General features: G+C 40.4%; 1 protein-coding gene across 1 annotated transcript; it reads right to left on the bottom strand.

Annotated features, from left to right (window-relative positions):
- Positions 1-44819: 44819 nt before the first annotated feature.
- cnih3 (cornichon family AMPA receptor auxiliary protein 3) lies at positions 44820-119107 on the bottom strand. Its single transcript, XM_047574269.1, is given in 8 exon segments — positions 44820-46484; positions 52843-52889; positions 54460-54603; positions 59532-59644; positions 90299-90346; positions 100557-100625; positions 118452-118550; positions 118553-119107. Coding segments are annotated over 8 exon segments (561 nt in total). The 5' UTR covers positions 118589-119107; the 3' UTR covers positions 44820-46479.
- Between the last annotated feature and the right edge of the window lie 25072 nt (positions 119108-144179).

Below are 144179 nucleotides of genomic sequence, written 5' to 3'. Positions count from 1 at the left end.
TGTTGAGATCACCTACAAAAAAGGTAGGAAGTATAGTATGTTATGTATGATGCATATAATGGAATAATGCAACCAAATTTAACTTTGACAGCAGTCGTTCCCTAATGTTATCTGTAGCCATGTCAGATCAGAAAATGTTGTTTTTACACCAGTGATTTCTGACAATGTGGAAGGCATGGAAAAATGCAATATACTGCAATACATTCGGCAGTACCTCTGCGCTCTGTCAACTGTTCTGACAGCGAGCCCCAATCCAAAATAATTATTTTTCCAGGAAGAAAATAAACCTGAACTGCACGTGTACTTGAAAGTCATTCAGGTTTAAAATAGGATTAGCATTGCACTGTTTCTTGATTGTGATGATGCTCAAGCAGCGTTCAGGCTGCCCAAATGGAAAAGTGTAACCCTTACATCTGAATGGATGTAGTTTTCTTGGGTATTACAACTCAACAGCTTCTGGATGCCTTGTAACTATCAGATTATGTTGGTGTGATATCAATTCTACTTTAAGTGTCTTCTTCCCTTTAATACTGGGGCTCTTATCTCAGTGTGCGAACACACAACACAACGACAATGAATAAATAAACCTGTGACTCATACTTCATTGTTATTCTCACTTGTGTGTACCGCACAATTACAATGGACCCTTGAGCTGAGTTTGTGATAAACTAAGAAATAGAGATAGAGGTTACATGATGAAAGGCAGAGAGTTAATTACACAAGCTAATTACACAAGTCACGTATTAGGTATTAATACTGCTCTGCTGTTTAGAACAGGACGCTGTTTCTTGTAAACTGTTTTGCCAAAAGCAAAACAGTTTACAGTCATCTGGTCATTTTGCACCAGTGAAACTATTTCTCAATAATGATCTGAATTGAACACTTAGCATATGAGTTAAACAGTAATGTTATGCACTTACATCATCAATTCAATATTAACTGCACAGTGTTAATAACAACCTAGCTGTATTCTGATGTTAACTTATATCCACAGCAGAAAGCCTAGCTCATTCATTCATTCATTGCCCCACGCAGACACAGGGAGAACATGCAAACTCCACACAGAAAGGCACCAGTTGGCCGATCGATTCAAACCCAGAAGCTTAGTGCTGTGAGGCATCAGTGCTAACCGGTGTCGAAGAAGACGAGGAAAGAGATGGGACAGAAATGGAAACACTTATCAACAAAAGTGGAGATAGACAGGCCTGTAGCTGCACAGTATTGTGGAGGAAATCTTGCCTGTTTCCATGGTGGAATCACAGTCTTTTCAACAATTTACTGAGCAAAATACACACGGAGTGGACGCCATCAGACAGGAAAACATTAGCAAGAAAGAGCATAAAAAAGATTGTGTACATGTCCTCTTTTTAGTATAACGATTCATTCTTATGTGGGCATATTGTTTAAGTTCATAGTGTTAGTTGCTGCACATGAGGTGATGTCATGGAGTAATCCAAAAGTAATATAACTTTTTTTCAGTATCTACCCCAACAGTGGTGCTAACCACCCCACCACAGTACCGTCACAAATCCCCTGTTTACATTCAATAAGCTAAGAGTTGGATCCTGGAGATTGAGAGTGTTATCTATCTCTCTGTATTTCATTTGGAGAGTATGTGTAGCCGGGATGAGTCTGCAGGATCCCGACTACGCTGTTAGTGTGTAGTACTCTGTGTCAATTACAGGGGACACGGGGCTGGTTCTCACATTTGACTTTATTTATACCTGTATGACAGTGACACGAGACACAATGCGTGTGCAATGGTCACCTCCTCTCCACATAACTCTAACACCCCCCCCCCATACATTGAGCTTATAGGCCACGAAATGGAGGACCCACACACACAATTTTATAGATTGCTTTTTTTTATGGATTAAGTACCAAGTACTGTGATCCATTTGATTGGTCCTGAAAATAAGGGGAGCAGTGTGCTGTATTATTTTATCAGCTTGTCAGAAAAAAAGAGAAACTTTATTTTTATGTTAACAGTATCTTGGAGTTCAGATCATCTTACACTCATTTTAAAAGATTTTTAATGGCTTTACTAATAGGTACTGTGATTCATTCTCTTGGCACTTTCAGAAATAAGGGGAAGCAGTGTGCTGTATTATTTTCTCAGTTTGTCAGAAAAAAAATAGAAGCAATTTTTATGTTGTTACAAGCAACTGCTTGTGTAAAACATTGTTGAAAAATATAATAAGAAATGAAAATATCATCACACTTTTTCATAGTAAACATATTTCTAAAGGTGATATTGACATGAAATTTTCACCAGGTGTTGGTAACAACCCAAGTAATCCATACATAGAAAGAAACCAAAACAAATAAGTTCAGGAATTAAGTTATGTGTAATAATGTGAAATAACAGAGGGGAAAGGTATTGAACACACGCAGAAAGGGAGGTGGCAAAAGGCATGGAAAGCCAAGACACCAGCTGAAATCTATCAGTGATCAGAAAGCCATTCTGCCTCTTGTCAGTGCAAATTAATCAGCTGGTTCAGTCCAAACTGATACCTATAAAATGGTGTGTCATTACCAAGGTGTCACACAAGGAACATCTCATGATGGGTAAAAGCAAAGAACTCTCTCAAGACCTTCACAACCTTATTGTTCCAAAACATTCAGATGGCCTTGGTTCCAGAAGGATTTCTAAACTTCTGAACGTTCCAGTGGGCACTGTTGGGGCCAGATTCCAGAAGTTGAAAGAACATCAATTGACCATAAATTGGCCTCGCAAGATCTGAACTCTTTGGCTGCACACACCATGTTTGGAGGACAAAATGCACTGCACATCACCCCAAAAACACCAAACCAACAGTGAAGTTTGGAGTTGGAACATCGTGGTGTTGGGCTATTTTTCTGCATATGGTACTGGCAAACCTTATATAATTGAAGGGAGGATGGATGGAAAAATGTACTGAGACATTCTTGAGAAAAATCTGCTGCCATCTACCAGAATGTTGAAATGAGGGTGGACGTTTCAGCAAGACAATGATCCCAAACACAGAGCCAAGGAAACTCTCAGCTGGCTTCAGAGAAAGAAAATATACATAAATCACCTGACTTGACTCCGATTGAAAATCTATGAACGGAACTAAAGATTTAAAGGATGTTTGTGTGGAAGAATGGACCAAAATCACACCAGAGCAATGCATGCGACTAGTCTCCATACAGGAGGCGTCTTGAAGCTTTATTACCAATTTACCAGCTTTATTCCATAATTTTTCCCTCTGTTATTTCACATTATTACACATAACTTAATTTTAACTTAATTGTATGGATTACTTGGGTTGTTACCAACACTTGGTGAAAATTTCATGTCAATATCACCTTTAGAAAAATGTTTACTATGAAAAATTGTGATGTGTTCAATATTTATTTTACCTGCTATATATGTAGTCAGCCCCAGTCCTAGGAAACAGGTTAAATCAACCCTAATGAATTAATTGACCCAACTTAACTAAATTGACTTGGACACGGGAAATACAAACAAGTGTTCCTTGGTGAAACAAAGTATCTGATTTAGTTTTGCTGGTTTATTGATGAAGATAGCTTTAACCAATGCAGCTGCCAACTGAAAGCTTGCTGTGCCATCACCTCGCCTCCCACACAGGATGAAGGCAGTATCGTTTTTTCCACGGCTGTATGGCTCAACAGATGAGAAATTAATTCCAATAGAAATCCTCTCAAGTTGACGTGTAACTACGAAAAATACATTGTGTTCTGTAACATCAAGCATCACTTAATACAACCAGACTTAAGAGTCGGATGGAGTTCAATCAAGACTCTCGTCAGTACAAAACGCAGCTAGCATGCTGGAATATGAAATGTCACATCATTTCATGTGCAAATGAAGCAATCTAGTAGTAATTGGAATAAATGAACCCTTTCGCCTCATCATCTCCTTCGTAATCATGCATCTTCCTTTCATCCTCTGATTTCAACTCTTACTTCCTTTCCTCCTATTTGTCTATCATACTTGATAACTGCAACAAACTGCATCTCTTGGTGTTTGTGTGTGTACTATCCTAACCTTGCAAAAATATAACTTGAATGGCCTTGGTACAGAAACCCCCCTCTATCATTTATTCATCACAGCTTCTGATCACCGCTTGGATTGCACTTTGCAAATGATGTTTCTTTTCACTGGGCTGTTCATTTGCATCTGACTAGCAATTTCTGACTTTGAAGCGAGTGTGGTGGCATACAGTGTACTGTAAATGTGAACGTGCACACAGACGCACCGGCTCATAACCGGTGGGGTAGGTATGAGAGATCATGAGTATTGGATACACTCTCTGCAGCAACATTGACATACAGTATGGTCACATGGTGTGCCTCAGATAATTTGAAAACCATCACTTTGTTAGAAGAAAGTGGTCAATATATATTAAGAAATGGAAGATAAACAGTTTCCATGTCATTCCTCTGTCTCTGCTATGACCTGAGTGACCTGGCATTAGAATATGTCTCCACATAGGTCATCAGATCTTGGTTCTGGGCTGGGTTTTTATGTGGGAAGTAGAATATTGCCAAGACATATGCTGTCTCAAAACAGTGCTGGAGTGCTAGTGTCTCAGAACCACAAACACTGGTGTGTAGGATGCCTGTGCAGACTCCTGACATGATAAATACTTAAAGACTCAAACAGCACTGCACCCAAGTTAAGAGGAGATTAACACTTGTAGTGTTTTAGTTTGGCCTAATACTGCAGCCCGTCACCAGGGGGAGTACTACTTGCTTTGGCCTTTCATCATACTGTGTATGGTTAGATTATGCCCCATATGGAAATCCCAGTAGAATGTTACTGGACTCATATTCTAATAAGAACTGTGTCTGGCTACTCTAGGCTATTGGGCAGGTGTTTCAGTGGAAATATGTCTCTTAGTTCTGAGTTAGCCTTAGAGTTGTGTAACTAGATCTACACAATCTTTTTTTGTCTGTCTGTCATGTGTTGTATTTCCTGTTTTACTTTGTTAAGCTGTGGATTTCCTGTCTTGAGCCTCCTTGTCCCTTGATTGTTCATTGGTTTCACCTGCTGTCATTGCTCTAATCTGCTTCACCTGTGTCTTGTCATCCCTCAGCCCTCATGTGTATTTATAGCCCTGCCTTCGCTTTGTTCCTTGTCGTGTCGTTAATGTTGGCTCCATGTGCCCATGTCTTGTTCCATGTTACCTCGTCCATGTTCCTTGTTTTGCTCCATGCCATGCTCGCTCATGATTCTTTTGATTTTTTTACTATCCTGCCTTGTGCAGTGCTTTTTTTTTTGGTTAATTATTAAATACTTCTTCTTGAACTCCCTGCCTCATCCTTATCGTCCTGCACCTGGGTCCCCACCTCAACACCCATCCTACCTGACAGAAACTTGCATTAGTCTAATCTAAGCGACCAAGTGGCGCAACAATCTTTCAGTGAAACCATGTAAACAAATCATCCTAACTCTCCCCAAAACTCATGAAGAAGACTAAGTTGTATGTACATGTTTGTACATGTGTGAAAGGTTAGTCGAAGGGTATCTTGGTTTGTGATCGTAGCTCTGTATCCCTGCTGTGTCACTGCCTGAGCAGTGTGCTATTAGAGCCATGAGTCATCAGGAGGAGACAGAGGGACACGTGTGTGCGCACACACACACACACACACAAGTATGACAATCCTCTTGAAAAGACTTTGCAAAAATAGCATCTTTTATCTTTGTTTTCTTTATTTGGTGTGCCACTCCATGCTTTCTTTGACAGATGACGGTGCAGAGACGGATAAGGAACGTGGAGTGGGAACAGACCGCATATAATGGGGATCCTGGGCATTGTACATTTCCTGTCCAACTCAGCCAACAGAATCAGCATGTTTCCTTGTTTTAAGTGGATAAATGAAAGTGTTTTCCCTCTGCCAGGGTCGGACGTTGCAAATGGATGTGTCTGTCTCATATACTGAACGTATCCATCACTTCAGTTTTTCTTTGCTGAGATTTCCAGTATGACAGTGCTGGAATGCAAGTATAGAATGTATTTTGTTTGCTGCAGACTTCTCCTTCACTTTTGTATTTTTAACTGGCCAGCCATCACTACTGATGAATGCTGAAAGGACCAAAGCTTTACATTCAACACTTAACACATGAGTTTGACTAAGGTCCCAAAAAGAAGTCTGGGATGATATTTAATGCTATGACACTTGATGTTGAGCTCCTTAAAGACATGGTTCCATCCTATGCTCATCCTGAAGAAACAAACTGGACTTATGATACATCTTCACCGAAACTTGACTTAACATGATCTAAGACACTTTACTTATTCAGACTTTACAACCTATAAAGACTGGACGATTTGATTTCTTCACTTATCATCAAAGACTTTAAACCTGGCTTGACCGTAAAGATTTCTGGCATAATTTGCTTAAAACTACTGATTCGATTTCACTGTAATTCCAGGATGGTCGCTGCAGTGATGGAGGAGATCCGAAGCATTCAGTGCTTACTGACACATAGGGTATGGTGACCAGGGACAAGGGAACTAGACTCCTTTTTACCATAATATGGAGGGACTAATTTGCTCAGATAATGTCATTTGCTGTGCAATTTTTATATGTAAGTTTTTTGTACATAGTGTTTGCTGTGCAAGTGTTTAAGTACTTTTTTGATGTACACTTTTGCTGTGCAATAATTATTTTATAGTCTTCAGTTTGTAAATAAATACTAAAGAAAGAGCACTGTTTGTTTTTCTTTCTACTACAGTACTCATCACTTTAAACTATACACGACCAAGTTGTCTTCAAAATCAGACATGCAGTTATAAAGGAGACAGCTTTTTTGCAGACTTTAGCAGATACTTTGCACACAGTAATTGCCCCATTCACAGGCATTTATCTTTTGAGTGATGAATAGCTTTCTGGTCATAAAGGACTAGAATGCATGCTTTACATTGTCTGTCCTCTCTTTGTAAAGATCTGAAATAGTAATGACAAACACAGAGACGATTAGACCTTTTTGTCCTGGCTTTATTGAACAGAAAAGTTGGCCATGAAACAGGTCTGACATAGATAGGCGAAAACAGTGCCCTGCGCAGAGGAACATTTTCTCCCATAAACTCTGTTAGAGCACGTCTTGTTTACTGCCCACCAGAACATTCCTCTCTGTTGTAGCAATGAAGACCTGGCTGTGGTAGGTTGTGTTCAAGACTGGCTGCCTCCTCTGACCAGATTGGATTGACAGTCTCTTTCTCCCCCCTCACAAAAATTGTGCAGTGCACAACATGTGGCAATAACATACAGCGAGAGGATTCTTTTGAGTAGGATTCTCCAACTAGTCTTCCAAAGGCTATTTCCACTGTGGTCCCTGCAGAGCTCAGACATTAAATGACTCTTGTTGCGTGGTAAGACTGGATGAACGGGTATATCCTTTGATGAGCCAGCCCATGGGAGGGCAGGCTGGGTCTCCAAGAAGAAAGAGCCTGACTGAGGTGCCATTTATGTCCTGTGGCCCCTACAAGTAGGAAGAGAGAAGGCATTGACTGCTGTTAAGATGATAAATACAGAAAGACACACACTTTATATACTGAAATGAAATGCTGTTAAGACATCACTAACCATTGGCAGTTTATGTGCCTGACCAAGCAACGCAGACTGTTGTAGTACATTCGCGTTGTGTGCAGATCCAGGGATCTTGTAATTGATGTTCCAGAACCTAAAAATTGATGAATGCAACGATAAGATAACCTACATAGACCTACACACAGCACACACGGACGCTAAATGTATTTCAGCTAACTCACCGATATGCATCGTCCACCACGGCTTGTAGAACTAAGGATGCCCAGCTTTTCCAAATGACAAAGTCTTGATAGCCATCACTTGGTGGTAAAACTGGGATCTGGGTTCCATCGATGGACCCCATGACTTGTCAGCAGAGTCAGAGAGTCTGATGGTGTGGTGGAGGTGCTGAAGGAGGATGTTGTGGTCGACTGTGTTGAAGGCTGCAGACAGATCCAGGAGGATGAGGAGGGATGGTGAGCCAGTGTCAGCTGCCATCAGCAGGTCGTTGGTGACTCTGACCAGAGTTGTTTCAGTGCTGTGGGCTGAACAGAAACCAGACTTGAATTCGAAGAAGGAGTTTGAATTGAGATGGTTCTGAAGATAGGCAGCAACTACTTTTCCCAGCACTTTTGACAGGAATGGGAGGTTGGAGTTGGGTCTGTAATTGGAGAGGATTTCTGGGTCCAACGTGGGTTTCTTAAGAAGGGGTCTGATGACAGCGGATTTCAGGTCAAGTGGAACATAACCAGCCTGGAGTGAGTGATTGATGACTTAAATGTAAAGAACAACTGTGGTTCTCATCTTGAGTGGAATCACAGTGTCCGTACAGTCACGTCCCGGGGGCTCAAAACACTTTCCATCAGTCCACACAGTTTTTTGAATGATCTGCGCGTCATTTGGAAATTGTCTCTCCATTCTGCGTCTGAGAACACTTTCATAACGACCCTCTCCCACCAGTCTATGCTCCTAACCTACATCCAACAGGAACGAGAGGTCCAGGACAGTAGTGACGGCACAGAGCATAGCATTGAAGACATGCTATTGTTGAAGTTCCTGACAGCATACGGCGTTCTAGGGACAGTGGGCATCTTATCTGCAGCATAAGGAGCGTGTACATTACGTAGGAGATTAAAAAAGTTGCACAGTTATCCATCTTGTTGTTGTTTGCAATGATGGTCTGCCGCATGAACGACTCCAGTTGTTTACCTATGACGTAAAGGTCAACCGGAAAGGGGGCTGTATTAACCTGCTGAAAAAAACATTTAGCTCCTCCAAATGTGGAGGAGGACGACATGTTTGCGTGAGTTATGCGAATTTCTCCGGTGCACGTAAACTGGGACAAGCACTCTAGTAAGAAATTCGAATTTTGAGTATAGCTCGATTGAGCTGTGAATGTAAACACACTGACTGACACTATGTCCTGTTTAATAGAGGACAAATGGGAAATTAAAATGGAAAAAACTGTTGTAGAAGATCTACCGCATAATCTGGTCTCAATATCCACATTTTAAAGATATCAAAGATGGTGAACGTTTTAATATTAGAACAAAATCCCCGCTGACGTAAAAGCAAGCTCCTGCAATTAACAGCAATATCATTAAATGACTGTATGATGTGATTAAACCTTTGCAGCTGATTAGCTGTGGAGAATAGAGGTGAAATGAGTGCCTGAGATGTTGAATACAGAGTGGTCTCAAAAGTAAGGCGCTAAACCCTTGAATAGAGGGAGAGATCCACGAGAGAAGGGAAGAAAAATGCCTTTGATGTGTAGTAAATGCATTAACATTCTCTCATTCGAGGTAATTGGAGTGTTGGGTTGGTGAGGTTTAACTTTCAGCTGAGGGTTTTATGCTAATTGATTTTTTTTATAATAAAAGGATTTTTCACGAGTTAGCGTCTCCCTCTAATAAAATGCTTAATCCTTAATCAAAATGTAAACACATTTATCTTTAAAGTGAGCATCAACAGGACAGGAAAATGTATTTATTTTAAGATATGATGCTTTTGCTATATTGGATTTATAGGAAGATATTTATTAAAAATTGCTTTTTGTCATGTTTAACTCATTTCCTGTCCACAAACGTAAATATCAAGACCACGTGTACATGTACTAACTGACTGATGTCTATTGGACCAAAGATGGCAGTACATCCATACATCGAGGACTTTTCCATTTCATGATGTTAAAGACTCAATGGCTTGAAATCTCAATCAAAATAAAACTGTATTCTGAAAGCACCCTCCTAATGAATTTTGATCCATATCCTATTTAAGTGAAAGGGGAAATAAACTTAACAAGTGAGAATTGTTGAGGAAATAAAGTTAATAAAAAATTGGAATTTAAGAAGACTTGATGGGTTGTCTTAGCTGTCATTGGATGGTGGGCAGGTTACGCCCTATCACACACACATGCACAACTACGGCCAATTTAGAATCACCAGTTAATCTAAAATGAATATGTCTGGACTGGGGGAGGAAACACAGACAGGCACAGGGAAACTTTAGGAGCTGATATTTATGTGGATGTTACTTAGACATGTAGCACCCACCAGACCAGACCAGACACTTACACCCCATAGCAATGACATTCCTTGATGGGAGCAGACATCCCCAGCAGGATGCAGCCTGACACAGACACACACCAAAACGCTTTAGGAACAACTCAAAAAACATCGAGAACAGCACAAGACGTTGACCTGGCCTCTAAATTCACTAGATGATCAAACTATTCAAGTATCTGTAGGATGATCTTCACAGGCCCCTCCCCTAAACCCATAGGGCCCAAAGGCCATTTTATAAACAGGCATAACACAAGTTGATAAAACAGAAGAATTAAATGGAAAACAATAAAACTGAAAAAAAAAATACAGTTAAGAATTAACTAAAACGTACTTAGAGAATAGTGTTCACTATTTTCTGTTTAAACAGGAATCATTACTTGAACTCTATTTAAATAGGAAGATGGACAATGCATTCCCATACCCACATTAGCCATAAGAAAAAAGGATTCATTGTATAGTTGTCTTATAAAGTGGTATATAAAGTGCAGACTGGTTGCACGGTTTCAGAATAGGACTGGTTCTGGTATACTCTGCACACATCCTCTGTGGTTAAACAGGCCAGCGAGTGCCTCACAGGTTAAAGATCTGCCCATCTAAGCCCAGCTGTCCTCACACCCTTCTACAGAGGAACGACAAGAAGCACTGGGGAGGGTTGTGAGGGCAGCAGAGAAGATCATTGGGGCCACGCTGCCAACCACTGGTGAATGACCAGGGACACCTCACATCCCTTCAAACTGTTTTCTCTCCTACCCTCAGGTAAACGGTACCGCAGCCTGAGGTGCAAAACAGGCAGATTCAAGGACACTTTTAGCCAACTGCCAGTTAAACCCAAAACAATAGAAAAGAACTGTAGCACCTCATCTCTAGCAACCTCATCTTCGTAGCATTTTCATACATGCAATATCTTGCGCCTTTATTTATTATGTATTGTGTATTGCATATTGTATTACATGTACAGATTAGTCTGTACGCCACATTTTTTACAATCACACAGCCTGGGTTTTTATTCTGTGTTATTATTGCACTGAGCAGTGCATCAATATTTCCAACCAACCAATGTATAAAAGTACAAATTTTGAGTCACCTATAGTTGCGTTTAAGGGAGGTGATAATATGAAGCTTTATGTCATATTTGATTCCTAAATGTTCAATGCATAAATTAATGATTCAATAAAATACCGAAATAATAAGTTAATATTGTGTGACTTGAAAACACATGCATGCCTTGTGTTATATGGAAGGGTGTCCTAATGGAGTGCTTGAAACAGCAAATATGCAGTCTTCTCACTAAAAAAAAGAAAAGAAATAACTGATATAGATTTAAAAAGCTGCAGTGGAAAAACAACAGATCAGCAAGACATGAGAAAAGTGACCTTTCTCATAACTAAACAACTCGCATAACCGCACAGCCACACACCCCACAGAAATACCCAAAAGGTTTGCAAGCTAAAACCCATGTTGTGCACCCTGAAATATAACCTGCTCCTAATCTTGCTGTCACCCTTGACTTGAATTCAAAATCCAAGCAGCTGTGATTCACTTTCTAGAGGGGCCACAGCTCCCTGCGTTCCTCTAACGCTGCAGAGATATTCACAGGCTTCTGCTTTGGTCTTATCTTATTTTGCTAGAGGCTGTGTGACACACATACTCTCGGAAAAAGAACGCAGCCGATACGACAGGCCTTGAGAGCATCATTTAAAATGCAGCAGATGGTGCATAGTGACGCAACAGCAGCTAAGCTGAAGGTGTAAGGGCCGTTGGAGCTGACTAGATATGCGTTGCATATCCCCTCCTCCCTCCCCAATCTAAAATTTGAATTTACAAGTCCTCATCCACTGTCTACTCTGCTATTGCCAAGCCAGAAATGAGCCTCACCAGGAGATGGCTCATCAAAGTATGTGCAATTCACACTGTCCCCTCTGCTTCATCCTGCAATGCATAGGAACTAAGACTGAAAAGAACTTACTGAAAGACACATATGCAAATTTCAAACTTGCGTACTTGCTAGTTCATACTTGACAAGTGTGATTCTGAAGGACGGACTCTGGAGGACGCTGAACAGTCATTCTATACTTTGAACTCTAGCAACCTTATGACTAGGGATATATAGCGAGCACCGGTATTGTTTGATACCGGTCCAGAACTTAACGGTACCCCGGGGCCGTTAAAATTCTGGACAAACGATACTGTTATTGGTGCTTTTTGAACATCTAACTGTCTACCTAACTGTTGCGTAATCATAACACTACCGCTGTCGATAGGTGATGATGCAGCGCCTTGTCGACTGATCATGTCCGCGGAAAGGTCTAAGCCAGGCATCACCAAATGGACCACAGGGAGGACCCACTGACAGTCCTGCCTGGACCCGTTAAAATTCTAATATTAACCCTTTAAGGCCTGAACATCCGTATGTGCGCAAAAAGAAGCTTGCAGTATTTGAATTACCGTAACTCACCGATGGAATTCTAGTGTGGCTGAACACTGGGAAGTTACGCTTTCTGGAAAAAAGCTGACATTACCGTAATGATGCACTGCTGCTCTCGGCTCCAGGTTGAGGAGCGACACACGGTCACGGAGCCCCAGGAAGAAAGAGTTGTGTTAGTAAAAGTAAAAGTTAGTTATACCCTTGAGATGTCACAAAGGTCTTCCAGACAAAAGCACAACTTCCCAGTGTTCAGCCACACTTTGAATATTGTCAATAGTGATCCGTTCAGGCTTTAAAAGGTTAATAAAGATAAATCATTTGTGCATGCGCTGCTAATCTTGTTAATACTCCAGGAGCGTCATCAATGGCCAAGCCCATCAAATCGATTGTAGTTTAATAAGTTCAGACCTATACGGTCAATGGTTCAGACTTATTGGTATTTTAAAAGTATAGGCTATTACTTTGAAAAGACAATTTTACAATATAGAAATGTACATACGTTGTTGATTTTATTTACATCAGGGTACACTATTTTGAGTGACATGAGATTAGGACCTTTGCTGGGAGGAAATTTAACTGGACCTCTTTGAATTTTAACTGAATACCCCTGGTCTAAGCGATCCAAAGTGTTGGCCTACTTTATCAAAGTTGCACTGCAAAAAATCTAAATCTTAAGTATATCTGTCTCATTTCTAGTCAAAATATCTCATTACACTTAATATAAGACACAACTGCCTAACAAGTACCATTTCAGCAAGATATAGGGACTTGTTTTAAGACAACGCATCTTGAATAGCTTGTTAAGTGAAAAAGTCTTGAAAACATCTTGTTTTGAATAATATGGCATATGAAACAAGCTTTTTTGACATTTGAAGAGGTTTTTAAGCTGCTGTGTTATTTGCAAAAGATAAACCATTTTGTTTCAGTAATAAGACTTACCTGATTTAAGAAAATATGTCTTGTTTACAGGAAAGCCTTAAGTTTCAACGGATTTTGACAAAAACTCATCAGATAGTGACTTTCTGGAGTCTCTGCTGTTTTACTCATGGTGATCACAAGACTAGGGATTCCCAGAATGTTGAAGTATTCCTTCAATCAAAAATAAAACTCCAACAAAATTACACAATACAATGATACACAAATCCAGGATTTTTTTTAATGTTCAGTTACATAAAATTAATTTCTGCCATAAATCTGTGGAAATGGTAGTAGTCTATAGTTGAGCAGTGGTTTTACCGTACTGCGCAGCCCTCATTAAAGATTAAACTAAAATGAGAGATGGCACACTCCATGGCTATTTCCATCTCTGAAAACAACGTGTTTAATTCAGAATCTAAGTGAGCACAAGACATTCACCTGATTTTTTAAGAAGTGAGATGTCTCACTTTTTTATCGTGTCGATTGGAAGTTGGACATGCGCAGTAGAGAACACAAAAAAGAAGAACAACAATACGGCTCTCTGGAGGGAACGTTAAAGGTAGGTAATAAAGCTACCTCGTCTGAGACGTTTTCAATTCGTATTTCATTGCAGGTTAAGTTGTATCGAATATCTCATGTTTTTTTAGTCACATACGTGTTAAATATTATCCACGTTTCAATGTGTATTTGTTGTGTACACTGTTGCAGACGAGCACGAGCTAACGCTACCTGAGCGCACTTGCTAGCTATAACCGCTAACGGCATGGACGAACTTGATGATGCCACGGTGTCGACTTTAAGAGGTAATGTAGTCAAATATACATTTTGAACGTAGTTATTGTTTTATTTTTACGTCATAACTATGAATTCTGAACTAATTTTTGGATGAAATTGGATAAATTGAACATGATACTGGTTGCTTGTTTCAATTAAATCCAGTTACTGGGTTGGATCTACTCAATTCTATACTAAAACATTAACCTACTGAATAGCCACAACTTAAAATGTAAAATATTTTGAATTTAAGCTTTTATGAGTTTCTCCAAAATTGTAGATTGCTATCAGGTCTGATATTTGTTAAAAGATTTAATTCCATGAAAGTTTAATCTAATATCAACATATGATTTTTATAGCAGTTTTTTTGACATATTCTTTGGGCGCTGAAACCCCCAATAGGAGTGGAAAAAGGTAGGGAATGCTGTTTTGGTGTTATTAGTGAATAGGGTTTAGGGTGGACCTTCAGGCATGTTAATTGTCAAGTACATGAGCTAATGTTTTGTCGTTCTTCTTTTTAATCTTTTTTTAAGCATTGTGTCTGTTGTATACGTTTTGATCAGATTTGACCTTGTGCACTTTGTCCAAGTGTTTAGTGATGTATCTTTTCCTGTACAGATGAACAGGCTCTTGACATCCTACTTGTGCTGCCATCACTGTTCCCCTCCACGTCTGCTCCTCCGAATAGGGTACGAGATGCGAGTGAGGCTCTGCTGCATGTCCTCGAGGTGAGCTGTGTAAATTGCAAGATCATTTTGACTGCAGTATCAGACAAAATTATAACTGAGGGTGCTGCCTCTGACGACTCCCAATGTATTTCCTATTCACATACTGTATGTTCTAAGCCCTCAAAGACGCCTAAAACATTTGTTTTTAGAAAGAGGATTTTCACTGAGTAGATGTCTTGGCTATGTCACAATATATACAAAACTGTGTGCATTACATGGTAGCAGGTTTTATCACCCTAATGATGACCAAGCAAGACTAGTCTAGCCTTGGTTTTTAGTTCTTTTGGAAGGCTAGATGTGTGTAAACAGTAAATGCATTGGGGATAGTTAAAAACAGCACTTTCAGATAGAGCTTTCTCAGTACTGTAACGTTTGTCAGAATTTTGCTTTGTAAAGTTATGTGTTTGTAAAAAACCCTCTACCCTAGGTTCCAAATTACCAAAATGCATTATCCTGACAGAAAGATATCTGTGTTATGTGTTACAGGAAACAGAAGACCCCAATTCCTACTTGAAGAAACGCTCTCTCTCCTGCCCGGTCCTTATTGTCGGTCCGTCCAACTGCCTCCTAGCGGTAGGAAATGTGGCAGTAACCACCATTCCAAAAAACAAGCTTACAGAGAGTGCTTTATACCTTATGGCCTACTATTATACCCTATACCTGACTTATCCAAAGTGTGTAGCCACTCTGATATCCTGTGATGTGATGTTATATTGTGTGTTGTTTGCACAATTTTATACGTGTATTGAGGGGCACATTGGTCAGATGTTTGGACCTGGCCTAACCTAAACCTTAGTCCTCTGGGACTTTTTGCTGTTTAAATAATAATGAAAAAAAAGTTGGTTAAATTCAAGACTAGTTTTCATTTTTTTCTATCTTCTAAGAAGTAGTTAATGTCTTGAATCAAGCAGGTGAATGTCTTGAATCTAGAACAGCATTACTTTTGTAGAGCTTACAATAAGGTCAATACACATGAGATGATGACAGGATGGTAAATTACAGCTTATTGTGGCAAAAAAAGCACTGCCTAATATGAGTCAGGAATGCTAACTTCAAGACATTTTGTTTAAAAAATGACAGTTTCTGATCTTATTTCAAGAAGGTGGTGGACTTAAATCGAGAACAGTGTAACAATTATAGAACTAAAAATTAGTTAAATACACTTGAAACAAACAGGATGACAAAAAAGATGCTATTTTTGAGGAGAAAATACTATATTTGAGCATCACAAGCTTATTATGAGACACAAAACATCACAATACTAGTAATATATAGCTAAAAATGAGTATTCCCAGCTAATTTCAGGATCACTCCTATCTTCTAAGGCTTATATATAATGTCTTATTTCAAGAAATCTTACCAAGAGAATTTTCACTCGTTCCATTGGCAGATTTTTTTGCTTACTACAAGCAAAAATATCTTGTATTCGTTTTTTTTTTTTTTTTTTTTGCTTATTTTTGGAGTGGCCTTTTTTCCAATGTGACAAAGATTTGTCTCGATGCAACATTTGTCTGAGACAAGTTTTGTCCAAGGGAGGTAACACGAGCGACATCATAAAGCACTTGCCGCGCACTCATAATATAAAACTGAAAGAGTGCGCTGTCTTTGACTGCTTAGACACGGCAAAAGTTTATCCGCCAAATGTTACTGAGTGCTGCAGTGTTCGAGTCGGGCTGACCTACTTTGGAGCATGACACTTTGTACGAGACACACCTGCAGGAGACGGTGGTAAAGCCAGCCGCCACTGCGGAGAAAACGGTCAAGCCAGCCGCCACGTTCTTTTGTGCTTCTTTCTTAATTCAAGCGTTACGGTAACCATATATTACCGTAATATTGAATGAACCCTGAATATATTGAACGAAGCTTTGAATACATTGAATGAAACGTATTCAGCCTCGGCAGATAGACAACAGGTCCCAAGAAAAACTCTGACTCAGGATACACTTAGAGTAGACTATTTACTTCAGAAACACTGTAAACTTGGAAAATAAAAATTAAAAATTTATTTTATATACCGAAAATACTGTTTTACAAATATGCGTTAGCTTCCAGCTAACATCAATGGCAAAATTAATGTATATGCTAATGCTAACAGAGTATATTCAGAGTTCATTCAATATATAAAGATTAATTTCCTGAAAGGCATGCCATAATATATACATATATATACATATACATATATATACATATATACATATATATATACACACACACACACACACACAGCCCTCCTATGGGCTTCTAGTGGTAAATACAGTTATCTGAACCTTTTAAAGAAATAAACATGTTCTTGTGTTGTCCCTTCAAAATTTGTCTTGAATATGATTAATCCAATTTAAAATGAAATACGTCTGACCCGATGACAGCTGGGATAGGCTAGAGCAACCTTAGTGAGGATAAGCGGTAGTAGGAGATGAGTCGGTTCATCCAGGTCTCAGGTTGCAGCTTCTAAGATGCTCCAGTCAGTGCAGTCAAAGCAGGCCTGTAGTTGCATATTTGACTCATCTGTCCATCTCTTTGCAGTCCTCACTACAAGCTTGGCACACTTCAGCTTTTGCCTTGGGATGAGATGGACCAGGCAGTGGTCAGAGAGTCCCAAAGCAGCACGGGGGACAGAGCGATATGCGTCTTTTATTGTGGTGTATCAGTGGTCCAAATTGTTTGTGTCCCTGGTGGGGCACGTCATGTGTTGTCTGAATTTAGGCATTTCAAGCTTGAGATTTGCTCTGTTAAAATCCCTGAGAATGATTAGCGGAGAGTCCGGGTGTGTTTTCTCCACGTCCGTGATCAGAACCATCCATGGTTTTGACTTGTAATTTTATAGATTCTGTGTGACAACTGTGACCGATGGTTCCATGAACAGTGCAATGGACACCAAATCCCTGGCAAGGGCACACACCTGGAACTGCCCCTTGTGCCTTTTAAATTGTAATAATCTTTGTCATCTGTCTTTTGTAAGTGTTTGAACTGTCCTGTGTTTTGTTTCACGCCTTCTTCTGTCTCTTCTTGTTCGTCTTCTTATTTGTCTTGTTCTTCTTCGTCTCATCTCATCTTCTGTAACTCCTTTTCCCCACTAATGTTGCAGGGATTCCTGGAGCCAAACTCCACACAAAAAGGGCCCAGTCGGATTCCCCTCTTCTCGTTTTTATTATTAGCTTAGGCTGGAGGGGTCTCAGGTTCACCTCTCGCCGTGTCTATGTCTGTGGTGACCCAAGTAAGCATCTAACCCCCAAATTGCTCCCCGGATTCAGCCCCCAAGAGGCTGCAGCCCACCGCTCAAACCTCAGACACTACTACTGTGTGAACAAACGGATGGATCACACAGCAGGAACAGATTTCCCCATTGTGGGTTTAATTCAGGGTTAGAATTACTGTTCTTAGTATTTCCTTCTTATTATGGTTATTGTTATTGTTTGTTTTAATCAAAATGTGTGTTTTGAAAGCTTGTATTAAACCTGTTATTGTAAATAAATGAGTATTGTCTGAACTTAAAAAAAAGGTAAAGAGCTTTTGACTGGTGGTTTAATATTAAGTCCAGGTAAAGTTCAGAAGTTTTTATTTTAAAATTCCACATCGGAATAGCCTGAAATTTCCTGAGTGACACCTTGAGGGTGTGGAACTATCTGGGTGAAGTGGAATTAGTCTATGGAAACAGACTTTTCTTTTTATTTGAATTTAAATTCAGGCGAAAATAGCAAAAAATATGAGATAATTGAAAGGGCTTTTATTCTGAAATTCCACATCAGAATGGTCTGAAATTAGTCTGTGGAAACAGGGAGTTTTCTTCTTATTGCTATTTAAAAGTCATGCGAAAAACAACTGATATTAGAATTTACAGCTTTTATTTTAAAATTACATATCTTGAGGTTTATATATTATATAAATATTGATTAATTTGACTCGTACATACCATTTTCACTTCTGATAGTCCTTATTTTGTTGACACGCGGTTACTGTAACGCTTCAATTTAAGCACAAAGCAACGCGGCAGCTAACTTCATTGTGTTCTCCGAAGTGACGGCTGCAGTTGGAGCATAAGGGGAACGCTCACTTTGACAGTGGGTTGACTGAGGAAACAGTATCCGCTCGGTAGCTCCACATGCCGTGCTTAGTCGTGGTAGTTAATCCCTCCTCAAGCGCCTGCTCCCCCGAGGATCTCTTCCATTGTCTCGTTTCCTCGTCCAGGAAGTCGACAGAACTCCCCAACTTTCGGATCGATACTTGTTTAAGACTGACTGGCTCACATGACTGAGAGAACACGTGTAAGTAATTTTATGTTAAAATAAAAGAACGAACTAGAGTTGTGTTTTGTCTCGTTTTCTTTTTTGAACTACAAACTGAACAAAAAGTCTTGAACTGAGGGAGGCGGCGCCATGATGGACGGCAGAAAGTTAAAAACGGACCGGGAAATTCTAATGCCAACAACAAAAATAAGCAACATATTGCGACGGATAAGTAGCTATTATAAATTTAAGCGGTAGTAAGTATTAGAGCCGTATATTAGAGAAAGTCTGGCTAACTCACATCACGGGCGCCATGTTCAATACATCGTCTTACGGTTAGTTAGTATTTAGTCACGTGACGAAGTCATATGACGTCATATATCGTAAATATAGACTTGCCTTTGATCTTTTGTTTTCATAAAGCAGTAATTCAAGTTGATTAATGCATCACCTCACTTCAGAATATTAAGTTACGTAAAGTATACAGCAAGAATTGTTATAATTCCAAACAAAAGTAAGAAAGTGAATCAGATTTTGCAGTTCTAATTCTTTTATCACCTACAACGGGAAACCAAAAATAGAATAAATGTTGACTTGTCTGGTCCTCGGCCATTCTGTAATTCAGTTGGCTGCAAAAGCTGCTGGTCGCCTCATCCAGTCTCATCTCGGAAATGACCACACCAGTTCAGCCAGTGTGAACACAGAATACGTGGCCACTGAAATACATTTACCGAATTCCCCAAGGGACATAACGGTTAAAGACTACAGTAGTCTTAGGACACTACATCAGAATGCTAGAATCTGTTGTGTCCTGGACTGTCTCAGTAATCAAACTCAGCAAAATGAAAAAGAGCACGATAGTGGATCAGGTCTTGGAATCGGTCAACCAAGCTCATCCAGTGTAAAGCCTGCAACACTAATGCTCAGCAAAATATCTCCAGACAAAATCCAACCAGCCCTGACAGACTCCAATATTACCGGTGACACAAAACTTAGCAAGCTGCATCAAAATGCTAGCACCCTTGCTGTGTGTACTGAAAACCAGCAAAATGAACAAGCTCAGGATGGCACCAATGACGAGACGAAGCTTCCTCGTCTTGGTCTCTTCCTATCTGTAGCCCTCAGTAGTCCAATCCCCTTGAATGACAGATCAAGCGAAAACTTTGAAACTGACCCAAACAACCCAGACAGACCTGCAGAAAGCACTGTTTTATCCATACAGCGAACAACTGCAGCAGTTTATTCCATGACCAGAGCAGCTGTTGTGTCCACTGGACGGACAGCAGTTCGTGTCACAAGATCCATTAATTTACTTGTGAATAGAAATGTGAATATTCTGTGGAGGATCATAGAAGGCGCTTTATATGTTGGCATCTATGCTCATGCAAGAATTGCACCATTTTTCTCTTTGGCCACAGCAAGAATTGCACCATTTGTCAAAATTGCCCAAACAAAAATTGCTGATGTCCTAGTTAGAGTTCAAAACAGAGTTACAGCTGCTTTTCCCAGATCCACGACATGGATTGCAGCTCAAATTTCTAGGATCAGAGCAATCATTGCAGGTGCAGTTTCCAATATCAGAGAAGGTATGATATTTATTTCTCCCAGGACCCAGCAAGAATTTGAAGCTGTTGTTACCAGATCATTTGATCTTCCACCAGAGCTAGGCCTGCTCCTACTGTGCTATGTGAATTCATTGTAGTTTCCCGTCGAGTCTTAGTGTTGTGTGCTTTTCCTTTTTACGTAATCCGAAGACGGATGGCACACACCTTTCACAGTGCACTAACAAGACATGAGGCCACAGTAAAAGCAAGAAGGAGCAAGATAAGTCACCTGTAAATGAAGCACCAACAGTCCTGAGCTATTTCTCAAAGTTCCTAAGATCCTGCATCAAGGTGCTCGGACCCACTGTATAGGCTAGATCCTTCAGAGTGATGAAACTCTGCAAAACGAATAAGAACAGGATGTATATGCAGCAAATATGCAGTTTTTGGAGAAACTTTGCTTTTTATTCAATTACCACATTGGCTGTTTTACCTCTCGGCTGAGCAGTGATTTGTAACACCACATCAATAATCGTAATGCTTTTTGACTTTACTTTTTTTTCTTATCTGAGGGTTTACTCCGGGTTCTCCGGTTTCTTCCCGCATTTATAAAACAAAGTTACATTTTAAAGTCTTTGTCTGTCATTTGTCCTTAACTAACTCCCATCTCTTCAACATAACCTCATACAAGCCTTCAGAGCTTCCATTTGATGACAACACTCTCTAGTGCTCTAGTGCAATATATATATATATATATTGCTGTATATTTGAATGTGTATATGTTTACGATTTTATTTTATTTTAGGTCTTCCATGCATCAAAACACCAAGGCAAATTTCCTTGTATGCACATAATGTATGCCAACATAATTGGCAATATAGTCTATTCTGATTCTGAGGTGGTTGCAGCCATCTTCGTTGCCCATCTCAACCACATACATCTGGACTTGACCCAGTTAATTATTAAATTATTAATTAGTTAATTATTATTAAAGTGTTAATAGTGTTGGAAAGTAAAGAAAAACAAGTGACATTTTAAATTTTTGGATGGATGGAGAAGGTTTATTTGCCTAAATATTTGTCCTGTATTTTATCATAATCATAATCAACTAATTAAGGGCAAAATTACGAAATTACTGAATGATCATGATGTTTTTCCCACTCCCTCAGCTGGCTGACCCACTGTGCGTGAAATTACAGCAGCAATGTTCTTGGTTTGCAGATCGTTTCATGGTTTGCATTGTTTCTCTATTTGCAGCGCGTTTCATGAACGAGAACGGATTAAAACATGCTAACAAATTTAAACCCTGTCTGAGGAAAATGACGACTAGAAATTATGAAAAATAACAGTAATAGCAGAACTGTGAATCTAACTGAATTTAACAAATGGTGTCCTCAGTAGGGGTTTGGGTTTTGGCAAGGACTTCACGATACGATATGTATCCCGATACTTGAGTCAGAATACGATACATATCACGATACTTGAGTCACAATGTTGTGGTATATTGCAATATTCTACAGAGTTCACTGAGAAATTTTAAAAATACAAATTGTATATACATACATCAGATGACAGTGATAATTCATTGGACAAACTGAGTTCATTCAAATTATCCATTTGTATGTACTATTTCTAAGTACTATGTGTCACTAAAAACACCGAACTGAAATGTATAAAAAAGTGCACCCAGTATTTTTATAATAATAATATTAATACAGCTGAAATAGTATGATGATTTATGTACATGAACTGTAACCAATATACTCATGGATGAATATGAGGACTACTTGAAGTTGACTTCTTTTATTTTTTGATTTTTGTGGAGAAAGAGAATTTCAACGTGATCACTGGGTTCTGGGGTGAGTGCACTTTGTTGTGCCGTGATAATGTCAGCTGCGGTTGAGAACACTGTCTCAGCAGAGACACTTGTCCCTGGGATGCACAGGTACCTCTTTGCAAGGTTTGACAGGAAGGGATATTCAGTCTATTGCTCCTTACACTAGTTCAGTCGTCTTCAGATTTGTGCAGACAAATCTGAAGACGACTATTAGCGTCAAACCCTGAATAAACATTATTCTGCACAGTGAAACTTTTTTCTACTGAAGGGATTCTTTATATTACCTATACTGACCTGAGGCATATGCTTGACCAAGTAAATCTGTAAGGCTGCAAGAATCCCTTCATCTCTTTTTGGACATGGAAGGTGAAGGTGCTCAATATATGTATGGGTCACACCATTTTGTGAAAGAAAAAAAAAAAAAAATATATATATATATATATATGTGTGTGTGTATGTGTGTGTGTGTGTGTGTGTGTATATATATATATGTGCGTGTGTTATTTTTTTTATTTCATGAACATTACACCTAGTTGTGTACACGTTTTAGCAGTGTGTAAAATATCATGGGATAACCAGGGGAACTGCGGCAGTCAGACATGTTATCAAACGACAACAGTGATGTCATTAACTGCGTGTCAAATGATGATACGTGTATTGTCCGAAAACTGTTGAGATTGAGCTCAATATATAGTGCAACCCTGCATAGAGAGTAGGGGTTAGGGAGTAAGTGAATGATTTTGTACATGTATACATCTATGATTAGTAACATGGCTGATCTGCTTGAATCAGAGACCAATCAGAGAATAGTATTTCTTGTTGCGTTGCAGTCCTGTACCACGCCTTCCACAAATGTGCATGAATGTGAGCACATGTTAACGAGGAGCTGGAAGTGGAAACCGAATGGGTAAACGATTCACTTCATTTTTAAAAAAAAACATGTTGTCCTCATAAAACTCATTTTGCTTAAAGGGTTTTGTCTTTTAAAATACTTTTTTTTACATTTGGTTGGTGGTTCATCACCACTCCACTTTGTTCCCATTGTACTTAACATAATTTCAATCACAATTTAGTCTAACCCATAACGTTATCCAGGCTGAAACTGAAGATGTGTTACATATTAATCTGACCTGATATTAAGTGTGCGCTGCATTTTTACTTAATCGCATTCATCCAAAGTCGTTTACGACTGGCAGTGACAAGTATGCGATAAAACTTCAAGTTAGTGTTTTTGCTCTGTCGGTTTTAGTACCAAAAAATACAACAAACAACATTTTCAGGGTTAACAGTGACAGTGTTCGCCTCAAACGTCCCCCGTTTTGCCTCCAGCCGTCACAGTAACGTAGGCTATAGACCCTTCATGGCCACAAGACACTAGATAGAATATGGTTCTGATCACTTTAAAGTTATTCTTAAGAACTTGTACCTCAGTGAGGCGCAGAAACACCTCCATTATAAGTGTCAGACTTTAAACAGGAATGTTCATAGGTGAAGGTGAATCAACTCTTAAACGCAGTATAATCTGTCGTGTGTCATGACAATTTTGGTCTCTTTCCTCCTCACAGTACTGATGACAACTCTGTGCCTGTGCATGTCAGTCAGGCCAGTATGTCATGCTGAGGTTGTTAATATTTACACGCTGAAACCATGTGGAGCTGGGTTAAAGCAAATCTAAAGGTCTTCCTCCAACACCGGAGATGCACACTGGGAGCAAAATGGGGATCCTGCTGAGACACGTACACAAACACACACTGGCACACATACACATCTCATAATCCCAGTGGAAGTGTGGTGAGAGCTGCTAAATGGGTGTCATGTGGAGTTACTGGAACAGGAACCTTCCCCTCTGCTATCCAAGTGAAAGCCTTTTACCTCACCTGCTGTAATGTGCATATTCAGAACATGTTGTGAACATTATGTTTTTCCCTACTAAAATATCTAATGCTTGTGAATATGTCAACAAGCAGGTTTTTAGGCTATATTTATTTCCAGTTGCAATCTTTTCTAGTGGCTACTGGAAGGTCATTTTGCTTCATCATCATGAAGGCTGTTCAAATGCAAATGTTGCACTTCAACACAATGTAACACTTCAGTTTTACACACAAACGGACCAATAAACTAGCTCCTCTAAGAAATGGCTTTGTGCTGCATGGAGGTCTGATTAAGAAACAAACCCTACCTAGCAGCCTGGTGGCAACCTACAGGGGTTGAAAATACGCCAAGGAAACGCTATGCGACACAATCCATGCCGCTGTTGCTATGCAACTGGCCAAACAACCACATCCCCTTGGACACTGTTTTGCCACCTACTTTTGCATATTTGTTCATAATGCAAATGCTGTAATTTTTTTGGATTAGACTATTTATTTCATCTTGCCAGCTAACACTTATTTTTATTTTACTTTTATCTTTTTTTGCGTTTTTTATGAGTGTTTACTTTTATTTGCATCGAAGCTACTGTGACAAAGTAATTTCCCTCGTGGGTCATTAAAATCTGTCTGAGTCTGAGTCCGAGTCTAAATTGTCAAATCAGGCCAGCAGGATAATTGGACAAAAACTTCCACACACAGATGACAGTTAAAAAAAACAAAAAGACAATCCAGATCTATCAGGATCACTCTCGTCCCCTCCACTCAGCATTCCACCTGTTGCCCTCAGGGCATAGATTGGCCACACCAGTGACCAAGAAGAATGGCTACAAAAAGTCATTAATTCCATCTGCCATGTTCCTCCTCACTGAGGAACCGTTTAAATAGATCCACGGACACAAATATGATTTTAACTCACACACAGGAATGTTTTTAGCTTTCACTAGCAGAAGCACTGACACGGTTATTTAATGTATTCATTCCCTAACCTATTGTGTGTCCGCAAGTGTCTTGAATGTGATGTTTTCAATTGTCTTTATCGTTTGCTGTTTCTATTTCCAGAGTCAAAGGAAACTTTCCATTTCAATAAGTAACGGAGTAATGGACAATATGTCATGGTGAGATGAGGATGTGGACCCAAATGCAGGACAAAAATGACAAGGCTGGGGTTCCAAATAAATTACTTTAATGAACAAAACTAAAGGCGCTGCCAGTGCAGCGAAATCCAGAAATCAAAGAAGATTGCAATCACAGAAGCAAGGCAGAGGGACAAAAACAGGTTCGCATGGCCAAAAATCACAGAGGAACAAGAGGACAGATACAGCACAACAGAGAACTAAGGCAGGGCTATAAATACACAAGAGGGATGACGAGACACAGGTGAAACTAATGAGGGCAATCACACAGGGAGAAACCAGTAAGAAAGGGAAAACATGAGGAAGCACAAGAGACAGGAAACCAAGAAATTTAACAAAATAAAACAGGAAACTCAAAACAAGTTCACAAATAAAAGACAAGGACACAGAACTATGACACAATAAAGTGTTCTGAGTTCTGAGAATTCCCGTATTACCTTGTGAGACAGCTGGACTTTGGAAGATCATGAAGATCATCATGTTTAACAATGACTACGTTAGAATAGAAGCTGCTAAAATGGCACCAACCTGAACCATCACACTAAGCTTCAAATAAGGTTTCAGGGAGCAAACTGCATGGACAACATCACAGAGGATTTGTCAGTATCCATTCCAACTGTGTAGAAATAAAATCCTGACATCAGAGAGGAGTCCATTACCTGGAAGACTGCTGAGAGTGGACATTTTATGTGTTTGAACAACTACAGAGCAAGTATGAGCTGCCCATCTTTTGTAATGTATGTGAAAGTTCTCAGTCATACAGGTCAGGGTATAAGCAAAAGTTGGTATGGTAAAAGCAAAAATGTAAAATAGGCCAGCGTATTTCTGAACTGCAGATTTTATCATATTAAAGAAGTGTACAGAGGCCAATGGAATGTCTAGAGTCTAGAAAACGTCTTTGAACCAGTAAATGGATGAGACGGCAGTGGCTTTACCACCTCCTAAGCATCTTGCTGAAACACTGAAATGGATTTTTTTCAAAAAAAAAAACTACAAGTCAATATATCCCATTTGTAAAATGCTGACTGCCCTTATTTTAGAAGAAGAGTGGATCAAAGGTAAACAGTATGTGTAATGTATTTTGGCCCTCGGGGGCATTCAGTCCGTTTTACATTATTTCAGATATGTGGCTTGCATATCTTTGTTGTCTCAGACTACTTGCCTTCAGGATTTACATGACATGAACTTTGAATATGTAATTAGATGTTAGATGCATGGACACACACACACACACACACACACACACACACACACACACACACACACACAGTCCCAGATCCTGGAGGGAAGGTTGAGTATATAACGACCCAGATGGGCTGAAACCACAGCAAAGATCTAGAAATCAAGATGTGGATTTTAATTTTTATGCCTGTTGTGATTTCAGTGTTTGCATAGAAATGACAGAATGTAACCAGCAACATTCCGTATATGCTTCTTTTGAAGGCGTTAAAATATAGCTTTTATGTAAATCCTGTGTTTTATCTCTGGAGCCGTAATCGAGGATAAGATGAACCGTAGATAGAACATGTTGCTTATGGGCCTCGCTGCTTCTAAGTTCACACTCATTTATGTAACAGTTTTTCTCCTGTCTTAGATCCTCAGTGTTCTTGTGTTTCTTGTGTTTTTAATTTCGGATTAGCTCAAATTTCCCATGGAAGCAGTCTTTCAGTGAACTGTTACCTTCTCTCAGCGCTGAACCTAACTAATGAATTTAAGATTAAAAGCACCTGCCTAATAGGTCTCCCTTGTGCCTCCAAAACAGTTATGACTCATCAGAGAATGAATATGGACCTCCTGAGGGTGTCCTGTGGTGTCTGGGAACAGAATGTTGTTAGTGGGGGTCTTTGGGTCCTCTGGGTTGAGGGGAGGGGCCTCTGTGGATCATCCCACAGGTACTTGATCAGTTTGGGATCTAGTGAATGGACCACTTGGAGAAGTGTCCTTGAGCAAGACAGTGAATCCAAAGTTACTTCCAGTGACTGGAACTGGTGTATGAATGTGTGTGACTGAGTGGGTAGATGTGTCAGTGTGAGTGTAGAGCACTGAGTACCAGTGGGCAGAAAGGTGCTATATGATTAAGATGCCATTTACCAGTGACAATGCTGAGATTACAAACAGATCTTTCAAAAGTATTAAATACAGCAACAGAAAAGACAAATGTTCTTTTCATTTTATTAAAAAAAAAAACAAAAACAAAAAGTGGCTGTAATCAGAAATCATGGACTATAATAGATTTCAGCCACAGCAGCGATGTGGAACGAACAACCTCAGCCTTCTGTTTCTGACTGCTGAGCAGAGTAACTGCAGGTTAAGAGTCTCTGAAGTCTTTTGAAGAAAGCCAAGCATTAGTCATTCACGTCCCTTGCCCAGATTATTTATAGGCCTCTTGAGATATCTTCCCTCCTCGGAGCTCAAGAAACAATCTCATTGTTAAAGAGTAATTCCACCAAAGCAACAATGGCTTGTTTAATTGAACATGTCAGAGGATGGAGTAGGAAGTGGAAGACTGCAGAGAGCCGGGCGACGTGATAGCTTCCAGTAGAGGTTGCTGAATGTGGCGCATTACAGCAACACAAAGATAAAATTCAATACCAAGGGGGGGCAGGGAAATTGATCTGCGAGTCTCTCTGAGGACCCATTGTCACTGGCTCCCTTGTATTAAATGGTGAAGAAAATAAGAGAAGATGAGATGGGGAAGGGACAGAAAGACAGAGGAGGATGGAGGTTAGAGAAATGCAGAGATGCTAAGACACAAAGATAAAGGCAGGGCTGCTTTTCCAGGATTCCACTGAGTTGTTGTGTTTTTGTGCTTATTATGTTTACGTTAATTAAATTAACTAGCTTTTGTAAGTCATCGCTAGCCTGTCACTACACTTATTTCTGATCTAAATGTGAGTTTTTTTTACTCCCCATTTAGATTTGATTATTGGGCATGTTTCATCTTGGAAGCCACACCCCTATTTTTTGTGTGAACAGTTAATTCTCTCCATTGAGAACTAATTGTGCTCTACCAAAGACTTGTGTGGCCAATCCAATTGATTGGAAGCTGCTTTGTGTGACAATTTGGAAAGAAGTCTAAGACCAAAAGGTCTTCAACTACTCAGCCAAGAGCTGAATTTATTTAAAACAATTTAGGCGACACATTCCTGTCTATTATCTCAAGTGTAAATCTGAAGACATACCTCCTCCCCAGAGTCTGCCCTGCAGGTGAGGAGAGTGAGGGGAAAAAGATGAAAAGGAGGCAGATGTCATACACTGATTTGAATCGTTTTTTCACACAAGTGTGCACAGTTCATATGTTATCACTGTGCTTTTGCTTGCAGCTGTGGAACTAATGTGATTAGAAAACCTAAATACTACTTACTGAACCTGCCAGAAACATCATCACTCTGCTCTTGAAAAGCTGCCAGGTCAGATTCTCTCACAGAACAACCTATAGGTGTTAGCGATTTCATTTATCTTTACTCCTGAAGGTGGTCACCATGGGCATTTAAAGGCTTATCCTTTCATTGAACCACTGCAGCAGATAAATGTTGAGCTACCATCTGCATTCCTTTTATTTATTTATTTATTTATTTATTTTTGCGCCTGGTCATCTTTATCCAGGATGTAACAGTACAGTCATGAACTGAGCCGAGGTGGAGGACTGAAGGTGATGCTGTGCCTCTGAGTCATCTCATGTGTCAGCTGAGCTTGCACGCTGCCATCACCATTTGGGTGGCCCATTTAAGCTGTCAAACCCGCTTGATCATTACGTGCCGCTGTCTGTGCATCTCTCAGCTCGTCATCGCCACCTCCACCCGTTCTCTTTGGTGGAATAGATTGATTCCTGTCAGATTTAAACGGTGGTGTTAGGGACGCGAAGGCAAGACACAAAGAAAAACACTGAATTATTTACAGCTTAATGGTATGTTTGACGAACATCATTTGAACGAGACAATTAAGAAAAAAATAGATCAGTTTCTGACCCAATGATACTGTCTGTGGTCTTGATGGATATTTGGAAGAGAATAAGGATGAAAGTGGAAATATATTTAAGCTGGGGATATTAATACAACATTCTGTTCTACCTCCACCAGTAAAATAACTTACTAAAACCAAACTTCTCTGAAAAATGCTACAAAAAAAGCAACACTACAAATACACAAATCACCCATAACATTAAAACCACTGAACTGACAGGAGAAGCAAATAACACTGATTCATGATGCAGCCTGACACAGGCACAAGGGAGACTTACATAATGTTAGGAAGATGGTCATAATGTTATGCTCGGTCACATACAACTTATATGTAGGCTGTGTTTTGTAACTGGTATTTTGCTACATGGTGACAGAATGGAGAATGTGAGGAAAACATGTAACTGTGCTGTAATGTGACCTTTGCTACGTTGAGGTGTGTTCAGTATTGAGCTCAACTACCAGTGCTCAGTACCAGTTTACATTACAGTATACACCAGTATTTTATAAACTACTTAAAATGACAGAAACCATCTTTGAAAAATAATAATATTTGAGGTTTGTTTGGGTGGAGCTTATGACCTATACTCTCTGCAGGCAGCCACCAGGGGGAGCTCTACATACTTTGCCTCTATTTCAGAGGACCTGTCATGGCATCCATTTTTTTTATTTTTTATTTCTTTTACAGTCTTTGCTTCCACCAGGGACCAGAGAACACAGATGTAAGCCATCAGGTGACAAACTTCTTGTTTAACTTATTAAAAAATTGTGAGCTCCACCCACACTGGATACAGGTGGTTGTTAGAATTCATCATGTGTGCAGGTACAACGGGAACAGAATGCGCCAAACGCATGTGTGTTCTACTCGTAACACACATCAAAAGGCATGCGTGCACACACACTCACAATGTGAGGAATGACTATGTAGTGTTAGAAGTCTCCCCTAAGAATTATCCAGGCTTTGTTGTCAACCAGCTAGTGCTCTCTTCGTGTGTGTGTGTGTGTGTGTGTGTGTGTGTGTGTGTGTGTGTGTGTGTGTGTGTGCAGACAGTACAAGTCTGACTGTTCTTGTTATTTTAGTCACCCCAGAGGCGAGGGACTCCTTTCCTTCATAGTCAGGCTGCTCGACAGTATGTACACTGGTGTGCCTGGGGTGCAGAACAACACACACACAGTAAACACCGAGTTTCATTGTCTTCGCTGGAGCTGGGCCCAACAATAACTCAATAAACACAGCGATCAAGTGATGGATGAAGCAATGGTGCAGCATATTTCTGCTCACAGTTGGAACTATGCAGACAAATGGCTCCAGTAAATCATCAGCAAATCTAAAATATGAACATCAGAAATTCTAGTTCTCGTGGCACTTGTGGCACACGCCCAGACAACCACACTTCTAATAATAAATCCACTGCTTGTAATCCTTACAAGGCATGATATGTGTGTGGGTGAATGTGTATGGCAGTGTGTTCTGAATCTCTTCCAACTTTAATTTAAATTGTATGGCTTAATTGAAATCAAAAATGCAAACGTTAGTTACCTTACAAGATTTTTCTTTTTTCCATGTGCTCCTGTCAGTCTGCTTTAGCCGGCCCGTGCTGAGCCAGTTGGTGATGAGGTCTTTTCAGCAGTACTTTGATCACATGTCAGCCTCATGTTAGAGTTAACTGATGTATTTTAAATTAGAGATTGAAAGATGAATGGGTAGATGAATGTCTGAAATTGTGACATGTGTCTTTGGACATGAATTTCCATTTGTTTCATGATAAAGAGCACAGGTTTGAAAATAAAAAGTGTTTTCTCAGTCCCTGGGAAGCAGTTGCAAAGCTGAAACCAATGCTCAAACTGTGTACTTCAGAAGGATTTCTGTATAATATATTTGTTTACATGGTGCACAATTGTATTTGGTCCATTTTGATGTTCTGTGTCTCATAAATGAAATCATAAACGTGTCACATGAGTCTCTACCATATTTGTTGTTTGTTAATGTCGAAGGAGGATATTTTCCTCTCCTTCAGTCCAGGATCTTTATATCGTTTGGAAACGAATACGCACAAATCACGCGACAATTTCTCATGTTTTGGATATTTATTTGGTACACAGAGAATAGATATTGATTTCAGCGCTGAGGCTTCGGTCAGTTCACCTTAGGCGTAAAAAGAACCAAAAGCCCCACTTCAGGGACGTACCGTGACCTTATTCTACCTACACCCCGCCCGTAAGACAATGGGGAGGAGTACTGCCTCTCATGTGTCAGTGATGTGTAGCCAATTAGCTTTATCTGGTTTCCAGTATGTGAGATATTAGGGTGTAATGTGTCCTTGTCTGTGAGCTAGCTGTAGCAAGGTGAAAGACAACGATTGATATGGTGAGATAGCGTAAGTAACATTCTTCTTGATTCTTCCCAAGGTTATACATAGGCTGAAGGCCTTATTAACCCCTTTAAAATCCAACATTAACAATGTTGCAACCTTGAATGTTTAATAGTTAAAGAAGAGCATGAAAGGTGCAAATGATTATTTGCAACCTTGATGTGTCTGCGTCTGTAGAGCCCAATTTGTTGAAAACTTTTTCGTCTATTTGGGTTAGGGTTAGTTGGAACAGTGTGCCGTTTTGGGTCACATATTCTGCTTAGAGATCTTGGAGGTCCTACCATTCATATGGTGTTATTTTGACATGAACCACCAACCCAAACATTGCAGGTCATGTTTACCCAGTCATGGAAACAGTATTCCCTGTGGCAGTGGCCTCTTTTAGGTTAAAGAACATAACAACCAGCTCAATGTGTTAACTTGGCCTCCAAATTCTCCAGATCTCTATCCAATCTAGCGTCTGTGGGAGTCAGCGCCTCAGCAGGTCAGGGCTTTTGTTATGTCATAATGTTCTGGCTCTGTATATGCTATGCCTAGGTAAGGCGCTCGGTTTCGTTGGGTGGAGTAATAATTGCAGCCTCTAGGGCCCGCGAGGAGAGCTTTAGCCTTTCGTTCTTGTTGTCTTCAGATTACTGTAATCCCACATCACAGAATGCATGTAACCCACTGCCTGACAAACTGGAGGTTTAGTAAATGCTGAGGTCTGGCTCACACTGTAAACATTCAATATAAGACAGTCACTGAATCACTGCACACACACTCAAATCCCTGCTCAAAATAGGTTACCTAAAAACTCCTAAGAGCTCAGACGTCTCATGATTCCGGAGACGGTGTGTTTGCATGTGACTGTATATGTGTGTCTGTTTCAGAAATGTTGTACATTTTTATTTATTATTGTGTCTTCATCGGGCCTACACAGGTGAAAGGTTGGACTGCTAGCCACTGAGCTAGTGGAGGATCGGGACTATATATTGGTACTAATTAAAAAAATGTTTTCATCTGAACTCCATAGCTGAGAGTGACATTTTTTATTATCAACAGGTGATGCTACCATTAGGATATTACTGAAAGGAACTATTAGGCTTTGTTACGATGGGCAGTGGGTATTTGTGTTTTCTCCTTGTGCTTGTGTTTTTCCTTTTTTCCCCTGTTGCACTTAGGCGGCGGGGCCGACCTACTTGTGGCTTGTTCTCCCTCACACACACCTGCAGCTCATCCCAGTCAGTTCACCCTGTTTGACGTAACATAGAAATCGAACTCAAGTCACTAGCTGCATTTCCATTACCAGTTTTTGAAGTACCTGTTTATTTCAGTTCAGTTTAGTGGACCATTTATGATGTTGAACATGTTGAAATCATGGTCTGGCAAACTCATGTATCTCAATGTTTTCAGTTTGCAGGTGTGGCCTTGTGTTTTTGCTCGTCATTGCCTACTATGTTTTCTAATATTAGTTTGGTCTCACAACCTTTTAGTGCAGTTTGGTCCAGAGGTTGCCTGTTTATTTTGTTGTTCATGCTGTGCTTTATCTTTTCTGGTATTCATTCACACATTAATTAGATTGGTATCATGCCACAAATTATCATTTTAATCCCGTTATAGCCAACAGCACTTTTAGCGTGGAGAGGGGAGCAAGGATTTATCTTTATTTTTTTTCTTTGTGCAGTTTCCTATTATAAGCACACTCTCTCCATCAAACGTGATGACGTCACAGTATGACTTTATCAAAAGAGACCCCCCTTTATGTTTTTTTATTGTTGCTATTGATTAAAACATTCACTGTCTTCTTGGAAGGACATCAGCTGATATAATGTTCAGTGTATATTCAACCAGGATGTCTATTTCTATTCTACCTCACACAGGTTGTGTTTAATTAACAAAAGTTATAGCTGTTCAGTAGTTGCACCAATCAGGCATAACATTATGACTACCTTCTTAATATTGTGTAGGTGGAAGTGGAAAGCAAGAGTTCTTGGTTTAGTAGCCTTTACTAGGCATTGAAAATTTATCAAGCTCTGGATTTGAAAACTTTGAATACTGATCAGGCATAACATTATGGCCCTTGTGCCTCCAAAACAGTATACAACATGTACCTTCTGAGGGTGTCCTGTGGTGTCTGGTAACATAATGTTGTTAGTGGGAGTCCTCTGGGTTGAGGGGAGGGGCCTCTGTGGATCATCCCACAGATACTTGATCAGTTTGGGATCTAGTGAATCTGGAGGCCAGGTCAACACCTTGTGCTGTTCTTCAAGTTTGAGTTGATCCTAAAGTGTTTTTGTGTATGTATCTGTGTCAGGCTGCATCCTGCTGGGGGTGGCTGCTGCCATCAAGGAGTGTCATTGCTATGGGTTGGGGTTACTGGGTCTGGTCTAGGTGGGTGCTACATGTCTAAGTATTGTTCACATGAATACCAGGTCCAAAAGTTTCCCAGCAGAACATTGAATTGTCACAACTTTTGTTTTACCTCCTGTTCTTCTCCCTCCCTGATGATTGGGTGCTTTTCTCTCGGCAGTCTCACCTGTGTCTCATTATCCCATCAAACCCCATGTTCATAGCCTTGTCTCTGTCTTTTGTCTGTTTCTCTGCAGTTTTCAGCACCTGTGTCCCTGCCGTTCTCCCTGCTCGTTCCTTGGATTCTTCTGGTTGCATTGTCCTTTTGTTGGATCATCTTGTTGGACTTCCCCTTTCTCCCCTGCAGAACCCTTTGTACTCACCAAGCCATAGTTTAATTAAAATTCACTTCTCGTTTGCTAATCCTTCTGCTGTAGGTCCTCTGCGCTCACATTTGGCTCCCACATTTCAATACTAAAATGCACAATTGTGTTTTAATACACAAATAACATAAATTCTAATTTATTTATTGTCCTATCCTCGCAGTAGTCCACAATGGCTGACCCCACGCCTCAGCTTCACACGAGCAACTGGAAAATGACTGGTAGGAGGCTGAGAAAGAGGTGAGTGTTTGTCAGTCACTTTCCCCTTGGGGATTTTCCCTGACGATCTGAGACGCCAAACGTGTTACCGTGTGAACTGCTGCAGTCCACCTCTCTTTATCCACCCTTCTGACTGACTCTCCAGGGAGCAACTAACACACAGACACATGAAACAACACACACAGGGAAAGTTTCATCGTTACAGTTTGGGTTGTAGGGTCTATTTTTGGATCCCTGCTGTCTGATTCGGCCCCGGGACTCTTTGTTAACAAGTAAACCTCCACAACACTACCACCCACGTCTGCAGTCTGAAATGGAGAGACACCCAGCAGCCAGGTAGAATTTTAGCATCTCCCAAAAATAAAAAAACTACATAAAACAGCATCCAGGGTAAGGGTTGTACAGACTAAGTGACTAGTCGGTTTGTTGACTTAACTGCTCTGCCATGTCGCTTGAGGCATCACGTCGACTAATCACTGATCATGTGACATTAACGACATGGACGACAGTGGGTCGTTGCACCAAACTAGTAGCGCTTCATTAAATGTGTGGAAACTGCTACTGCAATACACACTCATCTGAGAAGACATCCACTAACGCTAACAGAGGAACGATCCAAATCCTCCTAACAGTCGGTTAACAACTTCCCCAAACGCCCTGTGGGAACAGAGAGAAGGAGGCTGAAAATCAGCTACAGTATGTAGCGCATGGGCTGTCTGTTCTCATCATGTATTCATGTCCAGAATACAGATTCTGTAGTAAGTATTACTGTGTGTTTATTTGTGACGTCATCCCCTAGTCCAGAGTTGAAGATAGGTGTGCAGCTATGGTAAAGCAAGTTAAACCACTGTCATAACTGCCCTTGATTTAAATTGTAGGTTCCTCTTCCCAATAGCACAGCCTCTTGTGTCAATATAGCTCAGCGTCAGTGTTTTTAAAGTCCAGAAAACCTTTTTACAACTCACCCACTCGCAGGTTTCTCATAATGGTGCCACATAAGCAAATAAATAGCTATGTGGGTGATTTATCAAAGCAATATACCAAAATCCCGTTCTTATATTATCCAAAAACATACACAAACAATCCAGTTTTGAATGAGTCAGGTGATTTATGTTGTGATTTTAGTGTCATAGTGTATTTGCCCTCCTTTGCAGTATGTGGATTTGCGTGCAGGTTGTTGAGTTCACATGTAAACACATTGTTTACATTGGATGTGTGTTTGTCTTTAGAAACGTACACGTGTGTGACTCATGGCATTTGTGGTACGACATGAAATAAAGTGGGCAGGCACATAGAATGGTCACAGAAATACTAGAAACAAGTGGATCTGATCAGCAACAATGACAGACACAGAACACATTAAAAGTGAAGGCTGAGACCAGACCAATGAGTATGCACCTCCAGTTTGTGAAAAACAATGAACCGGTTCATTCAATGCTGCATTTGCAACTGACATCCATATCTCTCGTGAGACAACATAGCACAAGAACCCTAATGCCATGGTGTGATTATATTGTATATGATATAAGATACTGCAAAAAAAAAAAAAAAAAAAAAAAATCTAATGAAACAGCCTTTATTTTGGTGGCCGTGGATTCTGCTGAGGTTGCAGTTGCAGATAAAACAACACTCAATGCAGAGATTAATAACTCGCATTGCGAGAAGTCTTGCCACTGGTTTTATGTATTTCTTCTATGGGTAAATGTGTTCACAACTCTATCTGATAATGAAGTGCTTTAGAAAACAAAGCAAATAAATTGTATTGCCGTAACTCTGCAAATCCCACCAATGTCCTGTCTGCTCTTACTTATTACTATGGGTCGCATTATTTATGCTATACAAGCATAAATAATGAGTCAGTCTGTCTAGACTTAATATAAAGTAACTTAACATTTAACAAATGAAATGCTGATCCAGCGATACTCTAGGCCTCCTTGGACCTCCCCCCTTGATCTACATGATCAAGAGGTATAAAAAAGGCCTGCGTTAAAGATAGGACGGGATCTGATTGCTCAGGCCACATTTGCAGGTGGTCTAAGTGTATTCTTTAGAAATGTGTACTGCAATGTTTCCTTGGTCACAATAGTGATCAACTGACCTTGTCTGTGTAGGCGAGAGTTTTTGCCTCATCCCCTTAGACCTTAGGCTTGTTCCAAAGCTCCGATTTAAAAGCAACACACAGATTTGAAAATCAAAAGATCAGAAGATTTACGAATAAGCTGACACAATGCACACCACAGAAAAGGGGCCAATCACAAATCAGACACACAGCTAGGATTCACAGATGAACTTAAGACTCAACGAAGGAGAGACTGGTATATACAAATCACTGACTAGGTAGGTGAAAGTAGCCACAAAGATACAGACAAATTCAAACAGAGTAAGTAGGCCAGCAAACTACAATAAAACCCAAAGTCATGACAGCTATTTGTAGACTGTTTTCAAAATGTTCAGATTTTGATTAGAAAGTTTAAGAAAATCAGTTTAAGACCTGGGCACCATTTCATTTTCATTTCAAAACGTGAACACAAATATGGCTAAATGTTAAGTATGACCATTACTATTTCCCCCCTCAAGTCCACATTCAGCTTTTAGCCTTGAGCTAGAGGCAGTTGGAAAGGAAGGGCCTTGTGTCTAAAGCTGTTTCAGCGTTAAAGGCCATGGACAAACAGCTCCTCAACCACAGTGTGAGTGTAATGGTATTTGTCAGCAGTACTTGTGTGTCAGAGTGTGTGGGAGCCGGTGTGAGCTCTGGCAGCCTCGTGGTTAATGCAACAGTGTTGAAGGTCAGCTCAGCATCAAGGAGAAGAACATATCTTTGGTAATTAGCACTCCCACAGAGAGCCCAGCATCTGTGTCTAACTGAGCTACGTGCACCATCTTGGGCATAGCTCACACACTTGTAATACGATGTATAAGCCTTCATTAATTGCACTGTATATCTTGATTTACAACACAATAAACTTTTATTCAATAATAAAAATGAATCTTTTCATCATTCAGTCTGTGCTCATCCATCACGTGGAAAAGCAGCAGAAAGGAAGAAATAACTGGACTGAATATAATAAAGTCAAATGTCAAAACTCTTTATTACATTTAACGCAGTGAATATAAAAAGTAAAATGACATTTAAATAATAACACTTCCACAGCCTTTTTAGTTCTTCTTTCAGACCAAGCTTCTCGTGTTAATTCTTCCTGATGTTGCTGTCACTGGGGATTGCTGCATCTGTCACTACAGTTCTGCTGTTTGTCCACCACCACTAAGTCATGTTTGCCTGTCATCCCCAGTTTGTCAGTGTCTGGATGTCCAGTCTTCCCATTCAACTCCCATTCTCGGACGTGCCTTCCTCTCTGCAGGTACTCCAGTATGTAGCTGCTCTCCTCATGGTGTCTCTATAGTTCCAATTTACCTGCAAGATCCCAAAGTACTTATAGTTCTCAATATCTGATGTTGAAGCTGGTCTCTTGGCCTGTTGTTTTCCAGAGCCCCACTGAGTTCTTGATGAAGGCTCTTAGAGTCCTGGTTATGTTGCACAGCTTCAAACATTCCAGGATCTATGTGTGAACCTTTCTTGTAGTCAATCCAGGCAGGTTGGCACAGGCACAAGTTTGTCTGCCTGGTCCTACAGTCTCAGAAGAGTGCTTTATCTGCTAGTAGCTGGTGCTTTGCTACTGTGGCCTTACGAATTCCCTTCTTGGCACCACTAATCTACTGAGCCACATGCCTACTCGTCCTATTAGCTGTGATGCCTGACAGAAGCTTCTGTTCCGTGCAGAGGTAGGATATTGGCTGTAGTTGAATGGGACTAGTCTCTTCTGACGATCCATCAGGATCAGGACTTTATGGCCTTTAGCCAACCATTCAGGGTGGGTCTCATCCCTCAGCAGCTTCATGTCGGGGCCTGGTGCTCTCCAGTAACTTTCCTTGGAAGTCTGCCATTGTGATGATAACTGTACCCTGCTCAGGGATGTTACTATGGTCTGCACTCAGGTTCTCTACATGTATGTTTTTCAAGTATTAAGCCCCTTTCACATCAATCAACCCATGATTTTATGGGCTCAGATGCGATGTGAACAGGAATGCCACCTCGACCCGGGTTTTTCGCTCTGACATTGATGTTTCTGCCTGTCACATTATGATTTTGTCACTTAACAGCCTGTCAGACTGTATCGCTGTAGAAGCTCCAGCTCAAAAACAGAGTAAAGTTTTAAAGTCTACTCCCATAAAGACCAATCTCTGAATGGCAGAGATTTTTGTTCTTTTTTTGTTTATTAAATCAAACAAATCAAATGTGTTGTCACATGATCGTTAATGGAAACGCATAGGTGAATTAGTCCTACATCATGTTTGGGAAATTGCACCAATTGAGGAAAACATGTGCCACTGTTTATATACAGCTTGTATAGCGATATCCCACACTTTTTTTTAATGATCTTGGCAGTGTGCTACTTTTTGTGTAAGAAGATTTTTACAAGTTTTCTCTATTTGTCACAATGTATTGTCTGTATGTTTTTTTAAGATACCTGCCTTAGGACAGCGGATGAAATTTAGCAGCTATGCTAACTCCGGCATATTTATATTGATCCTTTTTTGCTGATATGTTGATTAATGTGCATTGTTCTAATGAAATAAATAATAATAATAAAAAAAAAGACTACGAGATCCGCAAGCTGCTCTGCATCTGGAGAGAAGAGGCGATTTGGCAGCACATATAGGGCTCTGCGCAGGACACAGTGATTTATTCAAATATCAGCAGCCTTTTGAAAGAGCAAGGGTTTGACTGGTCCATTCTTCAAGTCAACAACAAACTGAAAGTGTTAAAAAAAAAAAAAACATGCTGTCCATTGTTTATCTGTGAAATGTGTAATGATGACGGAATGATATATGAGAGGGACAAAAAAACAGACACGCAGCTCTCACAGCGGGAGGTCAAACCTACGAAAGAGGTATTATACTGTTTTCAATCATGCTGGGCCTGCTCTCATGTTTTCACCCTGGCACTGAGATACTTTATATGGCTTAATGGAAAACCTCCAATTGATTTCGTGCTTGTACCTTTCGGGTATACCCATTGAAGAAGGTTGCCAGAGCTGTTACCACCTCCACGACATCACAAGGTGTTGACCAGGTCCAGCAATAATTAAATAACAAGGAATACTTGGCTTAAACAGTTAATTTTTCTCTGCAACAAATGCATTGTGATATATGAAAACATTTAAATCTTCTACAAAAGACTCCAGGACCTTAACATACAGTATGCAGCTTACTGGTGTTGAGCAGTGTAATCAGCTGACATACTTTTCATGTCTCTTGGGAAACAGATGCATTGCCAATGACCCTGATGGAAAACTAAATCACTTGTGTGATGCACACTTTAACATTTTATTATGTAAAGGAATGCTAATCTGTGCCCACTATTTTTCAGTGCTAAGAAACTCTTCAGGGAGAAGTATTCTTTTCTGTCACACCGAAGCATCAAATGGAGGATTTATACAGTGCAAATGGCAGTAAATGCTGAATCTTCCGCATCGCTGGAGCCTGAGCCAGAGGCTGCAAAGTGTATGGACTCTTTAAATGTGAGTTTATTTGCAGACCTCTCTGACATTACAGTGGAAGGAGTTGCAAACCTTTCCATTTTCAGATGGCCTCATCTCATCTCGGTGTATAAAGTTGCGCGTTGTTATGTGGTGTAGCAGAAAACAAGTTGTGTTACCTGGAGGGGGAAATTGCTTATGTACATTTCAACACGTTCAAATGTTTCTAAAGTCATTTCATAAGTCCTAAATGAGAAGAGAATAGGTTTCATATAAACATTTAAGAAATTTGAGGTATATGATAATAAGTTGGTTCAAATAACAGGGAACTCAGACAGCCGCAGATCAAAACAATTTAGTGAAAGAACTGAAAGCTGGAGGAGAATGAACTGGCTAGAAAAAAATAAGTTAGAAACACAAGTGAAAGAGAAGGAAGGACAGCCCGCTGTCACATCGTTCCCATTTTTCCGTGCAATCAGAATCTCTCCAGGCTATTCAAGTTTCAACTGAGACAATCTTTAAACTACTGGAAGAAACAAATGTACTAAAGTCGTCCTGTTATCCTGATGGAATCTGTAGTTTTGAATGTGCATTCAGTGGTCCACAAGTGGGCAAAGAAGTAAGAATAGCTAAGTCTGCAGACACAGGAAAAAAAATTAAATAATTTGGCTAATTTGTCTCTTCTCCACTTTTATTGTATCTTAATCAGTGCAGATTTTTAGACATCTAATACATAATTTAATTAGAAAGTACTTTTTCAAAGAGTGAGTTAACAATGTTTTATCATTTATGATTTGTATGTTAAATGAGCCAGAGTCCTGCTTATCCTGTATTTCACACATATGTGAATATGGAGCCATATATCTCAGAATTGAAATATTTCTGTGTTCAAATAGTTTTGCAGGTCAAAGATCTTTATAAATTAGTAATTTTCTTGAATACATATACACAAACGCATACTATTTAATGAAACCTGAAGCATACATGTATACTTATAACACATTTAGCCTGTCATTGATATACTGTATGTGTTGAATGTAGAACTAGTGGGAACTAGAAGGACTAACCATCATTAACTACAAGGATATGTCAGTATGTCCTCAGCAAAAAGCCCAAATGCAATTGCTGGGTTGTAGTTGTAATTCTTGGAAACAAACTAACTCAACCTTTTACAGAAGAGGGCCGAGCCTGGCAGAATGTGGGAACTATGCGGCTGAGAAGTTAGAACCAACGCGGTTGAATGAACAGAGGAGATTGCCACCTACAACAAACAAATGTTCCATGATTGATTACAAATCCATGGATTACATGTAATTCATTTGTGTTCATTCAGAGCTTACGCTTTTCTTCTTCAGCTCTGTAAACAGTTAAAGCCTTACACTGATGGATGGGACAAGTGGAATAAGAAAAAGAATAGGTAAACACAGAAATACACTGTGATTAAAAGGAATTAGGAAGAGTATTGAGTGAGAGGGATGTGCACAAGCAGAGTCAAAATGAACAAGAGCAATTCTGTAATTTTCATGTTAGTTCTGTAATTTAAAAATTGGTTCTTTCAAAAGTATGGAGAACCTTCAGCTCACAACCTCTAAAGACACGCACATACACCTGTAAAGGACTGCCATCACCTACTGTGTCACATTTCAACTAAACTACCCGTCATTTCTGAACTGTCAGAACCGCATGGCCCGAAAAGACTCACTGAAATGGCAGGCAGGTGATATCATCTTCCTCTCACCAGCGGTGTTGTGGGTAATGCAGTTTGACAGCATGCAACATCCTGAAGCTCACAGGATGCTGACAGGCTTCCCGTCCACCTCTGCGGGACGGCACAACCAGTCGAACGTATCCAAACCCATAATCCTTAGCTGCATCTGCCACCCCCAGCTGTTCTCTCCCACTCTGAGTCTGAAGACAAAGGTTTCGCAGGGGGAAGCCGTGAAAAAAAAGGTGAAGGAAGTGCAGGGGAAAAGAAAAGTTTGGTGATATGGTAAAACAAACAAACAAACAACAAAAAAAACAAGAATCCATCTCCCTGGGAACCCTCCCCTACACCCATAGGACCCACTGACAACATTCTGTTTCCAGACACCACAGGACAACCTCAGAAGACCCACGTCCATTCTCTGATGAGTCACAACTGTTTTGGAAATTAATGCCTTAGAGTAGTCAATCACTAATGATAGTGATAGTGATCTGTATTGCTCTCATTCATCACACAAGTCTCAGATTATCTCATCAGAACAATGCCTGGCAATAATTATGATGAGAGATTAAAAGCCTAGTCTTAGTTTTATATTTCATAACCCATTGTCAGCTCAAGGGATATTTTTCTGACTGTCAAGATAACATCCTGAAGTTTTAATTCCAGGTGATCATAACTCACTCACCTATTTTGGCATCTGAAAGCTAAAATACATTTTTTGGTTGGAGAAAATGCGTTGAATGTCAGGTCTCAGTGTGCCACTTCAGAAAACCACTGACCTAGAACAGGTGCAGCTCTCCTGTGTCCAATGTCCAATGCCAGTCGAGTACCGATGCTGAATCACTGTCCTATCTTCACAGTTTAGAAAACTATGTGTCGAAACTGCCTGTGAGTCAGGCAGCCTATTTCTGCTTGGCCTTCTCATACGAAAAGGAGCAATATGCATCAGCGAGCTTCAGTCTCATGCAGAGCGAGATTAAAATTGGCTCCCTTGCTGTGAAAAGTTTGGAAAAGCAGAGTTTTACAGGCAAACCTCAGGTTCCAGACGACTGCGCGCAGTGTGCCAGAGCCACAGGACAAGAGCTCAATGTCATTTCACAGCTTTAAGAGGGGGGCTGAATCCTGACGAGGATTTGGAGGAGAGAACAGAAGCAGAGGGAGGTGAGGAGAGGAGGTGCAGTAAGGGGAGGTAGGTCTAATCCAAACCCATCCCTGCCAGTCTGCAAAAATACACACACATGATGAGAGGCCAAAAGGTCAGCAGTGTGTGCCTGGTATAATTATGATGAAATATCTGGCAGTGGTGAGGACAGCACCCAGGTGCATCCTGGGAAGACATGCTGTCACCAATCTGTCAGGGCCTGTCTGCTACAGTTTGGAAAGACACACATTCAACTGTCATCTATCTATCTATCTATCTATGATAGATACAATTTCACTCCCAGGTCTGTAAATGATGTAACTATTTATTAGGATAAACCACAACACACTGACACAGAATCCATGTTTACTGATCAATTTTACCCCCCAAAATGTGATCCTCATTGATATATTTAACTCAGTAAGAGAATTCAATGAACTGGCTCTATCTGGTAAAACAGAGATATAAAATGGTGTATCATCTGCGTTGCTGTGATATGTGACTTTGTGATAAACAATAATGCTGCCCACAGGAAGTGTGTATCAAGAAAGGTCTGGTAACAGACCAATTAAATTTCATTATGGAGCATATTTCAAAAGATACAGGGACAAAAAATACCTCTACACACATCTGGGCACACATGGCAACAAATGATGTGGAATATGAATGGACAAATTCTTTATTTGCTGTTTTAAATCTTTTACAACAAATGTGATAGCTGAATCTAAACCTCCTGCTACACTCATTTTGTTCTAAACAAAACCAACGCAGAGGCACTAAGATGAGGACCCCATGACCACGTCACTGTTAGTCTTAACTGCATTCCAGCAGAAAAGCCCAACCAAATGATTTGATTGGCCAGATCCTTGACGGGGCGACTCCTGTCTACTTTTATATACAGTCTATGCTCCAGACCAACATTCTCCCACAAACACTGTGTAGTGAGTCAGGAAAGTTCTACGTGGCTTCCTCACCTGGAACGGTTCCTCAGGGAAGTAAGCTTCACCTACCTCACTTCCTTGAGGAACACCATATTTAGGATGACATGTCTATGGCACTACATCTCCAGCACAAGGAACAGCTTTATTAAAGCTGTAAAGCTTTTATCAGACAGTGGTCTGAAATGGTCAGAGCAAATGCTGGAAACTGTTTAGACTGTTGAGACAATCGGATACTTCTAATGGGCTATGCCTTTTTGTGGAGAAGCAAAATGTTCCACTGGTAAAATGAAAAGCTATTTATTCTTTATTTCAAAATCTGCCCATCAACATTTTTTTCTCTTGTGATTACTTTGATACTAAAGTAAATACATTACATTGTTTATTTATACTAGTGACTAACTTCTTGTTAGATTTAATGTTCACAGTGTACGTCAAATATGATATGCAGTACACACAAAGAGGTGCGTTGGGCAATGGTGATTCAAGGTTCTCAGGGCCTAGGCAGACATGTATGTGGTTTTCCCATCTGGGAATAGTCATCTCAGGACACTCTTACTTATTTTTATTTCTCAAGGCTGCAAACAAATGCTCAGTTAGCCTATCTTGGCGGTGCGCCCCTGGCCTTGTTTTGAATATTGCTGCATTACAATATAGTAATACATACCATGAATTTTATTAAAAGAATATGAGGAATACTTTAGATTTTAAAATACTTTATTTCATAAACAATATCTAAATTCCGCTTGGTTGGTCACATACATACACAGTAAGGATAGAAAATGCTCAAGTTATAATAAGAGAATACCACAAGAACAGGGGAATTCCTATCCGGCCCTTAGGCTGCGGCTTATGTGAGTGAGGCTCACCGAGAGAAGATGGTGGTGAAGCTTTAAAGAGTGGCCGGTGTTTAGAAAATAGTGCTACACATAGAAGGTGCAGGTTCAAGCGCTTGCACTGCTGAAGTGTCTGAATTCATTCCAGCCGCAACGATGGCAGTCTGTATCTTTGTGGGAATCACCACGACATGGTTCTCTACTCTCAAATATAACTTATATCTTTTGCTACAGTTGCTTTTACTCAAATCAGGGATAAACAAAAAATATTAATACTAGGCACCTTTCCAATCTTCTGCTTTATTCACGTCCCCGATAACACGTGGAGGTGAGTCATCACTGGCTCACGTATAGACATAAATAAATCCATTTAAATAGTGAAAAGACAACATTTTGGTCCATGGTGTAAAGAGAGCTAAAAAAAAAAAAAGATTCACATTGTTTCCCTGTCTTCAAACTGGACTACGTAGTTCTTTACATGTTGGAAGACCTTCACCCCTGTGGCTACGCTATCATCAATTATCTCTATAGCCAAATATTGCGAATATTGTGCAAGATCAAAGACACTAGTTGTGCAAAGTATGTGTGCTCCTCTACTATAAAAGCTTCGACAGGTTTCAGTTTCTAGTTGGAGTTTTAGAAATGTTTCCCACGACAGAACGACACTAGGACAACACTAAGAAGGCATTTGAAGTATAGAATATACCTTTGCCGTAGATCAATTAGAAATGACTTTTGTTTAAAGAATACACCAAAATGCACACGTCACAAAAGCCATTCACATAATGTTAGAAAGAAAATCCCACAGGCCTCAGACCAAGTGTGTTTTCCAGGGGGAGAACATCAAGAACTACCGCCCTGAGCTCCTTCCTCATTTCTGTACAGTGTCATCCTTCCATCCGCTCATCCGTCTATCCCTTGTTCTGGACTCACCTGTGAAGCTACGGTTGGTGAGACGTCGAGGAGGGGGAGGAGGAGGAGGAGGAGGAGGAGGAGGAGTCGTGACTGGGCGTGGGTGAGGGTGCTGGGCTGGACAGTGTTTCACCGTACTGTGCCTGAGACGAACTGTGCAAACGCTACTGTGCTCTTCACCCTCTGGGCTACCACCGCTACTGTACAGCAGGTACGGTAGCACTCCAGAGGAGGCTGTGGTTGTGTGTATTATGCGTGTGTGTGGTACAAACGTTGGCCAGGCAGTGATTAACTTGGGTCTCGCTATGAGCAGTCAAACTGTAAACAGTAGTTTTAGTCTTCAGTTTTTATGTACAGCCGAGGATAAAACATGTCCTTTCTTCTTCATGGGATGAAGCGGGGAACAGGCTCCAACTCCACTTCAGTTCATTGTTTGGCTTCACAGCAAAAAAACAAAAAAAAAGTTTTCAATTTGAACTTTCTTCTTCTGTTTTAAATGTCTCATCTCTCAATTCTAGATAAGCAGTCTGCGATATCAAATGTATCCAGAGGTGCAAAATCTCTCCCCAGTTGCTGTGAAATCGGTTGTTATGAGGTAACCAAGGAGTAGATCATACTGAAACACAAGAAGAAGACACAGGAAACAGGATGTGAGTCGACACTTCTGTGATTGGATAATCACACAGGAAGTGACAAAGTATAACTTATATAGCAATTTAAATCATCTAATGGCCTGTTTTGACGCATTCAGACAAACCATTTGAGTATTCATGCGTGCACGTGTGCGTGGACCTCATTGTTCCGTAGTTAGTTTTCTGGGTGATTCATCTCCACGCTATTGTCCTTTTGAGAGTCTGTTTGAGATGAAAACTCCGTTTTTGGACTTATTTGTCCTCTCACTGCAAATTATGTAATGCCATAGTCTGCATCATTCAGACTAATGCAGCATTTGCAAGGTTGTAGATTGAAGTTTGGAGGCTCACAGCCTTTATCTTGAGGGTTTCAGCAGTACTGCTGGCCGTCAGTGTTATTTCAGTTGGGCTCGCACTTTGGAATGTGTTGTTATTTGGGTTTTTAACGTGCTCCTATAACTGTTGTGTTTTTGTAACAATAAGAAATCGTCTGGTCATTTTCCCTGTTACATTCAATCAGGCATAACATTATGACCACCTTCCTAATATTGCAGGTCTTCCTTGTGCTTCCAAAGCAGTTGACACTCAATCAGAGAATGGACATGGGCCTTCTGAGGGTGTCCTGTGGTGTCTGGTAACAGAATGTTGCTTATGGGGGCCTTTGGGTCCTATGGGTTGAGGGGAGGGGCCTCTGGGATCATCTCACAGATACTTGATCAGTTTAGAATCTAGTGAATTTGGAAACCTCAATTTGTTTTTTGCATTGTTTTGGTCCATGTGTGTTTGTCAGTATCAGGCTGGATCCTGCTGGGGATGGCTGCTGCCATCAAGGAGTGTCATTGTTATGGGATGGGGGTGTCTGGTCTGATCTAGGTGGATGATAATACTAAAACTAATACTAAAATGCTAACTTTCCAACATTCTTGTCAATATTTGATGAAGACAATGAGTTTATATAAATATAACTAGCAGTGCATGAACAGATCTATACCTGGAACTACAACTAGAATAAATTGCCGGGTCTAAAAGGAGGTTGCATATTTGACCTGTTAAATTCACGTCGCAATAGTTGTGTAAATCTTTTCGTTGCATTTCTCTAAATTCCACATCAGAAGTTCCCATTTTTAGGTTTTTACCATGACCTAAAAATGTAAGAACAACAATCCTTCCTGGCATGTTTGTGTCAGTTCTATTTCTAAAAAGCCTTGTGTTTTAAAAGTTGCTGCACAAAGCACAATAAAAGAAAAAAAGAAGCAAAAACTGATGAGTGTCATGCAATGCAATGACAAGCAAGCACACATTTGCGGACGAAGGCTGCAAGTGTAAGTCGACTGCCGACACCGATGATGATCTCCTGTCCCAGCGCAATGGACTTACAGTACTACAGGCTCATGTGGCCTCAAAGAGAAAGAGATCTGCAATGTTTACCTGAAAAAAAGACAGTAATGAAGGGCTGCATGGAAGAACAACCACAGCACATATCTCAGTTGGGTATTTGACACTGGTCTCGTTGAGCTGTGACTTGACGAGAACAGATCAGCACCTCACTGACAGTAACTAGTACTGAGAGAGAGAGAGACTCGACCTCCTCCCAGTAAAACCCCTGAGAAGTGCTTCATTAGTGGGTACATTGTGAAAGTGTTGTGTCTGTAATTTGAAGACACATATCAGACTAATTATTAACCAAACATAACGTATGCCAAAATATGACTTGACATGACAACCAGTAGCAAGCAGGAATGCTGCATTCAGTTTTACCTGCTAAATATTTTGTATTATTTGTCACAGTGTCTTTATTTCAAGGAAAGCCGATCATATTTTGACTTCCTTGATAGTTCTTTTTCAAATAATGTCTGCCTTTGCTTTACTCCAGCAGGTTTTGGTACATTGTTGTCACCTGTTACCAGTCAGGAGGGCTGGACCTGTATGAGAAATTTGCAATTTGACCTCATAACAGGAAATACGATCTAGACTAATGTTGAACACATGGTCTTTACCTGACACCTTATTAGACAGGAACAACTCGTGTTAATGAGGTGATATTGAATTATTTAAACTCCAATTAGTGCTGCCTTGCATGGTATTGGAATACCTGTTTTAAAATTTCCCCTCCATATTTGTTACAGTATAAGGTTGTGATTAAATTATTTTATTATGCTTTTATTATACTTTATTTTTCATTTGTTGTATTATATACATATATAGTATATTATAAATATTATTTATTATTATTAATTTTGTGAATAAGTATTCATCAGTATTTAGCAGTTTATGAATTGCATTTCATTAGAATATTTTAGAGAATCTGCTTTTCATGATCATAGTTTAAGTAGTGAATTCGATTTATTTTTATGAGACGGCAGAAATCTACAGTCTATGAACAACCTGAAGACAACTTGAAAACAAAATGAACAGGTGTACATACGAAGTACTAATTAAAAATCATACTGTATAATATAAAGATGGACAAAGGAACTGCTACTTGAAAGTGAAGCCAAAGCAAGTAGAGCTCCCCCTGGTGACTGGCTGCAGTATAGGTCATAAGCTTCACCTCCTTTAGTGGAGGAGGGGGAGGAGGTGATGTGTACCGCTGGTAATCAAAGATGAAGACTTTATTTTGATCCTGAGGATACCGTACAAAATGAGCCTTGTTTGAACCTACTCTACATCTACTGATGTTTGGAAAAATTAGTTGTCCTTAATTAGCTGTTGATGATTAATGATGCACACCCCTGTTCCTGATCCTGTTCAAGAGATATTTTTTATTTTAAATACATCACGTACAAGACACTAATGGGGCAAATGAGCGCTAAATTAAATATTAAAAGACTAAAGATACAACTTGATATCAATGTGCTTAAAATACTGATATATTGACTTCTAGCATGAAAGAAATCATTCACAACCTGGTCATACGAATAAAAATGTGTGCATGGTCCAAGACCCTTTTTCTCTTTTCCTAAATTTTTGACTCAAGCATAAAATCTAAAGTAAGAAGCACATAAGCTATTATTACTGTATGTTTGTTTTGTTCCTTCACTCTTGAAGAAAGGAATAGTATCTCCCAGCGAATGTGCAAATGAGCATATCTCATAAAACACAACAACAAAGGTCATGTGCACGGCAGCTTATAGCGACCTATAGTAATTATATTCTATTGTGAGGTAACCTATAGCAAACACATGAAACGGTAGTAGCAAATTCCCCAAAGCTATACTGTATATTTATGTTGCTGCCACAATTAAGTACGTCAGATAAATGGAGGAAGTTCAATAATTAATGAAGTCACAAAACCCTGCACAGGGAGGTCAGGGTGGATGGACGGGTCAGGTTTCACCCCATTAATCAGTAGCGTGTTTGTTATTGTGACAATAAAAATGAAGCTCCCTTAACCAAGCTACCAAAACCTGTACACTATAAAGAAGAACGTTGCTCTAAGCTGGTGCTCTGCTCTGGCTGTGAAAATCCAAATGTAAAGGAGAGAGAGTGATAAACTTTACATACTATTCATTGAATGTTTAGATATAAGAACCAACAGGCTGTGAACACGGGTTCTTCTGCTTCAATGAAAATTACTCCAGTTAAAATAAAATGTGTACTCGCAATTCTGACTTGGTTGCTCTGCCCTAGTACTACAAAAATGTTAGAAATAAACTCATTTGTAATTTATTTGCAGGATGAGTTCTATAAATACAGGATTGATGCGGCAGTTATGAAGCAGGGGAGGCCCATCACTGTCTGCTGGAGCTATTTTATATCAAGTGCAATGCTTTAGAAACAGCTGTCGCTTATTTCATGTTCCATTAGATTTTAACATCTGCCTAGTTAATGAGCCGGGGTTAACCTCACATGCGTGTGTGTGTGTGTGTGAGCAAACACAGGGACCAGATTGTCATGCCCCAAGAAGAAAGTTAAGAAGGCATTCACGACCAAATAGAGGGTTAGATCTTTAAAAAAAATAAAATAAAATAAAATAAAATAGGTAGCAGCATCCAACAACATGCCACGGACCAATCTTTTTGGACCACAGGGGTAAAACCCAAGACAAGGAGAGATAGAAAACCTGTATTCATCTTGCAAGGACAGAAAGGTATTTTGTTACTGGGGTGCAGCACATTCCACACAGCATCCCTGCGACAGAAAGCACAGGTTCAGGAGGAGAGTGGTGAGGATAGAAGGCAAAGGGCTGGAGGGTAGAGGTCGAGGTCACACTGCGAAGGGGACTCTGTTAGTCAGGCACGGGTTCATTACTGCCCAGTGTCAGGAGGAAACACAGCGGAGGGTGAGACAGCACGGAGCTCACCTGGGGCCAAGGCAGAAGATGAGCTGTCATGCTAGGTACATTAGCTTAATCACGAAGCATTTTACTGGTTTCTAATTATTCGGTTTATTTATTTAACCCTTGACCTCGGTTAAACTCAGTTCAGTGAGATTTAAGTCTGCTCGACTCCCTTTGAGCCTGTGCGTCTGTCCCCCTGCTGGTCCCTGATGGACAAAATCACAAGTTTGAGAGTAATTGCTGCGGATCATCTGCACCGGGCAGGCTTCACTGAGCATCCGAAAAGGATTTTCAATCACCCGTCACCCAGGTGTGGAGGTGAGCGCTCAGGTGGGGCTATGTGTTCATCAGTCTGTGAGGGCATGCACAATTGCATTATGTGAATACCGCACACAGGGTTTTCGGGCCAGTGTGTGCGTGTGTGTGTCAGTGAGATTTATTGCGAGGTTTTGAAGGAATGTTTAGGTCAATGATGCAGGCGAGTGCTTCTGGATTTGGGGAGTGGTGGATGAAGGAAAATAAAAACACAAGTTCCATAGAGCAGGTTTCAGGCTGCTTCACTTCCAATTCAACCACCTTCAACAAAACGAACAAACAACATTTCATTTGGACGTTCTCTGTAGCTGTAATAACCTCCACCTACGCAGTTAAAGTTCATCTCCTAAATTACATTTGTGAATACTAAGATCATATGAACAACCATTTCCACGACTGAGGTGTGATCTTTATAGCCTGGGCTAACATTTCAAAGAATTACCATGACATTTGAATCACCAAGTCTATTACCGTACAGCAGGTATATAGCAACAACTTTCAGTGAGGAGCTATATGAGCAGCCTGGTACATTAGTTTTGATTTTACTGAACCCTGAAGTAAGTTAAGTAACTAATCAGGAGGCCCCATTTCATCATCATGAGAAACACATGACATTTACTTCCTGCTTGTGTGCGAGTTCAGAACAGTTTAGAAATACACCGATCAGGCATAACATATGTAATCAAGGCATCTACACTCCTGATATTGTGTAGGTTTCCCCTGTGCCTCCAAAACAGCTGTGGCACATCAGAGATATGGGCCTTGTGAGGGCTATGGGTTGAGGGGAGGGTCCTCTGTGGATCATCCCACAGATACTTGATCAGTTTGGGATCTAGTGAATTTGGAGGCCAGGTCAACACCTTGTGCTGTTCTTCATGTTTTTTGAGTTGTTCCTAAAGCACGTTTATGTGTGTGTCTGGGTAACAAGATGGTCAATGTTATTTACTTCTCCTGTCGGTGTGTTTCCTAACTAATTTATGGATTCTGCATCTGTGTGTCCACATGGGGCTGTGTGGGTCGATATCACGTCCGTCTGCACAGCAAACACTGCAAAGCTGAGCCTTTATTTATGTGTTTCATTAGCATTGTTAGGCTAATTTTTTTGAGCTGTTTAGCATTCCAATTTGCAGTTGACATGGATGTAGAAACATCTAGGCTAGCTTAATTCACTGTTTTTCTTCTTTTTCTTTTGCCTCTTTTTCTTCATTTTAACTCTTTTATTACTCTTATTGTGGACTTGGCTTATACTGTATATGGGTTTTTCTACGAGTTGTAACCGAACTGTTGAATCTGAATAAAGTTGATAAAAAAAGAAAAGCATTCACAGAGGATTGCTAAGGAACTTGTGTTGCTGTGCTACCTTAAACTGGTTCGCACTATTTAAATGTTGAGCGTTTGTGCTTTCAGCGTGTCAGAATGGCTGCCATACTTATTGTGTGCCATGATATTTGTCGTATTCAAGCTGTGGAATTAACTGATGGACTGTACGTGGATGAGAAACTAAACTACTCTTTTCAAGTGGACCCTTGAAAACAAATTTACAGAAACAGAGAAGGCCGCTCATGAGGGACAAACCTTGAAAATCAAATAATGTCCATTAAATGATCCAATGGCATTGCTATAAATATCACACCGTGCCTAGAAACTGTTTAAACTTCAGTAAAAAAAATAAAAAAATACTAGGACATATTCTGTTGAAATCGGTGGAATTGAAAGTGAATGCGCCATCACCCTGTGCTGCAGAATACCTCGCTGTTGCTGCTGTTCCTGCTGCTGCCAATCCGTCCAATATGAGCTAGAGCGAAACACGATGGAGTGACATGGAGAAGCAAGATGGTTTAAGTTCAACATGACGTTTATAGCTGTGGGCAGTCAGTGTCTGTGACATAAACAATAGCCGGGATGAGCTTTGACCTTGTCTCACAACAGTAATAATAAATGAATGAGATACATATTACATATACATATGTTTTCGGCCACTACACCATGCCAGGAGGGAAGCTTCATCTTGTGACATCTAAAGATGTTTCAAAGAACTTTTAATCAAGGTTTAATCAAAATTTATGTCTTTCACATAGAAATAGCTTTGCCCCATGTCTCCTTGGAAGCACAGGACATAAAGTGATAGTCAAATAGATTTCTTTTACAAATAATTACAAAATTGTCGCACTTAACACTCACACAAAAGTACAAGTGAGTACATGCCTGCACTATTAATGCAAGAGGCATATGTTTTATGATGTTGTTTCTGATGATCCACGACAATGTGCATTTAAGCCATTCACAGCATTTTCAAAAGTAAAACCCTTTTAAAAAAATTTTTAATGCCAGAGTAGGTGCAAAAGGCTAATTTCAAGGATAAGAGTAGAGGGCCAACACGTGCTCATGATGTTGCTTTTCTACCTGTGTGGTGTTGCTGTGATCAACATTGCTTTTAAAAGTAGCTACACTAGCTGAAAAGATACAAACTTCACCTAAAAGGACCGGCCCTCACAGCGATGTTCAATCACAGCATCGTCACACACATACAAGAACAACTCCATGTTAAAGTTGCAATCCTTTTTGAGTTGTCATGAAATACATTGCAAAAGGTTTAATTATATTCTAAAATCAGTCAGACTTCAATGCTACTACAAATTAAGAGACTTCATCGAACACTTAGGTGTCTGTGTGGTCAAAAATTCAATCTACTGCCACAGAAAAATGTCAAAAAGAATAAATATATATATATAAGGATTGTACCTTTAAGTGTTTCCATTGATAAGACCTATTAGAGGGATATTTCCAGGTTCCACACACTGCAGCACCCACATGACACATGGAACAAGAATCCGGATCGATTAAAAACACACATCGACAGGAAAACTGTGCACATTATTAACACGTAGTAGCAGAAGATTTAAACAGACACATCAAGAAATAACAGCAATTATCCATATGCATGAAAAGATAAAACATTTTAACCAATGTTTTGCAGTTTTATCTGCCTGCTATCCACCTCTGTGTTATGGTGGTGCTTGTCAATGAAGTAAAGAATCAAGTTCTCTTAACATCACATGCATTAGCAGTAGCGAGCCTATACATAGATGTAACTAGCCTGAAAAACCTGCAGTACATGGACCAACATGCATGTGATTGCCAGAGAAATGGTTACTTTATTCAGTGATTTGCACTCACACTGCTTCAGAGCTGGGAGATCAAACCAAAGTTACAGGACCCAGCGATAAAACATATGGTTGGATTCCAAGTATCTTCAGTTCAATGTCGTATTTTTTAACTTTACTTTTTCTGTCGCAATCAGATTAATGTAATCTCTTTACATGTAATCCAATTATCTCCCCCAACGCTGCCTTCCCTGTGCTCACCAGTAGAGATAGTAGAAGAAGGAGAGGACGAAGAAGGACAGCTTGCACCAGGCCTCCTTCAGACAGAACTTGAGCGTGTCGCCGTTCATCACGGATGCCGGGTCGTAGAGCAGCTCCTTAGTGTCCGTTGGGGAATGGAAGTACCTACCACAGGGGGGCAAAGACCACACCACGGGTAGTTGACCCGTTCCAGACCACAGGGTAGGAGGTGGGGGAGGAAGGCGGAAGAGATGATGGGAGGAAATGGGGAAGAAGATAGCGTGGAAAAAGATGGCATGATGAGTTTAGACAGCACCATCATGCAGAAGACATGGGTGAAAGAGTAATTCAATTTGTTGGAGGAAACCAACTGTTTGATAAAGCCGTCCCCTGGAAAGCGAGAGTTTTTGGTTTAGTAGCCATTACTGGGCAAGGAAATCTATCAAGCTCTGGATTTGAAAACTCCAGTCCTAGTCTTAATAAGCATCTAGACATATACTGATCAGGCATAACATTATGACCCTAATTTTGTCGTTTGTGTCTCCAAAACCGTTGTGATTCATTAGAGAATTGACATGGGTTGTCTGAGGGTGACCTGTGGTATCTGGGAACAGAGTGTTGTTAGTGGGGGCCTTTGGGTCCTTTGGGTTGAGGTCTGTGGATCATCTTCAACCATCAAGGAGTGTCACTGCTACGGGGTCTGGTCTGGTTTAGGTGGTTGTAACATCCACATGAATACCAGGTCCAAAAGTTTCCCAGCAGAACATTATATGTGAATCACAAGTTGGTCAACGTTATTCACTTCCTCTGTCATAATGTCACGCCTGGTCAGTATACATTCATATATTTATTTTAATCATGGTTGTCCCTGTGAACTACATACTGTATGTATCAGTATGGTAGTACAGAGAAAGGGAGGCGAGGCTTAGCAAAAAGTCTCCTGCACTTTTAACTTATCTTGTGGTTGAATTTCCCAACAAGATAAAAAATAAATAAATATGATTAAATATTTGAATAATTATTCAAATATGTTTCCACCCAGGTCTTTTATGCAATTTTACAAGGTATCAGGGCTGGGGTTCATTCAGCAGCTCCAAATGCAGTGCATAAAATAGATTTTTAATAAATGTTTATGATGAATTTTCAATAAAACATTATTATTTCAAGTATTTGTGAGCACAAACATCTTTCTTTCTTAAAATAGAGGTGCATTGTCACTGAAACATGGAACCAGCTCGTAAGTAATAGCAGAGTTGAGGTTGGGATTAGAAAGATGTCTCCTGGAGCTTTTATATTCCACAGAGACTTGGTTTAGGAAGGCTGTTCAAATTGTGACATAAAGGAATTTGGTGCTGCTGCTTTTCAGGGGAGCTCTTATGTACTGATCCAATTATTATGTCTGGTTTTATTAGGTGAAACGAGCCTTTAACAAACCCCAGAGCTGATACAAATGAACAGGATTCTGAAACATGGTTTACTCACGTAATAGACCAGTTGCATTCAGATAGCTAGCTTCTGATAGTCACTAATTGTGTTTTACAAGGTTTCATGGGTAATGAAGTAGAACCAGGACGCTGCTATCACAATGCATGTGGTCTCTCCAGTCATAACCGAGGTTAACAAATGGTTTATGCATGTCTAAGCGATGCATTGATTCATGTACATTCATCATTCACAAGTGAGGAATGGTTATTCACTTAGCTGTAAAAAATGATTCACGACTCACATTCACTAATTTACATATCTGCTGGTCAATGGACGTCTCATGCATGTATGAAATATTCAACGAGTCACTTGGAAAGTCATCTCGATGTATTTGATGCGTCATACAAAGGTTTTGTAATGAGTCACTGAATATTGGTCCCATGTATTGTTATACATGCAGAAATGGCTGAGGATGGGGTAAAGGAGGTTAGCCAGTAGTAACAATCTACTACATACAACCAAATAATGGACAAGTCATTAATTATAACAACAACCATACGCACACACGCACTCACATACACACACATATCTTGGGAAGATTCCGCTGGCAGCCAAAGCATTTTAAGCAGCACTACACTGGCCAGCCTTTCTTGGAATTTCCTGCTACACCCCCTCATTCACATATTGTGAGATTTTAAACTGGCAAAAACATTTTTTTTTAACAAATTAAAGGTTTCCCCCATAAATGGACTAATCAACAGTTAAACCATCATACTTTATGTAATCAAGGCATCTTTACTGAGGCCTGACTGTTTCTCCTTCATTTGAGGGTCAGTGGAGACATCATGCTCAGTCTGTTACACCAAAACAGACCCACCTTGGAGTCTCACTTTGTACACACTATACTGCATAACATGTGGTATAGTACAGTATATACAGTAACACCAATATCCAAAGCTTGGGACAAATCCAATGAAACGTTGACAGTCAGGAACCAGCGTCTACCGTGTTAAGGGACATATATTCAGGAAGGGACTAGCAGCACCATGGTAATAAGAAACCAGTTGTTGCAATGATGAGTCAGTGCAAATTTAATGTCAGTTTCGAGTAGAAGCAGTTGAGGCGACATTTGATGGGAGAGACCGATATAGCTAGTTAATTTATGACACATTCACAGAGTTCCCAAAATGTTTACCACAAAGACACACCTTTACAGCTTTGGTTTCTACCAAATTCTCCATGATGACAGCAGGCTTGAAGCACTGGGTGAGCTGAACCCAGAGGGTATTTTCTTTCAAGTACTGAGCAGTGACGGCAAAAATAGCTAGTTCTGTCCCTATGCCCACCACACAATACTTTTTCTCTTCTGCTTGTTTCACCTGGAAAAGTTAGGAAATATACAAGAGGTTTAACAGTGCCTGGAACATCCACCAGCCGCCGACTGGAGCAAAGTGTTAGGTGACGAGTGAATGCCTTTATGTTTGGATTGGCCTTCAGACACATACAGTGTACGTGCTGCTGAGTAAGTTGTTGATATGAATCATTGCTTGGGTTTGACACCTGATCTGGGTCATTTGGAGTCTGTTCTTGTTCTTTTTGTCTTCTTAACTGCTTCCTCACAGATCAATTTTGCATGATGCATTAATTGTGCAGCAGACCAAATTGGAATTGTAAGTCAGTGCTGGATACTAATCGTCAAATGAAAAATGACCAGTCAGTTCATAGAAAACTGACATCCTTGAACAGCACATGGACGCTGAGGCGTATGCATGCTCTCACACACAGATGCGCGCCCGCTACCCTCCGTCTCTCAGTCTCCTCTGCATCACCTTGTCAACATTACATCTCTCACCCATCACTCACTAACTTCCTCTCTGTTCTCTACCCTCGCTTTCTCTTACTTTGCTCTCTTACTTTCCCCGTCCACTCATCTCTCTCAGCTGCAGCATCTGTAGCTCGTGGGCATCTGGCACAGTCTCTGGTTAATAAGACACTCCTCTCCTCTCCTCTCCTCTCCTCTCCTCTCAGTCTATATCTTCAACCAGCTGAGCACACAAGCCCCAACCAATCAGGCTGCCAGCGGTCCACATCTAACCCGGCATCCAGCAGGAAGGAACGACAAACAATGACAACAACAGGCAAAGGAGGAGCAGTAAAAGTAATCTGAAGATCGCTGAGTAGTGACCTATTTTTCTGACACTGGCTTGCAGAGACTGTGGAAGCGTCAGAACACTGATGTACTTGCTTTCACCACGCACCTCCTTCAGAGCATTGGATACATCCTCAAAAATGCATCAGAATGTGAAGTAAGATCAGCAGAAATAGAAGCCAAGGCAGCTTGTCTCTTCTGTGACTTTCTCTGCTGTGGTTCTAAACAATGAATCGGTTCTAGATTTGTGTTATTGGAAAAAAAAATACCACGAATAGAATATTTTTTTTATGAATATGCAAAGTCTAAATACAGTTTCTAATTCTTTTATTCCCACTGAGCTCCATTATTGTTCGAAGTAATTAAAACACCCCAGTGGGCCACACTACTTGATGACAAGCTCCTTCCTTACTATTCGCGCGCACACTTCTATTTATTTTGACTCATTCCCATACACAATATACCGCAGTTCACCGGAGTGCTTCATGTACATGGATTCACAGCTGACACCGGTCCTTAACAAACGCACCATTTACTGCGTGAGTGACATTTGTTTGAAGTACAACCACATGAAATGATATGCTCACCTTTACTGTCTAATGCAATGCAATACGAGTTTCCTTGTCCACTTTCTGTCTGGTTTTATATGGTCAAGAAAGAGATAAATATGTTTATAAAGTGCACAAAATATAGGGCTACTGTATTGGATTGCATCATTTCCACCGTCTTCTGAATAAAATGTGGCTGAAATCACCAGTTTACTGTGTTTTAACATGTTTATGTATTAGTATCACAGCCAGGGTATGGAAGTAATTCAATCACAGTATTACAAGAGTAATAGCACCCTTGTTCTTTAAGTAAAAATAATATAGAAATTGCATCAAGCAAAAATGGCTGGCTTTTATTTCCAAGCTGTTATCTGTTGCCAGCTTATCTTAATTCTAAATTTAAATCCATACCAACAACACCAGCATAAGATTAATCTCAAATGACCACACATTTTCTTCCCATTTAAAGACTAAAACCAACTATTTTCCTTTTTCTGTGGCCTTGGGTTGAATGTCTATGGAACGCATGCAGTCAGAGAGGATGAGGATTCTACAATTCAATGCATAATTTAACTTTTAAAATTGGAAAATGGGAAGACAGTAAATGTCAGCGTTAATCAGAAACGAAGTATTGAAAGTATGGTTGTGCGTTGACATTATTAGTTTTGGGCTTTTGTGAGCATTAATATTTTCTGTGATACTGCTATCATTACAGTGAGCATGGTATAGTTCTATGACAGAGTGACGATTACTCAGTTTCATTATCTGTGGGCTAACAGCTGAAGATCTACTGTATACAAATACAGATACAGATCTTTTCTGTGGCAAGGGGAAATAAGATTTCATGTAAGTGTGTTAGAATGTGTACTATAAGATATGCAGTCATTAAGAATATCGCCTGCATCAAGCCCCAAACAGCGAGGAGGACACTCAACACATGTCCACAAACATACAATGGATTGGACAGTTACCTCCATGTGTTGTAGAAGAGCAGGGGGATGTTGAGGCCCACGGTCAGCCACTCTTGGGCACACAGGAACATGATGCAGAACAGCCCATGGATGGAATACTCCGGCAGCACCAACTGCAAGACAAAGAAAAATGGTATAGGGCTAAAGAACATTGTTATTTTCTTTGTGTCTTTCCCCACGTCGTCGCTGGATTACTGCTGATTATTGTTACCAAATGCAAATATTGCTTGAGTGACACTTTGCGTTAATAACAGAACTGCATGAATGAGCTGGAGCTATATTTAACAACCCTAAAGGGTAGTTGGTTAACAGATGCCACATTACCATTTTAATGCCCACACCACCGGTGCAGGGAAAAACCTCAAGCGTCATCATTAGCATTAAAATGCTTAGTCTATATTTAGCCACTACAAATTTGTCTATCTGCATAAATTCCACATGGCTATATGCCTCTATCCAGATTATGGAGAGCTTAGCGTCACAATGGGCAGCTCGCTGATGGCAGGGCTCCATCATTATCATAATAACTGGAAGTCTCAACCCTCCAAATTCAGGAGACGGACCACCTCACGGTGAACACCGATGGAGGGTATGTATTTGAATGCCTGCCACCGGCCCTTCACCTACCACCATAAGCAACAAAACTTGCATGTGTTCTCCATTTTCAATAAAGAAATGAATGTTAGTTTTGGTCATACAAAGCTGTACAGCAAAGCTAGTAACCCAACATCCAGCAGTGACTGTAATAACAGTGAAATTAAAGGTTCTCGTTAGACACGACAACAAGTGACTACATTGCTTTCTGCAAAAGTTTCAGTTGAAAATGAAGCAGGAAGTAGAAAGACAAAAATTAACCCGACTTGTGAAGAAAACACAGCGCCACCTAGTGTTTGGGTGGTGTTGGTATAGAGGAGGGGTCGGCAACCCGCGGCTCCGGAGCCGCATGCGGCTCTTTCGTTCCTCTGTCGCGGCTCTCTGCGGCGAGCAGTGCGGAGCAAGGACGCTGATCAAAGCCGTTCACGTTTTCACGCTAACTAGCTGCCTCAGAATAGCGGCAACTACTCACTCATCAGTGAACGAGCGAGAGTTACACAACAACTGAATGACACTGAACGCCACACCACACTCACGGTTCTAACATCAAACAACCAAAAAACACTGAACTCCCACAGTGCATTGCAGCACATTTACTAGTTGCTGTCGAGTATTTAATTCAAATGTATTTTTATTTTAGTGCGTTAGTTTTTTTTTTATTTGAATTGATGACGATCTTGTAACATTAATCAAATTGTAACATGATTTAATTTTTTGTCGCTCAAAATATACGTCACAACTGCCGACGTGCGACACCCGCCGGCAGGTCCAGCCCGCTATTTATTGAACTTTTCGAGCCCAGGTAAGACAACCATGGATAAATCCCCGTTATGTTACATAAATGCATTTTCGTTTTCTCTGTAGCAGTTCTTTCATTTCATAAATGCAACACACTATATTGGCATAGAGGTGAAAACGATATATGCAGTGTTATCTTCATTTTAGATGTCAAAGGGGTTTTGTGGCTCCCAGTGTTTTCTTTTCTGTGGGAAACGGGTCCAAATGGCTCTTTGAGTGTTGAGGGTTGCCAACCCCTGGTATAGAGTGACCTAGACTGACAAGCACACAAGTATAAATGGCTTGCACCGGCACTGGTTACATGCGAATGCTACGCAGAGGCATGAAACCACATTTGAGTGTTATGCTTCAAATAAAAATGTCTGTACACGCTTTACGATCAGTGGGCATTCAGGTGCATAGTCTAGTTTAGATTGCGCAACAGGCGTATTCACATGTCCGAACATAGATGAGCCAAATCTCGGGCTCACCACCAAGTTTTTCGGTGTATCCTGCTGGTGAACTGATGATCCTTGCAAGAGCAAGGAGCAGCAACTAACTGCAGTAGTTAATCAGTCCTCACATCACGCAAATACCTCCATGTGTTTCTCCTAGATTCAATTCAGTATTATTTATATTGTGTAAATAAGAATTCGAGTAGTTTCAAAACACCTTACAGAGCACTAAGACAATGGTGGCAGGAAAATCTTGACTATGACACTGTTTTGAAGCAAAACACCAAAGCCATGACATTTAAATTTACCAAAATAGTGACATTCAGAATGTAACACTAACTACTCATCACCCATGTGATAGATACATGTGCATGTTTTTGAGATATGCGTTGCTTTATTTAAATGTTTGCTTTGATGGTTGTAGAAAGGCAAAGTGAGAATTGCAAGTACTCATCAGGATGATCCTTGTGTTACGGGACGGAAGATTTTTTTAGTGTCAGGATTTTTGTTTCTGTCCTGCAGTAAGCATATAGATCACCCTTGGAATCAGAACATGATGCTTACATGTGCATCATAGACAAGAACAGGTGCTATAATATTACTAATATTTCTGCTACTATTATATTTGGGGAAAACAATTTGGCAGCCCTTCAGCCAGCCCAGAACATTCTTCAAAGAGCTCTCCCTGATATTGTATTTGTACTGAATGACTAAATGCTAATCCTTGTTAATGCTGATTCAGGAGATACCCTTAAATTCATAATTCTTCTTCTCTGTTAAGACAAATTATTACAGCTAATCATCAATCTTTGTGTTTCATTGCAGGAAATAAGTATCTAATCTGTCTGAGAGTGGTTTAACGCTAGTTATCCACAGGGCAAACATTACACTTTGAAAATCTGCCTCCTATTTTACACCTTAAATTAATGAATTTCACTTTGAAACTCAGCTATGTCATCAAGCTGGAGAGTTCTGATTCTCTTTCATGAGGTCTGGGCTGTGTCCTGTCTATCTATATTGTTTGTCTAGCTATGTTCTTGGCATGTAAGTGCCCTTGTGTCATATCCCTGGATTTTAATGAGGTTTGATGATTAAATAAAAGGCAATCAATCAATATAAAAACCCCAATATCTCTTAAGTTCTGTTGTGTTACAGATGATCATTTTAGATCACATGTGTAATATGTGGCCGCCACGTGGATTGGCACACATCCAATAAAGCCTTGCTTACCACTGTACGTGGGTGACGCTGAAATTAAAATTGCTTGCCATGCAAATCTGAATAACTCAAAATACGTGAATAACTCAAATATCTCAGTTCACTGCCTTTCACAGCTGTAGTTAATGTAATTCACAAAGAAAGCCACTTCGCTTCACTCATGTATATTTAACAGCGTACAGGGTGAAGCATTATTGTGCCATTCTGGACCGTCAGGCCTTGAACATTACTTTACACGCTGCCAAAAAGAGGCAGCGTTCTGGATGCATTATTCAGACGGCTACATGCCTCCTAATAACAGAAAAACACATTTTCACAGAATAGCTCTTCAACAGCAGGAGACCAGAAAACTGCTGCTAAGACAAAACCTAAATATACTCACTTGCTTTCACACATACAGCAGGGAAGCGGCGCACGCATCACACACGCCGATGCAGCATGCAATCAGTACATAAACAAGAACAAACACACTTTTCCCTCCCCGCACAGGCAAAATGTGATTAAAATACAATAGATGCACCGAGTTGAACAGCCACCGGCGCGTTTCAGACGTCTAATTCATTTTAGCTGCAGCACTTGGAAAACATAAGTGTAATCCGTCAATCCAGCAGCCGCACAGTACTAATAAGAGAAACAAACTTTTTGTGACTGCAGCACAAGAGTCTGACGTGAACGCATTCGGAAAACAGCCCCATGGCTGCCAGCGGCATTGGTCAAGGATGTGAAAGAGATGCACAAAATTTATCCAAAACGTTTAGCATTCCATACCTTACATAGATATAGACAGAGAGAGACATACTCTGTTGATCCAGTGGGAATTTTATCCCGTAGCATCAGTACACAGAAGCAAGAAGGAATATCACAAGTCAGCACGCCTTGGAGGCAAATCATAAGAATGAATAAAAAAGCAAAAGCAAACAAGTAAAACCAAAGGGTAAATAGAAATGCTACCTAATAATAAATATGGTCTAAAAAGACTCACCAGAGAGAGCTACAGGAGCCTGAAGTAAATAAGAAAATGATTCTTTTCAATTTAATATGACAGAATATTCTGGATGAAAGTACAGCTGGTATGAAGTGTGAGGGATGATATCATACAGACTCCTTCTCTGTGTACATATTGCTGCATATTCATTCAGATATGTGTTGCCATTTGAAGCGTTGGTGAGTTGTTGTTTCTTGAGCACCTGGTTAGCTGTAAATGAGGTGAAAACAACACTTAAAGGCTTCACATGGTTTCTGCCATCCAAATATAACATTATGAGCACCTTCTTAATATTGTGTAGGCCTAAAACAGTTGTACCTTCTGAAGGTGTCCTGTGGTGTCTGATAACAGGATGTTGTTAGTGGGGCTCTTTGGGTCATATGAGTTAAGGGGAGGGGCCTCTGTGGATCATCTCACAGATACTTGATCAGTTTGGGATCTAGTGGATTTGGAGGCCAGGTTAACACCTCGTGTTCTTCAAGTTTTTTGAGTTGTTCCTCTACCTAGGTCGTTCAACATAGCCAGTGTTATTTAATTGTCCTGTCAGTGGTTTTAATGTTGTGGCGGATCGGTGTATTGCCATTAGAAGACCTCTAAAACTGTTCTCCACTGGTAAAGACAGAAAATGGAAAACTTTAATACAGGCAAGATAAAAGAACATTGTCCTGTGTTTCATAAATATGATAAAAATAAGCATAAGCCACAGTATTTCCGGCACATGTTGGCAAGCTGGAAATATATATTTCAAATATTTGATGAGTCATTTTCAGACAAGTGAACAAAACATGCAGCAGATTTGACACTATGACTGTGCTGGTGGCATCCTAAAAGCAGCATGTTAGCAGCTTCATTCCTATAGGACTACTAATATCTTTAAATGCAGTTTTTGTACATAGCCCAGTGCACATCCACATAGATAATTAATAAGAAACAAAACAACTTTGAGCTTAAAAAGAAACCCTCAGCTCACAGTTCCTTGCATAGAGCATAAATGTTTAGCAGAGTGCAGCAGTTGCATGGCCAGTGTGGACAGCTGTGTTGACCAGAATAGAATAAATATCAGTTAGGTCAGATCCATGTTCAACTGAAGAAACACGTTTGTGTAGAAACGTACTGGGTTCGCTTCAGCTGCGCTTCTCAAAAGTCCGAGATATGCTTCTATTTTTACCAATCCACAGGAGCTGTCTGTGACCCTTGATCGACCGATATGGATTTTTTAGGGCCGATACAGATACGTGAGCCAATATTTGGAGCTGATGCTGCTTTTTCTCCCTCCATTTAATTGGTAAAAATGAAACGCCGATAACAAATGTTCTCAATGAGTCTCAATTTAACCAAAGAAAAGATAAAGATATGAAAATCAATAAAGACAGACAACTCTACAGACTCCAGTGTATTCCGCCTCACCTTGAGAGAGACAAATCTGTCAGTTACTTTTAGGTTCTTGATTCTCAATCACCTCCTTCTCAATGGATATCACAGCTAGGTGCTGGAGCCAACTTTGGCATGTGGTCCTTGTTGAGCTTACAGGCAGTATTAGTTTTACACCTTGGCTTTAACATCAACACATACTCCAATCAAAAGCTAGTTAGAGCTAGTTAAAATTAGTTTGCCAGAGAGAGAAATAAAAGTTAGCTAGCAAACTCCTACTGAACAACAACAGTAAAAGTGAGGGATGTTGCTAATGGCTGTACTGTGTTGGTGCTCGGTGATAAAGTAAATAGATCTTAGTTTGGTAACCATTTAAAAACTAAAAATTAACCAAAAAAAGAAACATGTTTTATTATCAACTCTTATTTTTAGGATGCTCGACATACCAATGAGTACAAGCATTTTCCAGCTTCCAGCTACACGCACTCTGCTAGTGGGGAGGGGTAATGTATAGGCTGCACGGGTCCACAGCGTCTCCAGCAGCACAGGGCTGCCTATGGATGTGCCTGTCTGTAAGTCTTGCTGGGAAATAAAGACAAAAACCAATGTATTGGCGAACGTATATGTATTGGCGAAACAGACATCAACTCGATACCAGTAAATCGCAAATATCAGCCCGATATATCGGTTTAAGTTTTATTTTGTCTTGTCATGTCAAGTCATAGACAATCAAAAGCCAGTGTGCCAATGCAAGTGGATGTACAGAAGGAAACACCTCCTGGCTATCTGATCCTAACCCTAATGCCTGAAGCTCAAAATCCATGTCATCCGTTGCTCAGTTTACTGTTTACATAAAACATGAGCACGTTCAACAAACTCACTCTTTCAGCACTTTCACTGATGACAGCTCAGAAAGTGATTATTCAGCGAGCCGTGCCACCACTGGGCCTGTTCATTAGACAGTCAAAGTGAGCAGCCGTGGAAGTGGACCGCTACAGAGCTTCTGGGCTCTGGATAGGCAAGAACGTAACCTTCCTTAAAGCCTGGATCTTCACGTGCTACTATTTATCGCAGCAGAATGACAGCTTCGGATAAGTTTGTGTAAAAATACATTCAGTTGGTTTAATGCTTTTAGTGTCAGTCTTACTATTGAGAATCAGTTTGTGTCACCGGCACAAAAGAGCAAATTACTAGAAACATCCCTACACCCCACTGATCGAAGTTGCAGTTGACATGCCGATATCCTCTGGCCGCCCGCAGTGTTTGAGGTCAGCAGCAGAGTCTGCAGTGATGATCATAGCAGTGCCTCTGGCATGCCGAATAAGCTGGCATGCAAACTTCAAAAATGAATGATTTGTTCGGACTTCTACCCAGATATTTACACTTTACCCAAAAAAGGCATATTTGCTGTCTAAATCTAATGCTCTCACCACAAACTATGCTGAACAATCGGGCATATTTGTGTGCGCAGCTGTGTTGGTGTTTGTTTTTCATCAGCGTCCAGCAGCATTAAATTACACAAAGCAGAGGTGATGTTCATTTGTCATCGAAACAGACAAACTGGGCCTACTTCAAAATCTCCCATCAACAAAGCCAGATCCATAGCTTAATAATTAAATTAATGAATTAAAAAGGCTGCTGCAGACCCTACTGGGACGTAGGCGTCGACTCCTCTACATTCAGTGAGCATGTTCACAACAGGGGAAATGTTATCTGTGTGTGTGTCCGTGTGTGCGTGTGTGCGTATTAGAGCATGTACATTCAATTTCCATGCTTATGCACAACAAACTATCGCAAACCGTCCAGCAGATCTTCTGAAGTGTGCATGTGTGTGTGTGTTGACTGAAGGACCCATCTGGGACTGTGCCTAGCTGGGACTGAAGATCTGTTTCTCTGGCTGTGGTGCCCGGGGGTCCGCCATTACACCCATCTGATCCGCCCAGCAGCAGCAGCAGCAGAAGCGGCAGCAGCAGCAGCAGCAGAAGCACGAAGGAAGCTTCACCCCACCCCGCTACAAGTATGTCACGACGCACCGCACTTTGAAACACTCTGCAGCAGTGCTCCATCCTAGCCGCACGGCATGTTGCGAGAGAACTCACATCACTGTGCAAAGATAAAACATTGCATGTATACATGCCGCAGATGTTTTCTGTTCCTGTAGCTAAATGTTGAGAGACACAAATTCAAGTGCAACCTCAGACGTGAAAACAGCACTCAAAAGATGAATATTGTAAACACACATCCACCATATATTTGAAAAAACACTTGAACACCTTGTTTTAACAAAGTTTGAATGTCTGTTTCAAATTGCATCATCACTTTTACTCACTCTTAGAGTCAGCCAAAACTCCTCCAGAATCTGTATTTTTAGACTGGGTGAGAATTACACTTACCAAGGACACCACTATCTCCGACGTCCATCACATGCTGTTAGAAACACTCACAGATCTGATTAGACATCAAAGAGAACAGGAAGTTTTCTTCATTTTCAAAGTAACCCACTGATAGCTGTCTGCATACCCAGGGCTATGTTGCAAATGGGAGCTGCTAACAGCATATTCTGCATAATGTTTAATGCCTTTTAATAGTTGACGATGTGAACGATTTCACATTTGTTTTTAGTCAGTCACAGTTTACAGACAGTGAGAGGCAGGGGCGGTTAAGGTGAAGGTGAAGAAGTCTCGCTGATTCATATAGTGTGAAATTTTACGAATTTTACTTTATGAAATATGTGAAAGGTGTCCAACTGGGAGACATCAACTCTTCTGTTAAATGAAAAAAAAAAAAAGTTTTGGCTATTTTATATGACTGCATATATACACATATATATATATGTATATATATATATATATATAAATTATTTACCCTACAGATTGATATTAAATATGCTGCAGTGCGTTAATCGCCTCCTCTGCACAAATAATAACAAAACACGTCAGCTGCAGGATTGACTGTGGAACCGAGTCCGCCTCTTCTGTCCCTTTTACTGTTGCCCGGGGGGATTTCTTTCTTCTCATTGGCTGAGAGGTAACAGTTCATTCTCCACGCTTGGACACCTCCATCTAAAGCCTTCTTATATTTAAAATGAACATGTTGGCAAAATCTGAGCAGTCCACTCCAACTACATACACACAGCAGCCTGTGCAGAGCTTAATAATGTGCTTCCCTTGGCATGTTTCACGCACCAGTTCAGCTCATTACAGTGGACGCTGTTATGCAGGAGGGAAGTATAAGAATAAAAATGGAATTTTACAGCTAGGCTTCATGAACAAATAATAAGGTCTATACTTTCAACGTTTTGGTAAATACAGTATGCTAATAAATCCTAAAACCAGTAATGCCTGTGTATTTAAGTTATTGATTGTGTATTCGAAGGAGTTCATGTTTACCATGTTAACATGAAGAGACATATGAACTGCCTTCTCTTTGTGGAAGTTGTTCATTATTTAATCTGTCAGCCTTGATGCGTCTTGAGACCATAGACTGTATAAACGTCTCGCCACTTTCTTGCATTGGCCAAACTGACACTAGTTTCCTGGGAATACAGACACACCATCCCGCAATTTTGGGAGTCTGAGTCTGCACAGTACAATCCGAGAGCGGATCCACATGGAGCCGCGATATCGATGACCCAATCACACTTCCTCCTGACTCACTCGCCGTTTTCTTTAATTAATATAACACTTTGCTCTACCTTCACCAGTTACAAGGAAATGTTGGATTATGCACTACTTATTTTTATCTGTTTTTGCCTCTGCTTTACTGAGGGGTTGGCATGGCAACTGGTAGTTGCAATTATGTTCTTTCTATAGTGTCAAATAATAACTGAAACAAAACTTCTCAGAAATAAGGACATTTTAACATACACCAGCATTATATCAACTACCTAAAATGACAGGACCCATTCTTGAAAAAAAGTATTTGACTTTCATTTTAGTGTATTAGTTTGGCGTTTGGCCCAAGTCCCATCCACTTACTTGGAGGAGGTGGAGCTTATGACCTATCCTGCAGCCAGACCACAGAGGGAGCTCTACTTACTTAGGTTTCATTTTTGAGGAGCTGTTCACTGTCCATCTTTATACACACACTTATACATTCCATGCTTGACACTAAAGGTTGCCCGGTAGCATCTTCTCTAATAGGGGCAGTCATAATATGAGCGACAAAAGGTACAACTCAGTCAGTGTTCCCGGCAAGTTGGTTTTCACTCTTTATGCTAAACTAAGCTAACTTCCTCATGGCTAATTAGTCAAATGCTTAATTCAGCCATGAAACAAGGTGAAAGGGAAAGAACAGTAAACATACAGTACACGTGGATTGAAATTTCAACAAGAAAGAACACAATAAAAGCTAGGAAAAGCCTAAATGCAATTTATATTATGTGCCATTGCCAAGATTGCTTTTATATTAATATATTTCTTGTCTTAAGGCATGGTAGACAACACAACAACACATTGCCTGGTGGTCAATTCAATTCAATTCAATTCAGTTTCATTTATATAGCGTCAATAACAATACAAATTGTCTCAAGACGCTTGAACTAATGTTGGAGAAATTGTTGCTACTTGCCCAGCTACTATTTTATACCTGGAACTGCCATTGCTAACATGAAAGGCTGTAACTTTTTTCACCTTTCCTCAGAAGCTAGGTATTTCAAACTGTCTTCGTTTAATATAAGTTACGCTAACTAGTAGCTGCCTCCTGCTATGTATTATACAGTGCAGTGCACATCCGCATAGTATCTGGAGAAAGTCTATTTCTAATCGCATTATCTGGGTCTCTTTATTGGATAAGGAAAACTCTGATATTAGTCAGAGTAATGTGTTTACATGCACTTAAGTTGTGCAGTTAGAGTGGCAATAAGACAATAATTTGTTTTCTCACATTCATGTAAACGTACTGATCATGTCACCCACAACAGACAATAAAACACTGGACTTTTTATGCCAACACCAAGGAGGCATATTCTACAGCCTCGAGGTGAGAATGATACCACAGATTTTGAAATACCTCATCAAACATCGCACCCTAAAGACCTCAGCAGCTACAGACTGGTGGCTCTTACATCCCATCTGATGAAATCAAATCAATTTATTTATAAAGCAGATTTAAAAACAACCAAGGTTGACCAAAGGTCTGTACAATTCAAAGATCACAAATTACAAACAGGTGCAGAGCAAAATAACCATGGCTGGCACAGTCTGGAAAATCAAGACAAAAGGACACACATGGGGAGATTACACCTGAGACTAATTAAGGACACTTAAAGGGGGAACATAAACGTTTTAAGATTGGCCTTGAAGGTGGTTACAGAGAAGGAGCATCTCATGTAAGCTGTTCCACAGCTTTGGGGCACAATCACCCTTTCCTTGTAGCTTAGACCGGGGGACGGTCAGGAGCAGCTGATTTAAAGATCTAAGAGATCTTGGGTTGGAGAGTGGAGAGAGTAGGTCACAGATGTGTTGGGGGGCTAGGCCATGTAGTGCTTGAAAAACAAATACAAGAACCTTAAACTCTGTCCTGTATTTGGCAGGGAACCAGTGAAGGGACGCTAGTACTGGTGTTATATGTTCTCTCCTCCTTGTGCCTGTTAGCAATCTGGCAGCAGAATTCTGGACCAACTGCAAGCGGGATAGAGATGTTTGGCTGATACCTAAGTAGAGTGAGTTGCAATAATCTAATCTAGAGGTAATCAAGGTGTTAGTGACTGTTTTAAGGTCAGAGAGGGAGAGAACTAATTTTAGTTTGGCAATATTTCATGGTTGGAAAAAACAACTTTTCATCACAGAATTAGTTTATTGAATTTTAAATGTTGGTCGAAGATCACCCCAAGATTTCTAGCCTGAGTGAATGCTTCGCATACATAAATGTTAAAGACGTCAATGAGTCTTTCTCGAATGTCATTGCTAGTTTTTTCATGGAAGGAACCTTGATGTACAGAGATTAGCATTTGTTGTGCATTTTATTTTCATTCATTTTTTTCTTTTCTCCTCCATCCAAACAGTGTTTTCCTTCCCTATCCCTTTCTCCACAGAAAAAACATGTCTGCATATATGTCTTTTTCCCTCTCACCACCCCTGTGCTGAGGCAAACAGCTCCCAGATCGCTTACTGCATAATATCCGACATGGCAAATGGGAACTTCAGCCCACGCTCCTCTCAGTGCCCAAGTAGAACCTGCCAGAGCCACCTTGATGCGCCCTCAAACTCTTTCGGGTCCAATTAGCGAGGCCACCCGTCATCGAGTGTGTTCACTCACAGCCGAAAAGAGACCAGAGAGCTTTTCTGACTTTTCAGGCGGTCTCGTTCTGAGGGACGCAGGGTAGGAACGGCGGGTCACCAAGCAACATTTGCTGCTAATGAGGGAAGTAAATAAACAGAGGATAAAAAAAAAAACATCAGAAAGAGATACAGGAAGCAGCTGAGCAAGCAAGCAGCCGTTACCCATTGCACCACTGACATGCTGACTCTGGGTTTGCCATGCACCTGGCTGTGCAGCGAAAGGGCGGAGAACAGTACACTTCAAAGCAGCGATTCGCTCACTGGCTGCTCTGTCAGACTTTGATTTGTGTGACAGGAATATTCTGGAAAGAAGACTCTGGGTTCAAACTCCTGACATGCAGGTTGAAAAACTACAGTTACTGATGTTCCTGTCACCAGATCCACATTCTTACTGTTATACTGGCAGCACTGCTGAAAATGACTCACCAGAAATCAAATATGATAAACTGAAGAAGATACCAGACAGCTTCAGAAATATGAATAAAAGAGCATCTCAATTAGTTTAACCGTTAACCGGCTCTTCGAGTCATTATGATCTTGCTGGAACGAGCCGTGACAGAACCAGACGGTTATTTTCTGCACAAAACGAAATCCAACCACCCTTGAAGACAGGCTGCGCGTAGCCATGGCCAGCTGTGATAGCAGTTTGGGTTTTAAGCTAAAATGATTATTCCTTAGTATTTTTTTGTATTGCAATGCAGATGACATATTTATGACTATTACACTATATTATGCTAGGTTAACATAACACATTCTCTGATTAACTTGTTATTGGTACGTTGTCTGTGCTAGCCCTAGACTGGAGGCCTGTCTAGTAGGCTGATAGGCCCCAGCCCCAACACAACCCTCCAGAGCACGAGCAGTTACAGAAAATGAATGAATGTTGTTGGCACATATAATAGCAGAGAGTGATACCCTGTCAAACCTAAATGTTTCATGCACAGCCCTATCAAAATCAGGCAGAATATTTCCAGAGATCAGAGTGCTGAGAAGCTACATCAGCTAAAGTGACAACCACGGTCATCATCAAACCATGTCAGGCTGACTGGATCTGCTCAGACTATTTAACATGTGCAAAGCCTGAGGCGCATATTTGTATCAACTTGCCTACAACATGGTAGGTTAATATGTCATTCAGTTCAAGTTAGTCTGTTGATTGACCAATTAGACATTTATTCTTAATATCTAGTCTCAATGGGAAGTATCTATTGTCTTCCTTGATTTTCCTTTCCTGAATTAATTCAGAAAGTAATAAAAATTCACAATTTCTTTTGGTGAATTCACATTATTTTCCCTTTCATCCTGACACCTGACTTATCTGAATCCTACATTTCCCATAATGCACCATGCAACCAATTAACTGTCAGTATACACTCCATGCTTGATGAATGCCCACATCTTTCAAACGGTCCCTCACATAACACTGTGTGACGAAATAAGGGTTATTTCTCATTTAGACAATCAAAGCACATGTGTAGCACAAAACTGCTAGCATAGCATTAAACACTGGCAAACAGATTATATGTTGGTGTGAGCCGCCTGCAGATGAAAACCACAGATGCACAGGAGCTACCTTGCCAACTGGGAAACATATGGCCCTCTCCTACTCCAATCTGCCACATTCAGCCTCATCACATGCACCACACTCATCTCCAGCTAACTCATTTAGGTCCACTCTCTCTCTTTCGCTGGATGTTCATTTTGGCTGCGGCAGCTTTTCCTCCCCTGCTTAACATCAAAACAGACCCAGTCGCTAATTGCTGTCTCAAACCACTTCAGACCAGGCCACTGTAATTAAGTTTGGCAAAATAAATAAATAAATGCACATATTTTAGGACCATTAAAAGATTCTCCACTGAGAGGCTGTGGATTGGGGACCCGCAAAGTTCATTTAGTTGTTCAAACCGAATTCAGAAACAAAGACGTGGTGATGAGGCTTCACGTAGGTTCAACTTGATGTAGCTTAGCTAGAAGTCAAATAAGTAAAACTGCATTAAACTAAACTGGAATGTGATTAGAGGAAAACACCAGCTCTTCTGAATTAAAGCTGCCATGTGTGGGGGTCGTTCTGTCCTGTTCTGTTCAAGTTCTCCGCATAAGAAAATAACAATAATATAACACTAGAGAAATATACTGGAGACAACTGTAGGCTAATGCTATGTGCTAATACAGAGCAAAGCTCAAGCATAGGCCCCCAAGTGCCCAGTTTACAGGACAGATGTGAACACAACCAGGATGCACTGAGGTCGTGTTTGAGAGATCTGACCTCTAACCGTATTTGGTGGTGGTCTGGTTCGGATCTGTCCACATTTTACCACATTTCTTTGGTGCTCCTGTGTCAGTGGAGCTTTGCCTCATTCATTCAGGAAAATAAATACATAGCCATTATTATAACTGCAAAGTAAAAAGCACAGTAAGTGAGTTTGAAATATTTGAAATATCATGTCATCGTAGCTGATATCTAACGAAATAATAGCAATTTACAGTATTTCATATGACCATAGGAGTGTGATTCTGTCATTAAAAACATGTCAGCATGTGGTTAATTACTGATGTGATCATGCTGATGCTGAAGTTAAGTATATTTCCTTTTCTTTGCCTTTATTCTTTATTACCAGATATGTGCATATAGAAACTTCCAGGTTTGAAGTTATAATCTGAGCTTTGTTCAGGTCTATCGCCAGGGTGCAAATCAGTAAATAATAACTTGTGTACCATCATGAGGTCATGAGGCACACACATAAAACACAGGGCTGTTCTCAGTTCTGGAGCAGTGGTAGAGATCTATCAGAGACAGATGCTATTAAATATCTTGCTGGAGTTTATTTAAATACAAAGTGCGAAACTGAGATCGGATCTGGAGACGCATGTTAATGCCAGGTCTCAACACATGTACCTAAAGCTGGCCATTTGAACAGGGCCATAGAAACAGCTAAAAGTTGCAACCAGCAACGATGAGAACACTTTTGTTTTCTAGGAGCATGGTGCCAAATTCAACAGATACAAAAGCCTCGAAGCACAAAAAAAAATGTCTTAATGTTCTTAGGGTGTTGAATTAAGAAATGGTACGTTTCCTCCAGAATCTATGAAAAGAACCATATGCAACACAGACCATACCATTCAACAACTATCTCAAAACTTAAGACCATTATTTTTTTGTTTGTTTGTTTGTCGGGTACTGACTCCAGTGAACAGATGGACACTTACACATGTATGAATACAGTTTCCAATATGTCTGTGAAGGGTCTCAGTCATCCAGGTCGTCCAAAGAAGCTGGAAGAAATAAAACTCTGCAAGTCCAGCTGCCCTCATTTCAATAGTTTCAATAGTCAAATATTTAATGTAATGAGCGTTTTGATTGTAGTGTTCTTCTTTTAAGAAGTCATATGGATTTTGTTTTTTATTTATATAAGTACTCTTTGCTACAATGTGGGATTGACTTTGGTAAAATCTGTTCATTTAGTTGTAGTAAGACTGTAGCCAACAAAATCTAAAAATATGCCAACACTGCTAAAATTAGGTCCAACACGGCACCAAGCCTAAAAAGGCAGATAGTCAGACTATGCAGGAGGTGAACATGTTAATAATGTAACCAGATCAGCTCAAACTGCCACTGTATCCATCATTTTCTCTGGTACAGTAATCCCAGTGCGTAGGAAGGCCACGGGTATGCTGCCATGGTAGTACAAGGGTTAATTAATCAAGTTGAAGTAAGCATTGATGTACAGTAATAAGTCAGAATAAGCTGTATTTTTGTTCTTATCAAACCTATTTTTATCCAACATATCAGGATTTTATTTGAAGTTCCAAGAACTAAAGATCTGAATGGTACCAAAACTTGAAGTGAACTGTAATTTTCTTTTAATCTAAAAGCTAAAAAAGTTCTCTATCCAAATCCTGAAACTTAACGAGATTTCAAGATATAAGGATCTGGCACAACAACAGCCCATGCAATAACTGCTTTCATTGATCGCCCAGCTGCTGAGAGACCACTTTCCATTGAGCTGGAACATCAAAGAAGGCTCTTATTCAGCTTAAATAAACTCAGCTCGCAACAGTATTCAGCTGTGCTCTGCTGATGCCCTTTCGCCCCGAGGGAAGAAATGATAGGCATGAAAATGGAAGAGTCTTCCCTCTGCAATTGTGTTGATGACATTCTCCTTCCACACGAGTTGGTGAGGCCACATGCCCTAGGCCCAGTATATTCTACAAGCTCTCATATACTCAGATGGAGTTTTGAGACTGCAGACATACTGTATGGGAATACTGCTGTCAGTTCCAATAAAACAATGATTACTGACTAACTGCAAACAGAGAAAAAAAATATGGTATTTATTCTAATCACTATCATTTTTAAAATTTTCTTGGTAACACTACTGAAACCTTTGCTAACTATAATATTTTCCAGTTGACGTTTCACTTTATAGATGGCAGTAATTCTGTTACAGTGTCAATTAAATCAAAGGCAAGCTGTGTCGTTTTGGAGTGGAAGGCTTTAGATGGCTGTCAAAGTGGGGACTGTCAAGTAGAGCTTTCCGACTCTGACAGACACACACGGACACGCACTATCACGTCTTGTTGATAGCCCATGACAAGGTCACAGTCTTGCTAAGAGATGAGACAGAATTAGAAAGAGTTCCTCATGTAATTGTTTTGTTTTTGGATCACTGGATCACTCATGAAACTTTCGACAAAATTTCACCAAAGACGTATCATCCGGAAATACTAAAGCTAAATAGCTACTACCAAGCGGACCAATCAAGGGTTCAAGGGTTCAAGGATTTTTGTTTGTCATTTGCAACCATACAGAAGCATAACATAGAACAAAATTATGCACTCAGGTCCCAGATTGTTACCCACAGTAACTATAATATATAGATACTAAGTAACTATAATATAGACACAGTTAGGCTTCTGTGTCTAATTGACACAGAAGCCTAAACCCCCCATTACCTCTATCAAATTTTTAAATGTGAAGAAAAGAAATGCAAATTATACATGTGGTACGATTCCAGAGTAAGTAATTGCAAGGATGATTGTGAGGATACCTGATGTGACAGTGTTATCGTGCATGCTTTGACTCCATGTCCTCCTTGTCAATGTTCAGGGGCAAGAGAAAAAATAGAAAGAAAATTAGAAGTAAATAAAATTACATACAAATAACAAACAAACTACATAAATAATTCAAATCTAAGTTAAAAAAAAAAAAAACTATGCTATCTGATGCATTATACATGTTTAAAGTTCTCCGTGTTGGTAGCTAACAAACTGACAAAATCACTGCAGTTGAACAAGCACATTGCATAGCTATTTAAGTTCCCACCATTACAGTCAGGTAGTGATTTAATCAAGATGTGCGCCAGCAAGTTTTGCTTATTTCAAACTTCCTGGTACAAACACGTTATGTTACGCTTTATGTATTTCAAAACCAAAAACACAGTATTGGACAATTTTTTGAAACAGCTTGGAGGCCAGTCAGACTTTCCTCACCTACAAGCATATGCATACATACCATCCACTCTCATTCCTACAACCCCACTAGGGTAAATCACTAGGTGTGTCATCATCCATGTAAACACAATTCCTCAGTATTTTGTAGTGACTGACCTGCTCGGGCTGTCATGTAGAAACAATAGCTTACCTTGATGTGTCACGTCGGCTTGTTAGCATCTCACGCTCCTTCACTGCCCCCCCTTTTGTTTTTCTGCCTGGTCTTTTTGCTCAGAGACTCAAAGACTCTTGACACGCTAATGAGTCCTCCTCTCCCACTCTTTCCTCTGCATCCCCTTGTCTTTGGCAAGCCTGGCCGTTCAATCTGATTATACCCTGTCCTGTTACTAGAAAAAAAAAATGTACCCTGTTAGCCAGTGGCATGATGCAGGAATGGAAATGTTCATGCACTATAAGGAACACTCTTGCTTATTTCTTGTTTGTCTCCTTGCGAAGTCATCCCATAAGTACCCCCTATCATCATCATCCATTCAACATGATGATCCAAGCACTGTAAGAGAGCTTCTCAACAGTGGAATTAGCCGTAGTTGTTCATGGCCACCGGAGGATGAACAGAATTTTCTCAAGCACCTGACCTTTTTAGTAACGCTGACAGATTTTCTTTTCATGAAATATTGCTTTGGTTTATTTAAAACATGTGACTGTGATTCCATGAAAACAGGAGAGCAAACCAACAAGTTCACTCCACTATGGGGATCAAATCAGATTTAATCATACTGGGATAATGACCCGAGTTCTTCTGTCCCTGTTGTGACGTCCTCTTGTTGCCTCTCTTCACATGTGCCTGGCGCTGTTGCTATTTGGGTAAAAAGTGATGATGATGATTATAGTTGTCCACTGCCTAAGACAGCCTACAGAGATTCTACTAAGATGTACAAATTACAGTAATTAAGTGGGGACCAGAGAAACATTGCCTCAAATGGCCCAGATATCCTAAGTGTGCCCTGGCTTGTGACGTTAAATGATTAAGGAGATAATGCTGTTTTAAATTTTCCAAGCAATTGCTTTAGGAATTGTGAAACTATGCAGCAGTAACACAGCAAAGCCTCCATGACTGAATCCTTTTTGCCTTGCTGCTGCCACTTACTGTGCTTTCTTGTGTTGATGTAATAATTATAATAATGAGAACAAATTAACTATAGATCATGTGACAGCCATGAATGATAGTTTTGTAAAAAAAAAGAAAAAGTCTGTTGCCGCTACAGAGATAAAAGGGATTCAGTGTCTCGCTTAATGACACATAAGCACGGAGACACAGACTCTTCCATAGATGAGTGCACACAATAACACATACTTATTTTCCGGTACAGCAGATGTTGGCTCTTTGACTCTGAAAGTAGAACAGGAGACACATGCTTGTAGTTACAGACTGTGTGAGAATATGAAGGACTATGGCTATGACAGAGTCTGTATAATGTACAGACTCTGTTCATTGTTTAAACACAAGTAAATACAATGGAAACTCCCCATCTGACAGCAGCAGGAGCAGTGATGGTCCAAGATATTATCAAGAATAGATTATTTCCCACCACTGTTTGCAGTTCAATAGCGGGACACACAATCCACAAAGGAAAATGAGACAAAAGATCAGTTTTACGGATGCCTGAGCAGTAACACTTTGCTCTGTTAAGCTACACGCTTTGCATGTGACGCTACGGCTATGTAACTCTGGCAATTACTTTCATCATCACGGACAAATGTGCCGTTTTTGATTTTGCGTGATGCATTGCTACACTGTTGCGAAGAATATATATTCCCATCCCCCGAGGCATTTGGCAAGAGCGGAGGCAATGTGTGAATGAAGATGAAAACGCGTTAACAATTCTGTCTGATACCAGCAAAATATGAAGATAGTGTTGAAGAAAATTAAATGTAGTCTGTTGCTGGCGGATTTACTTCCTCATTGCGTTCATGAGAGAATGATTTTAATTGTCACAAATTGGGCTTTTTCCTTTGAAGGTGATGCTGTTATCCAAGGAAAGGAATAAAATTGTGTTTTTTATCTGGTTTTGGATGCACAATAAGAAATTCACTTTGGAGTCATTCACATAAAGCCACGGACATTTCACTATGTCATCCTACACAGTGATGCGGAAATTCACGAAACTGAAGTTGGAGAGAAACCTGGATTGTAGTAACCCTGCTGTTAAAATGACAACCCAATGTGACGATAGCTTTGAGTCAAAACAATGCACCCAGACACTATGTAAGGCTGAAATCTTGGCAAAAAGGGAGGTCCAAAAGAAGAGAAAAAAAAACATATTAGGTTACATTAGTCATTGAAGAAAACTCATTTTATCTCATCACTGAACTCATAATTCCTCACTATTTCAACTACCACTATATTCATATCAGTTCCATTGTAAGTTGAATGCACTGATGTTTTGGTTTACGTTTATTCTAAAATATATTGACAAAATGTGCAAAGGTTGGCATCTCCATTTGAAACAATGCCTCTGCTTAATGGCATTTAGAGGGGAGGACATTCAAATCTGATCCACCAAAAAAGGCCAATGTAGGAAAACGGCTTCTAAAACCCATCCATTAACCCTCTTTGTGTAGCCTTGTTTCAAAGGCATCGTCATTTTGTAGAAAGAGTTCTGTCTGATTAGGAAATGCAAAAATGGTGGCAATATTTCCCAATATTCATAAGATAGCACCCCTGTTACTGCCCGATTGTGAACTTTGACAAAACTCACAAGAAGCCCAGTCAGTGGATTACTTTAATATTCTTTTTTGAAAACATATGAAATTAACTTAATGGGACTGTGGGAATGTTTTACACTGTAGGGAAAGACTTTTTTTTATTTTATTTTCAGTTAGGCAGTAGGGAGTGTGAATTAAAAGGGATGTCATTTCTAAATGTTTCATACGTTTTTGTTCAACTACTTAAATCTAGGGTGTTTGCTCTTTGCCAAATGTGCTTTGTAAACTGCTAAAATACTCAGAATAGGGGTCCAGAAATCAAAAGTATCCCCGTGTAACATCCATACTATCCACTGGAGTCCTCATTACCTGACTTGTTTACACAGGTCTAAACCAATCTAAATCTGAAAAGAGAAATTCACAGTCTAAATGCATCCACCTGGATCTATACATATGTCTGTGTGTCATGCATGCTTACTAAGACCTATAATCCCTAAAACAAAACCACCATCTGTGCAATGCAGCCAGCTTTCATTTGGATCCTGCGTTTTTGCAAACTTTAGAGTTTTATCAAAGTATACAGGACAGGCCCTCAGTGGCCCCACATCAGACAATACCCTTCACACGGGCTGCATCACCTGCATGCCAGGTATATTTTTATTCGTGTGTGTGTGTGTGTACAGTGTGTGTACGCAAGAGGGAGGATTAAAGCCAAAGAAGATGAGAAGAGTGACGTGGAGATGGATGTGACCTGCACAAAGGACAAAGTAACCAGGGAATGAGTCAGAGGGAGAGCGGAGGTTGGTCTGGGAGGGAAGGAGGTGGGCAGAGACTTTATACTGAAACTTCAAATGGACCTCCAAGGGATGGTCCTCATCTCCAACCCTCCACACCTGACCCTTCTGCATCACCCTCCCAGATTAGCTCCATCTGGAACCCAGAGAGAGCTTTACCTTGATATCAGTGTAGAGTCGACTTGTAGGAAGTAATGAAAGAATATCCAAAAAGGAAGGAAGAAGAATTTCTTGAAGAGGTTTCGTCACTCATCTGAATAGCTTCGTCAGTTCTAAGGAATGGTGGGAAGTTCAGGTTTTGGGAGGTTCATTGACATTTGTCGGTGTAGCCCATCAGAGAAGTAACAAAAGATTTCTAGTGTTAATGAGACTTAGCTGGAGTGAGACTGTTTTAAATGTCTCAGGAGGTGTTCACACCTATCTTTGTCGTGATCAGGGCGCTCAGATCGGTTCTTAATGCATGGTCTGAAAACACCCTTATTGCCTTTCAAATCAAACTTATCTAATTGTGAAGTTAGTTGCTGTATGGGGTGATGTACAGTGGAGTAAGCCTTTGGCTCTAAAGGAAAGAAAACAAACTGTGTACTTACGTTTCCAGGTTGAAGCACGTGCAGAATTTCTGATTTATCACATAATTTCACCCAATTCATGTAACTGTCAGCACTGACCCGAAACCACTTGCCTGCCAAGATGTTAACCAAGCAGTCCTCATGATTATTTATGAAGTGTCCCATGTGCATTGAAAGCCGTTTAGCCCTGGGCTTGTCTCAACACTGTTGCAACTTCCAGGAGAGAGTGTACTCCTTGTTTCTGCAGTGCTCACTATTTGGAATCTGGTAGTAGAGTTTGAGAAAAGTTATGGTGAGAGGAACGTTCCTGCTCGTACATATGGAGGGACGCACTCTATATTAAGTGTCATCTGGGTGGACAGATGGTTGAATGGAAGTAGAACCTCATGGGGCAGTTTGACTGTCATATTTCACTCCATTCATAAGCACACACTGCTATTAAAGTTAAGAGTAAAGCGCTGCTATGAATAAAGCAGCATCTATCATCACGGCTTAGTATGTAGTCGGACAGTACGCTTGAGTACAATCAACCAGGTGCCGGCAGATGGTGTTTACACACTGAACTACATTTTTATTCAGGTGCGTGTATGCTTCCCTCATGACACGACATCTGTTACACAGTCAAGCATATCACTGTCAATAAACGGCGCATGCTGCTGCTAGACAACAGCGGCGGGCTGGAAAGTCTTTGCTATCATTTAGTGTAAAGTCGGTTCAAATAACGTACACAAAATTTTGACAGGGCATGAGCTAATTTTCCAGAGGACTGCTCCGGACACTCGATGCATGTTTCACCAATCACAGGATACAACTGTTATTTGTCATTATGGTACTAATTTGTCAAGCAGATACCATAGACTGTATCAAAATGTACTGAGTAAAAATCAACTTGTGAGCCGATATACCAATGATAAGATACACACCAATCATACATAATGATATGACCACCCAAAGCTGTGAAGGAGAATGAACATGGGTCTTCTGAGGGTGGCCTGTGGTCCCACAGCATCTGACAGATACTTGATCAGTTTGGGATCTAGTGAATTTGGAGGCCAGGTCAACACCTTGTTCTGTTCTTCATGTTTCTTTTTTTAGAGTTCCTAAACCATTTTTGTGTGCGTGTCTGTGTCAGGCTGCATCCTCCTGGGGATGGTTGCTGCTGTCAAGAAGTGTCATTGCTAATACTATAACAAATAATCCATGTCATTAATGTTAACGCACATTATTGCACCATATTAATCTTCCTATGTATATAATATATATTTACTTTTGTCTCTATTTCTTGTACATATGTTCATATGCAAATGTTGTAGATTTTATTTGTATTTTATTTTATTTTATTTTATTAGATTTTTATTTTATTTCATTTTTGCTTTTTGCTTGTGGTCATCCTGGATGTTTTTTTATGTACAACTGAGCTACTGTGACCAGGCAATTTCCCTTGTGGATGAATAAAGTCTGTCTAAGTCTACGGGGTGGGGGTATCTGGTCTGGTCTAGCTGGGTGGTACATGTCTAGGTAACATCCACATGAATGCCAGGTCCAAAAGTTTCCCAACAGAATGGTCAATGCAATTTTCGCCTCCTGTCAGTGGTTTTATTCATCATCATCATCATCATCATCATCATCATCATCATTTATTTGGATCTTCATTAGCTTTGGCCAAGGCCATCGCTATTCTTTCTCTACACCCTACACAGTTATCTTTACACTGCAGTGCTCAAATATTGCGGCTGATCGGTGTATAAGCGCAGCTGATCCACTGGTCTGGTTTAAACAGAATTTGCTATTTGTAAAAATGATTGTGAAATGCTGTTATTCACGGACACTGAGAACCCCTCTGCTTTTTGTTGCTGTTTGATTCTTTTTTTTATTTTTTTACTTTTTTAAGATTTCAGGAAAGCCGCTCTTATCCAAGGTGAATGTTGTCATTATTTACTGTATGAAGGATCCAGCAGCCTGCCTACATGCTATGACTGTGAGTTGACTGCATTACATCTTATTGTAATAGTAAATTCTGTAAAGCTCTTTGGTCGAAGCTTTGACATAAATTTACTAAGCTTATAATGCTTAGGACTCATTTATTGTGGGACTAATTTTCAAATACTGCACATAAAATACAAATGACGTTGTATATTATCCATAACGGTCAAAAAAATGAATGAAACCGTGGCAGTTTCTGGTGCAACTCATGCAGCACACTGTTAATATTCAATCCTTGCTGAGCATAACAGCGATTGCTATTTTCTCGTCAAAGAGGAGTTTCCCCTCCCCCTCCCCCTCCCCCTACCCCTCCCCCGTCGCTCTTCCTCTTCCACCATCATCGCCTGCCTCTCGTGTTTCTACCTCTTCATCTCATTTCCCCACTCTCTCTCTCTCTCCCTCTTATCTCTCAGCTCTTCTCCACCCTGTTCCTCACCTCTCGGGTCTTCTTTTCCCATAACAGTGCGCAGGACCAAGGGAGCACTGTGGTTTGCATATAAGCCCATTAATGTGATTGGCAGGGAACTTTCACTGTTCTTTCACTGTTATCACACATAGTCTCACATACGGTGTTTTATCAGCAGCAGATAGAACGCCGTTGTTGTTTTGGGCTGTGTCTGCAAGTTTTGCCCTTTTATAATTCAAAGTGCATGCACAAGTGTGTCTTCATCTATGTGCTTTATGTATCCGAGCAGTTAGGTATTTTGTCATGATTCTGTGTCTCTCTCCATGATGTTTTGAGTTTCCTGTTTTATTTTGTTAACCTCCTTTTGTTCCTGTTTTCTGTTGATTGCCCTGATTGCTTTCACCTGTGTCACATCTTCCCTCTGTTCATGTGTGCCTGTTTGTGATTTTTCTCTGTTTTGAATGCACCTGCCACCTCTGCAGCGCCTTTTGTTTCCTTTTGTTTTCATTAAATCTTTATTTGGAACCCCTGCCTCATCTGCTACAGTCCTGCGCCTGTGTCCCACCATACAACCTCTCTTGACACATTTTAAAGCTAGTCTAAACTTTGAATATGATATTGTAAATATTAGTATAGTAATATTAGTAGATAGTATTTTATTGTCATTTCGATTTCATGACTCGTATCAAATTCAATCACATTCCCTTGTCTTCGCCAATAAGCTTCAGCTGCTTAAAGCTGATTGTGTACTGAATCTTAACAACCTAATAAGACCAAAAAATTACATCTTTACTTCTGACCATGATTAAGAGGTAACTGTGACAAATGTGATTTTGGCTAACTGACCAAGATGATTACAGTCACATCAGGTGATTATTATGAATTCTTGTCCGAGACGTACGGACAGAGTGATAACCATCTAGTCCTGCCTTTTTTCGGGTTTAGTGCTTTAAGTTGTGATCATTTACTTGCTCAGGGGGTTTCAGTCCAGGTCAGGCCACCATCTTGAGACTATTTGTATTGTTATCGACGCTATAAATAAAATTGAATTGAAATGAATCATCCCATAAAAAAACGATCACACAGACTACACATTAAACAACCCTAAGAGAAGAAATATGCAATAACTTTTTCTCCTTCTTCAGTTAGGTTTCACCCATGTAATCCCATGTAAAAATCAAAATGCATTAGCTGGTCCCTAATGTGATTAAAGCTCGGTCCTTCTCACTGATATACAGTAAATGAGACTGACACACGTATACAGTATGTACAGTACACACTAAAGACTGTGAAATGACTTCCTTTCTTGTCAAACTAAATTTGAAGGACACAACACAGCAAGACTGAAGGTGGCTTCTTTTGAACTGATCAGTCACGCTGGAAGCTCACTGCTTGTGCCTTCTGCTGCCACTGAGATTATCAAATGGAAACAGATCAATGCGAGAACTGTTTTTGAATTCCTTTTTCATTTTATGTTTGTGCTCTTATGTGGCTGTGGTCTGTCTCTTATGAGTGCAAGGGTATGTACAGAGAGAAAGACGGTTTAACATGAGGGGGAAAAAGGACTGTTCAAAAATGTATGATTTCTCAGTTGTACTTTTTAAGTTCCTCCTGCTCAAGCAGCATGAGGCCACAAGTGAAAATACATGGTGCTCTGGGAAGCTAAAAGTTATATTCATTAAATCTTTAAAGACAGAAATCCAACATGAGTTCCCCTGAATCATAAAATGCAACTGAAGTTGAAACAGATAATAGAGATGTTCGGAAAATGCCTCTTTTTCCACAATGGTGTTCTACGTTCATCTGTTTGTTCAAGCTATTCAGGCTAAAAGCAGTTCATATTTAAGTGCCGACAGCTCACTTTCATCAGCTTAGTTCTCTTAAACTGTTATTCTCAGTTCAATTTCTCATTTTTCAACATGGAGAGCTTTATTGAGACACATGGGATCCCAGCAGCGAAAAGTGCCATCCCTCTTCTGCTCCTCTACTGACTGATTGACTCTGATGGCCGCTTGCCTCAGGCTTTCAATCTAGACAATGCTTAGAAAAAAAAATACAGCTTGTGGCATCTTAAATCAGGGTCATGTCACAGATGCGTTTAACCAACTAGCTTGCAGACCTGGCAGCTATCAGTAAATGTCTCTATACCTCTACCTCGATACTACAGCCAGCACCAGAGGACGGTCATTCAGTAACTAGAACAGTAGCATACTTCATCACCAGCTGTTCCTCTCATGATGCTTTATACATTATTTTGGTGGCTATACCAACATGAGGCCTCTATCTATTTAGATGACACAAACACTTATTCCAATCACATAAATGATTGATGTTATCAATAAGCAAAAAATACAAAACACATTTTGGTTTAGATTTTTTTTTTTTACAAAAAAAAGTACTTTTAAGTAATGCTTCCCTAAACCATAACCGATGAGATTCTACTACTGTATGTATTCTTCTCAGAGATTCGGCTCTTGAATGGTTTGTGTGTTGGTGAGCAATTTTCATTTGCTGTTTTCATAAAAGCCTTACTTTTTCTGCACAGCTACTGTTGTTTAACATTTGAACCAAATCACCATACCTTCAGCTAGCATTAATTACTGACTTTTATTCATTTTACTTCAGTCATTTATGTAGATGACTGCCACCTAATTCTGTTCTATTTTTTTTATTTTTTTTTTTTTTGCTTTCGCTTGCATCTTATGACTTTTAATTTGTTGCTGACTTGCCCAGTGTCACATTCAGGAGGCTAGGAGGTGCACCATGAATGTGTGACCCACAGTTCTTTTTTAAATCAGTTTGCACAGGCTGTGTTACGGCTCACACTTTAGCAACTGTGATCCTGTCCTCAGGGTGTCTACACTGGATAAATTCGGCCGCTGTTACTTAATCTCTTTGCATATTTGTCTCATCTCTTGTCCACCAGGTCACTGGATGCACAGAAAATAGTGGTATTGCCAAAGACTAACAATATCATTTACTGATATCAGTGGTTTGGTGTTTCCATGGAAACCTTGGACCCTTCAGTCAACCCAGATAATACGCCAAAAGTTTAAAGGTCATCTTTACTGGATCCACAGGGCCATGCACATACACACATAACTTCAGGGAGCTAGAGAAGACAGAAATGAAGAGCACAGTTGGAGTGGAAGTGGAGAGAGTATGTAAAATCCAGAGTCTGGAGCAGAAAGGTCCGAAAAATGAGAGGAAGAGGTACTGTTCAACCTATCTTGACACATAACATGAAACTTCCCCTCCCCCAATAAGAAAACATGCAATTCTGTGTTGTGTCTGTTAAAATGCATTCTGTGTCATATTTTCCATCCTCCCCTTAATGAAGAGTAGTACTCTCATGGGGTATCACACTAGCAACAACATCAGATAATGATTAAAATTGCAGGGAATGAAGGTATGGGAGAGTGCCCTTCATTTCTTTGAAGATTTAACACTGATGTGTTATATGATTTGAATTAGAACAGAAGGTTAATTAGGATAATTATTGTGTCGTTGTTATCCTTTTTTCATTATCCGTTTTTTTTGTTGTTGTTTTTTGTTGTTTTTTTTTTTTTACTGGTTATTAAGTATTGTTGGTCAAAGTTTAGATTTACATTGCAGGTCAGTTCTGTGGACAAGAATTCTGCCAGATAATTTATTTCAAAATGGGATTTTGTTCAAAGAAAGTTTGGTTTTAGCCTTCTGTTCCATTTTATAAAACAGAAATCCAGGTTTCCAAATTTTGTCATGAATCATATACATTTCTGCCCTATATTATTTCTTTATTTCTTTGTTACTATTTTTTGAAATAATAATAGTTCAGTAATGAAAATGGTATAGGACCATGGACTGATCCCTGTGGTGCCCCATTCTAACAGTCGGAAGTAGGACTTAGTATATTGCACTGAGGCATTAAAAGCCACTAGAGTATGACAATATAAACGCATAAATCCAACAACATACTCCAACAGAGGAAGCAAAGTAATCTAAAAGTCGGTAAAAAAGACAAAAAGAAAACCGAAACAAACAAACAAACAAAAAAAACAGATGGACTAGATGTGCACAAAGACCAATGTGTAAAGAGGAACAAGAGAAACATTCAGTTCATCTCAAAAGAACGAGAGAAAAGACAGGACAGGAAGTAAAACAGACCTAAATACAAGGAAGTGACAGATTACAAAATGCAACAAGAAATTTCAGGTAACCAAACTCTAAACCCTAACAATCCTAACAACACGCACCCTTTTTTCAGCTGGCTGATTATTGGCCGATTATTGGCCGATATTTATTCACCTCAAGACTCAAGTGTAAAACAGCCAAAACTGCTTTGGAGACAGCATGGCAGCGACTCAGATTTACCCGCAGCATCTCAGAAATGCCTTCGACACCCACTCATTACTACATTTAGGAGCGTGTGGAGAGAAGGAGGGATGGAGAGAAGAGGAAGGAGAAAAAAAAAGGAGCGGAGAAAGGAAAAGGGGCAAGACAGACCCAAAAATATAGGAAGGCAAGGCGCTAATGAGTACACTAAGATATGCTCCGTTGCTGTGACAACGCACGAGCTCATCACTTCAAGCCAGAAGACTGAACATCTAATACACACACACATGCACACACGCACGCAGACGCACACACACAGAGTGACGATGAAAGAACACAGTATATCCCCCTCAAGCTATTGTCATGGGATTGCAGCTGTCCAAAAGCCATCAGAACACAACACACTCTCCACTGAGAACAAAAATGGCATGCGTCCATGAGCCTGCCTGTGTATGTGTCTGCAGTGAAAAAATCAAAATAGTGTATGCCAACATAAATAAATGCAGCCAAAGCTTTTTAACCAAATCAGTCAGGACTACAGTGCAGTGGCTCTGCCAGTTGGAGAGAGCTCAATAGTTTAGAAGAGGGGAAAAAAAAGACCTGAGAGAAAAAAAGAAGGGGAAAACTCCACAGTGCGGCGTATCCTCCTTCATCAGGACCTCGGGCATCCACACTGAAAGGTGTGCAGTATTACCGAGTGAATAGATAGTTCCTGAAAGTGAGCACAGTGTATAGCTCGTAAACTGTGTGAATTGAACTTGATATATGTAAAGGGAACCTATCCTTCTAGGCTCTTGGCAGTGATGTCCTCTCTTGCTTCTCCTCTGTGCTTTAGTTATTCAGCCAGTAGGTAATGCTGTTGAACAGTAATCTCACACATTGAGGAAGACATAAACAACATGGTGATTTATAAGTAACTGTGGTAGAACGATTGAAGCTTCTTGATTCAGTAGTAGTGTCAGTAGACCAGCTGCCTTTGTTTTAGCTTGGTTTTAGATATAGCTGTGGTTCAGTTTGGCCTTTGCGGCCACCACAAAAAAGGATTTAAAACATTTCACTCCCATAATTACAGTCTCAAATTTTATCAGCGTATGACACTGTTAACACACTATTAGGATTTTAGTATTGGGTATTTTAACTGATCAGAGAAAAAAACACCTCTGCACACAATTGGACAGTCTTACAATGAGTCAGTACTGTTATGTTATAAACCAGTACAACTTCACTGCACTCAGATGGCCGCATAAAGCCTGACCATCCCATTGGCTTCCCCTAAAGCTCAATCAGGTCCTAATGGAGCAACTCCGCACTAACTTTCCGCAAGCATAATGCTGCCACATTTACTCTGAAGACTTATTCGATTTGGTTAACATAACAGGACACGTTGTGGCTGTCCTCAGACATTGTGAAAGAAAGTAAAATAATTCTGACAGTCGTTTTGCTGAGACTTTATGAACCTCCCGATATGCAACATCAGTTGTCATCAGCTATTATGCTCTACACAGGATAAAATGATCAAGCGTGGTGTCTGGTGCTTCACGACTTCGCGGCTGTGCTTCAACTGTGCCGTATCCTCAGGCCAGCTTTTCTGAATGGTATTTCACTACTATCAACAGAGATTCAATTCAGCACTGGCCAAATATTTGAAAATGGAACTTTCTTCTTTGCCTTGTCGCCAGTAAACGTTGCCAGCGACTTGCAGGTGAAGTAAGCAGAAGACTTCAGTGCAGCCTTAATGGTGTGAAAAAGGTGGGTAGCATTCTGTAAAATTAGAAAGTTATTTAATTTGAGATGTAGGAGATGGTTTAGCTTCGCTGGTCCAACAAAAATCCATAACGTTAAAGCAGCACAGTTTAGGTCTCACTGTAACATGGGCTAAATATTAAGAAGGATCGACCTTATCTTGCGGTTAGCTTAAGGGCACACAATTATGTCAAATACCTGACAAGGCGAGTGGCCCCATGGTAACTTGCCATATGGACAAAATAATGCAGCCAATAATCAATATCAATCAATAATCAGCATTGTATTTCCTGTGGGTTAGATGCAGGTTGTGATGGGATGTTGATTCTATGATGGATTGCTGGGTTCTTGTAGTTATGAAAATATATAAATTGGACATGAAAATAGGTAGTATACTCCTTTTAAGTTGCATGTCAAAAGCCACCTCCAATAAACTCTGCACAGAAGGTCACAGCTGCAAGGACTGTGTGTGTGCATGTGTGTGTATTTATCTCCAAAACTCTAGAACTAAGTGCCGCAGGGAAAACATCGTCCCCAGGGTCCAGAGGAGGGCCCCAGGGCTCCAGTTGACAACACCGATAACCAAGATCAGCTGTTCGTCCAATGAACCTCCAGCATTTAAGAGACACGTATACACACTCACAGACACACACTTGCATGCACAAATATGGTGTGTGTGGGTTTCAGATTGGGGAGGGGGGGGGGGAACAGATGTCACACTGAAGCTGTGAGGAGGCCACTACTCATCCTTATACCAAGACCTGAGGGCACACACAGAAACAGGGCGCGTGGTTCTGCAGAGAAACAGCACAGGACCTCTCATTCTGTTTCCACCTTTGATGTCATGAGGCAATAAGCGTCACTGTGCAAATTTATTCGAAAACTGAACTGCTGAAGCAAGGCCTGTGGAACGGTGAACGACCCAAGAAACAGACAAAAAAAGTCAAAAAAAAGTCAAAAATCAAATATTACCACAAAATTCGGTTCGTGATTTGACTGAACGTGTCATCCATCTCAAATGTACGTTTTCACTGTAGTACATATTCTTCCACCGAGCTTGTCTGTTAGAAGAGATTCAAAGCTAGCGCAACACAGATGCGCTTTCTCCTTCACTGCTTACCTTCCTCAGCAAGTTGCAGATCCTCTCGATGTTCCGCAGCCTCTCCCTCTGGAAGGAAAACAAACAGAGGCAAAGGGTTGTGTTAGAACACTCTTGGAATCCCAGAACCTCTTGTTGTGTACATGTATTTTCCAGAATCTAATGTAATGTGAACCATAAGTGACAGGAGGACAGGAGGAAGTATACAACATCGAGCATCTTGTGACAATTCAGTGTTCTTCTGGAAAACCTTTGGACCTGACATTCATGTGGATTCATGTTACTTAGACATATAGCACCCACCTTGACCAGACCAGACACCCCCACCCCATAGCAATGACACTCCTTGGTGGTAGTGGCCATCAGAAATTTTCTAACGGGTTTGGCTAAGCATATGGATATGCGAGGCAGTAAGCTGTTTGGGTTTTCATCCTGAAATACTGTATATTTTTAGGAACTTTAAACACTTAGATGGTGGGACCATTAATATTTCTAACTCCAGAGGAGATCCATGAACTTGTATGGTGGTCGGGTAATCAGATGTCACCACTCTGAGGCCTGATTTGGACATAAACACAAATACAGTGTCAAGACCATGAGCGCAGCTGCCACTATGTTTTTTATAAATTGCCATTTTTCCATATTTTCACATTCTCAACCTATACATTAAGCTGTAAAATGCTTAAATCAGCTTCAGCCACAATGCTGACTCCAACAGCTGGTACCTCATCAGAGCTTTTATGGAAATCAAATATTAACTAACAGGATGGTGAAATCTGGCTTTGACTGGCAGCACTGCTAGCTCCGCCAGGGGCAAAGTAAAGAACTGATGCTGTCTTGAAGGCAAAGGGTGGTCACACCAAATATTGATTTGATTCCGATTTCTCTTCTGCTCATGCACTGCACTGTATGTTAATCGATGAAAACAAACTATTAACGCTTCCACTTTTGAAAGCATTCTCAGCTCAGAGCATTTTTTCACACCTGCGTGAAACCTTTGCACAGTGCTGCACATATATTTTAAAATGTAGTCTCATGCAAAGCATCAAAGCTGAACAAGGCAAACAGGATTAAAATGCAAAATGTGCTGAAATAATTGGAATGAAAACACACTGCTGCACATGAACAAAGCATTCATGTGAGTTCCACGAGGTTTTTTCATACACTGACGGACAGCATCTACATCTATCATGTAGACCAGTTACAAGCCTACTCAGTTTTAAAGGAAAAGCCCATAAATCAGATACAGCGAGAACGTAACCCTGCTGAACTATGTTACAGTCAGAGACAGAAGTAGCCTCTCACTGGGATGGGAGAAAGAAAGGCATATGGCCAATGTTTTCTGCGTGTCCTAGAGGTCCATGTTATCATTTTGTCAAATGCTGACTGAACAAATGCCATGAAAAATAGCTTTTAAGTAGAAGCTGTGTAAGGAGCGTCACCGTCGCCCACGCCTATAATTCATCATGGAAAGAGCACAAGGACGCACAGGCATTGAACTCCTGTTGAGAAATTGATCTAAATTCTCTAGAGATCATATGCACCGTCTATTCACTGCAGGTTCCATAGTGCTTGGTACACTTCAGGAATAATCACTGAAACGTTGCTACAACTCGGTCTGTGACTGGCTGCTTTGCTGCGAAGGTCTTGCAGCTAAAAAGCGCAGCCTTTCACACACGTCCACGGGAGCGTTGTGCGTTTGTCTGCGTTTGATGTGAAGGGCAATTTGATGCATCTCCATAGCATGGAGGGATGAAAGGAACCGTGCGCGCAGCCGTGCTTTTGCATTAGTCCGCACATGCATAAATCACAAACTGGCCTGAAGGAGAGGTAGCTTTCATCCACTCAGTCCACTCAGTCAGTTATTTCAGAGTAACACCATGACTTGTGAACTTTGTTCGGGGCAAAGACTTACCGTTGACGCTTTGATCCACTGTATGTACTTTCCCTTTCATACCAGTGGACCTAATTTTAGTCCAGCAACTTCTATAGTTGTTGAATAATGTAAGGACATTCATGAACAGAAGGAGTGAAAAACAGGCCATGCTTAAGTCAGTAGCAATCATTATGTTTCCGTCAAATTTGTTTTTGTGTGTGCAAATGTACTATAAGTTTTTGCAGCTGTGATATGTTGGCATAACCTTTATCTTGTATTGTACTTAATAGTTATTGTTAGACTTATGTCTTCATGTAGCTATAACCTATAGGAACGTCCTCTCATATCAATGTGTACTGCACCCGCTATGTATGGTTGAATAAATAACCTCTAACCTTTGAAGGACTCGTCGTCCCTTTAATAACCAGCAATGGAATTTGTCATTTATAAGTCAACTCATAAATGCAACAGAGGTATTTTCTTGGTGACTGAATGAGGCCTTTATACAATAGTGTGGGACAAGTTTACCAATTGACAATAGTTTGAATTACTGAGCTAACGAACGCTAACATGACAGAACCTGACTGTAGACGTCTCAGTACTAATATAACGTAACAGAATAATCTCCCGGTTAAACTCTGCTTCCCTAAAAGTTATATGCTGCCTCCACAACCCAGTTAACGTAAATAAAAATCTATTCGACAAAAATGATGATGCAGTTAGGTTGTGTTTCGTCCAGTCAGAACCTCCTCTGTTACGGCGCTGAGACTTTTCACCCTGACTCCTGAACGGCAGGCACACAAATATTCAGTGCGGTCACATGAGGAAGCGCAGCTTTTTGATAGGATGCATTCCTTTTTCTCAAATACAAATAATTTGAAAACTGTTTGTATGAAATCTGTATTTGTAAAAAACAAGCTATTTGTGCCTTACCGAATACTGTGTTCGGGTTTGGCTATATATGTGTGTGTGTATATGTATATACATACACATATATATGCAGTATATATACACACTATATGTACAACAATGCAACCAGTTCCACTGCTGACAGGGAGCAGACGGAACCCCTTTTGAAATGCTTCATCCCAAGCAATAAATATTTAATCCATGTTAAATACTAGAACCAAATATTGTTACTTGTTTGATCTTATTTCAATATTTGGTATTTGATGGTTGGATGGTTGAAATGTTCTTCAAGGCTCATATGTCATTTCCTAAAATATGCATTGATGAGGATGTAAAGATGAATGTTTCATGACTGTTTTTAAGAAGTACAGGCTGATACAGAGGTTTCTCCTGGAACATGATTAATTCATGCTAACTTTCTAAATAATGAAACCAGAAGTTCCTGCAGACAAGTTTGAGGTACAAGAGTACTAAAGGCACTACACCAGTAGCAGCACATGGAGAGATTGGGGAGAATAAGTGAAAAATGGTGTAAAAATGAAGACTAACCCCTGTGTCTTGTTGTAGCAAATCATTTCTTGTGCACTTTTGTGTCTCGGCGTGCTCGCTGAAATTTGCTGATGAGTGAAGAGCATCACCATGTGAAGCATCTTGGGACTTTACCTCATCTCTCAATCCCATCAGAAAGTAACTCCATTATTTCAGACATTTCAAAGTATGAGGAGAAGCCATTTCATCTGAGGTAGTTTGCTCTGATGTGCAATGTGAGGCAGCGGCATCTTGGAAGAAATCCATGATCAGTTGGAGTGAACACTGAAAGGTGGGGCTAGGGTAAGAATTTATATTCAGTGGTGGATTCCTTGCGCCGTGCTCAGGAAGTCTTTCATGTGCTTCAAAAGACAGAGTTTCAACCTTTCCTCTGTCCTTCTTGTGACCTCAACCACTTCACACATAGCAAATGCATACACACTCCTGTCCTTCTGACAAAAACAGACCGCAACAGCCATGAAAGACCCGGTCTGATAGCCAATTATCTCCACCACTAATATCTATTTCTGTTTGAGACAGCACACCTCATCAAGGACCACTTCTGCATAGTACCCTCTCCCCCTTATTGCCTGCCAGGTTTGAATGAGGACACATACATACTCCACTCAAGCCAGCAGTGTGTGCTTGTGTTTGTTGCATACATGTGAACGCACTCCTGCAACTGTCTACTCATTAGCAAGCAATTAGGCTGATAGCTCTTTGAAATGTTACTCAGCGAGAATTTATTTGACAGGCGTGAGAGCACTGCGGAAGTATAAACAAGAGTCGAAAAGTAAGGAAAGTTGTGTTTGTAAATGACAAGTGGGAGGCATGGAGGGAGGTATGGACGGAGTGGGTAGTTTAGATTAACTACACTACACTGCAAGCTTGGACATTGAACACCTAAAGATGAAGCTGTAGAGGGCACCTTTGATGTCTAAATGCTGTCAAATGAATTTCCCCATAGACTCAAGTAAGACTTGAACCTGAGTGGGAGAGACAGTCATGGAGCAGCGAGGGAGATGGAGTGATGAGGGGGTGAGTGGGTGTGAAGCGACTACAGAAGCAGCTCTCACTTGTGTCCTTGGTGGGATTTAAATGAACTTTATGCTAATAACGCAAACACTCAAAGTCACGGTTGCTGGATTTATCAAAATAAAGTTGGCCGGGTGAATGAAATGTTTGGTGTTTTTTCAAATTTGTCTTTAACTTTAATGTGAACCCAAACCTAAGTGCATTTACACCTTCCAGAGCCCCTGAGTCACTCAGACTGCTGAACAATTTATCCTGTCTGCAGCTAAAGTAGGACCTCACATCTGAATTTGCGCTGAAGGCGATCCGTTTGTGCAAAGAAAAAGATGCCTGTTGCATTGTATGTCTTCACATGACAAGCAGTGTTTGGAAAAGCTGTTTGGTCAATTTTGGTCCATTTTGGATAATTAAAAAAAAAAAAAAAGCTGTCTGCTTTGCTGCACCTCCTACAAGACCATCTGGTAAGTGAATTTGGAAAATTATTTTTATGGTCGATGTCATTGCCCAATGTAGCTAATTAGCTAGCTAATTAGCCAGCTAATGAATTGGCCTTAGGCTAGCCTTCCAGCTAGGCTCCGGTTTGTTAGCCAGGCCAACGGGAGGCTATCCATCAAACCGCCCCCGAAGTCAGAACATAAATAATAATTAATAATACTTTTAAATAAAGTGTGTCAGTTTGAGAAATATTAATCCACCACAAACTTTAAATAATTGATCTAAACATCGACCCATTTTGCCCCTCACATGCACTGTGATTAGCTAACCAGGTGCCCCCCAGGGGAGGCGTGTCTCACACTTTGAAAACCACTGATAATATAATATATATAATATAATGTGTCAACCATATTCCCTTTATGAAAGGCTACACTAGAGGAACCAATCTGGGTGGTTGAAGTACTGAGCAAAATATCGATAATATTTATTTATTTATTTTTGTGCATTTTGATTGAGCTATTGGGCTGGAACCCATCAGCTGTATCTGGCAAAACTACTTAAAGCTCACATTCACGACACACTCGAATGAAAAAACAAACAAAGCACAGCAGGGTCCTCTCTTTCTGCAGCTATCCCTCTGATTTTAGTTTCATTGCCAGCGCTTTTGCCTATGGCTTTATTCCCTCATAATAAAGTGCGTGTGAATACGTAAGAGCGGGGACCCTCGTGGGAGTGTTGTGTGAGCAAAAACCACAAATCACACTCAAGGCAACAATACGCTGAAAACCGTAAATATGTTTTTATCACAGGGCATCTGTGTCTTCCTGCGCAGGAGTGATATGTGTGAAATTATGTCTACGCAAAGTGCTCTGTGCTTTTATAGTGTGTAGAATAAAATATATTACAAGTCAAGCACCCGAACTAAATCAGACTAGCTGCTGAGCTACTGCCATAATGATGACTGACTTGTAACAAGATCTTTTAGGGTTTTTTCTCATTTTCTATGCTGTGAGGTTAGATTTATCTTGTTGATCTATTTACAGAACTTTGGTCTACATTATTTGATCCAACAGTTCATGTTGGGTGTAATTAAGGGAGACTAAATTAGATCTCTGACTGCGGTAATATGCTTACTACCTCAGAGTTTAGATTTGTTCGAAAGATGTAGTGGTCGCTCCAGCTTCGTTCTCATCACTAGTCTCAGTGAGCTTTTAGTTAACCTGACAGAAGAGGTTAAAAAGAGATGGTACCAACTGAAAGAGTGTGAGCATTAATATGGACAATAAAACTAATTCAAACATTATCCTTAACCTGTAAGATGAAAACTTGAACATCTGTGCAATGTATGGCCTGGAGTACCCATGGATGAAGTGGAAGAGAGAATAGCCGACCTAAGGTCCAGTGAGACTTCAACATGAGACAACATGAGATCTCTGTCCAGAGTGGTGCTGTGTCGGAACAGCTAAGCTACTGCGCTAGACCTTCAAGGTCCTAGGCCTTTGGCAGAGAACCTAAGTGTGAAAGGTTAAGAACTGTGGAGCAAGAAAGAATTTAGGAAACCCCATGTTTAACAATGAGTCTAATACTTGGTCTTGTTCTTTGTTGCTCTAGACGTCTGTACTGTCCACTCTGACATCCCACTTCTTTGGGCTTGTATATGTAGATATGTATGGATTTAAGCTGTTTAAATTCCTTATGAAGCACAAATTTTTGTCACTCATTATGTTTACAGTTTGCACTCTGACCCTGCAGGAGGATGAGGCGCGCTCAGAAGCACCAGTCTGTACTGTAGGTCTAAACAACAGGCAGTATGGGAGCCTTATACAACACTTGAGATACTAAAACAGATGAAGTCAGAGACCCAGTAAAATTAAAGTGTGGAAAGCTATATATACTGCCTAATTAAAACCCACCGCTGTTTAAACATGTGTGTGTTGCGCTCAAGAATGTTTTACATAAAGTTACATATACTGTGAGTCTACAAGAAAGACAAACTGACGGAGAGGTAGCGAGACGACACCTCTGTCTGCCTGAGGAGCCTGCTCAATGTGAGGTTCCTCCCGCGAGAGAGCAGGGTGACAGAAGCTGCTAATTAGACCGCTTGCTTTCAAAGAAGGAAGGCTGAGACGGAGAGAGAAGATAGGAAAAGCAGACTGGGTGTGTGAGTCTTTAAAACAGCGGGAAGAAGACTTATGGCTGACCCTCGGTTCAGGATGAAACCACTGACCTGCTTTGTTAAAGAAATAAGGAAAATGATAAAAGGAACATTTTCTAAAATCTTAAAAAGTAAGATGTACGTCGTTCAGGGTAGGCAGTGTAATTAAATTATTGAAACTCAAATGGAAAATGTAATAAGGCCCAAGGGGATTCTAGTGCCATGCACAGATCTACATTTACTGTCTCAGTTTCTTTCTTTCACTCGCACCGGAGACAAAAATGTCTGTAGTAGAGTAAAATGGTGTGGGTTCGTGGTTTCAGTCAAAAACTTTTTGTGTGTCACAAAAGTCGAAGGCCCAGCAATAAGAAGAACAGCTGAAGTACCAGTTGAAGTGAAGATAAAAACTGGAATATCAGCAAAAGTATCGGTGGAAGTGGAACTTTTCTACGTTTCTCTGGGTTAATACACTGACGGGTCGGTCGAAGTGAAAGCACGGAAGAACATTGAAACGAACTGTGAAAGTAACAGTGAAAGTTAAAAAAAGCAGCAGCGTTGAAAAGCTGGGAACCGAAATGATTGGAAGCGTTAACGTTAGAAAGAGATGCGGAGTGTGGAGAAATGACACCTGGATTTGTGGCAACAGTGGCAGAGAGTTTCAAAACTCCAAGGAACCATACCAAAAGTAGCATCTTAGTGGCCAGCTTTGGCACATATGGGCTAAGCAGCTTTTAGAAGTGAGATCATTCTCATAAATGTTTCTCGCAGAAGCCATAATGCACCGATCAGCCACAACATTGTGACCACTGATTGGAGAAATAAATACCAATGACCATCTTGTTACAATTCAACGTTTTAATGGGAAACTTATAGAACTGGCATTCATGTGGATGTTACTTAGACACGTAGCACCCACCTAGACCAGACCAGACACCCCCACCCCATAGCAATGACACTAATCGAAGTCAGCAGACATCCCCAGCAGGATGCAGCCTGACACAAGCACAGGAACCACTCAAAAAACATGAAGAACAGCACAATGTGTCGACTTGGCATCTGAATTCATTTTCTGCTGCCAGACACCACAGGACACCCTCAGAAGGCCCATGTCCATTCTCTGATGAGTCACAACTGCTTTGGAGGCAGACAGTATTAGGAAGGTGGTCACGCCTGATCAGTGTATGGGCAGTATCCTTATGCATGCTTTATCCTGATGTGTGAATTTATCTGTTGATTTGGATCTTCTCCACCTGGCCGGTCTTAAGGAGGTAGTTTCTCCTCGTATGAGTGATTTTGGTTGTGACATTATATGAACTGACTTGAATCGAATTGATGCTGCGTTGTGTGTGTGTATGTGTGTACCAAATTTTACAGCAGAGTTCCACCTTAAACGTTTCGTGCTATCCAAGCCATTAACGAGTGTTACCTCGATCACTTCCTCCGCCACCACAACTGCCGACTCCTCTGCTCACACTGTAGACATACGTGTGCTTGTGGTAATTGTTTTTTATCATTGCTATTATGCTAGGATGAGCGTTTTAACAAGTATGTGTACCATGCGATATGCCATTTAAAGCTTGGCAAGCAAGGTTAGTGAGTCATGGAGGTTCCCAGCATGACAGAGAAATCAACAAACATTTTAAGGTTTTCCAGGTCACTGTGAACCAAGATAAAACAGCGAAACATCAAAACTGTCATTAAAACTTTAACAGTAGCTCTGACCTTAATTTAATGAACGTGCACTAGAAAAATACATAATACAATCGCAGTGACGCGTCGCAAAACAAGCACGAGGCAAAAGACAGAAGGACGGGTTTAGACAACATGGAAGAGAGAGAGAAGAAAGGAAAGGGAAGAGAAAATTAGATAGAACCTTTTGTACCCTTCCCGCCTCTGGATTCTTTGATATGTTTCTGCATTGCATAATGACATGCAAATGTGACAAAATATGAGAGTGGTACTGAGTGGGGAAATCTGGTCTAATGCACTATTTTCAGAGTTTTGAAAATGCCTTTCAACCCGAAAGAATTTTTCTTCATTTGCCTTGTGCAGCCATTTCCCTCATTCAGTCTGCCAGCCCTCCATCTCTTGCTCTTCTTTTACCCTTTTTTTTTTTTTTTGTCAATCTTCCTCCAACTTTTTTCTGTTCATTCCGCTGCTCATCCCCAAGGATGTATAGAAGTCAATACTGCAGAGGAGCTATAGGCCTATGGTCCAGAGCTCTTAAGTCAAAGTCACCTTCAGACTCACTGCTGGTACTGTACTGTAACACCATGCATTATTAAAAGCCAACTGTGTTAGTAAAAGCCCGACGGACTCAAGGGAGAAGGATTTAGAGAGCTGGAATTCATCCTAAAACAACTTCACCCAAGGGTATCTTTCCGGTGCTGGCCAATCCTACTGTATAGTAGGTTTTTTTCTCCACAACTTCTCCTGTTCACTGCCGTGGCAAATTTGGAAAAGTGATGAAGCAGAATGTATTTGCTTGTTTTTCATTGCTGTGACAATTTGTCGGAAAGAAGGTGGTGACAGATTTGGCCATGGTTCAAAGAGAATCAGTCAGTGGAACTATGTGTCACTGCAAAATATGGGAATATTTATACATTTGCATATATAGATGCATTAAGGTTTCATAAAATGTTTGCAGCACATCCATTAGACATGCAGTCGTGGTTCAGGATGTACACTATGTATATACCATATATTGGTATGTTTTATTTAGCTCATATAACCTTTGATATTGCTATTGCTAAAATGTGTAGCCATACTCTTTCAAATAATAATAAAAAAAGGGTCCTATTTATAAAGTACACTGAAAGGCCATTCTAGAGGCTGTTGGGGACGTAGGCAAAAATTTCCACATTAGACCTGGTCATGGACAACAGAGCTGCACACATTGCTCTGCTAGCTAAGTTAAGTAATGCTAACCGTCAAATGAAGAATGAGCGAAATAACATGACGCTAGTGGACCCTACTGGTCGGGGGTCCCAAGCAATCACCTGCTGACAAGCTGTGGTCTAGGGTTTGAGCTGGGTCAATCTTCATATGGTCATATGCATGCACAGGATAGACTAGATTTCACCAATGTTCAAATTTCAAAAAGTTCAAAACAGTGTTTTAATGCATAAACAATGTGTGAGTCATCAATACATCATTCTTTGACCTGAGGGCATAGAGCATAGAATTAAAATGAATGGCAACAGAGAGACTTAAGGTGCGGACATGTAGATTGCAATGCAGATGACCTATTTGTATTGCCTGTAACATTTTCCATATGTTCCATCTACAACAACTTGACAACCCTATGCAGTATGGATTAAAATAAGTCGGGAAAGCAAACCTACCGCATGGAGTGGATTGCCCTGATCGATCGGCACCTTGAAGTCAGCCTGGAGCTCATCAAAAGCTGTTATCTGACAGAGAGAGAGAGGGAGAGAGAGGAGAAGAAGCAATGACTGTACAATCGGTAAGATAGGGGGACAGCTCAAAAACTACATTTCTAGCCACGAAACAATGTGATTGCCAACAGCCTGCAGTGTAGATTTATGTACCAAAGTAGGCTGCTGAGGACCATGTTATTACATTGTCTTTATGTTAAATGACACAAATTAGTGTCATCGCAGATGGAAATATGCTATATATTTAATTAGTGTGGAAATTCTATACAAAGACCAAAACCATATTAACATGTAGTGTTTATCCAAAGCCTGATACGTCTTATGTTGCGTTGACATTGAGCTCCAATACTGTCCAAAAGCAACAGAAACACTACAGTTAGCCAGTGCTGATATGTAATGAAGTGGTGATGAACACTGTTATTGCACTTTGACTACAATAATAAAAAAGCATTTAGGCATTAAGTTTAAAAAAGTGTAGTTTTTTCTTTAAAAACTGCATATGTTCATTTTGTTGACATTGTCATTGTGGCATACTGAATAAAACACAAAGACTGTACTGTTTTTTTTTTTTTTTGCTTTTTTTCTGCTTTGCCCCCTGTTAATATACTGCCCCGTTAGTACTATAAATAAATGCACAGACAGTAATGAAGAGGTTGGGTTGATGTTGCAGCAATGTTACTGTGCAGCACCTGGAAGGGGTGCAGAGCTGCCTTGGTAGTGCAGCTCTGGAAGTTAAGATGTGCCTGAGGCCAGGGACAATTATTTATTTATTTATTTATTTTGCCAATTATGTGCCATCATTCAAAAGCCTAACTGGGACAGCAGAATGACAAAGCAAGCTCAGGTATTCAGATATTCTATTTTATACTGTGCAAGTAGATGTGTCATGCTGCACTTTTTTCCTCAAAATCTTGCGTTTTAATGTGTGAGGCGTAGAACAGAAGAGAACAGTGAATGCTGCAGGACGCCATTCATAACACACTCAATCCAAACCTTTCTGTAACAGATAGCCTCATGTTATCAATGCATATTATTGCACCTTTTTCCTTTGTATATAGTATATGTTTATAGTCTGTCTCTATTACTTGTACATTTGTTCATATGTAAATTTTGTATTTTTTTTGCTTATTTTATTTCTTTAACTTTTTTAAACTATGTTACACCTATTTTCTCTTTTTACTAGTGGTTATTTTTTGTATGTGCAACTGAGCTAATGTGACCAAGCAATTTCAAAAGTGACAAAATATTAATGGTTTCTAATGCGTCTTGTTAAGTGCATATGTAGCAACACTGTGTTACATTGTTTTGAGGCATGTAAGGTAAAGCTCAGGATGAAACTGCCCTGAAATTTAAGCTTCATCACAGTCTTACTGCAGCATGTCTTATGTCCATATCATCTCATCTTCTGCTGACCGATTCAGTCAAGCTGTGGAAATTCCCAGGCAAGAAGCCTCGCCCTTGACAAGGGCATTCCAGATACCTCTCTTTCTTTCTGTGTTGCTCTTGCTATCAGGCATTACGCGCACGCATTTACAAATCTGAAAAAAGGTTTCGGCGGCCTTTGTCATTGCCACAACCTGCTCCAGTTAAAATGTCGAATCCGATCTGCCCACAGGGCACAACAATTGCATGTATCAGACTGAGAAATCAGAAACTCTTGGCTTGTTAGAGGCTGCTGCATTGTGGGATAGCTCTTCGACATAACTCAGATGAGACCGGCAGAGAAACTATGCAACAATTCCATTGGTGTTTCACACGCTGGAGGCAACCACACTACAAAAACAGATGTCAGCACTTGACTAGCTGGGCCACAGGAGGGGATTCTGTGTGTGCGTGAAGATAGCTGGAGGGACATTGCTGAAAAAGATACAACTGTGTCATGCAGTGTACCTGCACATGAGATACGCTGTGCGTCTCCAGTGTGTGTGCGCCATGGGAAAACTGGAAGATGAGGATCTCACATATTGTGTGTGTGCAGCGGAAGAAAAGCTGGATTAGTTTGTGTGGTAAGAAAACGTTATCTATACATCATGTCTTATACGAGCAAGAAACAGAAGAGTCTGTGGTGTATGTGTGCTTTCTACATGTGAATGTGTGGGTATGGGGAATTAACATCAGAGAGATGGCAGAGGTTCACACCAATCCCGGGTTATTTCCCTGGGCTCGCCCCCACACTGACAGGCAGCTTTTTACATGTTATTTCCCAGTGGATGTGAACAGTGATCCTGGCTCATTGCCATGCTCTGTTACAGTGTGTCAGCTCCCTCAGGCTGTTCCTCACGGGTGATGGGAACACACGCGCAGACGTTATGGGTACATAAATCCAAACATACAAGAAGTGCCGTATGACTTTGTGTACAGAAACACTGTTTCATGAAGACAAACTGTGTAGCAGCAATGGATCATTTCCCCCAGGACCCAGGCAGCGATCAAAGTGGCACAACACTAAGCTCAGACGTGTTTTTCCCTAGCTATGTCCTCCTGCTCTTCCTTTAGAATCCAGAAGCATTTTTTGGGCAAAGAGGGTTGCTTAAGCCTTCAGCGTGCTCTTGGTCTCAAGAAAGTGTCTAAGCAGTGTCTTCATCAGACACCCAGATCACATGAATTGGCTCAATTTCAGCCGAGGATGAGGCCAGCTACCATAAAAAATGAAGGGATGGCCGAAGCAAATAAGCCAGAGGAAAGTGGAAACTCAGATCAGAGACCTGAGGCAAACCTTGGTAGTGCAGTTCAGGTATACCCACAGCGCTCAGACTCCAAGAGCATGCCTTAACAACTTTATTAGGAAGGAGAGGCAAAAGTAAACATAACCAAATAGTTGATATAAAAATCCCATAATACTATAATGTTCAATTGAATGGTCATCAATGGCAATACTAAATGTCTTAAGACACTTCACAGAACCTGGCCTGAAACCTCCAAAGCAAGTACCAAGGCAACAGTGTTGAGGAGAACTTCAAGAAACCTTGAGCAGAACCCAACTCATATAGAGGGACCCATCTGCCTCAGGATGAACTATTCAGAAAGCCCAGCGCCACATACGTCAAATCCAACATCAAGTTCTCCTCTTAGTGCTCATAGGTTAATTCTAGTTAATCTGTAACCAAGTCACTCCTCTCCTCCTTCACCATCATGAGTTAAAAAAAAATAGCTATCAAAATGTTAGCACAGCCGATTTGCTTGTGCAGCTCGTTTGGCTTAAAGGGAACAACTCTCTGACCCTCCAATCAGAGGATGCGCAGATCAGGCAGATTTCTTTGACGCTTTGAAATATTATTGGATAAAAGCTCTGAAGCAAAGTTACACTGAAAGAAGAACCGCAACTGACAAACACGCCACAAAATGAAGAGCATGGACTATTGGGAATGATTTAATTAGATTAATGGGAAAATATTATAATGTAAGTCAATGGTTTTTATGAAGATTAGGCCAGAAGAGAAGGCTTTGCTGGCTCGGATGGACCACCACTGGTTGAATGGTTTACAATGGTAATTTTGGTAAACAGTTCATGCGTGTGTATATCTTTCTATCCAAATCATTTATTGCAGGTAATTGATTATATGGATAACACAGAGCAACGTGCCTAATGGTTTGTCTTCTGATGTGTATTGCCCGTTACCGATCACAACACATTCCCAAATATGGGAAATTAACCTTAAATTTCCTAACACTAAATGTCGCCTGGCAGATCTGTTAAGAACTGGTTACACTCCAACAACAGTCCAATTAAATGGTCTGGATGTTGCACATAAGTGTAACAAAGATGTAGCCATACTTGTCATCTGAGTGCCGTGAGGATGAATTTGTTCACAACAAAATGGTTGTTGTATAAGACACTGACAGCAGGATAACTTTAAAGGACGAGCAATTTGGAGCGATGAAGGCATTCTTGCTTATGTACTTGGTTGACGTGATTGGTTGTAGGACCGTCCAATTGTGTGCAGAGGTATTATTATTATCCATATTGTTTTATGGAATCCAAATGGTGTGTTCCTAGACTCATATTTTGATAAGAACTGAGTCATACTATGGCAGGTTGGTTTGGATTACGTGTCCGTTAAACTATAACTATAAAGATAATGTTTGTATTAAACTGTCAGTCTGTCATAATTAGAATCTAAATTTGCCCCTGAGCACAGACCAGATGACCAAACTCAAAACTAATTTGACATGCTCCAAGGGTGATTCCTGCTCAAGATCTGCTGGCAATGACTGGGGGTTATGTGTGTGCAGCTCCATCTCTGTTTTGATATGGATGCTCAGTTTAGCAGACTGCTTTGAAGTCAAGGTTGGCTGGCAGTAATAGCCAACAAACTGGCACCCTCTGCTCCTCTCTTGGCCTGCCAAATCCTGCTTAAATAGTGTATTTTTACGCAGACTGTAGCAGCTAGTGGACTGACACCTTGCTGCTCATGTGTGCGCGGGCAAGGAACAGAGAGGCGAGCAAAAATGTGAATACCCTAATTTGCTGCGATGCAGTACAAAGGTGTAAATTTGCAGCTGAAGCTATGGTCGATGAAAAAAATAAACTGCTTTCCACTCTATGCAGCAGCCTTAAAGGCATTCATATGGGGTAACAAGATTAAAAACAACAACAGTAATCAGGAAAAGTCTGAACTCTAATGTGAAAAACTACAAGGTCTCGTAAATTATTCAAGTGCTTCAATTATACAGTGGAATTCTAAACTGATACAATATGGGTTAATTCGCTACACAACCATTTCTCATCAACCACTGAGCTGGGTGAAGGCAGTGCTCACACTAACATTCAAATGCATGCTGCCAACAGTGTTGGACTGTGATGCAATCTGTTAGTCTGCTTCCCAGCATTAAGAAACAAACATGATGCAAGGTTTACAGCACAGGCTGAGCTGTTTCCTTATATCGATCAGACACTAAATGTACCGTCTAGCTGAGTAGTTGCGGGAGTAGGCCTGTGTTGCTCTTTCTTGCTTCTAATCCATTCTTTGGTAACAGCAGCTTTTAACAGAATGTAAGAGAATCAAGTAGCTTTGCAATATTTGTCTTTCAACCCACTGGAATGTGTTCTGTTTTTCTTTTCTATGCGGCTGAATTTCCATTTTGCTCTGCTGTGAGACTGCCGAAAATTCCTCCCAGAGGTCACCGTCTCTCCATGTGCCGGGAGCTGGCTTGCAGTTTAATTGCTAACATGTCCCTGTCAGTGTCTGCCTGTATCTGCGCTGAACACCTTGGCAGGTGGAGACAGCTGCAGGGAGGCAGTTTCCCTGATGCCCTGCTGGCTCAGTTAACCCCTTAATTCACTGTGATGAGATCAAACGAAATAAATCTCCTCCTTCCTGAAAATGTCTATATAAGCTTACTGTATGATTCAGCTTTCAGGACTTTCTGCAAAGCACCAAAGGCATATGACCCTTGATCAACTGAGCATTTTTAACATATGCATCTGTCTGTGAAGTGTAATCATCATTCAAAAGATATTCAAAAACATAACTACAGCAAAGGCAAAGTTTTATTGTCAATGTTTCACACTTCTCCTGGGTGAGGTCCGAATTTCCCAGATTGGTTGTTGTCCTGATCTGACCCGATATGTCTAATAGCATGTGAGTATTGTGCCCTTTTAAGACTATAGCCCTGTTAGTTTCAGCTGTATTCCAAACACAGATTATCCCAATAAAAAACCTAGACCCTCCTCCAGTCATTTAGAGTTGAAGTAGCGACTCGGATAAGTGGTGAAACATCTTCAGGTAAAACTAAAAATAGAACTATTTTCTAATCAAATAGGAAAGTGGAACAGATCCTTTAAAGGTGAAGCCAAAGCAAGTAGAGCTCCCCCTGGTGACTGGCTACTGTATAGGTCTTAAGCTCCACCTCCTCCATGTTAGTGGACGTGTCTTGGGCCAAACTAAAACATGAAAGAACAAATGAAATATATTTTTTGCAAGGATAGTTTCTGTCATTTTAGGTAGTTAATTTAGGTGTCCATATTTCTGAGAAGTTTTGTTTCAGTTAGTTATTTGACACAAATGAGACTGGGGTAACTGTGGCCAAGTCATTGATATCGTGGCTCCATATGGATTCACCCTTGGACTGTACTGTGCAGATTCCAGCTCCAAAGTTAAAAAATTATTGTATCCCCAGGAAACTAGCATGAGTTTGACCAATGCGAGGAAGTGGGCACGTCTCATCCATATTTATATGCACTCTATGTCAGTTTATGGTCTTGACTTTATAGATTGTTATCAAGAAAATGGTGGGAATGTTCATAAAACAGTGGAAACCAAAATGAGAAATTAAACTACCTTTGACAGAAAATATTCGTGAAACTGTGCACAAATCAATAATTAACACAACAGGACATTAAATATGTATAAATGTGCACTTATTATTAAAGCTCCACTTATATATAGACTATGTCTATGGTCAGTGTGAAAGCTAAAAGGCCAGAGACCAAAACAAGGAGAGTGAATAAAAAAAAAAGAAAATGCTGATGTTTCAAAATAAATACCAATGCTTCTTTGTATAATCTTTTAGATCTATGGTAGTTTAATGCTTATAACTAATAATCACATGGAACCTATATGTTAGTGTTTTGTTTATAGCTTGTTGTGCTGCCCCAGAGTGGAGGAAAAAGAAAAGAGGTGCTTGCCAATTAGAAAAAGAAAAAAGGTAACAACACATACTGACATTATTATTATTATTAGGTACACATGTGAAAATGAATTCATTCAAATCATATTGTTCAGTTTGTGTTAAAACAGTGTCAGAAAGGTCATTCAAATGGATGATCATTTGACTACAATAAGGTTGTCAGTATAATAGAACCATGTGTCGGAACATCACAATTCAATCGTGCTAGCTACTAAATGAACACACAGGTGACACAGGAATCAGCAACTTTTTGAGCTTCATCAAGGTCATGGTATACAACATTTCTTTATTTTTTAAGATAATGGTATTATATCAGAATGAATTCTTGAGATCTAATGAACTGTAATGAATTGTATAGGCTTAGGCCTTTTTAAATCTAAAGTCATAAAAAACTATGTGGCTCATTTAGATCAATAGATCTCCGTGGCCTAACAATCATTTTTAAAAGGTTATTGTTTACAGTTTACTGCTACTATTGTTGCAGTTTTGCAGAAGAAACAACTCTGCAACATTAGTTCACGAAATATCCAAAAAAGCTGATACATGACCAAGGTGACAAATTCCTGTGCCTATGAATGAGGTGTGACGTGGCCAGTCTGTACCATGACATATTTGAGGTTTAAAAGCATTGATAAACGAACTAACAGATTTATTTCACGTAAACACCACCCTACCCATTAAGAGTGTTTCTTTTCTTTTCTCTGTACGGAGGGTTGTTATCCACTACCCTACAAATCAGGAGACATTGGATTTTCTGAGTATCTTTGCACGGATGGAAAATCAATGCAAATCTAGTTAATTTTAAATCCACAGTCCTCAAGGGCTTTACCTTGCCAGATGTGATCAGTTGGCCTAGAGAAATGCCTACAGAAAATGAAACATGCTCTGCAGAGCGTGGTGTCTGGAAACCTGTGCAAGCCTGATCGTTTATGACCAAACCTGATCTTAAGACAATCAAAATGTGATCAGATCTGTATGGTGGTTTATGAAAAACGGCCACAAGCTTTTTATAGACGCAGTCACCACAGACAAGGCGTACAAATGGGGAGAGAAAAACCCAAGCAGTTAAAAGTGCACTCCCATGTAGCCAAACAAAGTATATGTATGAAAATACTTGGGAAGTGGTGGGAAAACAGGCACCTAGAGAGAAACAGAGGGAGTACAAGGATCTCCCGCGTAATCCTCTGGTGTATGCACTGTGCAGCGGAACAATAGAAACGGAGGAGTCAGGATGATGGATGAGGAGCCAGCAGGGGTTAATGAACATGTGGATCAATGCTGAGCCAACCCAGCTATATACCGAACGCCACCTCCATTAGCCTTCTGAGCCTGGTGCCAGAAAGCCATGTTGACTGTTTGCTTCATTGAGATTACAATCAATGGTATCATCCTATGCATTTCTCCCCCCTGATGTCTTACTAGGGCACCTTGAACATAAGCTACTCCTTCCTCTGCGTGATTCACTGGAGCGTGGTGGCAAGTCTCTGTGGCACTGCTAAATTCTAGCTTTTATTTCGATTTTGTTCTGTCATTTATAGGCGTGTTTAAACCTTTAAGGATATTTCTTCTTCTTTCTATTTCCTCTGGTTTTCTTTTATTGTTTTTTTTTTTTAATGAATTAATTACACACAGAATTATGCCTCTGGCCTTTTTTTGAATGTCATTCGACCTTTTTTCCTGCATAATTCCTGCCCTATTTGGAATATCATCTCTTTAATAGTATAATGGTATATTCATAGCCACAGAGGCAGCTGTCAAAAGCCGTGATAAAGCCAACATGGCAGAAATACTATATTTCATAAGACTTTGGTTAGAATAATGAGATCTGTAAATGTGCAAAATGTGCAAAATAAAATAGTAGTCTGCAGTCCTGAGAAGACACACAGCACACATTCATGGAATCATGCAGATTTTACACATCTTTTCTGGTCAGCTAAACTTGCTGAGACAGGGAGTCAATTCAAATGAAATGGTTTAAATAATCTGGCCAAACCGCTAGCTTTTCTCAACATCTGATAGCTTGTGTCACCCTATTCAACTTCTTAGCCAAACAATCAGAATGAATTGCCACCTTTTTTCAGGTAATCTTTTTTTTTTTTTTTTTTTTTCCAGCAAGGTCCAATTGTTTTTTAAGAACTAGGGGAAAAAAATGATTACACTTCTTCAATTTCTTGTTCATTCTAATGCCTGGTACCACTAAAGGTATATTACCTGAAGAATAAATAGAATGACCTTAAAAATGAGTGGGCACTGTTGAGAAGTGTGATTTGCTCAGCAAGGACAGTTCAAAACCGACTTCTTGAATAAGTCACACAGGGCACAGAAGAAGCCCTTCATCAACGAAAGGCAAAGGAAGGGCTGGTTACTCTTTGCTAGGGATCACAAGGATTGAACTGTTGATGATTGGGCTAAGGTTCTCTTCAGTGATGAACCCAGGAGGAAGCCTGGAGAAGCCTACAAACCAGACTGTCTTACCCCTACAGTAAAACATGGGGGTGGATCAGTGATGATCTGGGGTTGTTTCAGGATGGGTGGAAAAGGGCAAATGCAGTTGTGTGAAAGGTGAATGAACCAGGTCACGTACAGGGCTACTCTTGAAAACAGTCTTCTTCCATCAGCTGATAAAGTCTTTCCTGCCTCGAAGGACTGGATTTTCCAACAAGACAATGCCCCTTGCCACACAAGGTCAGTTAAAGCCTGGATGGAGAACCAGAACCTTCAAACCATGCCTTGGCCTGCTCAATCACCAAATCTAAATCCAATTGAAAGCCTGTGGAACATCATCAAAATCAAAATGGAGAACCACAACCAACCAAAACAAAGCAAATTTGTTTGAATTTCTGCAACCGGAATGGGCTGCTGTGACAGCAGAACAATGTCAGAAGCTGGTGGAGAGCATGTCAAGACTCATGGCTGCAGTCATCAAAATCAATGGTTATGCAGTCAAGTTCTAACTCCTGTGTGTATCATGTGACTAACAGACAGAAAAGAAAACATGGAAAGCCTAAAAACAGTACAGTAGTATGGCAGTACAATGCCATAGCTACTAAAGTAAGGACTTAAGTAATTTTGGTTATTATCAAGAAAACCATGGAAAATGGCTAGATATCAGCTCTTAAATTAAAATCTTAAGAGCTATTTTTGTTGTTATCATTATATTTGTCCAAACAAACCTTTAGTTGTACCAGGCAATTGAAGAACAAGGGCGGTCTAATAATTTTTTCCATGTGTGTGTGTGTGTGTGTGTGTGTGTGTGTGTGTGTATGTGTGTATAGTGGACATTAATGCCATAATATGGAGGCTATTTGAAATGTATTAGAATACATTCAAAATGTGAGGTTAACAACTTAATAAGTGAATGGTTTTCAACCATCATTTGACATCTAATGGTCTCCTACATTATGTTCCCAATGGAGGTTTTGTTAAATATTGAATGAGACACTGATTTTCGGACACAGTCAGAGACATTTGTAACAAGAACATTAAGTAGTAAGCTGAAGGTACTTCATCTTTATTTAATGGCTGTTATTAAGAGACATGAATAATCCAGGTGAAGATGGTGCCCTATCAACAACACAATGCTTTATTTGAGGCATCTAAACAGGTCCGTTCTTTCATCTCAAGTTAATTATTTTCCTCTTGATCTCCTTCATCTATTCCTGCATTTGGATCCAGTGCTGTCACACTTGTCACCAGGAAAAGCTTTATCTGTCTCTGGCCTTTTCCCTCACTCCATGAGGCCACGCCCATGCCCACTTTTCCCACAAAAAACTTTAATTTTATCATTTATCGACCCTGTCTCATTTGATATACATTGCTGCCAACTTGCTATTTTATCTGGGATTGTTTTGTATTCTGCCTCAGTCACCTGTTCAGCAGGCCACTCAGCACAAGTAAGAATTTTAATCCCAATCTTCTCCATCACCCTTGCATCCATAGACATTTCTCTCACCTTGACCAGACTCATCCCTCAAGCCTTTTTATCTTCCTGTGACTTTTTACGTTCCTTTTTTTTTAATGGGGACTGACCGTCCCCAGCAGGCCCGTACAGCAGATGTGTGAGGTGTTAAAAATCATGACAACAAGCTTAGGCTTTCACAAACCTGTACTTTGTTAACTATTACCTTCACTTTCAATCTTTCTTCAACATTTTCACATCTGTCTCAGAGGCTAAATAATCCTTTGGATACTTGAAAATCCAATTCTCCATGTTTCATAAAGAGAAAGTTCTCCTTCTCTCTCCTCAATGTATTTCCATTTTCCACTGTCCCACGCCCTTAGTCACTACTTCCTGTACATTCCCTCCCATGAAAACAGCTCCATCATCCCAACGCCATGGAGACAGTAACAGATGAGGGTGCATTGCAGTTCTTCTGTGTGAACGATTATTCACACAACACTCCTGTTAAACCTGCGAATACCCTGTACTTGTCAAAATCTCAGTGTGATGCAAAGTCACACTCGGTGAGGAAAGTACGGCAAGTGCACAGCGTTGGCTGATTGGCTCCTCTCTTCTCTCCAGAAGTGTGCATGAAATCCTGATGTGCAGTGTTGCCTTGATGTTATTTAAACTAGCATTTGTCTTGTGTGGACAGCTGGCATGGTTGGAGAAAATATTCATTAATACACAGGACGAGATGTGACAATCCCATGTGCCATGATCTGAGGCAAAACTCCTCCTCCAACTGGAGAACCGACCAGTAGACCAGCAGTCAGCTACCAACTAGCCTAGCCAGCAGCAGTAGGCAATAGAGATAATGGGACATGCAACTACACTTCAACCAAACACCTCTCCCTTCTGCTAGGATCAGAAATAAAACACTATCAGACACCAGCTAATTAGCCAAGCCAGCCACAGTAGGTAATAGAGATGATGGGACATGCGACTACACTTCAACCAAACATCTCTCCCTTCTGCCAATATCAGAAATAAGATACAGCCAGACACCAGTTACATAGCCTAGTCCACAGCAGGAGGTAATGAGAGGTGGTGGGGCATGCGACTATACTTGAAACCAACACCTCTCCCTTCTGCTAGGATCAGAGATAAAACACTATCAGACACCAGGTAATTAGCCTAGCCACAGAAGTCAAACACTAAAAAGTAAGAAATGATTGGACATGCGACTATACTTCAATCAACATCTCTCCCCTCTGCTAAGATCAGAAGTAACACACAAGAAAACGCCGGCTAACCAGCCTAGCCAACAACAGTGGGCAGTGTGCGGCACATCACTGGGGTTTTTAAGTGGGCACCTCCCTTCACCGATGTTTAAGTTAGGCCCACAACACCTCAAGAACAGTGAGCTCCAGCGTCCCGGAGTCACCTCCCTCGATGTAGCCACTACGCCAACTTGGCTGCCCCGCGCCCTGCCTGATTCACGCTGGTCTGGCCTTATCCCCCTCACCAAAAAAAAATAGTATGCCTCCTTTCTAGCAGCTGAGGAATTTGCTTAAATACATTTTTCCTCAATTGCAGCTGCTAAGCATTTTAGAACCTGGTTATGATGCCAGGTATATCTCCCTTGGGAGAGGCTGACCCTGCAACCTGTCAGAATGTGGCTAAGTGTACATACACAAAAACAGAGTGGGCAGGCAGCATCCTCCTCTAACCACTGTTTTAGGTTCTGGGGAGATGGCAGCACATCATAAATCTTATCCTTCTACTGTCCATGCTCCACAGCTCTCTCCAAGTCAACTTACTTTTCTCTACACTCTCCCAGTTCACCCACTGTCCTTGCTTTGCCTGTGACAATGCCTTAGTGCATCTCATTGCTTCCTCTTGCCTATGAATTTCTTCCACTACCCCCTTCCTCTTTTCCACTGCTGATGCCTTGCTCCACAGAGGTTTCCATGCACACAGTCCCAGGCCTCCACACCCTTGCTGTACATGACCTATGATATCCCTAAGCCTGAGGGGAGCCTGTGCTTCCTGAACCGTGTCGCTTGGATTCCACTTCCTCCCTGTTTTAACCGTGGGAGCTGTATGTGTAACTACTGGATCTTTCGACTAAGTAAGAGTCATCTTTAGTCTAGCCATAGCACACTTAAACTCCTCTGTTAGACTAGTTACTCGGAGCTCCAGTATGCCTTTCTCATACAAGGCTGCACCGCTTAAGCAGTGTGGGACACAACGCCATCTCCTAATTGATGAATTATCATCCTTTCAAGCTTCTCAACCTTTGTCAGAGGGACCTCATATACTGTCAGTGGCCACATTAGTTGGGGCAGTAACCCAAATTGCATACACCATAACCTCAGTTTTCCTGGGAGCCCTGACCGGTCTATGCTTGAAATGCCTTGAATCAATTCTTGTCTCAATCCCTCAAATTGTGCTATATTGCTGAGACTTGCGTCATACTACCTTCCCAGACTCTTCAGTGGCTTCTCCAGCACTGTGGGAATCACCTCCTCATTTATGACAAACCTCTTATCTATTACCTTTCCTTTAACAACTGAGATACTCAGAGACTTACTTGGCTTTGCCTTCATCCTAGCCCACTGCAAGTTGCTGTTTATCTTGTCCAGCAGTCTGCTAGTACATGGAGCAGTTGACGTCATAGTCGTCATGTCATCCATATAGACCCTAATTGGGGGGAGATGAAACCCTCCATGCAGTTTTTCTCCACCTACCACCCATTTCGAGGCCCCAATAATCACCTCCATTACCATTGTAAAGGCTAGTGGAGAGATTGTACACCCTGCCATGATGCCTACCTCCAGCTGCTGCCATGCTGTAGTGTACTCTGCTGTGGTAAAGCAGACCTGTATATATGCAAAATACGCTTTGACTAGGTCTTTGATACTGCCTGGGACTCTAAAAAAATCAAAAGCTTCCCATACCAAACTGTGAGAGACTGAACCAAACGCATTTGGTTCCAGCCTTTTGCACCGATGTATCAATCAAGCCATTTTCCTTCAAGTAACTGGACAGCCTCTGTGCCAGAACACCTTCCCCTCAACATTAAGCAAACTGATCGAAAATGATGGAGGTAAAGTAAAATCATGACTCCTCCAATTTCAAGATGCTAGGAAGTGTTGAGACATATAGTCCATATTTATACATTCTAAAGTTGTAATAGATATTGCATCATTCTTCATTGAGCCTGTGACTTTCTGGACTAATGGACTTCCACCTGACTGTAGCTCCCTTTTAGCAAACAGACAAAGGAGTTCTAACAGTCTTGAAGGAAGCAAATAACATGTACGATGATATTAAAAAGTTCTAAATTGCCAAGTTGTGAATTTTTGTGTACATCTTCCTCTTTGTCTCATGACAATCCGGTGTCTACTGACAACTTAGCAACTTCGAAGTTGCTATTGCTTTTAACTTACTACTGCATCAGCTTAATGCTAATTAGCATTTGCATTATTTATGCACTCATAAAGTCAAGGTACAACTTTTATAACAGGTAAACCTGTTATAAAGAGTACCATTTACAGTTACTACAACGTGAACCAATGATCATCCTTGTGGTAGTCTAGAGAGGATTACACAGCTTTTACCCTGGTGGTAAATACGGTAAATACCCAAGCTGCCATGGTATAATGTAAATGATGTCAGTTTGACACGCTGCACTCTGCAACGCTGCCAGGGCAACCTCTACATCATATCTGCACCCAGGGCTTTTCCATCCATCAGTGGTGCACCGGGAGAGAGTGTGGCTCGCGCCCAGCTTTAATGACACTTAGAGTACATTAAGGGGCTGTGGCTACATGGGAGGAGAATCACTCAAGCAGAGTGGGATCATTGAGGCGCTCAGGCGTAGAGCGCGAGGGAGGTCGCAGTTCACCTTGTATGTTAATTAAAATGGCTTCGTAATCGCTTACGTGAGTGCTCCCATGGGTGACTGTGCTGTTGTATTTTATGTGTGGAACAGATTGATTCAGCATCTGGTTTGAAGTGTCATTATGTCTTATAGTGTGACTACCGGGACATGCTTTTTTTTTTTTTATCAATATTACATTTATTATCCCTAATGGACAAATGCGTCTTGCTGAACTGCTAAAGGAGCTATAGCTTGGGACTGTCAGAAGATTTACTTTCCCTTTAAAACAAGATGAATTAAGGCAGTTGTTGTTTCTTTGGTCAGTTTTAAATATAGAAATAAATGAACCCCTTATCATGACAAAATTTGCTGACTGTGTTACCTTGAGATAAGCATGGCCGTTGTCAGTTACATTAAAACAAACCAAGAAAAATAGCAAACTGACAAAAGACATAGTTGAATGACTACAAAGAGGTACAAAATGAATACAAATGAACAAAAACACTGGAAAGAAAAGGCTCGTCTTCATAAAAATGCATGCAAAAAGATGGAACATGATTTTAAAGAAGCCAGAGAATTATAACTGAGACTAAAAAACTATAGACTTCACTAACATTTACTATCCGTAATGCGATGCTAAAGCTGCTAAAGGAGCAAAAGTTGATTGTTAGAAGATTTCCTTTCCCTTTAAGACAAGACAAAGAGGGTATGGCATATGACAGAGTTTTTGTTTGTTTGGTTAGTTATAAATAAAGAGCATCTTATCTTATCATGACAACAATTTGCTATGTTACAGAAACTTAAAAAAAAATAAAACTAAACTAAAAAATTAATTGATTAAACTTAAAAAATTAAAAAATTAAACCTCAAACCTTAAAACAAGCCAAAATGACTAGCAAACTGACAGCAAACATAGTTGAATGGCTAGAAAGAGATGAAAAATGAGCACAAACGAACAAAACCACTGGAAAGAGAAGGAATGTCTTGATAGCAATTTCAAAAAGGCCAGAGAATTACAACTGAGATTTAAAACCTATAGACTCCAAATGACCACAAACCCAAAGGAACACAGAAACCTTGTACAACACAGGAAATGATGAACCTGTGAAGTACCTCAAACCTCAACTATGAATACACCAACTACATACAAACACAAAAAGACTTAAAATGCATAATGAAACTTAAAATAACAGAAGAGATTAAATAAAACTACAGAGGCACTAGAAATAACTGCACTGATTAAAAAAAAACGACCACAAGGAGAGACAATACATGTTGTCATTTGTTTATAACTGGCATGGCAATTGGAACTAAAGTCAAAGATGATTGTTGTGGAGCAAAAATAACAAAAGAACACAGAAATAATCAATAAGGTATCTCATAGCTTCAGTGCAGTTTACAGGCATAGTCACGAATTCCCGCCACTGAAATGCTACACTGCCTGGACTGCAGAGGGTGATTAGAGAGGTACAGTGATTCGCAAACCTGTCAACAACAGGTATCAAAAGGGTGTTACCTTCGTCTCCCAGTCTGATTTTAATTGGATTTTTACACTGGCAGGGTCCTTCCTCGTGACCTGTTCTGCCTTAACACCTCGGCCCACAGCAAGAACAGGGATGGCCAGAGAGAAAGGTGATTAATAATAAGAGATGTTTCCAAAGATAGCCCCCACCCCCACCCCCAACAGATACTACGCAGTAGCTTCCTGTAAGTGTAAATGAGAGGGACTGGAATCAGTAGGAGGGGAATCAGAAGAGATTTATCAGCACCTGCACATGAGTAGCGGAGAAGGCACAGCTAATTAACTTGACAGCGAATGGTTTGAAGGATTACAGCCAATCAGTGACAGAAGTCCGTCTGAGCACAGCCATTTGTCATCTTCAGAGTACCATGGCTCGTGTTGGCTGCTGACAGAGCCGGTAATATATTTTAGTCAGTGCGGTTCATTACTCATTTTATTTCCATTGTCTTTTGTCTGTGGCCCTCTTTATAGCTTTTGTTTTTTTAAGTTCATTTCCACTGGCTCTTTTTTTTGTTTATAGCTTGATTTTTACCCTGGGTAGTTTGACTCAGCACGCTTGCTATTTTTTAGCAATGCACTCCTGCTCAGGGCATTTAAAGCTAACCTTTTGGTCAAGCGGCCATAGTGGCGGCACGACTTGTATTCGTTTTTTGTCATTCTTCTTTTGTTTTTCCACATTTCTTTGAAACCAGATGAGCTGTTGAAATGAAAGGAGAAAATGAAAAGGCTGACGGAGAGATGGCTACCTGCCGAACTGACTGATGGAAGCGGAAGACGAGTTACAGCCAAAATTTCCCCCAGCATTTTGGCAGGTGTCTGGTGTTAACGTGGAGCCTTGGCTCTGCAGCACCCCCCACTCCCTCCCACCTCACAATGCACAGCCTCCTCCTAATTATGTTCCAGTATGGAGCTCCAGCTTATTATGATGCGTGTCTGTAGGTTAACGTGCATGAGAGTCAGAAGAGGGGGCATCTCCACTGTTTCTGTTGTCTTGCAAAAACAAAGCTTGGTGCAGCGTGGATTACTGCTGAAGCTACACAATAAATGATGAATTTATCACAGGTGCATATGGCCTCTGTCCATCTATTATATGTGTAATGAATCAGGACAGACAGATAGACAGATAGTCTTGTGTATCAGTGAAGGTATAATGACAACAGTATAATCTGTGCTATCTTGCACGCCTGCATTCTCACTGTCCTGGACTCTTTTATTACTGCTCAGTGGGCAGACACGTGGGCCACTGTCTGAGAGAAAGGGAGTCCAACTATCAGCTGCAATTGCCAGAAGATCAGTCAATCCTCGTGTATCAGGTCTGGTGCTGTTTCCATGCAAAAGACAGACCCAAGGCAAAAAGGCTGGAAGACCTGACCCAAATCTGTCTTTATATAAGGCTTTGGATGATGGAGATGTTACACAGGGAGCAAATAATTCGATTATTCAAATATCATAATGCAGCCAGTCACATTTGGCACTGGTGTGTAGCTAAGCTGAGGCTTGATTAAAGGCAGAGGGAGCAGAGGGAAGATGAGAGGGGATAGATGACACTCTACAAGATTTCCCAATTGATCTGAAAAGGAAGGCTGTTTAATCGAACTGGAGGATGCTGCACAGAGTTGCAGGCATTTCCTCACACCGAACTGGGTCAGTACGGATGTGGCCAAGTGGAATAAATGCTGAATGAGCGAATGAAAGATGGAGCAGGTGCTTAAGATACAGGTGCGCACCTGTTCGGGAAAATATGTGACAAGGAAAATGTTCTTGCCATATTTGCAGAGTGGGAGCTGCAAAGATTTACATTTAAAATGAATGGACGATCGGGGCTGCGGGTTATCTCGCAGCTTTACGCACACCTACAGGTTCATTATGCTCGCAAAACACTGATATAAAAAATAGGAGACAAATCTCAAGACCACTTACGTGCCATATTGCGAAGAAGATCAGGGACACACATAGGACCAGAGAGAGCATGTAGCAGAAGGCAGCAAAAGTGAACATAATTGAAAGGGGAAAGGGTGGATAATATCCCAAGGAAGCACAATCCCGCTGAAAAACATCTAAAACAAAAAGAGGAGCGGTACAAAAGAGTGGCAACGAAGAAAGTTCTCACGGTGCCATTGACATCAGAGGCGGTACCGGCACCATGACTTCGCTCGCAACAATATGTTGCAGAAAACCTCTCCAGATGATCAGCCGTGCGTCCACCCAGCAACGGCGATGCGACGCGCCTCCGAACTCAGAGCTGGTCTCAAATCAGTGCACTTGGCATGATGGGCGATCAGTGTCCGCAGTCTTGACGTGGTAATCATGTAATCACAGAAACGCAGCGGGTTTCTCGGAGATGAGTGGGGACCGATGTGTGGACGTCATGCGCAAACCCATCCGGCAGTGGTGAATTAGAAGGTAATCCATTCAGCGGCGGGTGAAGGAGCCCCGCGGTAGCGTGAACGCTGAGCTGTGGTGGTGTTATGAGAGGAGCTCCTCGCTAGGCGTTTATAAATGCTGTTCTCCCCCCCACAGTCCTGTCAGCAGCAGATAGCGGAGCGCGCAGAAAGATGCGTGAACAGGTGGATTTAAGAGAGACGCACCCGGCTGGCCAACCTGTGTGTGTTGTGTGCACGCGCGCGTTTGCAAACACTTGCATTAGAGGTGCACCTTTGACCACTTTGGTGAACACTGGTGAACATCCAGATGCTCACACGTGGAACTTGCGCACGACTCTGGGTTAGGTAATTGTTGGTATTTCACAAGCGGCTCAATGTTGGGGATTGATTTACTCATTAATTTATTTTCTCTATAGCCAATTTAGTAAAGCCAATAATTATAATCCCCTTCACAAAATGACTACTGAAAAACTTGATGCAATGTACAGTTATGAAAAATGCCATAAAGTACATACCCCCCACCCCCAACCTCCACCCACCCACCCCCCATGGCAAGCGATTAATTTAATTTGGCTAAACAAAAGGAAAGACAATGAACTAAGATAAAATTCAGTTTAATTGATTTCGCCAAAGACACGGCTTACATTAAGTCTACAGCCTATCTTAACCGTGGGTCTGACGCCACCGTCTGGCGCCTTCATAGATGTGTCGGGACCACAGACTGTAGCAGACCTAAATATTTACTGGTAATCGTTAATGAAATCTGTTTCTCTGAATGTTTGCAACACTTGAAATTCTCTTGCAAAATCTGTTGTTGTATTAAAAATACATCTATTGCACGAGTATGTGTGTGTATATATCTTTACAGAGTCTATGGGTTACAGTATTTATGGGCTAAAGAGGCTTTTCAGAATAAAACGAGAAATAGCAGCAAATATGAACAGAGATTAGAATGAAGTCTTGCTAAAGTCTTAGGATAGCGCATCGAAAGTATTCGTCACCCATGTCCTCGTATCCGCGTCTCAATCACAGGAAAATATAAAGGCTGACGTCATTTTCCTTCAATGCGACTTTTATTTTAACAGTTGCGTTGTGTCGTCTCTCTTCCTGACTTTCCAGCTTGTCGCCTAGCAACGGCTTTTGTTGGCTAAATTGGTTATAGCTGCCTCGGTTGACACTGGCGTTTTACATGTCACTTTTACAAAACACATATATTTCATCAATTTGCTATCTGAAACAACGGCCCACAAAACATTCCCAGTAACGAGTAATAATGTGTACTCTCTAGTGCAGCATGTAAAACATTGCTTGTTAGGTACTGAGAGTAACAATACACAGCACACTCGACACCGGGCGCCACGTAAGCTAACGCTAAGCTGGCAAAGTAAGTAGGAAAAGAGTTTTTAACTCGTTGTTATTATAACACGCGGTACTAGACTTTGTGACAGCTGTTCTTTATGGCAGCTGTTCTGAATAAACTGTCACTCTGAACTGTCCTTGTGAACTCTGACGACAGGTTGTTACCTTGCTGTGTATGTGTGATATTTAGGCTATCCATCAATCTGCCATGACAGGAGACCTCTGCACACTGTATGATATATACACTGTCTGCAGAGTATTCTAGCAGATGCGAGGTGGATTCAGTTTTTCCATAGTTTATTCCAGTACTTCTAACCAGTGAAAAATGTGTTAAAGCAAAGTCAAATATAGGAAAAGATAAGATAATCCTTTTATCCCATTTATCCCAGAGCACATTCATGTAATGCCCTAGGAACTTTAGCCCACCTGTCCATCCTCCTGCATTGTTCATTCTCTGCTCTTCAGCCTCATCACACACACACACACACACACACACACACAAACACACTGACTTCTAGCTGGTCACTGTGACACTTAACCACTCCGCTTGTCAAAATGTTGTCCTTCCCCAACACATGCAGCGATATGACAGCACTGACGGCCTCTTTGTGAGGAGCCAAGAGGTAACCGTGCCAAAAGTGTCAGGTGGAGACAGACAGGAGGCCTGTGAGGAGGAGAGACAGACAGGTAAAGACAGACGGTGACAGTCTGCACAGCAGCAGCAGACTGTCACGTCACTGCTCATCATTTTCTGATGTAAATGTTTGTCCTCTTGTTTGTTTCAACATTGTAATACTGCGTCTGAATCCAAGTAGTTCACAGAGCACGCTATAGTCGCTAACTGGCTTAATGGCGCTCTCATTGTACACACTGATAAACATTTTAACTGACACCAAGGGAGTCAGAGTGGAGAGTCACATAGTCTACATAATGAGTGCTGCTCTTCAAATCATAACAGAGGATGTCTACATGATTACTAAAGCTTGGGCATTCTGTAACACAGTATGCATTATGGAACAGGCTTACAGATGAACCACAGTTTGCCAAGCGGAAGAAAAGTATAGGATCAGGTTGGCATCATAGAAAGTTTAAGATTTGAAGAATTTACTACATATTATTTTTTGTTCGTTTAATCTTTGTCATCTTCTATAACTGCTTGTCCTCAAGAGGGTGACAGGGGGCTGGGTGAGAGGAGGGGCCCGACTCAGACAGGTCTCTAGTCTATCACAGGGCGAACACAGGGAGACAGACAACCATTCACACTCACATGCACCTACGGCCAGTTTAGAATCACCAGTGAACCTGACGAACATGTCTTTGGACAGTGGGAGGAAGCCGCGGTACCTGGAGAAAACCCACACAGACACAGGGAGCAAACTCTTTTAATTATTCTGCTTTGAATTATTTAAATGATTTGCTAGTTGGACTGGCTAGTTAGTTGGACTGATGAATTTAATCACACCTGTAACTGTGCAACATTTCAGCTTATTGCTACACAGATGGTTTTGGTTTTGGTTCCGTTTCAAGTCACAACTACAAAATGACTGCAGGGACAGCAATGTTTCTGCCTCGCTGGTCAGGAGACATTTAGACTTGTTGTGGCAGCAGGCTAACTACTTACATTTGAGACAGACCTGTTGGATGGAGCAGTTACAGCACGCAGTGAGTCTGCATGCACTACCCAGTGAACTGACAAACCTTTGTTAAATGCTATTTACATACTAATCTAATGCAGATCTTAGCATAGTAACACTTGCAGTAAACAATGCATTATGCTGAACATGTTAAACTTGAGCATGCTGGCATGGCACGGTGAACATAGCATGCTGGTGTCAGCACTGGTGAAGGAAGATCTCAGATCTTATACTTGGGAAGAACTTCTAATATTACACTGTAAAATTACCAGAGAAAAGGTTATCCTTTTAAAACTATTTATGTCTGTATTTAAAGTATTGAAAGTAAAAGTGCTCAAAGAAAACTCCAAAAAAGGTTTCCTGGAACTGTCCTAGTGTTTTATATTATAAAATTAAGTAGTTTTTAGTACTATTAGCAAATCACATTTGAGAAGCTGAAACCACAGTATACTTCACATTTTTTCAACCGTAGCGAAATATCAGATTGATCTGGGTGATTTTTTTTTTCTGTAGAAATTGTAATTTGTAAAGTAACAGTCAGAGATCTGTAGCAGAGTAGAAAAGTACAAGACCCTGTGCCATGAAAAGAAAATACTCCGTTCACTTGAGTAAAATACAAGTACCATAAATTTGGACTTAAGTACTTGAGCATATTAACTTGGTTGCATTCCACCACTGGATGTCAACATTAAGTTAATGTTAGGAAATTATGTATCAGGATTTGGGGATTAATTTTTGTCACAGACAAACTACTACTAACTGCCTCTCTGCTTCCCTTTTCTTATTTTTTTGTTTGGATAGAAGCCAAGATTATACTGTGTGTATTTCCCAGTAGGGAATCAGGAAGCGCCCAGTCAAGAATGGCTTAATTCACCATTTACTAATCATTATTATCCAGTGTAGCACTGCACATGCACCAGGCACTACTTATACCTGGGGATTTGTTGCTGTAAATGTAAGACAAGTCACTTTCACATTAGGCTGGAATTTCAGCCTAGGAGAGTCCAGGTTCTGCAAGATTTTATGCAATTATGCAAATAAATATGTATAACAAATGTTGTTGTGAAGTGTGGTCGAAATAAAGCCCAAATTTGCCTTGGTTTCAATAGACACATGGAGCAGGATGGAAGGATGTTGAGCCGTGGCCTCAGACAGCCTCTGACTGGGAGCGCCCATGCTGAAGAAACTTCTACTGTGCAGAACTGTCCACTTCAAGTCACTGAAAGTAGGAAAAAACAAAGTAAGTTTATACAATTTGGGAGTTTTATAAAATGTAACAAGGACAAATCTTTGTTTATTAACAGTTTTGAAAGCAACTTTTTTTTACCATGATGTGACAGACCTTAATTTACAATTCAGCGGACTAACTGTGATCTTGTTAATCTATTAGCTCCAGGTACTTTCCCCAGACATGCAGTAATTGGGGTCAGACCTTACTGCTCCCCAGAGTACAGCCCCAACTTCCACAAGTTAGGTCCACCGTGGCCTCACAACAAAATTAGGTGGGTGTTTTACTGGACTTAGTATACATTTGTTCTGTCCTGTCCTTGAAGTAGCACTAATCAATGTTTTATATATGTGTGAGATGTGAGAGGTACAACCCCTAAAACCCTGCTTTAAAGTCATTGTTTTTGTCTTGACCTTTTTTGCAACATGCGATGACAAGTTTTCTCATCCCAAAGCAAAATAAATACATATGTAAAATAACTGTAGCAGCTTTATGGTTGCCCAGTATTTCAGTAGTGGTGCAATTTTGATAGTCTTGAAAGTGACAATGCCGTACCTGTACTTAAAGCAACACAAAACACAACACAAAATCTACAACTACTTAAAACACTACATTTGAGTCTGGGCAGATAACAGCTATTCTTCTAAATAGTTTTACTACATTTCATCATTAAGCTGAGCTAATCAAGAATGTGTTTTATTAAAAATAAATACAATATTAAAGATACTGTGCACTTTAACTCCCTTCCCTCACATTGTTGGTGCTTCTCTGTAGGAGCTTTAGTCCCACTGTTGCAGCTCCACGAATACCAGTATTTCACACTACGAGTGCACACTACAACTCTAAGCAGAATATATAGTAATTACTGTTGCACCCCATTCGTCTGCTTGGTTTACTGGAAACCGTTCCTCTCAAGGCACTAATAATATAGTAACGTCAAAGAAAAGTAGTGGTTCAGTATAGTTAAAGACAACCATTTAACAAATGCCATGAAGTCTGACAAAGACATACTGTTGTTTGTATAATAATAAAGTGGCAACTTCATTTTTGACAGCCCCTATAAGCTGCAGTCTGTAGAATCCTGCCTGTCCTTCTGGCTTCCTCCACATTTAAAGTACAGACTAGTGCTGACCTCTTGTGGTGAACACAGACGTAGTCACACTAACCACATCACTGGGTAAAGGAAGATGTTAAACTCTGGTGTTTCACCAGCAGATGGAGCCACTTTCTTTTCTATCATTAAACTTAGTAATGAGAGCAGGAGCTGAAGTCAAGGTGAGTTTTCCAACCAAAGCACTTTAGCTCAACTCAGCTTTTCTTTTCACAGCACAATGTCACATATCACAGCTAATACCGTCACTCATGCCCAGCCCTCTACCAGCACACGGTGAGATGAAAACTTTTCAATGATATTGTTATATTTCATGTATTATGTTCTAAAATTGTCATCTTAGCTTTTCTCAACATCGTTTTTGTCCGTGTGCTTGTTTCTTTATTTAGAGGCAGTGTGACCCACTCAGAAAAAATGAGGCTTCTGGACAAACAAGAGGAGATCGAGGAGGTGAAGAGGCTGGATGAGTGGCAGCCGGCCGTAAGCATCTTTTCATCAGTGCTGGAAAGTTTAAATGTCAAGCACAGTTAACAACACAAACGCGTGTCTTAATCTGTGCATGAAAAGAAACTGTGATGCACACTGTGGAAGATTAAATACTAAAAGAAAACATTTTGTGTATTGACAGCATCACTTTATTCAGATATAGTTGGAGGGATGTAGCTGTTTGATAAAAACCTTTCTGGCACACCGCACCTTTTCTGGTACAGTTCCTCATTTATGAGTTTCCTACAGGAGCTCTGACATGTTGGATATGCAGTCTAATATTATTAAACTCTCTTCTCTTTTCTCTTTACAGTTCAATGCATAAACAATGAACAGAGGGAAGAGGAGTTGTTCCCTAATAATTATTTAATTTTTCCACATACATTCTTTATTTTTCATTTGGGGGAAAATATTTTTAAGTTAAATATTAGAAATGTCACATATTCAAGAAAATTTAGAAATGAACAAACTGAGGACAAAACATCTTATTTCTGAGTATCTTTTCCTGTGTGTCTGGCAACAATTACAGAACTTACACTGCTTCTTGACTCAAAGGAATACCTTGTCTCCAAGGGTAACAGTAATTCAGTAGGATTAGTTTTAAATAATCAGGTTAATGTAAAAGTCAGTTCAATTCAAATCAAGTCCCCTTTCTAATAATACGCAGCTGCAGCAATACCTAGAGCAGTGCTGTGCTGGTTGTTTCTGTGATCTGGACTGATCAATGTTGTGATAATGATTCAATCAATAACCTGCAAGGCCCTCAGGCCAGCGGAGTAAAACAGAATTGCTGCTTCAACATCAGATACCATGTTGCTGCTGCTGCTGCTTTTAATCTCAGCTTTCTGGAGTCAACTCTTTTAGACCTACAGTGTCGGTATCAGTTGGGCTTTTGAAGTAAAATTTGTGAGTAATCTGAACACAGACGAAACTTCACAGGGTGGCAACTGTTGAATGTGTGTGCCTTCAAGTTATGCTTTCCTCATTCTGCTAAAATCAAAAAATATTTTTGTCAGATTTTGTCATTTCTTTAATAATTATTTAGTTAATTAACACAAAGCAGATATTCTTCTTCCGGTCTCCAATCATCAGATGAAAAGAAAGTACTGTACTTTGGTACCAGGCTTAAATTCAAGTCCCCAAGATGGTTGACAGTGATCATGAATAAAAATATTAAAGACACAAATTAGCTGCCTGGAGCAGCAACTTTGCTAACTGTATTAGGAGTCCCAATACACATGATGCACTCTTTTCTGCACCGTCTTGTTTCAGTGTATTCCTAAAGCAGAATTATCCTAAGTAAATTGATTTGAGAGTCATATAAAGGCCTGATTATAGTCAGTAAACCCACATGGCAGTGGGACGTAAAATATTTTTGCCCCCTTACAGAGAGTTCAAGAGCAGCTTTGGTGCGATAAACAAACGAGATGTTTGAGGGCTGACTCCTGCTCTACGTGTTGTGAATCCCCTCATACAACACCATCTACAGAGATACTTGCTGCTCTGCCAAATGAGAATGAGAAGTGAATAGCCCTGCTCCTCCTGGAGCTGAACATTGCTCCTAATGAATGTCAGAGCATTTAGTGTCTTCCCATTCATACGAGCAGCCCTTCAAAATGTCATCAGGTAGACAAAGCAGTGCTGGAGATTTTTTTGTGTAGCACGGACAAGCAGACAAAAAAAACCCATCATTTAAGAATGAACCTAAAAATACACCCGACTAATCAGTGTGGCTCACAGACTGACATTTAAGTTTGTGTGGACTGGACTACCCTCTCTGCTCCAGCTTCAAAGAGTGCATTCACACAAAATGAAGCAGGAAATCTTATAGGGCACCAAGTGCTCTTCAATAAAAGAAAGGATTTGGCATTTGTATTCCGCACTCCAGGCTTGCCTATCAGGTTGTGTTAAGGTTTAAAGGCACATACACGTTATGCAGTCATTATCAGTAGTAGAACGCAAAACAAGACGAGCATGCAAACATCCCCCCTCCCCCCCAAACCTAGTGGAAGATTTGCATGTAATTAAAGGGGGAAGGGGGTGAGGATACTGGCAATCAAGTACAGAGCCTGGGCTTGCTGGGCTTGTTAGATAAGCTAATATCCAAGCACCTTGCTGCCTAACCATTCATACCTGCAGGAGGCCAGTATGGAAAGTGCGTGTATGCAAGTGAATATTTCTGGCACATTTCTGAACCATGCTTTGCCTCATTAGATTTTTGAACTGTTATGGTGTTATCTTGAAAGAACATTTTCCAGTTCATATGTTCACTCACAAAACACATTATTATTATTGTTATTATTATTAGCCTTTATTTAACCAGGTTGATCCCATTGAGATACAAAGACTCTTTTTTCCAAGGGAAGCCGGGCCAAGACAGCAGCCTAGGAAAGTTTTGACAATAAGAACAGATAGAAACTCACACAACACAAATAAAGAGTTTACATTAAAACAAGAACAAGTACAAGAAGTAGCTGCTCCAAGGTCTTTCACACTGGTTTTCAAAGATCCAAGGGTGTACTGTTATCTCACAACTTTTTTCTTTCAGCAAATAAATAAATACTTTTACTCAGTGTTTTAGGGTGGAAATACATATATGTATTATGTCATTTTGTATCTAAGTGTAAGTAATTTTGCATCTGCATCTGCACATAGACAGTGAATAAAGATGAACGTCCGAACAGCTCCTCAAAAGTGAAGTCAATAAAATATCATAAAAGAGCAGCACAGGATCAGGAAAACATGGGGAAACTCTACTGTTTTCCCTGTAGACAGAAACAGAGAAAGTTATGGGAGCAGAAGATTTAAAGGAAAAACTGGATGTTAACTAATTTCTACCTATAACGTGAGGTAAAAGTCAATGTCTCTCTTTGACGTTTGTTAAAATTGTATATAGGAAAAATAAAGTCATACCATCATTAATGTGTACCTTGATCTCAAAAACGTCCAACACCACTTCACAAATGAATGAAATTTACAGTTAACCAAGCCTTATGCTAGCCTTATGCTAGCTAGTTATCTAGACTAAAGGCTTAGAAAAATAGCAGCTACCGTCATATATACTGTGAAATCCATATGTGCATGTAATTTATGATGATGTAGAGCAACATAAACATAACTGACACGTAACTTTGCCTCAGTTAGTCATTATGGCTAACGTGCTAATGTTATAATGATAATACTGATGCCTCCAGCATGTTTGCACCTGTTGTAATTACTCTTAGTAAACCTCCCACAAACCACAGTTTCAACCCACATGCAAAATTCTAGATTGCACACGCAAATAAGTATCTTAGTAGATCCAGTCCATAGAATATTTAACTGACCAAATTACAAATGCACCTATTTATTGGATTTAATACAGTGGCAGACATGATCTAGGAGAATAGAAACAAGTGGAAGCTCTGAAGGCTTGTATGAGGTTATGTTGAAGAGATGGGAGTTAGTTAAGGACAAATGACAGACAAAGACTTTAAAATGTAACTTCATTTTATAAATGCGGGAAGAAACCGGAGAACCCGGAGTAAACCCTCAGATAAGAAAAAAAAGTAAAGTCAAAAAGCATTACGATTATTGATGTGGTGTTACAAATCACTGCTCAGCCGAGAGGTAAAACAGCCAATGTGGTAATTGAATAAAAAGCAAAGTTTTTCCAAAAACTGCATATTTGCTGCATATACATCCTGTTCTTATTCGTTTTGCAGAGTTTCATCACTCTGAAGGATCTAGCCTATACAGTGGGTCCCAGCACCTTGATGCAGGATCTTAGGAACTTTGAGAAATAGCTCAGGACTGTTGGTGCTTCATTTACAGGTGACTTATCTTGCTCCTTCTTGCTTTTACTGTGGCCTCATGTCTTGTTAGTGCACTGTGAAAGGTGTGTGCCATCCGTCTTCGGATTACGTAAAAAGGAAAAGCACACAACACTAAGACTCGACGGGAAACTACAATGAATTCACATAGCAACAGTAGGAGCAGGCCTAGCTCTGGTGGAAGATCAAATGATCTGGTAACAACAGCTTCAAATTCTTGCTGGGTCCTGGGAGAAATAAATATCATACCTTCTCTGATATTGGAAACTGCACCTGCAATGATTGCTCTGATCCTAGAAATTTGAGCTGCAATCCATGTCGTGGATCTGGGAAAAGCAGCTGTAACTCTGTTTTGAACTCTAACTAGGACATCAGCAATTTTTGTTTGGGCAATTTTGACAAATGGAGCAATTCTTGCTTTGGCCAAAGAGAAAAATGGTGCAATTCTTGCATGAGCATAGATGCCAACATATAAAGCGTCTTCTATGATCCTCCACAGAATATTCACGTTTCTATTCACAAGTAAGTTAATGGATCTTGTGACACGAACTGCTGTCCTTTCTGCAGGTCTGTCAGGGTTGTTTGGGTCAGTTTCAAAGTTTTCGCTTGATCTGTCATTCAAGGGGATTGGACCACTGAGGGCTACAGATAGGAAGAGACCAAGACGAGGAAGCTTCGTCTCATCATTGGTGCTATCCTGAGCTTGTTCATTTTGCTGGTTTTCAGTACACACAGCGAGGGTGCTAGCATTTTGATGCAGCTTGCTAAGTTTTGTATCACCGGTAATATTGGAGTCTGTCAGGGCTGGTTGGATTTTGTCTGGAGATATTTTGCTGAGCATTAGTGTTGCAGGCTTTACACTGGATGAGCTTGGTTGACCAATTCCAAGACCTGATCCACTATCGTGCTCTTTTTCATTTTGCTGAGTTTGATTACTGAGACAGTCCAGGACACAACAGATTCTAGCATTCTGATGTAGTGTCCTAAGACTACTGTAGTCTTTAACCGTTATGTCCCTTGGGGAATTCGGTAAATGTATTTCAGTGGCCACGTATTCTGTGTTCACACTGGCTGAACTGGTGCAGTCATTTCTGAGATGAGACTGGATGACGCGACCAGCAGCTTTTGCAGCCAACTGAATTACAGAATGGCCGAGGACCAGACAAGTCAACATTTATTCTATTTTTGGTTTCCTGTTGTAGGTGATAAAAGAATTAGAACTGCAAAATCTGATTCACTTTTTTGCTTTTGTTTGGAATTATAAGAATTCTTGCTGTATACTTTACGTAACTTAATATTCTGAAGTGAGGTGATGCATTAATCAACTTGAATTACTGCTTTCTAAAGACAAAAGATCAAAGGCAAGTCTATATTTACGATGTATGACGTCACATGACTTCATCATGTGATGACTTCATCATGTGATGTCATCGTTGACATCATGATGTGATGGGCGAACCTTCGGCCCCCAAGCTGCACCTCTAACCACTACTCCACAGCTCCCCCAAAATAGGTTTGCAATTTTCATAATTGCTGTACAAGCATGTAATCGTATAGTCCATGAGTCGGCAACCTTCAACACTCAAAGAGCCATTTGGACCCGTTTCCCACAGAAAAGAAAACACTGGGAGCCACAAAACCCATTTGACATCTAAAATGAAGAGAACACTGCATATATCGTGTCTTACATCTATGCTATGTATACAAACTGTAGTGTGTTGCATTTATGAAATGGAAGAACTGCTACAGAGAAAACGACATGCTATTTATGCATACATAACAGGGATTTATCCATGATTGGCTTACCTGCGGTCGAAAAGTTCAATAAATAGCGCCTGGATATGCCAGCGAGTGTCGCACATCGGCAGTTGTGACGTATATTTTGAGCGACAAAAAATTAAACACGTTTTATTTTAATGTTACAAGATCACCATAAATTCAAATTTAGAATTATATTAAATAAACTAACGAAGTAAAATAAAATACATTTGAATTAAATACTCGATAACAAGGAGTAGATTATATGTGCTGCAATGCACTATGGGAGTTCAGTGTTTTTGTTGGATGTTATCCAAAATCCTTTTTTGTGTTTCGGAAGGTGCAGTAGACCGACACAAACAAATACAAATAGTTTTTCTGTAAACAATAAAATAAATACAAAAAAAAAAAAAAAACTAAATTCTTGACAGTTTCAGTATGTCAGTTATGTCACAATATGTCAGAAATAAATAAACTATTGGGTTTTCTCTGGTTTCCCCCCACCTCCAAAGACATGCTCATTGATGACCCTAAATTGACCCTAGTGAGGATAAGCGGTAGTAGTACAAGAAGAGATCATCAAATTAATATTTAGTAGTCCTGCTATTAGCAGCAGTAGAGTTCTAATCCTGGCTGCCATGTTCCCCACGAGCCGTTCATGCTGTGGAGGGGTAATCTTGTCCCATTCTTCTTGAATTACTACTTTTAATTTCTCTAAATTCTTTGGTTTGCTCTTTGAAACAGACCTTTTGATAATCCACCACAGATTTTCAATGGGTCTCATGTCCAGGGATTGAGCTGGCCACTCTAAGACCTGGATACTGTGCTCCTGCAGCCAGGTTCTCCTGGTCAGGTTCCTTGTTTTAGCCATTTTTGTCTATGAAGAATGTATGAAGTACTGATTTTATATAAACACCAAGCATGGCAACAGAAAAATTAGTCTTTTAATAAAAAGCATAGCCTTCAATAGTGGATCACTGGTACCAAAATGACCCAACACTCAAAATTTCTTATGTATTTTTATGGAACTAATCAAATTTTTAATGGCTGTTTTAGGATTTGTTTAATATTTTGTCTGTGACTGCACTAAAACAAATTGCACTTGAAGACCTAAGAGTGATTCTTAACGCAATATTTCTCAAATGCATGGGTGGTCCGAAATTTTTTTCCAACACTGTATATTGCCAAAAGTATTCGCTCACCTGCCTTTACACGCATATAAATTTAAGTGACATCCCATTCTTGCTCCATAGGATATAATATCACGTCGGCCCACGCTTTGCAACTGTAACTTCCCACTTGGCACAATGCAGTCAGATGAGTACCGTACACCTGAGCAATGCATGCAACTAGTTTCTTTTATACAAAGGATTAAATATCAGAAAGTGTGTTCAATACTTTTTCCCCCTGTTATTTCACATTATTACACATAACTCAATTCCTGAACCTATTTGTTTTGGTTTCTTTCTATGTATGGATTACTTGGGTTGTTACCAACACCTGGTGAAAATTTCATGTCAGTATCACCTTTAGAAATATGTTTACTATAAAAAATTGTGATGTGTTCAATTCTCATTTTACCCGCTATAGAACACATGTGTAGTTAACTTTATGGCTGATAAATCAGACCTAGATGTAGATGTCAGACTGTTGCACAGTAGGTAATAGTGTCAGATCCTCCATCCGTTTAGTTGTTGTGTTCAGGGCAGCCAACCTGGTCCTGTCTATTAATGTTAACTTTTTCAAGTGATGCAGATAAAAGAATTTGCCTTTTCTTCTACCATTATCAAAAAGAAGCCTACACAATCTACAAGTCAGAGTTAGCTAATATATTCCTGTGGATTGTTTTACCCACTAAAAATGTCATCATGTTTACTAACACAAAAGGGGTGTATCTATGCGCAGTGTATTGGTGGTACAGTGGTTAGAATCCTACTGAATTTTTTACTGAATTTCCCTTGGATCAATCAATCTATTTAGAATAAATATTTCAAAATAATTCAAATTATCCCACCAATATAATATATATTAGGATGTACTGTATAATGTTGAATGACCCAAATCTTTCTCTGTCATTTGTCCCAGTGATAATTTCCCAGATAAAATTAGTTGTATCTTAAAAATAAGTGAAATAAACCATTATTTTTGAATGACTCTCTGAAAAGAACATATCCACAAGATCCAGCTCCCTTCAGAGAGCCATAAATGCCATTTCTTTTATCAAGTAACTATAGCAGGAGGTGGAGCCGCATACTTACAGTGTATCGGGAGACAATTTCCCAAGCCTGCCCATAGCTATTGTTCCGAAGCACGGACTGTTATCACAAATAACTGCATGTATACCTCCACATACAAGGTGTGACTGAAAGAAAAATGGCACCCACTGTATGGAATTTGATATGGCAATTATACAGTGTGGCGGAGCAAATCATGTCATAGTAGCCTGTCTTGAATCATTTGAAACTCCACTGCACATAAAGTGCTAACAGTGGTATTTTCAGAAGGGATCCGCAGTGAGGGCTGAAACCACAAAGGAAGACTGGTGTGCCTAGTGAACCTTATTACGTCTGTTCAAATAAAATCTCAGGTAAGTAAACATGCTAACAACACGATGCTATCCGCAATGGATGAAGTGGTTTAAGACGCTGAGAAGAATGTGCAAAGATTTCATCGTGCCAACATCTCCTTCTTCTCCACCAACCCACCAGCATCTAATATGACTTTAAATCTTCATGATCTGAGATTCAGCTCATTGCACCCTGTAAACATCCTACTTCATTAAGTGTACAGCCAAATACTTCTGATTTCTATCAGAATTTTACCTGTACTTAAAAAAAAACAAAAAACTAAATCCTTTCTTTTTTTCTCACAGACACATTGCAGATCTCAATAACCTCGGCCTATCCGTAGTGGCCTGCTTCATTTCATTTGTCAATTTTATTGACAGTGTAGGATTTATGTGCATAAAATGATCCCCCAAAGGACGCCGAAGTACTCCAACAAAGCTGCACAAACCAAGTCTCAAATGCGTCACGTTCTCTATTTGCCTTTTCCCTCACACGCATTTCCTTTACTCCTAATAAGAAATGTACGTCAGTCATGCATGAACCATATTCAGTGACTCTCTTTCCATTGACTCCCCCAGCAGTGGATGCACAATTAAAACATTATCAATCACTTTAGTTCCATCAATACAGCCTGTGTACTAATCTCTCGCATGGTGGGCGAGGGCTTGATGGAGATTGCAAATGTATCTCTCCGGCTGATTCTTCAGTTGATTACTGTTTCAGCCTAAGATGCAGGTGCAGTACATCACTGAACAGTCAGTCACCAATCCTGTGATTTCGTTGTTAGACATAACGTGATAACGTGAGAATGCAGATTTTTTTTTTTCCTGACCACACTAAAGACATATTTGTAACTTGCAGCCTTTACTGCATACCGGTCTTCCCCAGAAGTAATTTTCAGCCTCACCACTAGATGACAGTCTTTTATATGCTTCATGGATTTATCACGGCGTTGTGTCTTCATCGTGCTGCTTATCGGCCTTCTCCAGTGGAACCTTCAGATGTCCAGCACGGCGGACGTAGAGAGACAAACTACCGCTTGTTACTACAGATGCAGATACAGTGTGCGGGGTGTGTAACTGCACTCTGCTACGGGCACATGTTGCAGCCCACACAGGAATCCTCGCTTCTGTGTGTTTAAGATGAATCACGGGTCGATGTGCTGCCGTCTGAAGCTGCAGTTTCTCGTCCTCTCGGTTCTTGCTGCTTGTATTAAATCGATGCCAAATGGTTACCCACACTGCTGCAGGCAGAAATGTGTGGAGCTGTGACCTCTGACAGCACTCTGTCAGATTATTTTAAATTTGCTTTTTTGAGGGAAAATAAACCTCACAATCGAACTACAACAACATCATGTTACAGGTGAATAAGCTTTTTGTAAGATAGAAGCAGTATTTGTACATATAAATAGATAGATACAACTTTTTATCAAAGGTCCCATATTTTCTTTAGTAATCAAGCAATGCAATATGATTATTTGGAATATCTGAAACATTTGTTAGTGCTAACTATAGTGAAAATGGTCACCATGTTCAACAAGTGTGCTTTCCACTCATTAAATGGTTATTCTATTCTATTCATACAAAGTAACCCACTGCAGTCACAGAAGGTTAGATGTAGGAATTTTCTAGCATTATCCTAAATTAAGTAATTAAAACAAATGCAATGACGAATGACAATAATCCTCTCCGTCTCTCCTAGCTTGAATCAAAGATGAGATATGTCTTGATGACAGATCTATGAATACAGGTCATGCTTAGGCACTTACTGGTTAACATATATTACAGTACATGTTTCTTAGACAGACTTTAATGATCCACAAGAGAAATTGCTTGGTCATAGTAGCTTGTTTATACAGCTGTTAGACAGCTGGATAGAGTAAGATATAAAAAATATTTCTGTAGCGTTCACTATGGCAGCGGAGTTTGACAAAACACAAGCAAAGTAGGAGTGCTTTCAAAACTAGGTTGTTGTGAAATCGTAGGAGTTTATCCCTCTGGTCAGTTCGTTTGGGCTGGTGTGAATGGAGCAATGTGAAGACGTTACACACGGATGGATACAACTACCTTATAATTATAAAACCAAGTAGTTTACCTGATGCGTCTTTGGAAGATTCAGTTTTGCCTTCTCATCATATATATGTAAACTGAACAGGCTGCTCACGTACAGCAATACATTCCAGTGTCCAATACGTTGCTGATGCTCCATTTTCAATTTGATTCTGATCACAAAACTATTTGCAATAACGTAGTGTTGAGGACATGCCAGAACTTGGCCTCAATTACCTTGTGAACACCAACCAGACCGAGGTTAAATGCGACACTGTGACAATATGATATGAATTAATCCCTGAATCAGAACACAACGCACTCACAACATCAGCAAATACAGAAACACGCTGCTCCTCGTCAGTCGAGTTCCTTTTTTTTTATTTGTTCGTTTTTGCTTAAACAGCGAGGACATTTTCTCACTTTGCTTGTGTGCTGTCTATTTGCAAGTGATTTCTCATGCTGATGTGTGCTCCCCTCACCTCTCTCACAACTGCAAAAGTTTTTGGAACATAGCAGGTTTAAGCACCGCCATTAAGTTTGTCTTACTCACATGTGATACTGGGCATGTTGGCACAGTGTAGTTAAAGCTAATGTCTGGACCATGAGTGGCTGTGGGTTTTATTGTAAACTCCCGTTCCCTTGTGGAAAATGTCACAGGCTATAATCTACTTGTAACTTGTAAGTCAAATCGAACATCCATCTTCATATATATTTGGGGGTTTCTTCTCAAAGGTCAGCGCTGTCAAGGAGGCACAAAAAATGCAAATGAAGAACTTGTAAGGGCAATTCTTACTGTGTTAAACATTACCATGCACTTATTCTGGTCAGAATTTCCACTGGATGATCCGCAACATAAAAACACACCAGCATGCATCATTAAGTTGCACCTCACCAAGCTTACAAATGAATATCTCTAGCAGAATAATAGAAATAAACGTGACTTTGGCAGATTGAGTCACACCTGCTGATGCGGAAAGACACATAAACAACATCAACAGCAGCAACATCTTCTTTGTACCATGTAATTCTTGGGGTTGTAGTGGCATTGCTTTAGCTCCTCTGTATCACCTGCAGTATTGCTGTTTGTACACAATGTGACAGACTATAGAGAACTCGATTAGGGCCCTGGCAGAGAGCTGTGATCTGCTGAAGCGTTGCTTAAGTGAGCGAGCGAGGGAGCTTTGCTGCAAAGTCAGAGCGTCTCCCCTCTCTCTCTCCAGCCAGAGAGAATTAGGGAAACGTATGCAGAGATGGGCAGCGCAATTTGTTGGTCTCGTCTGAATATCTCCGTTTAGCTGGGAGTTTTTCAGAGATTGGCCGTGTTCCTCATCCATGGCTGGATGCAAGATTCCTTGCCTTGGGGTTTGAGGGAGCTAAGAAGACGCGTACCAGGGTTTGTTTCTGAATGTGCCACTTAGCGTAAGGGCCTAGTTGTGCAGAGCTGATTCCGCTAGATCAGAAATTTCGTCAAATCCGACACAAAGAAGATATCAGGTTTATGAGATTCTAAATCAGTTTGCAAAGCATTTCGCTCCTTGCAATGAATTTGCAAAGTGCAAAAATGGCATAAAAGACTGGAAATTTTGAATACAAGTAACTGCTAATTTGGACCAGCCTGCGACCTCCAGAGCAGCTCGAGGGCGACGGTGGCAAGGAAAAACTCCCTTTTAACAGGAAGAAACTTTGAGCAGAACCCAGCTCATATGGAGGGACCCATCTGCTGAAGGCCAGCCGGGTAGAGACAGAGAAGATAGAGAGAAAAGAAGAACAGGAGAAACAGGTAAGCAAACTTCTGTCATAGATACATACATCAAGCTGAAGGAAACGTGTAGGGTCTAGTAATATAACACATAGCTGATGATCTGTGACAGTTTGTGAGTATAACAGGAATCATGGGCAGGTTGGTGAATTGTTCATCTAGGTAGGAGTGAATAACTGGAGGAGGACATGATGACTGGGGCAGATGCAGTTTATGGAGCTCCACAGGTCTGATACACAGCACTCCAGACCATGAAGACTGGGCTGGTTGATGAGGCCACGGCAGCAGATGTAGCTTAGAACTCCACAGGTCAGATATTCAGCACTCCAGACCAGGGACCCTCACAAGAAGATGGAGGGGGATGGGAGGGGAGAGAGTGAGACACAATTGAATGATGGAAAAAAAAAATCTAGCTCCTCTTTTTTTTCTCAAGGGTGGATCTAATACTCATCTGTAGAGAACTGTAGATCAGAGCACTGTGTCAAATGTTTTGTAAAAAGATTGTTAATAGATGTCAACATTGTCATAAAGTTCCTCTTTGCACTAAAACAATTTGAAGTTACCCCCTTGAGAACTAAAATGACTTTGACACCCCTGCTCTAGCTGGGGTGATGGCTACATACCAGAGATTCTTCCTATTGTAGCTATCTGTTGTTGTATTGTCTCCTTTTCGCTCTAATTGTGTCACATTCTACTGCTTTCGAAGCCCAGTGTCTCACTGCCCCCCCCCCCCCCCCCCCCGCTCTGTCTTGCTCATCGTTTGGCTGAGTGTCCCCAGTCATGAAATGAGAAACGTCTTGCCACTGCCAGGTCAGACGAGGACAGCAGACAATAGAGGGTCCACTTCAGCATAGCTTGCAATCTCTCGGAGAGTTCACCTTCATGTAAATGTGCACCTAATCAATAGATAACATTAGCACCGTAACAATAGGCTGGCCAGTTGGCCCCTTTAAGGGTGCACAGGGGAATTGGTTCATTTATTTAAGACGTCCTTTGCTGCAGCTTGTCCTAGTTTTACTGTGATAGCAGGAAACTAAAGGAGAAAGACAATATAAAGGTTTTTTTTCTATCTTTTATTGTGCGTGTTTTTTGGAGGGGTTTTGGACTAATTTGTTCAGGCTGGTATCTTTTCTCTCAGCAAGTGCTGCTGGTGCATGTTTGACTTTGACTCATCTTTATAAATTCCATTCGGTTCCTTGTGAAGCGCTACCAGGGGTGTTTACTTGGCTTCGGAGGCGGCAACGCGGAGCTAAAGGGCACAAGGACACCAGTCACTCAGAGCCCATCCTGCTAATGAACACGGATTAGTCAAGCAACAGTGTCCACACACACACACACACACACACACTCAGAAACACACGGACGCAAATGCCAATGCCTGTGTAGGCTGTTGGACACAAATTACGTTGTGCGATTTTCTTGTGTACTACGTTTATTCACCAGAGAAGGCGACACAGCTGATCAGTTTGCTAATATGATGAGGAGCCGTCATTCTAGACACGTGATGAGGACAAATGATCTGCTGAGCGGTGTACATTGGTGTTTATATTGTCATCTACTTTTTTTTTAGAGGAACATTTTAATAGACTTTGTCTTTGCTTGTCCCTAAGAAATAGTTAGCCTAGATTAGCATCAATGCTGCCAGTGTAGGGTCATACTGTCTCTTGGAATCACACAGTATGAAATCCAGCATATTCCAAAGAAACAAATTTTAACAAGAAATTAATATTACATTCATTACTTTCTCAACAGATGTTGGGAACCCGACCATGATGTGGAGTTGAATAAAAATGATCCTGATAAAGCGGCAGCCAATCAGACCTCCATTCAGTGTGATTTGATCTTTTGTGTGAGCGTTGACATAAATTCCAGCAATAATTTGGTTCTTTTTTGCAGATAGTTCTTGGGTGGGATATAAAAGCAGCCAGCATTCCCCTTTTTTGAAGGGGTGTTGCATCATTATGTTAACCAGATCTCTTTCCTCTTCCCTTTCCTCTTTATTCATATGACCTCATTATCAAGTGTTTCAGTCTTAAGGGAAGATCGATTACTTCAAGCAAGATAAGGAAAGTGCTTTATAATATGAACCTGTGCGCAGCCAAAAAGATTCAGACACTTTGCTTTCTTCTAACCAAGCAGCAGACAATTGCCCAAGGATAGGGATAGAATTCAGGCAGAAGAAAGGCCAAAAGTGATAGTACCTTTATTTCTTTCTTTAAATCTATTCAGTAACTTAATATTTATGATACATTAGATCATTATTATATTTCAGCTGGCGACAAGTTTCCTTTGACCCCAACTGATGCAATGAGTAGTTTCTCATTTCTTAAACAACCATGTGTAAAGACAACTTCCCGTTGTTGTGGAAAAGATGTTAGTCTGTTTGAGAAGGGTCAAATCACTGGCATGAATCAAACAGAGAAAACATCTAAGGAGATTGAAGCAGAAACTACTAAAATTTTGTTAAGAACTGTTCAATACACTATTAAAAACTGGAAGGATAGTAGGGAACCATCATCTTCCAGGAAAAAATGTGACTTTAAAAAGATCCTGATTCATCGTGATTGGTGATCACTTAAACATTTGGTGAAATCAAATAGAAGAAAAACAACAGTAGAACTCAGGGCTATGTTTAATACATGTAGAATGTGAAGGGAGCTCAAGGGATTGGGACTGAACAGCTGCGTAGTCTAAAGAAAGTCACTAATCTGCCAGTGGGTTTACATGCAGAGCTTAATCGAGCTATGCTCAAAATTCAACTTTCTCACTACAGTCCTTGTCCCAGTTTACATGCAGCACAAGAAAATCGAATAACTGTTCTCCTCTTCCACACTAGGTGGCGATACGTGTCTTTTCAGCGCGTTAATATCACGTTTATACGGCCCGATTTCCGGGTGACCTATTACGTGATATAATAAACAAGAGTCATTCATGCGGCAGACCGCCATTTCAAACAACAACCAGACGGATAATAGTACATGTTTTAATCTCGTACGTAATGTTGATGCTACTTCTGATGCAGGTAAGATCCACGCTATCCCTCAGACGGCTCTGTTTTCTCTTCTTCTTCTTCTACGATCAGCTTTCTTGGATGTTTTTGTTCCGGGGTCACATACCAGCACAACGGTTGTGGAGCACGCGCAAACACATTATCCAATGAAAACTCCGATTCCAATCGCGTTATCTGAGTGTCTCAATCGGACAAATGAGAATTTTAATCGGAGCAACGTGTTTACATGCGCTTAAGTTCTCCTGTTATAGTCCGATTAAGGCAATAATTGTTTTTTTTCATGTGCATGTTAAAGCACTCAGTGAGGCTAACTGGGAAAAAAGGCTTCAAAAGGCTTCAGTTCTCTAGGGAGCAATGGGAGAAGGTCGTGGGGTTTGATGAGTGCAGATTTACCCTGTTCCAGAGTGATGGGGCATCAGGTTAAGAAGAGAGGCAGATGGAGTGATGCCCCCATCCTGCCTAGTGTGTACTGTACCAGCCTGTGGGGGCAATGCTATGATCTGGGGTTGCTGTAGTTGCTCAGGTCTAGGCTAAGAAACATTATGACCAAAGAATGAGGTCAGCTGACTACCTGAATATACAGAATGACCATGTTATTCCATCAATGGATTTTTTCTTCCCTGATGGCGCTGACATATACAAAGACAGTACCAGGATTCATGGGGCTCAAAGAATTCATTTCATCAGACACTGCTTTGCTTTTATTGTCACGTTTTGCCCTTTTCTCCACTTGTTCCCACCAATGAGACAGTGTGTGCGGCTACCTAGAGAAAATAATGACAGAGAGGGTGACATATAGAGTCATACAATATGGTACACGTGGTGTGAAACGGAAATGGAATGCAGGTATGAAAAGGTTACCATGGGGACTGAAGCACACTCCCTGACAGCCCAAACACAGGTTGTGTGACATTAGGTGTGAAGGGACCACCTCTGTTTCTGTGTTGCGTGGCACACAGTGACGCTTGAGTGAACCCTCTTTGACAGCAGATGTACCATACACAGATGTGGCCAGATACGATCTGTGCACAGAGCTACATTTGATACATGTGAGGATGCATACTTCAAAATCTATGTCATGTTCAGTTCTTTCAGCTACATCTCTCTCCACTCAGGGCGTTTCGCACATCTAGTTAAGGCTGCACATACGTCTAGAATGTCAAAAACAGCTGTGGTGCACTTGTGCTACTTTTGATAAATGTTAAAGTGAGACTTCAACCTGGAAGGTTGCCTTTAATTATGATTGCTTTAGCTCTTTAATGGCTGTCAGCATAATGGCAGTGATTATAGACTCTCCATGCAGAGATCTTGGAGAATGAACTATTTGAAAGTGATAAGGTCATAACAAGACACACTACAAGTTAAATATGTTATAGCAGAAAAATGGTCTGTGCATGTCTTTAAGCATCATATGGATCAGGGGCAAAAAGTGTATACAGGTGTCATTTTTTTACAGGGCAAAGTCAGTAGCTTGAAGCTGAACTAATCAATAAAGTTCAATAATGCTCAATGATAATATGTCTGTGAAGGTTCTCAGTCATCCAGGTCATGGTAATCCAAAAAAAAGGATACTATAATTCAAATATATGTATATATCAAATACAGATACAGAGCAAGTGCTCTTAGTAGCAGCCATGTTTCTACAGTAGCCCAGCTCTAAATCAGTCATACGCGCCAACATTTGCAGATTGTGAAGCACTGAGAACAGCTCAGTGGTCAGTGTCTTTGGGCCTGTTCAGACCTTGCATCAAGCTCTGATCTGGACGATCCGATCACATAAAAAACAGATGTGAACACCCCCAGGATGCACTGAGATCGCGTTTGAAAGATCCAGTCTCTGACCGTATTTGGAGGTGGTCTGGGTTGCATGTCTTCACATGCGTTCACATGTATCAGTTTTTCCTTCGGTAGTGTGAATGCAATGGACCTGAGTCGCATTAAGGACCGCCTCTACTCAACAGGGTGCTCCTGCGTCAGTGGAGTTTGGCTCATTCATGCTCAACCCTTCGACATGTGGTCCATGCATCCATGACTGAGCCTCTTACCCTCTGGTTTGTGGATAACCTGCTCTACCTCTTGAGCCACAGCCACCCCATATGGCAAAAGAGAAAAAGCCAAATAAGCATTTAGCTCTCGACCTGCTGTGAGATTAGCAAATTGCTTACTAAAATGAATGTAAGACGCACTATGTATAAAGATGGGACACGACCTGACCTCTTGTGTCTTGTGTAGCTAAGCCAGTGTGTACATATGCACCATGGTTATACCATTGCAATACACAAATCCAGTCTATTCACTTGTAAATTAACAAAAGTAGCACACTCGCATCCCACTAAACTCCAAAGTATACAATCAGCTGCACACCAGACACAGTCAGCACAGCGGGGGACCCACAACACAAGAAAAGAGAGAGGAAGTGTGATGGAATGAGTCAAGACTTTGAAAAAACATCTTGGAGGGCCACATAAATCTTGTCTTTGCTTTTGCTTGAAATGAAATATTTCTATGTGGGAGTTGAGAGAAATGTTTGTTAAAAGAAGCGCCTTGACAGATAATGAATGGCTCAGAACAAATTAGACTTTATGATGTCCATTACTGATGTGCTTTGGCAATAAAATATTGTAATATATAATAAAATCTAATAACTGAGAAACCTGAGAAAGTCTTATCCCAGAGTATTTCTATTTTTATTCAGTAAAGGAGCAGTTTAGATTGCTCTGAAATGGTGATGCATGGGACTCGTAGGTTGCATCTGTCTTTTGAGTATACACACAAAACCTTTTTAATATCCTGTCTTTGTCCACAAATGAAGAATAGTCACCGGTAAAGTCAGTGTTGATTATAGCCACCTTCCATAGCCAAACTTACCAACACACAAAATGTTGGAACAGTTATGTCGTCTTAAATAGATCACCATCTACAGTAAATAAGTGATTTCCCGAGTTTTATATTTGGAGAATATCTGTGATATGATTTTAAAAAACAATTAGTATTTGTTGTCTGTTTTTCTGAATGTCCAGATCAACAGTATATTACCAAACAGCCTTCGCTTGACAGATTCATTAATATAAAAATCTATTGATTCATTCATTTTCTGTTACTGCTTATCTCCTCTGGGTGGTCGCAGGGCTGTAGATCCTATTCCACCTGTCACTGGGCGAGAGGCAGGGTACACCCTGGACAGGTCATCAGTTTTTTCGAATCCCCATTTAAACTAATAAGAATCAGAATTCAGTTGCCAATAAAGGAGCTGTTTATGAGCAGTGGTTCAAAAAGTTCCACACTGAGAGGGTCAGCTGCAGTCTTTCCTGCCCGCTTCAGTGTCCAGGAGGTACAGGCTGAGAGAGAGAGCAGATTGCAGCCAATTTCCCTTTCAGGAGAGTGAATAATATGTCACAGTCTGCCTTTGTCCTCGTCTGTGGTTCAATTCAGTTTTATTTATATAGCGTCAATAACAATACAAATTGTTTCAAGACGCTTTACAAAAACCGACCGGAAACCTCCAGGGCAGCCTGAGGGCGACAGTAGCAGGAAAAACTCCCTTTTAATGGGAAGAAACCTTGAGCAGAACCCAGCTCATATGGAGGGACACATCTGCTGAAGGAAACAGATAAACTAACTTCTGTCATAGATACATATATCGAGCTGAAGGAAACACGTAGAATCTAATAATATAACACATAGCTGATGATCTTATGTGACAGTTTGTGAGTATAATAGGAATCATGGGCAGGTTGGTGAATTGTTCATCTAGGTAGGAGTGGGCAACTGGAGGAGGACATGAAGACTGGGCAGGTTGATGAGGCCAAGACAACAGGTGTAGTTTATGGATATACAGTATAGGCTACTACAACTCCAGCTGTTTTCCAAATGTAGTCAAACGTATCACATTCAGTAATGAGGTCGGTTGGTACAACTATTAATTCAAATTAGCGTAGCTTTGTTGTTTCAGTTTCATCAAATTTTTAGAACAGGTTCAGTTTCATAAACTTCGCTGTTCATATAATATATGAATAGGCTGAATACTTCAGAGGCCTTTATTTCACAGTACCCAGTTTGACCCCTCCAGGGAAATGAAGGGAGATACAAAATTTACGAGGTGTTTCTCTTATAGCTATTGTAAAATTGTGTAATGTAAAATTAGTCATAGAGTCAAACTTTTCAATTGTTCTTTGCTGCAACAGATGGCTCATTGAGCATGAATCCACTCACAGGCTTGATGCAGCCATAGTGTGTTGAATTCTGTTTTCTCATTCACTGCACTAATAGTTAATTAAAAGCGAATGCCTCTCAGGTTTGTATTCTTTACTAATATAACTGTACGAAGTGCATATTTTATTATAGTTGTCATTCTAAAATTGTGTGTTTTCTATATATTATGACAATAACAATGAAAGTTATACTCTGTTTCTTGACTTACATTAATTCATTGTATCTACTACAGCAATATACCAATTAGTTTTTTACATTTTATACTGTGTAATGTAGT

This window comes from Mugil cephalus, chromosome 21 (genome assembly GCF_022458985.1).
Source record: "Mugil cephalus isolate CIBA_MC_2020 chromosome 21, CIBA_Mcephalus_1.1, whole genome shotgun sequence".
Classification (NCBI taxonomy): Eukaryota; Metazoa; Chordata; class Actinopteri; order Mugiliformes; family Mugilidae; genus Mugil; species Mugil cephalus.
The sequence above is the reverse complement of the archived record's forward strand: the minus strand, read 5'-3'. Positions and strand labels throughout refer to the sequence as shown.